The sequence below is a fragment of the Crocuta crocuta genome, unplaced genomic scaffold, assembly GCF_008692635.1.
Source record: "Crocuta crocuta isolate KB4526 unplaced genomic scaffold, BGI_CrCroc_1.0 scaffold246, whole genome shotgun sequence".
Taxonomy (NCBI): Eukaryota; Metazoa; Chordata; class Mammalia; order Carnivora; family Hyaenidae; genus Crocuta; species Crocuta crocuta.
In genome coordinates this window covers 3,362,671-3,503,080 of record NW_027531902.1, presented here as the reverse complement: position 1 = coordinate 3,503,080, position 140,410 = coordinate 3,362,671, and the positions used below count along the sequence as shown (strand labels likewise).

At 43.9% G+C, this 140,410-nt stretch overlaps 7 protein-coding genes and 2 non-coding genes across 10 annotated transcripts in view; 4 read left to right on the top strand and 5 right to left on the bottom strand.

Annotated features, from left to right (window-relative positions):
• PPM1G (protein phosphatase, Mg2+/Mn2+ dependent 1G) overlaps positions 1–9,566 on the bottom strand; it is a 19,174-nt gene extending 9,608 nt beyond the window's left edge. The window contains exon 1 of the mRNA XM_077774152.1: positions 9,261–9,566. Within this exon, the coding sequence (XP_077630278.1) occupies positions 9,261–9,380 (120 nt within the window). The 5' untranslated portion in view covers positions 9,381–9,566. The remainder of the gene's footprint in view (positions 1–9,260) is intronic.
• On the bottom strand, positions 3,268–3,404 carry LOC144239986 (small nucleolar RNA SNORA2/SNORA34 family). The gene has a single exon (XR_013337538.1). It is a non-coding gene; the product is annotated as a small nucleolar RNA SNORA2/SNORA34 family (small nucleolar RNA).
• A 15,106-nt stretch (positions 9,567–24,672) lies between the features above and the next one.
• On the top strand, positions 24,673–35,872 carry NRBP1 (nuclear receptor binding protein 1). 2 transcript variants are annotated; one of them, XM_077774092.1, is made up of 18 exons: positions 24,673–25,066; positions 27,835–28,064; positions 28,229–28,351; positions 28,539–28,640; positions 29,036–29,125; positions 29,267–29,307; positions 29,651–29,745; positions 31,242–31,325; positions 31,511–31,569; positions 31,724–31,822; positions 33,684–33,816; positions 33,986–34,091; positions 34,240–34,290; positions 34,379–34,514; positions 34,720–34,773; positions 34,861–34,924; positions 35,179–35,234; positions 35,322–35,872. In XM_077774092.1, exons 1-18 carry the CDS (start codon positions 24,895–24,897, stop codon positions 35,424–35,426), a joined length of 1,800 nt encoding a protein of 599 aa, XP_077630218.1. In that variant the 5' UTR covers positions 24,673–24,894; the 3' UTR covers positions 35,427–35,872. The 2 variants fall into 2 exon arrangements, with proteins under 2 accessions (XP_077630218.1, XP_077630219.1); XM_077774093.1 differs by lacking the exon at positions 24,673–25,066 and adding an exon at positions 25,233–25,318.
• An 88-nt stretch (positions 35,873–35,960) lies between these two features.
• On the top strand, positions 35,961–37,575 carry KRTCAP3 (keratinocyte associated protein 3). Its single transcript, XM_077774094.1, has 7 exons — positions 35,961–36,065; positions 36,206–36,390; positions 36,479–36,538; positions 36,703–36,909; positions 37,037–37,171; positions 37,257–37,369; positions 37,488–37,575. The coding sequence occupies exons 1-6, from the start codon at positions 36,038–36,040 to the stop codon at positions 37,362–37,364; spliced, it is 723 nt and encodes a 240-aa protein (XP_077630220.1). The 5' UTR covers positions 35,961–36,037; the 3' UTR covers positions 37,365–37,369; positions 37,488–37,575.
• Positions 37,576–37,659: 84 nt separating this feature from the next.
• On the bottom strand, positions 37,660–70,932 carry IFT172 (intraflagellar transport 172). Its single transcript, XM_077774091.1, has 48 exons — positions 70,819–70,932; positions 68,263–68,406; positions 67,923–68,035; positions 67,446–67,485; positions 67,083–67,148; positions 66,793–66,872; positions 66,493–66,580; positions 65,397–65,611; positions 64,351–64,474; positions 63,852–63,947; positions 62,808–62,969; positions 62,394–62,447; positions 62,048–62,151; positions 61,786–61,871; positions 58,163–58,275; positions 57,150–57,317; positions 52,941–53,077; positions 52,598–52,705; positions 51,194–51,278; positions 50,802–50,894; positions 50,223–50,300; positions 49,751–49,999; positions 49,494–49,572; positions 49,157–49,277; positions 48,856–49,000; positions 48,035–48,124; positions 47,352–47,449; positions 47,046–47,181; positions 46,844–46,960; positions 46,386–46,528; positions 45,478–45,571; positions 45,300–45,364; positions 44,924–45,104; positions 44,583–44,692; positions 44,336–44,465; positions 42,169–42,267; positions 41,896–42,005; positions 41,692–41,755; positions 41,483–41,569; positions 41,074–41,190; positions 40,745–40,855; positions 40,437–40,556; positions 39,549–39,644; positions 39,275–39,334; positions 39,092–39,190; positions 38,609–38,762; positions 38,007–38,098; positions 37,660–37,797 (listed from the first exon to the last, which is right to left on the bottom strand). The coding sequence occupies exons 1-48, from the start codon at positions 70,855–70,857 to the stop codon at positions 37,708–37,710; spliced, it is 5,250 nt and encodes a 1,749-aa protein (XP_077630217.1). The 5' UTR covers positions 70,858–70,932; the 3' UTR covers positions 37,660–37,707.
• A 2,351-nt stretch (positions 70,933–73,283) lies between these two features.
• Positions 73,284–75,550, bottom strand: FNDC4 (fibronectin type III domain containing 4). The gene is made up of 7 exons (XM_077774105.1): positions 75,453–75,550; positions 75,126–75,270; positions 74,929–75,044; positions 74,497–74,701; positions 73,963–74,052; positions 73,547–73,671; positions 73,284–73,381 (listed from the first exon to the last, which is right to left on the bottom strand). The coding sequence occupies exons 2-7, from the start codon at positions 75,244–75,246 to the stop codon at positions 73,346–73,348; spliced, it is 693 nt and encodes a 230-aa protein (XP_077630231.1). The 5' UTR covers positions 75,247–75,270; positions 75,453–75,550; the 3' UTR covers positions 73,284–73,345.
• A 1,596-nt stretch (positions 75,551–77,146) lies between these two features.
• Positions 77,147–101,793, top strand: GCKR (glucokinase regulator). Its single transcript, XM_077774116.1, has 19 exons — positions 77,147–77,206; positions 77,510–77,665; positions 77,856–77,924; positions 78,527–78,595; positions 78,933–79,006; positions 79,382–79,448; positions 79,641–79,694; positions 80,672–80,753; positions 82,864–82,985; positions 84,163–84,281; positions 84,943–85,041; positions 85,237–85,334; positions 85,691–85,767; positions 86,146–86,242; positions 86,437–86,534; positions 86,629–86,712; positions 97,607–97,756; positions 100,707–100,841; positions 101,425–101,793. The coding sequence occupies exons 1-19, from the start codon at positions 77,147–77,149 to the stop codon at positions 101,593–101,595; spliced, it is 1,881 nt and encodes a 626-aa protein (XP_077630242.1). The 3' UTR covers positions 101,596–101,793.
• Positions 101,164–101,247, bottom strand: LOC144239987 (small nucleolar SNORD12/SNORD106). Its single transcript, XR_013337540.1, has one exon. It is a non-coding gene; the product is annotated as a small nucleolar SNORD12/SNORD106 (small nucleolar RNA).
• Positions 101,794–111,120: 9,327 nt separating the features above from the next.
• SPATA31H1 (SPATA31 subfamily H member 1) overlaps positions 111,121–140,410 on the top strand; it is a 34,161-nt gene continuing 4,871 nt past the window's right edge. Inside the window, exons 1-11 of the mRNA XM_077774198.1 lie at positions 111,121–111,269; positions 126,132–126,210; positions 126,832–126,886; positions 127,096–127,191; positions 127,740–129,395; positions 130,572–131,305; positions 131,837–135,829; positions 136,079–137,464; positions 137,624–137,810; positions 137,937–138,577; positions 139,076–140,410. The exon at positions 139,076–140,410 is cut by the window's right edge and continues 3,904 nt beyond it. Coding sequence (XP_077630324.1) covers positions 111,126–111,269; positions 126,132–126,210; positions 126,832–126,886; positions 127,096–127,191; positions 127,740–129,395; positions 130,572–131,305; positions 131,837–135,829; positions 136,079–137,464; positions 137,624–137,810; positions 137,937–138,577; positions 139,076–140,410 — 10,306 coding nt within the window. The 5' untranslated portion in view covers positions 111,121–111,125. The remainder of the gene's footprint in view (positions 111,270–126,131; positions 126,211–126,831; positions 126,887–127,095; positions 127,192–127,739; positions 129,396–130,571; positions 131,306–131,836; positions 135,830–136,078; positions 137,465–137,623; positions 137,811–137,936; positions 138,578–139,075) is intronic.

Here is a 140,410-nt window from a genome sequence, read left to right as displayed (position 1 = left end):
AAAATTCTTGTACAATATCCCATATTATTCCAGTTTGAATGATTATGACAATAAAACGAACCTATGAACTGTCTCTTGAATTGCCACGCTACAATATACTGCATGATTGCTGGCCAGCTATCTCTTGGTGTGCCTCCATCTTCTCTTCTATGATAGAGGAATGCCTAACATAGATTCATCTTATACCTTGAGGTCTCAGTTCCCAGAACTACTCCACATTACCTTCCCTTCTACTGCCTGGTGAGGCTTTGGATCTATATTATCACTTGGAACTACCTTCTCTAAGCACTTTAGTGTCCCCTTTTGCATCTCTGTTCATTGCCTCTATACCTTTACCCTTGCTTTTCTTTCTCTCTGACCCTTTCTGAGCCAGAGCCAAGTATTTCAACACTGTCTCTTAGCAATCTAGAAAAACTCATCCAACCTCGTATAACCCGACCAACTGCTTTCTTTACGCCTGAATCAGAGCCACTAAGTATTGCTAGTCATAAAATGTCATGAAATCATGTTGACTGTGCACCTACTTCCATCATTCAGTATTTTGTGTGTGTGTCTTGCATAGATGCTTAAATATATTAACTGCAGCCAGTCATAAACCCTTCCTACACTGTTCAAGTTCTCAATGTTCTTCTTTCACTCTTAGCAGATGAGCTAATCTCTTACTTTACTTAGATCAAGGTCATATATCAAGAACTACTTCATCACCTCTATTCTACCTCAAAATTTCTCTACAGCTTTACCTAATCTCTCCTTCACTTCTGGGGGCAGCGTTTCTTCGCTTTTTATTGTTGTTTGTTTGTTTTTTAATTCAACAAAGCATCCATTAAACCATTTATTGGCAACTGGTTAAAATGATCTTTTTTTTTAGATTTACATGCTTAAACTCCTCACTCCAAAACCTTTTCCTTCAAGATCTTACTACACAGAGCAGGCAATAACAATAACAGCAACCCAAATAGCCATTTTGCAGGCTTCATTTTTCCCAACTATTGTATTATAATTATATAGTAAAAACCATGTCAGCTTTCCTGAAAGTTCTTGTGGGTTCTGTGAAGTTCCAACTGCCTGTTTCTATAGGATGCCCCTCTCCACTTCAAACTTAACATATATAATCCAAAACTCAGCAGGCTTCAAAAACTCAGAACTTCCCCTACAGGTCTTATTTCTGTTCATGGAATCTTTCCTATGCAACACTTAACACCAGTCCTCCTTGACTTCCTGGCTCTCTGCCACCATCCATCACCAAGTCCTACTAAGTTTTCCTTCATGACTTTGTTTATGGATTACTCTACTTTTTTTTTTTTTTAATGTTTTTTATTTATTTCTAGGAGAGAGAGAGCGAGCGTGAGCAGGGGAGGGTCAGAGAGAGAGGGAGTCACAGACTGAAACAGGCTCCAGGCTCTGAGCTGGCAGTCAGCGCAGAGCCCGACGCGGGGCTCGAACCCACGAACCGCGAGATCATGACCTAAGCGAAAGTCGGACGCTTAACCGACTAAGCCACCCAGGTGCCCCTGGATTACTCTACTCTTAATAGCATTTTATATTCTCTCCTGCCTCTATTCTCTGCCCCTGTAATCCAGCCTACATACATCCAGATACCAGATTATCCAGATACCAATATTTTATTGATAGAAACTTCAATGGATTCTACTGCATATAAGATTAATTCCGCACAACTTGCAAGCAGCTTAAGGCACTCAATCATCATTCCTACCCATCTCTATAACCTAATCTCTAACCTTTCATACCAGTCCCCAAAAGAAACTACTCCACTCTTGGTAGTAAGCATGACTCAGTCTTTCCTCTTTGTAATATCCTTCTTTTCCTTCCACCTTCCTCCTCTCCTTTTGTCCCAATTTATACGTTCTCCATAAGGTCCAGTTAGTCTCACCACCTCTAAGAGATCTTTCTCAAGCACACCAATGCTCTGATTATTCCCCTCTCTAAGCTCAGCATATACTATCTTGTATTGTTAACCAGCATTCCATGGGGGAAAAGAGAGTCATAGGTCCAAAACTAGATTGTAAACCAGCACGAAAGCAAAAACTGTCTTAAATGTCTTTACAGCTTTCAGGCCTAAAACTACATTCTGCAACATCATAAGACTTCCGTGTCCATTTATGATGGTGAGTCTCCAGTTGCCTCAGGACAAATACCTTATAGATGCCTCCTCCTTCATTTCCTACTCTAAAGCTAGACACGTATCATAAAACAATAACCACTGATAGTCTGGAGATGACTCAGAACACACAGGTCACCTGAGTCAGGATTCTTAGGCCCTGCCTTACTTAAATCATGTCTCACACAGAACCCTTTGACCTTCTGGACAACAAATGGATCTGTATGAATAAAAGCCTGGTTATCCTGCCTGATGTCAGTCTCCTAAGGTTATAAATACATCCATAAATGTTCTGTTTCACTGGATGCAAAAACATTTAGATTTATGATGTATATATTTATCTAAAACTTTACAAACCAAGATAAAAAGGTTGAAGGTGGTTGGGAGGGGAACTATGTTTTCGGTTTTAAAAAGTCATGTATTACTACCTGACTTTTAAAATTATACGCATATATTACTTCAGTGAATAGAATGAACATTTTGTGTGTATCTAAAATATCTATGTTGAAATGTAATTCCCAATGTGATGTTATTTGGAGGTGGGGTGTTTGGAAGGTAATTAGGTCATGAGGGAGGAGCCCTCATGAATTAGATTAGTGCCTTTATAAAAAGACCCCAGAGAGCTCCCTCACCTTGAAAATACATCTAGAAGGCAGCCATCTATGAACCAGAAAGTGGGCCCTCAGCAGACACCTTAGTCTTTGACTTTGCAGTAAGGTCTTGAAGATATATTTGTATACCCACGTTCACAGCAGCTTTATCCATAACAGCTAAAAGGTAGAAACAACCCAAGTGTCCATCAACAAATGAATGGATAAAGAAAATGTGGTATACTCATACAATGGATAGTCAGCCTTAAAAAGGACATTTTGACACATGCTATAACATTGAACCTTGAGGACATTGTGCTAAGTGAAATAAACCAGTCACAAATGAACAAACGTGTTTTTCTATGAGGTACCTAAGATAGTAAAATTCATAGAAACAGGAAGTAAAATGGTTGCCAGGAGCTGGTGGCAGGGGGAATGGGGAGCTGTTTAACTGGTGGAGTTTCAGTTTTGCAAGATGAAAACACTTCTGGAGACTGGCTGCCCAACAGTGTGAATATACTCAACACTATTGAACTGTACATTTTTTTTTTCTTATTCAGATGTTTCTTTCTAATGAACTGACCATTACATTTCCAAAGTTCTGAAATGGCCAACAGACCATAGAAAGACATTTCTTTAGGCTCCTGCTTGAAACCAACAGCTTCAACAAACTGCTGGCCTTGATTCAGGGCCAATGAACTGTGCATTTTTAAACGGTTTAAGATGATAAATTTTATGTTATGTATATTTTACCACAGCTTAATATTAAACAAACACACACACACACACACACACACACACCCCTTCCCACAAAGAAAAGCCCAGTCTCAGAAGGCTTCACTGGTAAATTCTACCAACTATTTTTAAAACAATAATACTAACTCTTCACAAACTCTTCCAATGTACAGAAGAGGCGGCAACATTTTCCAATTCATTCTATGAGGCCAATATTATCCTGATACCAAAACCACACAGACATCACAAGAAAACTAGACTTTATATTGTTAAAGGTAGCAATATTCCTCAATTGACTCCAGAGATTCAGCACGAGCCCTGTCAAAATTCCAAGTGCCTTTTGCACAGAAATTGACAAGCTGATCCTTAATTCATAGAGAAATACAAGGGACCCAGAAAAGAAGAAACGAGAAAAAGAACAAAGTTGGAAAACTCACACTTTCTAACCTTCCTAACTTCAAAACTTATCACAAAGCTATGGTAACCAAGAGAGTGTGGTACTAGCATAACAATAAGTAGATAGATCAATAAAATGGAATTAAGAGTCCAGAAATAAACTCCCATTATTTGTAGTCAGATGATCTTAACAATGATGCCAAGATAATTTAATGAGGGAAAAGAATGACCTTTTTAAAAACAGCTTTTTTAAATGTTTATTTTTGAGAGAGAATGGGAAGGAGGGGAAAAAGCAGGGAAGGGGCAGAAAGAGAGGGAGAGACAGAGAATCTGAAGTAGGCTCTGTGCTGAGCCCAACACAACGCTCCACTCACAAACCATGAATTATGACCTGAGCCAAAGTCAGCCACTTAACCGGCTGAGCCTCCCGGCACTCAAAAGAATGACCTTTTTAACAAATGCTGCTGGGACAAGTAGATATCTATATGCAAAAGAATGAAATTGGACTCTTCTTTACACCATTCACAGAAATTAATTCATAATGGATGTGAAAGCTAAAACTATAAAACTCTTAATAGAGAAACTGGACTTCATCAAAATTAAAAATTGTCATGCTTCAAAGGACACGAATAAGAAAGCAAAAAGTACCACAGAATAGGAGAAAATATTTGCAAATCATATCTGATAAGGAATTGTGTCCAAAATATATAAAGAACCTTTATATCTCAATAAAAAGATAAAACAACCCAATAAAAACAAAGAATCTGAATAGACATTTCTTAAAAGATATATATGTGGCAATTAACACAAGAAAAGATGCTCAAACATAATAAGCTACCAGGGAAATACAGTAAAAACCACACTGAGATACCATTTCACACCCACTAGAATGGCTATATTAAAAAAGATGATAACAAGTGTAGGGAGGATGTAGAGAAACTGACACCCTCCTATATTGCTGGTAAAAATGTAAAATGGTGCAACCACTTTGCAAAAGAGTTAGGCATCTCCTCAAAATGTTAAACATGGAGTTACTGTATGACACAGCAATTCCACCCCTAGTGTATATTCAAAATAAAAAAAAACTTATTTCCACATAAAAATTTGTAAATGTAAGTTCATACCATTATTCATCATAGCCAAAATGTGAAAATACAAATATCCCTCAACTGACGAAATGATAAACAAAATGTCCACACAATGGAATATTATTCAGTAAAAAAGAATGAAGTACCGATTCATGATACAACATGGATGACTCTTAGAAATATTGTTTAGTAAAAGGCAGACATAAAAGGTGACATATTTATAATTCCATCTATGTGAAATGTTAAAAATAGATAAATACATGGAATATCATGTAAATTAGTGGTTGACAGGGATTAGAGGAGGGGAGACAGGGAATGACTCGTAATGGTTAAATGATTTCTTCTTGGGGTGATGAAAGTGTTCTAAAATTGATAGTGGTGATGGCTGTACAACCCTGTGACTACATTAATCATTGAAATGTACACTTTACATGGATATGGTTTGTGAATTATATCTCAATAAAATGCTTTAAAAAGAAATCTATATTTAATTTTTGAAGTTTATTCATTTTGAGAGAAAGAGAGAGAAAGAGAGAGAAAAAGAGCACACCCAAGTGGGGGCAGGACGGGGAAAGAGAGAGAATCCCAAACAGGATTCTCAGCACTGTCAGTGTGGAGCCCCGATGTGGGGCTCAAACTCCTAACTGTGAGATCATGAACGGAACCAAAGTCGAATGCTTAACCGACTGTGCCACCCAGGCACCCCATATATATTTTTTCAAGTACTATATAGGATTAAAGGTTGGTAGACTCCATCTCTGAACAGGATCTAAAGGGAAACCAAAAACTCCACTGAAATTAGTACTCAGTTTAAAGCATGTCATTACACATCAGTGATGCTTCAAGTTCAGTTCTAAAGGTTTATGTTTCCAGACAGCATAATTTTAAGAACAGCTTACAATGGCAAGAACTACTGATCAGATCTATTAAACTTCTACACTCAAATTCAAAGCAAGTTCCTTACCTTACCTCTCAAAGTACAATTCCAAGATGATTAACCCAATAGAGGGTCAGGGGAAAGAAACAGTAGTAACATTTGCTTTGTAATTGGGCAATAGAAATAATTTATGTAAAATATTCTTGAAATCTTGAGGAATAAATTCTGATTGCAACTTCCTGTTGCTTAAAAACTTATAAAGGAATCGTATAGTAGAAACAATTTCTCCATATGCATGGATATGCATTTGATATCATTTCATACTATCTCTGATTTGTGAAGAATAGGTACTACATGCTAATCAAATGCCCTTTTATAAAAGTTGCTTAACTGCATCCTAGACAAAGGAATTCTGATCTGATTCGGTAAATAAAAAGTGTTTTAAGATACAGAGAGGAGGCACTAATCTGGGGACCAAATAATAAATGCTCTTCAGCCTCAGATACCCACTCTCTCTTAAGCAGAACCCCACAGGATTCCTGTGGTATATAAAACCCAGTTTATATTTTGCCTCATTAATACAATGACTGAAACTGTCATGTACCTTAAGAATTTTCTGCTTAACATGATCTACAATCAATTCTAGATGACCCCTCTATGACCACTAATAAGCCAGCTTCTATATGGCAATAAACAGCTAGTCTACTCAAAAGTATATTCTAAGTATTAATACTGCCTTTTAAAGAAGGCAAATATATTTCATAGAATTTTAAAAAATCCTAACTCCCCATAGAAAGCAGTTTTGTCACCTCCAGAGAGCCTCACAACCCAAAACTAAAAGTATCCATGTCCCTTAAAACTACATCAACTCAAACCGTTTTCAGATTTGATTTCTCATTAGCCACCAAAAACTCAGAGCCTTTCCATATATATTTCTCAGGCACCCTTCCACAACCTACCTGTTAACCCCCAAAATACATACCTCAACCAGCTTGAGGGTCCCTCCAAACCATGGAGAAGGAAGAAGGGAAGGGAACATCAACTGTGGTATTTTGTTTACCCCTCCTCAAAACACCCTGGTTCCACAGCAAGAGGGGCTGGAGAGAGGCAGAAAGTATAAAATGCCAGCTATTGATAGTTGCCATCCTTGCCTCAAGAGAAGGGGTAAAACAGTACTAAGGCTGAATCTATTCATCAATCAGGATTTTAGCAACCTTTTGTAATGTGTATTGGCATGATAAACTTACCTCAAAGGTTCATTAGGACCAGGCAATTAAGGTCAACAGACTTAATAAACTGGTGGAATTGAGTCCTAAGGCTTAAGAAGAACAGGTGTGTACACTTTCTGAAAAGACAGATTCACTTAAGAGGCTACAAGTCATAGTTACTTTATTGCCATAGCGAAGAAACTATGTTAATACTTTGAACACAAAGGAACCAAAGCCAAAAGGAAAACTACTGATACAGCAGAAAAGGATCCCAAGCAGGGCTTCAAGAGGGTCTGATTAAGTATATTTAACCATTCAAACAAAGGTAAATTCAGAAGCAGCTTAATAGGAAGATTTTAAAACCTGAACTGGTTACCTCTCAGGAAGATTAGGATCTAAGAAATAGTCTAACAAGATCTCTACAAACAGCTGGTGATGAAAAAAAGTCATTTTGTAATTACCAGAGGAGAAACCAAAAATAAAGGGAAATACCTTGCAGAGAAACACACAGCACAGAATCACTGGGCAAACAACTTGGAAAACTAAATATCCAATCAACTCAGTAAACTAGAAAGAAGGGTATCTCCCCCCCCCCAATAAAGAAAAACTGCAGCAGAGGGTGGAAAATAAGGACCGAGAAACCTGAAGGAAAAGCCTTCTCACAGTAATGTGAGAATAAAGTCACCTCAAATCTTACAATATTAACAGAAAACGCCAAAGAAATGGAACCTCCAATAGCAACTAACCCAAACCCTAGCCTTACATTAAGGTTTTCCTTTTGCGGCTATTATCCAGATATTTCTAATACTCAGACAGTTACATTTACCAAGGACCCAGTAAGCTCAATACTGAGCACCACACTGAAATGTGAACGCCGTGCTTCAGGTTGGCACAGATGAGAACAGTGTCCAGTTAAGTGTCTTGAACATTTTCATCCCACAGATTCTTCCCACCAAGAAATAAATGTCCTAACCTTTCTGGGTCTCAATTTCTGAGCTGTAAAATGCGGGAGCCAAATTAGATGAGCCGAGCCACAGGATCCCCTTCATTGTTGAAATGTTATAGCTAGTGACAGAATTGTTTAAGGTCTGCTGTGGGTATAAAATTGGAGTCTGAGAACAAACCGTTGAAGTTTATACTGTCATTCCAGAGCTAACCACAGGGAGGAGCGAGGGATTTGAAGAAATTCCCGAGGGAGACACTATTAGGCTGTTACCTGAAGCCCACCTAGTAAGTGGATAAACCCTTAATCGCAGAAATAATTAGAGCATTTCCCTGGCCCTTCTGCCTAGCTCTCACACTACTCACAAAGACATGTCTTACACATGTCTTTCTATCTTTCCTTCCTACCATGATTTTTCCTGTTCTCCCTTGTAGTTTCACATCCATTTTGCCCAATACTACTCCTTTTTTATCCAGAAAATTTCCACCTTCCCCTTTCATTCAGAAGAAATTTTCTAGAAAAGAAAATTCCGTTCTTTATAGGTTATAATAAAATGGTTACAAGTCAAGGAAACTATAAACTACAGTAAGCACAAGCACATGACAATTACAGAGTAAGTTTCAGAAAAATCCCGAGGGGAAAAAATATCAAGCATAATAAAAAAGTAATGATACCGACGGACACAACTCAAGTTTTCCAAAGGTCGTAAAAGGCCCTGAAGAGAATACAAACGGGTGACACTAAGGGCGAGCTTCTGAAATTAACATTTGGTGTCCAGAGCCAAGCAACTCGGTGTAAAGCATTTGAAACGGACTTGCCTAGGCTTCCTTTCACTGTCAAGCTCCTCGTCTAAAAAGGCCTCTCACACCACATATTTAAGGAGGGAAAAAAGTAGTCACTCGCGTCTATTCTCTTCTTCCTCGCAAAAGTAAATGAATAAATAGTCTTTCTTTTCATCTTAACTCCCACACTGCACCTCACACCGTTTATGAGCCTGGAGGGCTGGGCTGGCAGGAGAGGATGGCGCGAAGGCACGAGAGGGCGATCAGTGGGCGGAAGGTGCCTCTCCCCACATGGCAGAGCTCTCGCCGCCCAACTGGCCACCGGCACACGGTCCCCAAACACCTGCAGTTCCCTCTCGGCTCCGGGCCCACTTTCGCTGCCGCCCGTCAAACTGCCGCCGCAGCCACAGCTGCACGCTCCCGATACGGACCCTTCCCCGGGGATGACCCCATCCCCCCGCTCCCTTTCTCCGTCAGGTTCCCGCCCTGCAGCGGCCCGCCTCTGGGCCTCTCCCGCCTCACCTCCATGGAGACGCGCCAGCCTTGCATGGCGGAGAAACCGTAGGGCAGCGGCAGGCGCGAGGCGCCGACCCCGTCCCCGGAGCACTTCACCGTGTTGGGCTGGGAGAGGTAGGCACCCATGGCGGCTGCTGGCCGGCGGCCTCAGGAGTAGGCGAGCGGGACGCGACCCGTGCCGGCGCCGGAGCCCCGGGGGCGCGCGTGGCAGGAACGGGCCCGGCGGCACGGCCGACACAAGGTGCCGGTGAAAGGCGCGAGGCCGGCCAGGAGGCGGTAACGGGACGGGAGCAGAGAGGGAGCGGAAGCGGAAACGGCGCCGCTCCANCGGCCGCAGCCTGCCACCCGCGGCCCGGCCAGCGGCTGGCCGCCTGGAGCTGTCCCTTACTGTACCCCGCTCTCCCCGCGCCCCGCCTTCGCTCCCCTACCCCGGCCTCTCGCGTGTTTGTCTGAAGCTCTTTCGTGTGGGACCCGGCGCTCCGGCTCCATCCCCCAGTGTGTCAGCTCCCTCTCCCCATCGCGGGCTCAGACTCCGCAAACCCGCCTGATTCGGCTCAATTAAAGTTAACTAGCCATTTGCTCTGAGCGCTTGAAATACCTGGCCCGGCCTTATGAGAGAGTTTTTCTGACAAAAGAAAGTGAAAAACCTCGATCTGTAACATCATACGAGTTAATACAATGCAGAAATGTTTGGCACAGTCTCTGCAGGGTGAGAAGAAATCAAGGGAGAGGAGAACGAGCTGTTGCTTGACGTCCTCAGGATGCCCCAGGAGTGCATTAGGAGGGGGAGAAGAGAATAATGTTACAAGATTGCAGGAGTGCGAAAAGAATGTAAACTGCATTTGGGAGGATTTTTAAGGAAGCTGGCTGGCCTCCTTGGAAAGGGATTTTAAGTCGTAATGTTACACAGAGTAGAGATAGTCGTAACGCCAAGACGGGTAATTTGGGCTTCACTGTTATCCTGGTGTAGCATTTTTGGACTGTTGTAGTCATTGTGTGCAGTGTAGATTGGAGGAAGAAAGTCTGGAGACTAACTGGTTAAAGGGCTCTTAATCTAAGCATGAGATGAGAAGGGCTGGAACTAAGGTGGTGATGGTGGAGATAGAGATGAACAAGTGAGACCATAAGAAATCAGGATTTTGTAATAGATTGGATTCAGAGGATCAAGAGAAAAGGGAAATTGGCCAAACTATGAGCAGATTGATTCTTTTAAAATAGAAAACGAATTATGCTTCCTCCTGCTCTTCAGATAGTCCAGATTCCTTAACATAGCTTACCAGACACTTCATGCTTGAACTAGCATATCTGTCGCACTTTCTCTCCATTTCCATGACTGCTTAAAGCCTCAGCAGTACATCTTTGGGTTCCTCCAAAGCCATGCTTTCTCCTCCTATGCCTTTATCTATCAAACACACCTCCACATCCACCCATCTTTGTCATCCTCCAAGACATCTTCTCTAATATCCATATACTAGCTTGGGTTCCCCATTTGTTTGTCTTTCCTGAAGCCTTTATGAAGGCAGAAACCCCATCAAACCTAACCATTGTATACCCCAACATCCCTAGCACAATTCTTGGATGTGCTCAATATTTTTGTTGAATAACACCAAGGTTTTGACCCCAAATGACAAAAATTGGTGGAGCCATTAACAGAAAATGGTGTGGCATTGGTGCGTGTGTACTAGTTTGGGGGAGAAAATGGTGGGTTCAGTTTAAGGTGACAACTAGATATCTAAACATTGAAAACATTGAAGTTGGGCTATGAGGGTAGAGGATGTTAGAAAGGCCCCGTAGGTCATGGTGAACCTAGATGAGATCTCTGTACAAGGCAGTGTAACAGGAACATGAAATTGCTCAGCCTCCTTTCCCTCCCCCCCGCCCAAGAATGGAATGTGACATTATGAGAAAAAAAAACATAAGTTTTGAAATATATTAACCTAACTGGTCATTCACAAGTTGTTATTCTCTCTCAGGCTCAGTTCCTCAAGGAAAACATAACAATACCTACTTTTTCAGATTGCTTTAAGGATAAGAGGAGCTGAATACAAAGTGTTGAGTTTGCATAAATGCTGTGCTATTCAACCATAAACTACATTTATTAAGTATCCACATACACATGCTAAATATGGGATGAAAATGATATTAAGTTATTTGAAGTTATTTTTTATTCAGACTAAAAATTTATCTGAAACAAAATGGACAATAGACAAGGGGAAAAGTGGAAAAAATATGACTGAAGGAAAAATCAAGGTGCTGGGAAGGTGGTGGTGTCTCAGAGAGGGGAAATGGAGATAGTAAAGGGTCTCATGGAAAGACCTGGGGAAAGAATATGAAGATCATCCTCTCCCTACTCTATCCCCATTTCCCCCCAACCATTAAAGTACACTAAGAAGGACACAAAGATTTCATACTCTGGTAGGAAGGAAAAAAATTGTTTTAACTCAAAAATCCACCAAAATGTTTTATTAGAAGATTGATTTTCCTGAGTCTCTAACCTGTGAGCTTCAGAAATGTGACTAATCAAACATAGTAACTGAAGCAGCTCCTGAACATGTACTTTAAGGGCTAGACTGAATGATAAAAAAAATGTCTCTAAAATATATACCAAGTTTATTCAACAACAAAGGATAAAAGGCATGGGATTGATTTCTTGTGGATAGAATATAATTCTAAGCATTTGGTAATTCCTACACATATTCACAATTATATGTCCCAGTATCATCTTTGCTCGCTTGCTTTCTTTTCCTTTCTTTTCTTTTTCAGTTTATTTTAGTAATCTCTACAGCCAGCGTGGGGCTTGATACCCATGACCCCAAGATCAAGAGTCGCAAGCTCTTCTAATTGGGCCAGCCAGATTCCCCACCTTTGCTTTATTTAAAAAAATCACTAGATTGCTTGTATTATCTCTCAAATTGGTCAAGCATTGAAGATAAACTAACAAATACTAGTCATTTTTAAAAGCTTTTGTTTCTTTTAGCCTCTCAGCCTCTTTCCAGTTACCTCTCATGAGAGAAAGAAGAGGAGAAGGTGGTTTAAGCCAGTGTTTTCCAAACATGAGAAATTGCGAACTACTGAGACATACTTCTGCAGGTCCCAAGGGATTCAAGAGACCATCCCTACCCTTCCCTGTCCCAGGCCAGGCAATGTTGCCTTAAAATTAGAAGGCTAACTTCAGAGTATAATGTGACACCAGTTCAATTGTTAAACATAAACTCAAGATCACTCAAAATATAACGTCTTAATACAGATAATCCCAAATAGGTTCACATGCTTATAATATAAAACTCAAAGCACAAAGTTTTAAAATGCATGACGTTTTAAAAATTCATAGTGCCTTGGAAATATAAGACCCCCAGAGGGTAGCAGACCAGACTAAGAAACTCAACCTGCATGTGGAAGATGTTAAATGAGGAGAGAATGAGAGACTGGTGAGGAGTTGGGAAGTGGGTCCTCCCAGGCTTCCCTGCCCTTCCCAGGCTTTTCCTAGAGCTCCTCACTCTATTCTTGACTTTTTATATACTTCCCTCAAATACTGTTTCTCCTTATATTTTACTGTTCATAAGATAGTCTTTGGAAGCTCAGCAATTTTAAGATTTTTTTACTTAAAAAAATCATTTTTTACATTTATTTATTTTTGAGAGACAGAGACAGACAGAGCCCAAGTGGGGCAGGGGCAGAGAGAGAGGGAGACACAGAATCCTAAACAGGCTCCAGGCTCTGAGCTGTCAGCACAGAGCCCGCCCGATGCAGGGCTCAAACCCACAAACTGTGAGATCAGGACCTGAGCCGAAGTCGGACACTTAACCAAGTGAGCCACCCAGGTGCCCCTCAGCCGTTTTGATATTCTTTCCCATTTGTGATTAAAGGTGGAAGATTGATCCAGGGGAGGAAAGAAAAAAGTGTGGGGCAAGATTTAGAGCTAAGATAGAAGGAATGAAGATATTTTGAAGTTACTAGAAAAAAGAGGGGAGAGAGTCCATTTCTGAAGTTCTGGGCTAACCCATAATCTTCTTTGTACTGTTTTTTTTTTTTAATTTTTTTTTTAATGTTTATTTCTGAGAGAGAGACAGCATGAGCAGGGGAGGGTCAGAGAGAGAGGGAGACACAGAATCTGAAGCAGGCTCCAGGCTCTGAGCTGGCTGTCAGCACAGAGCCCGACATGGGGCTCAAACCCACAAACCGTGAGATCATGACCTGAGCCAAAGTCAGACGCTTAACTGACTGAGCCACCCAGGTGCCCCATTCTTTGTACTGTTTTAAAAGGTGCCCAACAGGTTGTGTGAGTGGCTCAGTCGGTTGAAGGGACAAGTCGATTTTGGCTCAGGTCATGATCCAAGGGTTGTGGGATTGAGCTCATGCTCAGCATGGAGCCTATGTAAGATTCATTCTCTCTCTCTCTCTCTCTTTCTCTCTCTCTCCGCCCCATCTCCCTTGCTTGCACACACACACACTCTCTCTCTAACAAAAATAATAAAAAGCTGCCTAATAAATGCAATTTTTTTAATGTCAAAGAAATGCTCTATTTTAAGTTGCAGTCTTATATTTCTAGAAAGCCAGACATAAGTTCATCTTGCAGCTGTCTACCTTTACTCAGGGAAATCACCAGAATGAGCCCTCTCTACAAAAGCATAAAGGAAATACTCACCTTAACCTAAAGAAAATCCTAAAATGACATTAACCTAAAATTCAGATATTTCAGGCTGAGATGCTGGAGTTATTTATTAGTAATAGAAAATGTTTTGCAGGATTATGCCCTTACAGAGAAAAACAGATTATTTTTCCCCTAAATAAGAATATGGACTGGAATGTCTTTTAAAATCTTGTTCTTAGGAGATCTAGATATGTTTTTATCCAAGTGTTTGCTCATAGGTGATCACAAACCTGGAGCCACCCTAAGGAGTGTACAAATCTTACCTCTGCACCTCACATAAGGGGACAGGCTGGCCTGAACCACTGGCATATCACAAAAGGATGTTATATATACCCAGATTATCCCAAAGTCTGGGAAATGTCAGTGATTCTTGGGATTGTGTTAAGCAGAGCAGCATTGAGCTGATATTTTCCCCTTAAGGAAAAAAATAGTCCCTCAGTCAAATATTCTAGAGTGGAAATAAGCAGGCCTTGAATGGAAAAGAATGATTCTTTTCGGACTCATCCCTGTTGCTGGCATTAGGGTTCCAGGAAGTGGCACAGCCTGGAGATTCCTGCTGGGGGAAATGGGGCAGCTGAGGTGGCTCTGTATTATTGGGAATCTGAAGAACAGCCACTTCTCATGGCAGCTGAGGTCCTCTTTGTTTTAAATGTCCGTGTCTCTGTATCTTGTTACATAGTTTGGACTGAGCTAAGCTTTAGGGAATAAAGTGAAGAGATCTAGGTCCAGTGGGTGGACCATGTGGAGAGCCCAAAGGAAGTGGTGGCAAAGTTCAAGAGCAGCAGTGGTTGGTAGCAGGGGCAGCTGGCAAAAAAAGCCATAGTAATTTCCAGGGAAGATCTGTGGCACACTTACCCATTCCTCTGGGATTCCTCAAAATCCTTTAGTAAGAGATCTCCTTAGCTATATTGTCTATTGAGAATGGAGGACACACAAGTTGAGTCTGACAAATTGGCCCGTGAATATCACAATATTACTTAGAAAAACCCTGCTGCTTCTTACAGTCACCATGGGGGCAAACATTCTTAACTGAGGCTCACATTCAAAGAAATGAATGACCTCACATTTGTAATCCCTTGGTTCTATAGTCTGCTAGGGACAAACAGCAGTAAAAGGAAACCTGCCAGCTGGAATCCTACCATGTCCGCCAAAATGGCTTTCTTTCCACTGGTCTGCCTACTCCTCCCAAATGGTTCTTTCCTCAACCCAGATAGTTTCTTCATGTGTATTTTTTTTTTTAATGTTTATTTATTATTGAGAGACAGAGCATGAGCAGGTGAGGGGCAGACAGAGAGGGAGACACAGAATCCGAAGTAGGCTCCAGGCTCTGAGCCATCAGCACAGAGCCCGACGCGGGGCTCAAACTCACAGACCATGAGATCGTGACCTGAGCCGAAGTTGGACGCTTGGCCAACTGAGCCGCCCAGGCGCCCCAGCCTCATGTGTATGTTTAGCTCAGTACACAGACAAAATCTCGAGAGGATCCTTCTACAAAGCTCCATAGTTATTTCTCTGTGTAACTCCATCCTTTCTGGCTCTCTGCCCTGGAAATGTTAACCACATTGGCCTCCCTGCTCTCAAGTCTGTCTTCTCAATGCAGTGAGATTGTTAGGCTCTGTGTGGGTTTGCTCTCTCCACAATGTGGCCTGAAAACTCTTTCTAGGTAATAAGCTGGGGGTACTCATAGGATTTACTTCGTTTCCCTTCTCTCAGGGGCTATCATCCTGTGCTGCCTGTTAACCAATATCTGAAAACTGTTGCTTTATATATTTGATCCAGTGTTCTAGATCGCTAAGGCAGTGGTAAATTTGGTTCCTGTTATACCATCTTGGCCATGTTTATAAATAGGTCTTTCAGTGAGATTGTGTGGTTTTTTTAAAAAAAATGTTTAATGTTTTTATTTATTTCTGAGAGAGAGAGAGAGAGAGAGAGACAGCATGAGCAGCGGAAGGACAGAGAGAGAGGGAGACACAGAATCTGAAGCAGGCTCCAGGCTCTGAGCTAGCTGTCAGCACAGAGCCAGACATGGGACTCGAACCCACAAACTGTGAGATCATGTCCTGAGCCGAAGTCTGGAAGCTCAACCGACTGAGCCACCCAGGCGCCCCTGGGGGGGGTTTCTTATAATCCCTTAACTGTTCTTAACTGTTTCTGGCATACCAAAATGTATTTTGCCTTCACTCTTTAATGACAATTTGGCTGGAGATAAAATTCTAGGTTTACAAGGAGGTGTTTTATCAGCCTTACTGTTGTTCCGTAGGAACTTTGTTTCTTTCTCATATCTCTAATAGCTCTTACATTTTTCTCTGTATCCTTGATATTTTTTTGTATCCTTGATATTTGCAAATATCCCTATGATATGCCTCCACATGTATTTATTTTGTTAGTACTAAAAGCTTGTTTTGGGGGCACCTGGATGGCTTGGTCGGCTGAACGTCTGACTTCAGCTCAGGTCATGATTTCACAGTTCGTGGGGTTGAGGCCCGCGTCCAGCTTTCTGGTCTCAGCATGAAGCTCGCTTCAGATCCTCTGTCCCCCCATCTCTCTCTGCCCCTACTCTACTCTCTCTCTCACACTCTGTCTCAAAAATAAATAAACATTAACATTTTTTTTAAAAAGCTTTTTTTTTTTTAAGCATCTGACTTTTTCCCCCTTATATTTATTTTTGAAGAAGAGAGACAGAATGTGAGTGGGGAGGGGCAGAGAGAGAGAGAGAGAGTGGGAGACACAGAATCCGAAGCAGGATCCAGGCTCTGAGCTGTTAGCACAGAGTCTGACACAGGGCTCAAACTTACAAACTGTGAGATCATTGCCTGAGCCCAAGTCCTACGCTTAACTGACTTAGCCACCCAGGCGCCCCAAGTTTGTGTTTTTTTTTTTTGGTTTTCTTTTGGAGTTCATTTATTTTGAGAAAGAATGAGTAGGGGAGCACATTCACATGTGCAGATGAGAGGCAGAGAGAGGGAGAGAGAACTCCAAGCAGGCTCTGCACTATTAGCACATAGCCTCACACAGGGCTCAAACTCACAAACTGTGAGATTACAACCTGAGCAGAAATCCAGAGTCAGACACTTAACCAACTGAACACCCAGGAGCCCCTAAAAGCTTTTTTTTTTTTTTAAATAAAAATTTGAGGCCTAATGTCTTTCATAAACACTTAAACATTATTATGTTTTCTGGAGCACCTGGGTGGCTTAGTCGTTTGAGCGTCCAACTTCGGCTTAGGTCATGGTCTCACAGTTTGTGGGTTTGAGCCCCACATCAGGCTCTGTGCTGACAGCTCAGAGCCTGGAGCCTGCTTCAGATTCTATTTCTCTTTCTCTCCTTCTCCCTGAATCGTTCTCTGTCTCTCAAAAATAACTAAACATTAAAAAAATTTTTTTTTTAACTTTTATGTTTTCAGGGGCACCTAGGTGGCTCAGTTGGATAAGTGTCTGACTTGGGCTCAGGTCATGATCTCATGGTTCATGGGTTTGAGGCCCACGTTGGGCTCTGAGCTAACAGCTTGGAACCTGCTTCAGATTCTCTATCTCCCTCTTTTTCTGCCCCTCCCCTGCTCATGCTCTCTCTCAAAAATAAGTAAACATTTAAAAAATTATGTTTTCAGACATCGTTTAACCATAAATCTCATTACAATTTTCTGTATTTTTCTAGAACCCTCATCATACATGTTGGGGCTTTCAATCCAGGCTCCCTCTTTCAATTATTATCTGTCTCTATACTGCATTCTGAGTGAATTAACTTATTCTGTCTTCAATTATACCTGGTTTAGAGCTCTTATTTTTAAAATATTTATTTATTTACTTATTTATTTATAGCAAGCAAAAGAAATGGAGAGAGAGAGAGAGAGAAAGAGAGAGAGAGAATCATAAGCTCCATGCCCCACATAGACTCTGATGATGGGCTCCATCTCACTATCATGAGATCATGACCTGAGCCAAAATTAAGAGTTGGATGCTTAACTGACTGAAGCACCTATGCGACCCTAAAGTTCTTACTTTTTATTTTCACTATTTAATTCTTTTTTTAGTCCCATACAAATCAGGCCAGGAGTTCCTTACTTGCTTTTGGAGAGGGCTTTGTCACTCTCTGTTCCAAGCTTGCTCCAATAATAAATAAGGGTCCTTATCAGATTCTCTCTCTAGTTTTCTCATTTACTTTCTTAAGAATGTTCTCCTTGGAGAGTTTTCTCTTCTTTCCCAGATGGAAGAAACTTTGTAAAAACAGAGGTCAAATTTCAAAGTGAAAAGCCAGAGGTGAGGCAAAGGGAAAAAAAGTAACACTTACATTGGAAATCTTCAGCTCATACTTCTAAAAAGTGAGGCATATGTCACAAAACTTGGAATGGAAAATCATAGGTTTTATGGTCTAATTCATATCTTCTAAGTCTGGAGAGTCAGAGAAAATGAGAGTTCAGTCTTCTCTGGACTGTTCTCTCCTTTAACTGCAAGTTGAACTTCTATTCCTTCTTTAAAACCCAGGTCAGACAGGTATCAGTCTTGTTCTCTGGGAAACCTTATATTAATTTCCTATGACTGCCTTAACAAATTACCACAAACTTGGTGACTTAAAACACCACAAATTAATTTTCTTACAGTTCTGGAGACCAGATATCTGAAATCAGTTTCACTAGTTTAAAGTTAAGGTATCAGCAATCCTGGTTCCTTCTGGGGACTTGAAGGAAGAATCCATTTCTTTGCCTTTTCTAGCTTTGGGAGGCTGCCTGCGTTCCCTGTTACCACTCCAACCTCTTGCTTCCTGGTGGTTACATTTCTTTCAGTTCTATAGTCAGATCTTCTGCCCCCTCTTTTATGAGCACTTGTGATTATGTTTAGTGCCTATCCTGAGAATCCAGGATAATTTCCCCATCTCAAAATCCGTAATCACATCTACAAAGTCCCTTTTGCTATATGAGGTAGAAAATTCCAGTAGAAAATTCCAGGGATTAGGATGTGGATACCTTTGGGGCCATTACTCAGCCCTCCACATCTTCCCAGGTATCTTTCTTCCATGAAGTCAATCATGTACTTTTCTATTTAGCCTATGGAACTCTATACATATTTCCGTTGTTGCTCTTGTTAAGTGTTGTAACATTTTGTTTATACAGCTATCTTTCCAAATAAATAAGAGCTCTTTGAAGACTGGAACTTGTCTTATTCATCTGTTACCCTACTGCCTAGCATGGTGCCTGACATGTAGTCAGCACTAAATAAATATTTGTTTAATTAAATTGAATTTTACTCTCTGATTCAAGCCTGGCAGTACAACTATAAGCTGTAAAATAATGGAATCTTAAACTACCAGTGCTAAAAGGGATGTCCAAAGTCCTTTCCTTATAGTTTGTATCTATATTTTATCAGGAAACAAGTTTATTTAGGAAAGGTGTCTTTATTACTACAGCAAAGGTAAAACAAAACAAAACAGAAAATATTACATTAGGGCTTTAGCCCAGGAAAAGCTATGGAATGATCTGATAATTATTTTATTTTCAAAGTTGATTTATCTTAAAAGAGTGAGTGGGAGGGGCAGAGAGAAAGAGAAAGAATCCCTAGCAGTCAGAGTCCAATATGGGGCTCGAACTCAGGAACCATGAGATCATGACCTGAGCCAAAATCAAGAGTCTAACGCCTGAGCCACCCAGGTGCCCCTTGATAATTATTTTAAACTCACAACATTCCTGGGAGAGAAGGCAGATAATTACCTTTATGTCAGTAAAACATAGAGCAAAATATATTATAGATGAATTTGATTCGAGCATAATTGAAAACTATTGTGGAAATCAAATAATCTCAGGTAAATTGTTAATTTACATGGGATGTCTGTTTTTTTTTTATTCCCCAGTGCCCCTACTTATCCATTATCTTTATCTTAGAAGTTGATTCAATTTCTTATGACATGATGTAGAGGTAGAGTTAAATAATATTCTATTTAATTAAACAGTGAAGCTCAGAGGCCTAAGTTATGAGGCAATGACCCAAGGAATCATTCCTAGACAGGAATAAGGTGTGAGTTATGGTGACAGTTTTTACCCTTCAGCCTAATGACAGGTCAGGCTTCTTGCATCAGAATCACCTGGGAAGATTCCTAGACATAAAGATACCCAAATCCTCCCCCCACCCCCCAAATTTGGATCCAGTTGATTGAAGGAAGGTCCTGGGAATGTGTATGTTTTAAAGTACCTCAGACAATTCACAATTATCAAGAAACCTAGGCTTCTCTTAATTTAAGGTCCTAAAGAAATGTAAATGCCAAGCCTGGAAGAAAGGATCTACATCATGTACCTAGAGGAATGAGCAGATTGAAGTCATGACCAGTGAGTCTCACATTGAAGAAGAAAAGCTCAGAGCAGAAATCCAATGGATTTTTCAATTGCCCTGATCTATGGAAACCAAGATATTGAACGGCTCTAGACAGTTTTATTGAGGTATGATTTTTACACTGTAAGATTCACATACCGTGAGTTCAAAGATTTTTAGTAGATGTATAGAGTTGTGCAACCAGCATGTCAAAATGCAAGCTGTAGTCCACTTGGAAAACGAAGTCACTTAGCAAGTTTAGAATTAGATAGATGTGGGTAATCTCAAGGCAGTGCCTTTCTTTATTCTATGATTATTTAATAAATTTTTTCTTTGTTAAATACTGTTTTTTTAACTTTAATTGAAAAAAAATTTTTTTGTTGTTGCTAAGGGTTTATTTCATTTTTTAGTAGTTTATTGTCAAGTTGGTTTCCATATAACACCCAGTGCTCATCCCCACAAGTGCCCTCCTCCATGCCCATCACCCTCCTTTCCCCTCCCCCCTTTTTATGTTTATTTTTGAGAGAGAGAGAGCTAGAGACAGAACATGAGCTGGGGCAGGGCAGAGATAGAGGGAGACACAGGATCTGAAGCAGGCTCCAGGTTCTGAGTGTCAGCACAGAGCCCAACTCGGAGCTCTAACCCATGAATCATGAGATCACACGACCTGAGCCAAAGTCGGACGCTTACCTGACTGAGCCACCCAGGCACCCCTGATGCCTTTTTGGATAAAACACCAAAGACACAATCCATGAAGGAATGAATTGATAAACTGGACTTCAATAAAATTAAAAACTTCTGCTCTGCTAAAGACAATGTCAAGAGAATTAGAAGATAATCCATAAACTGGGAGAAAATATTTGCAAAGGATGCATGATAAATGGCTGTTATCCAAAATATTCAAAAAACACTTAAAACTCAACAATAAGAAAACAGCTCTACTAAAAAATGGGCCAAAGACCTTAACAGACATCTCACCAAAGAACATATACAGGTGGCAAATAAACAGATGAAAAGATGCTACACATCATTTGTCATTATGGAAATGAAAATTTTTAAAATGAGACATCATAACATCTATTAGGATGGACAAAATCAAGAATACTAACACCACCAACTACTGGGAGGATGTGGAGCAAACATGAACTCTCATACATTGGTGGTAGGAATGCAACACAGTACAACCAATTTGTAAGACAGCCTGGTAGGTTTTTTGTTTGTTTGTTTTTTAGTGTTTATTTACTTCTTTTGAGAGGCAGAGAGAGAGCGAGCGAGCGAGCAAGCAGGGGAAAAGCAGAGAGAGAGAGAGGGAGACAGAGAATCCCAAGCAGGCTCTGCACTGTCCACGCACAGCCCAACCCAGGGCTACATCCCACGAACTGTGAGATCATGGTCTGAGCCAAAACCTGAGCCAAAGTTGGATGAAGTTGGACGCTTAACCAACAGAGCCACCCAGGAGCCCCCAGCCTGGTAGTTCCTTATAAAACTGACCATAATCTTAAAAATCCAGAAATCTCACTCCTTAGTATTTACCCAAAGGAGTTGAAAACTTATATCCACACAAAAATCTGCACACAGATATTTATGGGAGCTTTATTCATAATTGCCAAAAGTTAGAAGCAACCAAGATGTCCTTTGGTAGGTGAACACATAAAATGAACTGTGGTACATCTAGACCATGGCATATTGTTCAGCACTAAAAAGAAATGAGCTATCAGGTCATGAAAACACATGGAGCATCCTTAAATGCATGTTATCTATTAAGTGAAAGTAGCCAAACTAAAAAGGCTGCATACTATAGGATTCCAACTACATGACATTCTGGAAAATGCAAAATTATGGAGACAATATTAGTTGTTGCTTGGGATAGGAAGGCAGAGAACAGAGATTTTTAGGGCATGCTTTGTATGCTATAATGATGAATATATGCCATTATATGACTATCCAAACCTATAGAGTGTAATATACCAAGAGTGAACCCTTAAGGTAAACTCTGGATTTTGGGTGATTATGATAGGTCACTCTACGCTTATCCATAATAAAATGTATACAATTCTGGTGAGTGATGTTGATAATGGGGGAGAGGCTATGCATATGGGGTGCATTAAATATATGGGAAATCTCTGTACCTTTTTCTAAATTTTGTTGTAAACCTAAAACTGCTCTTAAAAAGTCTTGTTTAACTTTACTCCTAACTAAATGTATGCAAGTTAAAATATCTCTTTTTTTTCTTAACGTATCAACAATGTTGAAAAGATTGGTAATATCCAATGTTAGTAAGGATGTTGGGAAGCAGGAACCCTAACATATCTTTTCTTTTAACCCTAACATAATTTTTTTTAATGTTTGTATTTTTAGTTTTGAGAGAGAGACAGAGCATGAGTGAGGGAGGAACAGAGAGAAAAGGAGACATAGAATTCAGAGGAGACTCCAGGCTCAGAGCCCAATGTGCGGCTCAAACTCATGAACCACGAGATCACGACCTGAACCGAAGCTGGACGCTTAACCGACTGAGCCACTCAGGCACCCCAATCCTAACATACTCTTGATGGTATTATTTGATATATTTTTGAAGAGTAACTTGGCAATATCTATTCAAGTTAAAATGGCCTTAGCCCTTGACTTATCAATTCCACTTTTAAGAGTATATAAAAATATTTTTCACAAATAGCAAAAGATGCATGCAACAGGATTTTATTATAGCTTTGTTTATAATAATGTTGAAAATAATCCTGATGTCTCCTGGTAGTTATTAATTAAATGTTGGATAATGGAATACTCTACGGTGGTTATAAAATTACAATAGTGCTGTATGAGCTATGGAAAAAAGTAACAGTAGTATTGGCTTGCTTTCATTTTAAATTATATACACACATATTAATATATGCATAGAAAAAATGGAGAAATATACATCAAAATCTTATTTCAGTGAAGATTATGAGAGATTTTAAAATTCTATAGCCATTGTTAATTCACAATATTTCATAGGATTCTTGAGGACTAAATGAGTTAATATACCTATAGCAATTAAAACAGTGGACTATAGCACATAGAAGCTTTTAGATAAATATTGTTATGATGTTAACTATTTTTGAAATGCTTTGACATTTTACAATAGGTATGCATTTATTTTTTTAAAAGCAGAAAACATAATAAATGAGGTTGCAAAATGCATTTCAGCATTTCCACCATGAAAAGTTGAAAATAAAATGAGAGCTGGAGGACGCCAACGGGTTCTCTATGCATATTTGAAAGAAAGAGCTAGTTGAAAAGGAAAGGTTGATAATGATAAGGATCAGACAGAAGAGAATGGTAAACTATAATATAATATCAATTGATATTTAATGAATGTTTATAGTGGAGCAGGTGCTCCAATTGCTTTGGAGCCCACAAGGAGGAAAGGTTAACCTGGACAGTAGGAGGTACATCTTTCCTTTGAAGATTAGAACAAAAGGTTTTAACCTCAATTCTTCTGAAATTATATGCTAAATTTGGTGGACAAATGCATGTTTTAAATATCCAAAACAAGAGCCATAACTTGCATCAGATTTCTGAGTGTGTGTAAGCCATCTCAAAGGTAAAAGAAACAAAAAGGATGAAGGATTGGTTTTAAAAATAAGTTATCTTGAGGGGCGCCTGGGTGGCTCAGTCTGTTAAGGCGTTAAAGGCGCTGACTTCAGCTCAGGTCATAATCTCAGTTTGTGAGTTAGAGCCCCACAACAGGCTCTGTGCTGACAGCTTAGAGCCTGGAGCCCGCTCATGCTCTCTCTCTCTCCCCAAAATAAATACATGTTAAAAAATAGTATTTTGAGGCGAAGAGATGAGAAAATGAGGGCTTTTGCCACAGTATTCTTCTTTGTATTAAGATTAGAGATTCCATTTAAGGGCAGTGAAATTTCCCGATTATGACATTCCCAAGTTCTGATGATTAATTCATCTTCCTCACTTCGTGTTGTACGTATAATGGCAGAGTTAACTTCTTACCGCTCAGAGTCAGCGTTTAGTTTTCGAAGATCAATGGGTTCACCCAGAATCTATCCTCTTTTCTTTCCACTTCCTTGAAGTCAACCCAAATTCTTTCCAAACATCTTTTCAAGGAAGTCTTTGACAAATCTTACTGTTTGGATGCTACATCTGGCCCCCATCAACTTTTGGTGAATAGTTTAATGCCTCTGTTTCAGTTTTTTGCATTTGTCAACTAGCGTTGAATGGTAATTTCAATTTCTTAGGATCAAACGAGTTATCTGTGAAAATCTCTTGCAAAGTTTGGGCAAATATCTGTGCTATGCAATCACGAAGCGTTAACTATTCATTTTTAGAATGTGTTCAGGGAATTTTTTACGCTTTTTGAAGAACTGGCGTCCTGCGCAGTCTCACCCCCACATAATGAAAGTGGGTGGGCGCTCCTCTCAGATTGAGACTACGTCTCTCGCTCCTTTTGTCTCTTAGTCGGACTAGAACTGTCATGGCGCCTTCAAGAAGAGAGGGAAGGCCGGCCTTTCGCCTAGCAGAATCATCGGAGGCACCTGGACTGGACGAGGGGTGGACATAGAGACCAGCCCCAGTTGAGACAGAACACCCAAAGCCTCCAAGAGGTCTCCGCCGGACAGGCTCAAGAAGAGGAGACCGTGTCCAAGACTGCCTGCGAGCGACCGTCTTCGCAGGGCACCGCCCATCGTGACAGCCTCATCCAATGGAAACCCAACGGCAGTGCGGCACCGCCCATCTGTTGGTCTGGACGCCGCGAGGGCGGGGCCCACAGTTCGGTTGCGCTGCGGAGCGCAGCTGTGAGGGAGTCTCTCTGGTCCGCGGCCCCGAACCCGAGCTGGAGCTGAAGCGCAGGCTGCGGGGAGCGAAGTCGGGAGGTGAGCACCGAGGGGAGTGAGCGGGAGGGAGGGGTTCGACGAGACGGCGGAAGGGTCGGCCTCCGCGGCCCAGGGCGCTGGGACCCCGGCAGGNCCCCTGACGGCGCCGCAGGGCTGGCCTTTGATGAGGTGGCCGCCGCTGGCTCCCGGGCTTGCGGGACTGCCCCTGCTCCCTTGCAGACGGCGGGCTGGGCGACCTGTTGGAGCGTGAAGCCATCCACTGCGCTTCTTGACGTCTGACCAGACCGTCCTGTAGGTCCCAGAGGCCCTCTGGTCTGATCCGGGTGTGGGCAGCCCAGAGGCCTGTGGCCCGAGAGCTGCTGCTGAGGAAGTTGAAATGCAGAGGGGCTGCAGTCCAGTAAATGAAAGTCTCCGAGAAAAACTTTGCGCGACGATCTACCCAAGTTGCTCTGAAGCGAACACAGTATACTTCTCGGGGTGGCTGGAGGTGGCGAGGAGATTTTCTTTTAGGGGCAGTAAATGGCCTTTTTCCATATGTGATCTCTTAAACCTCTGAACGACTCTGAGACAAAACTCGCAGCGTTTCAAAGATTCTTCATCAGTAAGGGAAGTGATTGGGAGATCTTGGGCATTATCTTCATTTTGCCTGCTGGGGAAAGATTGGGGAGGGAGAAGACCAGCACATTCCAGGGACATGCCTATGACTGGTAAAGGTTTGGCTTTTCTGGTGGTGTTCTACTCTCTGTGCCCTGGGTCTAGAAATTTCCTTAGAGCCCATTGGCTCTACAGGTTTTATTTCCCATTATAATCTAGCTGGAAATTATACTTAGCTGTTCAGATTCAAGATGCATTCTAGAAATATAGCTGCGCTAGAGAGTTATCCATATGAACTTTGTTACCATTTTCTTAGCTACTTTTCAGGGGAACAAAAAGGGAAATGATCTCTAACTTGTTTTTCTTAGATTACTAAGACTTACAGATAGTAGCTTTCTTGGCTGGTTGAATAAAATCTATGATAGGCAGGACCTAGAAAATAACAGGGAAGGGAGTACCTGAGTGGTTCAGTTGGTTAAGTGTCTGAGTCTTGATTTTGGCTGAGGTTATGCATGATCTCACGGTTCGTGGGCTTGAGCCCTGACTTGGACTCCGTGCTGACAATGTGGAGCCTGCTTGGGATTCTCTCTCTCCCTCTGTCTCTGCCCTTCCCCTGCTTGTGCTTTCTCTTTCTCTCTCAAAATAAACAGACATTAAAAAAAACTGACAGGAAAGAATATCTTGCCAGATTTTTCTGTAGTGCTTTGTTGTCCTCTGGTATTTACTAGAATGTCATCTAATAAGAATCTCCTGATTCGGGCAGAGATGGGCAGAAGTGGGTATCCAGGAGTTCTAAAATAAGGGCTTTTCAAAAGATAAGTGTTGATCAAAGGCTTCTGTATTCTCAACTGACTTAGAGGAGCAGATGTACTTTCCAGGATGTCACTTGTATCCTGGAGCACCCCCTTGAGCCCAGCATACAGGTTTTAACGCCTTCACAGCCTTTGTTTCTAGACATACGGCTTAACATTCAGTGGCGGTTGTCACTGACTGGACATGTTAGTGACATTTAGCTTTTGAGAATTTTTTCTTCCAATAGTAGTGTGCTTTGAAAAAAATGTTATACTGTATAGTACTTTTTTCTGTAACGGCTGTATCTTGAGTTATTTGTACTTGAGAGAAAGTCTCCATCAGATCTAGTATCTGAGAGGGTGGAGCCTTTGAGCCATGTGAATGAAATGAAAGCTGGAAGCTTAAAGTCCTAGACCTTTTTTTAAATTTGTGGCTCCATGAATGTGGGCACTTATTTATTTTATTCACTATTGTGTCTCAAGTACCTAGCTCAGTACGTGGCCTCCATAAGTGCTTAATAAACATTTGTTGAATGAGTGAATGAAAAAAAATGTTGCTAACCAATACCCATTTGCACACTCCCATCACAGAGAAGGTGAAGTCATCAGGAATGAAGTCACTAACCACTGTCAGTCACCTGGCCCAAGGGTAGCCTCAGCATGGACTGGCAGACTTGATCTGTGTATAGAAGAGCTAGATAGTGAATACCAGAATTAGTTCTAGTGGTATAAATCAGCTGAGAGTTGCAGCTAGATAAATTGGCTCAGAGTGCTACAGGTCAAGCCTTAGGGCTAAATCAGTAGAACATTTTGGGGTCTGGAGTCATCTGTTCTGAACAGGGCCCATGTAGCTAGTTCTTGAACACAGTGGAAATAGGGGCAGATAAGGATTCAAAGGGAAGGCTACTGGGTGAGTATTGCTAAGAAGGAATGGTGTCCCTGATTTTGCTATTCATTTGGACCTTACCAAGGAGGAGGGTTTCATTGTCATAAATCTTAGGCTTGCCATTCTTGGGTGGGTCATCTTCAACCAAGATAGCTTCCCTTCTCTAGGGCGCCTGGGTGGCTCTTGTTGGGTAAGCATCCAACTCTTGATTTTGGCTCAGGTCATGATCTCACGGTTTGTGAGTTCAAGCCCCATGTCAGGATGCAAGCTGACAGTGTAGAGCCTGCTTGGGACATTCTCTCTTTCTCAAATAACTAAGCTTTAAAAAAGAAAATATTTAAAAAAAAGATAATTTCTCTAGACTAAGAGAGTAGTTAATGTTTTATTTTTCAGACAGGATTAATTTGATTTGGGATTTAAAGGAAACCTGCTTTATTTTCTTTTTATCCCCAGATGAGGTTATTAGGATGAAATCTTTATAGATCTATCCTGACCCACTCTACCTTCTCCCTCCATCTTTGCCCCAACCAATGCAGGCCTGAGTGTTCGTTCCAGCATGTCGGAAGGGGAGTCCCAGACAGTAGTCAGCAGTGGCTCAGACCCCAAGGTAGAATCCTCATCCTCAGCTCCTGGCCTGACGTCAGTGTCACCTCCTGTGACCTCCACGACCTCAGCTGCTTCTCCAGAGGAAGAAGAAGAAAGTGAAGATGAGTCTGAGATCTTGGAAGAGTCACCATGTGGACGCTGGCAGAAGAGGCGAGAAGAGGTAAGGTGGTGGTAGTGTCACTCTTGGGAGAGTGAATTCTGAGAGGTGAGAAGTGGAAGGGGAAAGTCCCAGAGGGCCAGACCAAACTCTAACAGATGTGTGGAGTATTAAAATGGAGGGCTTATAAGGAAACTCTGATGATTCCTTTTCATTTGAATTCTCAGGTGAATCAACGGAACGTACCAGGTATTGACAGTGCATACCTGGCCATGGATACAGAGGAGGGTGTAGAGGTTGTGTGGAACGAGGTCCAGTTTTCTGAGCGCAAGAACTACAAGCTGCAGGAGGTAGGTAGTGCTGAAAGGATGTAGCCTCTAGGATGTGACCATGCACGTGTTAAAGCGGGATTGGTGTCGGGAAGCTGCTGAGGAGAGTAATTGGGGTTACATCATTTCTGGGGAGGGATGAGGAATGGCTTCTCAGAATTACAGTGATTTCTGAACTCTGTTATTCCACTGTCTCCCCTGCTTTCAGGAAAAGGTCCGTGCTGTGTTTGATAATCTGATTCAGTTGGAACATCTCAACATTGTTAAGTTTCACAAGTATTGGGCTGACATTAAAGAGAACAAGGCCAGGGTAAGAACTTTTTCTTGAGCTCCCTGCAAAGAGCCTAGCTACGTTTATTGTTCTTCTTACATTTAGAAATGAAAACAAGGTAGTTTTGAAATGAAAGTGGAATTAGCTGTTGGGCAGATGAGAGTATGGCTTTGCCTACAACGTATGCCTTTTGTCTTGTTATAGATGGGGCAGAAACGAGTGAACTTTTATTTCCTTCCCATAGATCTTACTGTTCAGTAGTTTTCTTTGTCTTGTTAAACCCAAGGAAGTGGTGCTAACAACAATAGGAGGAAAACTGGAAACAATAGCCACCACCCCCACGTTTCCAAATCGAATATATATGTGGTGTCTCTGTCACTGCACAGGGGACCATTTCTACTGTAAGGTCTTATTTGAGTGCTTTGCCTCCCCAGGTCATTTTTATCACAGAATATATGTCATCTGGGAGTCTTAAGCAATTTCTGAAGAAGACCAAAAAGAACCACAAGACTATGAATGAAAAGGTATGGAGGGAGAGCAGACAAAGCTTTAGGCTGATTTGGGGGCTTTTCAAAAGATTATATTAATTATGAACCTAATCAGGGGAACTGCTTGGAAGGTTGAGAGAGGGGATTACTGCTGACCCTTTGATCAAACTGTTCCAGGCTTGGAAGCGCTGGTGCACTCAGATCCTCTCTGCCCTTAGGTAAGTAGGATCTGGTGTGTTTTCCCCCTATTTCAGATTTTAGGGCACTACTCTGCTGTTCTTTTCTGCCTCTGCCCGCTTTTTTGGGTCCTGTACTTTCAAGATTAGGCCCCTTTGGTCTTTTAAAGGGTCTATTCTAATGCCCTAACCACAATATATCTCCCACCTCTTTCTCCCAGTGCTTATCCAGCTATTTAACTCATCAGGCATAATGGAGATTCAGAGTGTGGGGATTATCTTTGTGGTGACCAGCAGGAGACCAGGCCCTTGCTCCTTTTAACCCTTGGGTTCCCCCTGCCCTTAATTTCCCAGTGGCCCCTCTAACAGCCCAGTGCCCCCACAGCTACCTGCACTCCTGTGACCCCCCCATCATCCATGGGAACCTGACCTGTGACACCATCTTCATCCAGCACAACGGACTCATCAAGATTGGCTCTGGTGAGGGGAGGGAGAGGTTCTGGGCAGGGGAGCCTCGGGAATTTGGGAACCATGGGGGTAAGATGAAAGGAGTGGGGAGAATAGGGCAAAATTCTGAGGTGTGGGCTGGTGGTAAGAGTTAGGACTTTGCTAGGGGTAATTCCCAGGGAGAGGCCAGTCAGTGAGGGGGCAGGGTCTAATCTTACACCTTTTCGGAGGGAAGTGGGTTAATTCAGAGATCTTGATAGGAGGTTGGGAAACGGCAAGAGATGGGTCTAAGATCTGACTTGAGCCCTGGGGCCAGACCCTACCAAAGGAGGTTCCAGGCTGTGCCTGCTGTGAGTGCTTCCATTTGCCGTGTATCTGTGTGCAGTGTATAACATTTCTGTGTGCCGTGTCTGTGTGCGGTTTGTGTGTCCATTTGTCTGGGGCTTGGCTGCTCCATCGCTCACAACTTTTCTCTGTTTTCCTCCCTCCCGCTTACGGGCTGCTCTGTTCCCAACAGTCTTTCATAGGATTTTTGCTAATGGTGAGAGCTCCCTGTTGCCCCACTTGGGGCTCTGTTTGTGCTCCCTCTGCTCCCCTTTGCGGCTGCCCAGTGCATGCAGTCGTGGGAGCAAGCCCTGTTGCCTACCTCCCCTGCCTACTGATGCCTGCTTGGCTTCTCCCTACCAGCCCTCCACCTGCTTGCCCTTCCGTAACTTGCTTGTAACCTGTGGATTCTGCCTGGCTGGCCGCTTATGTCCTGGATTCTTTTTCCCCTTCATCATCAGGCTGGTTCCCTGAATCATACTGTGCTCCCAGACTCTCTGTGATTTGTAGTCATTGTTTATGATCTGAGTGAGTCCAAACTGGGTCCGGCTCTGGTTCCTCGTTCAGCCCTGTGACAGCACTGTTGAGGTATAAGGGAGTAGAGCAGGAGTCCAAAATTTTGGTGGATTAAAAGTGAGACCGATTCAAGGGTATTGGTTCAACTATGAGCTGTGTTTGAGTTTCAGTCAGCAAAGGTGGGTAAGAAGGAGGTTGTTTAGTTGGTTGTATGTTAATTCTTTTTCTTCTTCTTTATCCAAGTTCCGAGATCTTTAATTGTTCCAGATTAGGAAGGACTGCCTGGGTTTTATGCTATTTGCAGGGTGGCTGAAAGAACTAGACCAACCATTTTCATGTGTTCAGGGATTAGATATTCCTGAGCTTTGGGAAAGGTGAACAGGTCACAAGCAAAAGTTTTACTTTAGCCTTCGTCGCTCCTTCACCAGCTCCCCCTGTATACTTGTTAGTTTAGTGTGGAGTGTTTGTTGGTTCAGAATTAGGGACTGTAAATGAGAAGCGGTAGACCTGAGAAAAGGGAAGTAGGTGGTATTCATGTTTAGTCTGTGGTTCGTGATGGGAAAGGGACATATTTGCGCCTTGAGGGTTAGAGACTTCAGGAGAGAATTTGGCTTTTGGGGACCTCTCTCTGGAGTGAGACTATGCTTTGTTGATGGTGGTCAGATTGTGGGTATCTCCCCTACTCCCAGTGGCTCCTGACACTATCAACAATCATGTGAAGACTTGTCGGGAAGAGCAGAAGAATCTACACTTCTTTGCACCAGAGTATGGAGGTAAGGCATCTCAGTTTCTCTGCCCTCTCCCTGTTCCCCAGGTTTCCACCTTATAACCTCAGGCACAGAGGTAATTGAATAATCCAGTCCTTCTCTGCTGGCATACAAAAAGTTCTTAAAAGGTATTTCTGCTACCCCCCTGCCCCCATCCTCTGATTCACCAGAACCTTCTCTGTTTCCCCTAGAAGTCACTAATGTGACAACAGCAGTGGACATCTACTCCTTTGGCATGTGTGCACTGGAGGTGAGGAAACCACAAGCAGTGGTGACGGAAAGGGGTCAAATTAGAAGACAGAAGGGGGAAATGGAGGGAAGACAAGAAAGGTCTTGAGGGAGTGATTCTGGAGCACTGAAATTCTGAAGTTTCTGCTTGTCTTCTCTGTTCCCCCTCACTGCAGATGGCAGTGCTGGAAATTCAGGGCAATGGAGAGTCCTCATATGTGCCACAAGAAGCTATCAGCAGTGCCATCCAGCTTCTAGAAGACCCATTACAGAGGGTAAACATCTTCTGGATCACTCTCTCCTTAACAGACTTTGAAACATCTTTAGGTTTTTCTTCCTTTTTATTTACTGGGCATAAGCTCTTTTCTTTTCTTTTTTTTTTTCTTTTCGAGAGAAAACGAGAGAGAGAGACAGAGCGTGAGCAGGGGAGGGGCAGAGAGAGAGGGAGACACAGAATCCAAAGCAGGCTCCAGGTGCTGAGTTGTCAGCAGAGAGCCCGACGTGGGGATTGAACCCACAAACCACGAGACCATGACCTGAGCTGAAGTCCGACGCCTAGCCAACTGAGCCACCCAGGCGCCCCAAGAATATGCTCTTTTCTAAGAGCAAGAGAACAGAAAGCAGAAAGGACAGGCAAAAGCAGTGAATATTTCCCTAGGTGGTGCCTACCTTGTGTTTTGTACATACACACAGAGGTTAGGGTTTAAGATGGGTAGCACTGGGGGTAAAGGTTGTGTGGTAAAGGTTATATGTTAATTTAGGTGTGTCTACCTAGAAGTAAAGTAACTTAGTGGTTATCTCAGGTAATTGGTATATGCTCTTCAGACAACCATCTTGATATTTTAAAAAAATTTTTCTTATTTTAATGTTTTATTTCTTTCTGAGAGAGAGACAGAGAGGGAGGGAGACAGCGTGAGCAGGGGAGGGTCAGAGAGAGAGAGACACACAGAATCTGAAACAGGCTCCAGGCTCTGAGCTAGCTGTCAGCACAGAGCCTGACGCGGGGCTCGAACCCACGAACCGTGAGATCATGACCTGCGCCGAAGTTGGATGCTTAACCGACTGAGCCACCCAGGTGCCCCGACAACCATCTTGATATTTTTAAACAAATTGATCAGGGGCGCTGTCTCCCTCTCTCTCTGACCCTTGCCTGCTCACGCTGTGTGTGTGTGTGTCTCTCTGTCTCAGAAGCAAATTGTAAAAAACATTAAAAAATTAAAAAAAAAACACAAAAAACCCCAAACTGATCAGTTTGAACTAAATTCATTATTTTGCATTTTATATTTATATATAGTTTTAGGTAGGGAAAGTGCCCTGAAAAAACCAGCTAAGATTTAAAGGGTATAAGGTTATGGATCAGTAGATAGGGTATAGTAAGTAAAGGCTGGACAGGAAGGTCCAAACAGGAATAGTTAGTAAATCATTAGACAGTGTGACAGGAAGACTAGTGTGAAGTCCTGACGCTAGTGTTCAGCATTAGGTTGGGGCATTCAAGTAACAGTTTAGGTATCTAACCTTGCTGGCCTTCACGTTTCTAAGTAGGAAAAGCAGGTTGATTGTCATGGGACCTAGGGGAGGTGGGATGGGGTGGGGTGAGCCTTGCGGAAAGCCAGTGAACTTAATAGATGATTATAGGGGACAAAGGAAATTGTAGGGCTGGGAAATAAAGGAATTTAATAAGTGATTAATGAATTTAATAAGTGATTGTAGGAGACAAAAGAAATTGTAGGGCTGGGAAGTAAAAAGATGGTGAGTATCGTTGGTCACAACAGATAGGATTGGAAACAGAAGGTTTGGTGAGAGTTGAAGAGGAGTGAGTGGGCAGTGTGTGGGCTAATAGAGAAGTAGGAAATAAGGAAAAAGAATTCGTTAAGTTTGAATAGTAAGGGAAAGAGGAAGCTTGTGGTTGGAGAACAGAAAGATAATTAAAACCAGAAAGACAGTGAACAATAGCTTTCATGTTAATACCTTAGAATTTTCAGAGCCCTTTCAGATACATTTAATAGTCTGCTTCCTCAGTCTGTGCAGACCACCTAGTATGTACAAAGTCTGTGCTAAGTATAGTGAGGGAGATAAAGATGAACACAGTGGGCTGGTTGCCAGATGTCTGTTCTACTTCCTTGTTCCTTTTTCTAGGAGTTCATTCAAAAGTGCCTGCATTCTGAGCCTGCTCGCAGACCAACAGCCAGAGAACTTCTGTTCCACCCAGCACTGTTTGAAGTGCCCTCACTCAAACTCCTTGCTGCCCACTGCATTGTGGGTCACCAACGTGAGTCCCCTTGGCCCTGCTAGGAATTTTCTTCCCATCTGGAGCCTTAATAACTATCACTAGCACGCTCTTTTCTCTTCCCTTTCCAAAGGAATTTTTTACCCTCCCAGGACCCCTGACATTAATCTGACTATCCCTCTATAACTTCCCATTTCATTATGCCTTCCAGACATGATCCCAGAGAATGCTCTGGAGGAGATCACAAAAAACATGGATACCAGTGCTGTACTGGCTGAAATCCCTGCAGGACCAGGAAGAGAACCAGTTCAGACTTTGTGAGTAACTAACCGAGAGGGTCTGAAAGGGACAGATTGGTCACTGCCACCCTGAGGGTTCTGTTAACTGTCCATTCTTTGGTAATTGTTGAAACTGCTGTTTTCTTATTTCCTTCCTTTCACCTGCTTTCTCTCTTTGCTCCTGCAGGTACTCTCAGTCACCAGCTCTGGAATTGGATAAATTCCTCGAAGATGTCAGGTGAGAGGAAAGGCTTGCTTGAGGAAGCCTGGGTGGGTGTCCTGAGCCATTCACAGAGCCCATGTGACCTGTCTTGATCTCCCTCCAGGAATGGGATCTACCCCCTGACAGCCTTTGGGCTACCTCGGCCCCAGCAGCCACAGCAGGAGGAGGTGACATCACCTGTTGTGCCCCCCTCTGTCAAGACTCCAACACCTGAACCAGCTGAGGTGGAGACCCGCAAGGTGGGGCTTGCTTTGTGGGTGTGGAGGTCTCTGTGGTCGTGGTGGAAGGGAGAGAGGACGTGTTAAATACGGCTTTGTCCTTTAGAGAAAAGACTGTTTCTGCTTTCTAGCAAGCTTGTCCTGTGGACTGGAAAGCCTTCCAGCTGTTGGGGGTTTTCATTGACTGGTGTCTGCTGTAGTGACCCTGTCTGTGCCCTCTCCCTAGGTGGTGCTGATGCAGTGCAACATCGAGTCAGTGGAGGAGGGAGTCAAACACCATGTAAGGCTCAGGGCCAGGGCTGCAGAGGGCTGGGCGGACGGGGGGTGGAGAAGAGGTGCTTCATATTTTGACTGTCTTGTTCTCCAGCTGACGCTTCTTCTGAAGCTGGAGGACAAACTCAACCGGCACCTGAGCTGTGACCTGATGCCAAGTGAGTGTCTCCTTTCCCTCGGAGGATGAGTCTTTGAGCCTCATCTGTGAGAGGCATTCGCAGGGGTGGGGAAGGTTACCAGGCAGGAGCACATTTGATGTGTGGAACGGGTGTCTTAAACAGCTCCTAAAACTGGAGCATGGGTCCTACAGCTTTGCTTGTGGTGCTCTCTGCCAGCCGGGGGTAACCCCGTTGGAAGGGCTCTGGGCCCCTTGCTCCCACACGGTGCTCACCCTCTCCCGTTTCTCTGTCAGATGAGAACATCCCTGAGTTGGCAGCGGAGCTGGTGCAGCTGGGCTTCATTAGCGAGGTGAGCTTTCTGCCTTCGGCCGCCCTGGCTGCCTCCAATCTCCTCTCCTCTCCTCTCGCCCCGTCTCACCGAGCTCTTCTCCCCCAGGCTGACCAGAGCCGACTGACTTCTCTGCTAGAGGAGACCCTGAACAAGTTCAATTTTGCCAGGAACAGCACCCTCAACTCAGCCGCTGTCACCGTCTCCTCTTAGAGCTCACTCGGGCCAGGCCCCTAATCAGAGCTGTGGCCGTCGCTAGATGTGCAACAGCCTTCCTGCCCCTTCCCCCCAGTCAGTATTACCCTGTGAAGCCCCTTCTCTCCTTTATTATTCAGGAGGGCTTTGGGGCTCCCTGGTTCTGAGCATCACCCTCCCTCTTCCCCCCTCTTCCTCCCCTCTGCACTTTGTTTACTTGTTTTGCACAGACGTGGGCCTGGGCCTTCTCAGCAGCCGCCTTCTAGTTGGGGGCTAGTAGCTGATCTGCCGGCTCCCGCCCAGCCTGTGTGGAAGGAGGCCCACGGGCGCTGGGGGAGCTGAATTCTACAATCCCGCTGGGGCGGACGGGGCGGGAGAGAAGGGTGGTGCTGCAGTGGTGGCCCTGGGGGGCCATTCGATTCGCCTCAGTTGCTGCTGTAATAAAAGTCTACTTTTTGCTACAAGCGTCATGTGTGTGTGCGCCTTCCCCGCTAGGGGGCGCGAGCTCGGAGCCCCGCCCGGGGCGTGGGGTTGGGCCTACAGGTGGCAGGCGGGCGGAACTGGCCGGGGAGCGAGGGAGGGGCCGGGGCCAGGTAGAGCTGCCCTGCGGCGGGGCGGGGAGGGCTGGGATGAGGTGCTGCCGCCTCTGCAGATTCGGTAACTTCCGGCCCCGGTCTCGGTGCCCTGCGTCCGCCGACGACCCACCCTTCGGCCCCTCGTTCCCTGGGGGGGCGGCCACGAGGGGCCCTCCGGTTCCTTTCCCGGCTCAGGCCTGCCCCCTCCCCCGTGCTTTGCAGACGCGGCCCGCGGCCCCCGGCGGCTTATGCGCGTGGGCCTCGCGCTGATCCTGGTGGGCCACGTGAACCTGCTCCTGGGGGCCGTGCTGCACGGCACCGTCCTGCGACACGTGGCCAATCCCCGCGGCGCAGTCACCCCGGAGTACACCACGGCCAATGTCATCTCCGTGGGCTCGGGGCTGCTGGTGAGCGCGGCGGGGGGGGCGGGGCCGCGGGCGTGAGGGAGGGTGCGGGGCGGAGAGAGGCGCGGGCCTCAGGCATTGTGTCTTCCAGAGTGTTTCCGTGGGACTTGTGGCCCTCTTGGCATCCAGGAACCTTCTGCGCCCAGGACTGGTGAGGGGATTTTTGGAGCTTTAATGAGGTCTTGAGTCAGGGAAATGATTGGCCCCAACTCAGCTTCACCTTCAGTTGGGAGGAGGAGCCTCAAATAGAGAAACCGAGGTGTCTGAGCAGCGGGAGAGTCGCAGCTACTCACCCTGATCTTCTGCCCCCGCCAGCACTGGGCTCTCCTGGCGCTAGCTCTGGCGAACCTGCTCTTATCTGCTGCCTGCTCCCTGGGCGTCCTCCTTGCTGTGTCACTTACTGTGGCCAACGGTGGCCGACGTCTTATTGCTGACTGCCATCCAGGACTGCTGGATCCTTTGCTACCGATGGACCAGGGGCCTGGACGCACCGACTGCCCCTTTGACCCCACAAGAATCTATGTGAGTGCGTGCTTTTTTGCAGGCTTTTTTGCAGTCTACAGGGCCTTGGTCCTGCCTTTTCAACCACCCCTACTTGCCTCCTGCCCTGCTCCCTCTCAGTGCCTCACACTCCCTCTTCACCTTTTAGGACACAGCCTTGGCTCTCTGGATCCCTTCTTTAGTCATGTCTGCTGGAGAGGCCGCTCTATCTGGTTACTGCTGTGTGGCTGCACTCACCTTACGTGGGGTCGGGCCCTGCAGGAAGGAAGGGCTTCAGGAGCAGGTAAGGAAGATGAACAGGAAGGGCTCATTCAAAACAGACTGCCTGTAATTCAGGGCAGGAGTACTAATTCCATCCTCCCCTGTAGCTGGAGGAACTGACAGAGTTTGAACTTCCTAAGTGTAAAAGACAGGAAAATGAGCAGCTACTGGATCAAAATCAAGAAATCCAGTCATCACACAAAAGCTGGGTCTAGGACAGGTAATCTGTGGACTGTGGCCTGGGGAGGGGGAGAGGCAGGGAACCACTCTTAGAACTGGGTCAAGTTCTTTGCCAGGCTGCTTGCCCTCTGACCCAGGTTCTCCCTTCTGTGGAACAGGTGTGGATCCAGAGGCTCAGTACACAAGGTTTTCCACTGACCCCCAGGATCACATAAACAGTTATAATAAAATAACTCTTTTCTTCTACTTGATTTTGATTCCTCTTGGGGGTTAAAGGTCTCTGGGCTGATACTGGGGATGACCTTGATCGAAGAACACAGTGGTCTGGACTCTGTTATCTACAAGACTTTAATGAGGGAGAGAACCCAGTTCTAACAGTTACTGAAAGGAAAAGCTGGTGCTGGGTAGCCCTCCACACCACTGACTAATGAATTTCAGCACATCCTGGCACACTGGGCTGTGGGAGGTCTGTGGACAAACAGAAAAACGGGAGGAACTCATTAGTGCTAAGGAAAAGCATTCCTTCTATTAAGAAAATCAACCCTATCTTAGTAAGGGAAGCAGTGTTCAGGGCCTGCACCTGCCCTGCTGACATTCCCATCCACCCTTCTAGTGGTTTCTTATTTTCCTTCAGTGCTGTTAGCCCTGCCCTGACCCTTCAAGTCTCCCTCTCTAACCTTGATCGCCATAAGGAACTTATTCCAGTTGTCCTTGTTAGCTGCCTTCCCTGGCCGCTTAAATTCAATTTTGTTCCTCAGAATGGGGTATCCTGTAGGAGAAGAAAAAAAGATGAACTGGCATTTGAGGGAGAAAACAAAGAACAATTTAGGAGCAGGAAGTAGAATGTTCGGAACACCTGAGCAGCTCAACTGGTTGAGCACCCGACTCTTGATTTTGGTTCAGGTCATGATTCCAGGGTCATGGGTTGAGCCCCGTGTCAGGCTCCATGCTGACCATGGAGCCTGTATAAGATTCTCTGTCTCCCTCTCCCTCTGCTCTTCTCCCCTGCTCATACTCTCTCTCAAAAAAAAAAAAAAGTTCTTCTGCCACATTTACTGAATCAGAGTAAAATACTTAAAAAATTTTTTTTAAATGGTTATGTTTTGAGAGACAAAGCACGAGCAGGGGAGGGGCAGAGAGAGAGAGGGAGACACAGAATCTGAAGCAGGCTCCAGACTCTGAGCTGTCAGCACAGAGCCCGAAGAATACTCTCTTGAACCTGCTGTTTGCCCCTCCTTTCCACCCACCACAGAACGCTGGGTGCTATAGGGTGCTGTACCTGTAATGAGGCAGGGCAGTGCCCGAACTCCAGTGCTCGCCGCCAGCAGGGAAGCCTCATAGGCACCGCGCTCATCCCGAGGCAGAACCTGCTCCAGCCGCTGGTCCATTGAGACTGTGAGTACCCAGTCTCGAACCTCTTCTCTCTGAGCCTCCTAGGAAGGACAGGGGGCAGCAGCCTTCTCAGCACCAGCCTCCACAGCAGCAAGTGGAAGGCGGTGAGTGGGAAGTTTTACTAAGCTGTTGTCCCATGCATCACCTTTAACCCATACGTGATCCTTCTTGGATGGGGTTCATGGTCATCACCTTAGTTTTTTTTCTCTGCTACTACTTTCACTAAAGGAACAGTGAGGGCTGAAGCCCTTCCAAAGATGTTGCTAACTGATGGTCGTTATAAAGACTAGCAGGGCCAGAGTAACGTGTCCTCCATTCACAACGTCCTAACACCAGTGAGGCCTCCCGTTCTCCAATCTTGTATCCTTACCGGTACATGCTGCTTGGCTGGGAGTGGCACTTCAAAGGGAATGTCTGTATCTTGAAAGTCAGAGTGGTCAAGGGCATCCAGAGTCCCTTCTTCGATTGCCTGTGGCAGAGTGGGCAACCATGAGATAGACGCAGCTTGTGACAGGCCAAACCTCCCACCCTCTGGGCACAACTCTATGCTCACATCAGTCAGATCCAGAAAGCGGTTGAGGAAGATGAATGCCATGTTCTCCCAGCCAACTGCCTGCAGCAGAAAAAAGTTGCAAGTGGGAGCGAGCAGCTGGGCTCAGATGCTGCTTTTCCAGGATGCAGGGGGAGGAATTCAGGAAGTCACAGGAAAACGATATCCCCCATAACATCAGCCCCGCACTCTGCTCTACCTGAGCAGACGGGTAGTCTACCTTCTGACTTTTGATTTCCTTAATTCTTCGGCCACACCCTTCCTTGTCCCAGCTCACCTTGGCAGCAGTGCCAGCTTCATAGAAGGCCTTGTCTGCAGGTAATAGCTGGGTGTGGCGTAAGAGCGAAACAGAAAGCCTGGCAGCCACAGTTTCCTATAGAGTAAAGTCAAAACATTATGATCCTGGAATGGTAGTGACTGAGCTACCAGGCCAGTGACCTTATAATTAAGGCAGAACCAGAAAACCAATAATCCATATTAAATTGCACTGGATCTCAAGTGGTTCTGGGTCTTAGTGTTTTGTTTTTTCTTCATACACACAAGAGAACCAGGCCTAGATGATTTCTATCATTCAGGTACACACAATAAATCTACAGTACACTATCCAGAGAAAGCCAAAGGTATGTGTATATTGTAAGAGATCAATACAGAAGTTGTGGGATTTGAATGTTTAAGCATAATGAAGGTGGAGCTGTGTGGGCAGAGAGCCCCGAGAAAGTCAAGGGAGGAGTCAGGAAGAAAAGCATCTTAGCAAGGGTTAAAGACTTCTTTATGGGGCGCCTGGGTGGCTCAGTTGGTTGAGCATCCTACTTCGCTCAGGTCATGATCTCACCACTCATGGGTTCGAGCCCCACATCAGGCTCTGTGCTGACAGCTCAGAGCCTGGAGCCTGCTTTGGATTTTGTGTCTCCCTCTCTCTTTGCCCCTCTCCTGCTCACGCTCTGTCTCTTTCTGTTTCTCAATAATAAAAAAAAAAAATGCTAAAAACAAAAAAAAATAATAAAATTCTAAAAAAAAGAAAAAGAAAAAAAAAAGATTTCTTTAAACAAGAGAAGGTAGGTAAGACGTGGACCAAGCTTGAAAATCCAGAACTTGAATTCATTCAACTTCACACATGTGAAGATGTGTCTATAAGACTGAGAGCTCCCCCCTACCCCCACCTCACCAGCTGTTTGACGCTCTGGGCTGCCGAACGAGTGGCATAGTAGTGAGCAATCAGCAGCATCGTCTCAAACTCCTCATGGGCTGGAGAGTTCGCCTCACTAGACTTCACCAGGTTTTCACACTAGAGTAGGAAGAGCACAGCCTGAGTCAGGAGGTCAGGAGTGCCAGAGCCATGGGGTGGTCAGCTGATGGCCACCTGGACAAAGGTGTACACCATCTGAAGGTGAAGGTATATGTTATAAAAGAAGACAGGAGGACAGGGACAGGTGGAGTAGTTTTCTCACTCTGTTGTGGAACCGACTTCCTCACCAAGTTGAAGAGCACATCCCGAAGATCAGCCCAGTTGTGATAGGCCTCAGCACTGTTGGTCCCTGGTGAGCTCACCATGTCCATGAAGATCCTTTTGTAGATGTTGAAGTTCTAGGGAGAATGGGGAAAGGAGAGCTGAGTGAGAAGGGATAGCCAGAAGAGAAAGTGCATGTGGGGCCAAAAAGGAAAACAGGCTGTGTGTATGTGTGCGCGCGTGTGTGTGCGTGTGCGCGCGCACACGCGAGAAGACCATTCCTGAGGGAATGGGTGGTTCTGAGAAGGTAACAATTTCCTTGAGGAAACATTCACCCCAAAGAGCAGGCTGGTACCTGTGGGTTAGCAGGGGCTCCGTGCTGCACATACAGGGCTAGTGCCTGGCCATAGCCACCCTCTCGGATCAGGTGAGTCGCATACAAAGCCACATACTTGTGCAGAATCTTGTAGTTCTGTCCCGGGGATGGAGGAAAAGCACGGGGAGGTTGGGATCAGTAAGACCAGGCAATGAGGGTGGGGTGGTGACTTGAAGCTGTGGATTTGTTTAGGAGGCCAAGGCATATGCAAGCCAGGCCCAGCCAGGCCTCTGACCCCAGTTTCAAGAGTGTGGAAGACGGACTCTTTGATGCTGGTTAGGGATTTCTGTGGTTGGGCTTTGGAGGAAGTAAGAGAGATACAGCCCTGGGCCAAGTAGAGACAAGGGAAAATGTCTAGAAGAGCAGGGGATGGGAGAAAGAGCAGTACCTGCTTGGTGGCCGTTTCAATGCACTTGTCCCACTGGCCCTGCTCCACGTACAGGTCCAAAGCAGCCACCACATCCACACCCACCAGCTAGGGATCGGTGGAAAAGATAAGAGTTAAGAGGACAGAGATGACATGCGCAGGGAAAGGAGGGAGAGCATCTCTTGAGTCTCCATGCGTTCTCCCGCTTGCTAGCTCTCTGCATGTCTCACCGAGTCCACTTTGCCCTGGTTCTTGAGAAACTCTTTATAATTCTGGTCCACATAGTCTTCATACCTGTGAAGATGTGCAGAGATCTAGCGCTGCATGGTCCCGGGATGCACACCCTTCCCATGAGAACTCCCTCTCTTTACAAAAGGGAGTGAAAAGAGAACTTCCCAGAAGGGGTCAGACCCGAGAAGGGGTCAGAAGCTTACCGGGGATCTAACTCCTTGGCCACACGCTTGGCCTTGTTCCACTCCTCACCCTCAATGAAAGCATCGATCGCTTCCTTGACTAAGTCCAGGTTCAGATAGAGCTCTGCAGCCTGCACAGTGGGAAAATGGGGCTTGGAGACCATCTTTCCCTCCCGTTTCCGCAGAACTGCATGTCACACCCTCCAGGAGCCCACCTCCACACCCCTCTGGGTGTAGCTGGTACTGTTCCCACCCCTCTCTGTGGAATCTCTTTGGTCCCAGCACTCTACTTACTGCGCTGTGCTTTCTGATTCCAATCAGCTGGGGTCCCACAGCCCGAACTACTTCCAGACTGCGCTGGGGAGGCAGAAACTTGATGGCGAGTTCAGCTGCCTGAGGGGTTGAACAGAAGATGACAATGGGTAGGGGAGACCAATACCGCTGGGCATCCTCAGCCTGATCTGTTTATTCCTTTCAGTTGTAGACGGTCCCTCCTGTACTTTCCTTCACCTTCTACCCTCCTGGGCAAAGCCTGCCTCACGGTCCTTTAGAGCCTTTAAATAACAGTGTGTGGAGTTTGGTGAGGAATCCGAGGGATACAGGAGTGCTGATGCACAGGGGCACATGTACCCCAATGTTCACAGCAGCACTCTCAACAATAGCCAAAACATGGAAAGAGCCTAAGTGTCCATCAGCTGACGAATGGATCAAGATGTGGTTTATCTATANGGGCTGATGGGGGTGGGGGAGAGGGGAAGGGGGGTGATGGGCATGGAGGAGGGCACTTGTTGGGATGAGCACTGGGAGTTACATGGAAACTAACTTGACAATAAACTATTTAAAAAAAGAAAAGAAAAAAAAAACCAGATAGTGGACCTATCTGTTCCTCTCAGCTCCTGCTCTGTCACATACTCCCTTTGTCGTCTGAGGTCACTGCATTTGGTCCTGCCACCTCCGACAAACTGGTTTCTCAAGTTCTTTGTCACAAAATCTTGGTAAGTGCAGGTACAGAGAAAGGCGGCATTCTGCCTTTGTGCTGGGCTTTTCTAAGCCTCAGTTTCTTCACCCATAAGAGTGATGGTTGGTCCAGATTTGTATTGTCCAGCACAGAAGCCACTAGTCACATGTGGCTAGTCCCAACTTAGATGTACTATCAGCTTAAATACACATTGGTTTTTAAAGAATTAGTATGAAAGAAGGAACGTAAAATATCTCAATAAGTTGAGATAAATAAAATAAATGACATATCAACAATATATGCAATCAATAAAATATTGATTACATGTTGAAATGAGTTTAGATATATTTGGTTAGGTAAAATGTAATTATTTTCTTGTACTTCTTTTTACTTATTTGAGTGTGGCTACTAAGAAATTTTAAATTTACATGTGTGACTTAACTTTCGTGACTTGCATTATATTTCTATTGGACAGCGCTGCTCTAAGATGATCTTGGAGACACCTTCCAACCCTAAAACTCAGTAATTCTACAAATCCAGGCATTCTATAAGTTTAGTCCATTCCACTGTGATGCTAACATCCTCACCAGATTTTAATTTCCATGTACATGGGCCAGTTTTAGCTACAGTCTATGCAAGTCCTTCTGGTCTTTCCCCTACCTGTACGTGCCTCACTTTCTTCATCTGCCAAACCCTTCAAAACTTTTGAAGCTAGTTTGCAGAAGATATAGCCATGCACAGATGCCAACAAACAGTGCTCCAGAGTAAAATATAACAGGTGTTTAAAAAACACTTGCTGATTAAATCTGCTAAATTCTGCATAACCAACCATCAGTCCTTTCTACTCTCCACCCCCACCCCCCCGCCAAGTTCTAGGGGCTATTCAATTACAAGTCCTCAGAAACCAGAGGGAAATTCTGCAGGGGCATCATTACACCAATATGTTATTTAGGAAGCTGATCAATCTCACCCCACTTACAACTTCTCTGAATCTAAGATGCGTCATTTAAAACTTCACAAGTATCCCAATTTCTAAGATATTAAAATGTGATTATATATATATATGTTTTAGAGTTGATGGAACATACTGGCTTGACTTAATCTGCTAGATGCTTCTTTTCAGGAGCTGCTAGGTAGAGGAGGAGCCTCTGCTTTCTTCATGGCCTCCATCCTCCCTCACAAAACCTCCCTGACTCCTCCAGCCCAGAGATCCCACCCTTCTGTGAACCCCAACCTGCACTGCACCCTTTAAGTCTTCACTGAGATACACAATTAATGGAGCCACATTAGTCTAACTTCCCCCAATTTCCGGCCATTAGGGTTCTGCCTTAGAACCCCCCTTTTACAGCCTTCATAGCTCTAGTGTCTCATAAGCACTCAGATCTCTGCTGCTTGAATAAAAACGAAAGGCACGGGAGGAACAAGAGGGACGTCTGAGGGGGAACGCTGGGTGTGAGGGCGGCCCGGGAAGCGGAGGGCCAGGAAGGGTGTCGCAGGCCTCACCTTCAACCAGCACTTTTCCACCAGGCTGCTGCTTCCTGAGTCCCGCACCTTGAGGTAGCAGTCGACTGCACGGCTATACTCTCCAGCCTGCTCCCAGTGTCGAGCTTGTTCCACCAGCCCCTCCACACCCCTGACGAGATGAGAATACACACGATGGGGAACAGGACGGGCAGGGTGGCCTATCGTGTGCACACTGTGTGGCCCACCCTCCAGCCCTGCTGACACTTGCTGCCTCCTGCCTTCGTACCTGGCCCCCTTCTTGGTAACTTCCCGCTCATACTCTTCCTGCAGAGCCTCCAGTTGGCCTGGCATATAATCCTTGCAGATCCGTAGGGCATCGCTCCATAATCCAGCCTCCTGCTCAGATTTCCGGGTATCAGGGAAGCAGAGGCAGGCATGACAGCTTCCCACTGCCACACGGGTGCTATGGGCCACTGATCCCTGGGTCCTTGGACCTCTCTTCTCCTCATCTCCTCCTCGTCTCCTTCTGCCTCCCCACCCCAGTGCTAACTTCCTGGATCTCTCCTAGTAGCCGGGGTCAGCGTAGTACTCTCTCCTTCCCTCATGGCTCTGAATCCGGTGCCCCACCTTATAATAATTGAGGGCCAGGCCCGGTCTCTGGGCCCGAAGCAGCAGCCCTTCTGCTTTCTGAAAGTCCTTCTCCTCCAGGGCCCCCCGGGCCTGCCCCACGAGCACCTCGGCGACGCTGTCTGGATCGTGGGCCTCGGCCACACGCTGAGCTGCCTCCCAATCCTGGTTATGGACAAACCTGCTCCCAGATGAGGACACAGGAGAGGCTAAGTGTAGGACTGAGTCCTCAACAGTGGGAGGCAAACAGCCATGTCACTGAAGGGAGGATATAAGATTTACTGGTACTAGGTTCAGATGAAGGTGAAGGGGACCATGCAGGGTCCTGTGGCTGCACCCGAGAGGTCAGGATTAAGGAATTTATGGGGTAACTCACATGAGGACTGCTTCCTTGGGTTTACCAGCCCTGATGAATTCAGCTTCAGCCTCTTCAAATTTACCCTATAGGGAAAGAAGGGCAGCCATACATTATGAGAAGCAGATTGCCATCACAGGCAGCTGTGAGAGGGGAGGAGGTCAGGGTCAAAACTAAAGGAGAGGGATCACATCCATACCTCATCCTCCAGGTACATAGCGTATCGGAGATGAATCTCAGGGGTTTTGTGCTTGAGGGCTAGCCGAGAGAGTTCAAAAGCAAATTCAAAGGAGCTGAAATGGAAGGTTCAAATAAGGGCTGCCTACTTAATACTTCATTTTATAAGAGAAAAAGAGAAACAGGGCAAAAGAAAACAGAAAGGGCGAGGATGGGGGAGGAAAAAGGACAAATGAAGAAAGGGAATCTGTACGAAGGGATAGAGAAGCACAGAGAAATGTAAAGGAAGACGCGGATCAGGAGACACTTGGAAAAGCCTGTGCCTCCCAAGACCAGCTGATGTTAGAAGCAGGGGGTCGGCACGAGGCAGGGGATGTGAGTGAGCCTCACAGCACGACAGCTGCCAGGGTAGCAAGGGCTCCTCTTTCTCCCACCACCTCCTCCTGAACCACGACTACATTAGCAGAAAAATAGTCTCTCAAGAATGAGTTTGACTGCCCTCAGCAATCTGATTCGATGCAGGATTATCACTGGTTTTCCGTAACAGGTGCTTGAGAAAAGCTTTTTGCATTTAATAGAATCACACTTCCATGACTCAGAAGTAAGTTCCTGGCTTAGTGCACTTTAGCTTTAAAAGCTGTTCTCTCTGGGGCACCTGGCTGGCTCAGTCAGTAGAGTGAGAGACTCTGGATCTCCGGGTTGTGAGATTGAGCCCCACGTTTAGAACAGCTAAACAAACACTCGTCTGAGCTCCCAGGCAATAGGAGCAGAGCTACTAGTTCATTCTCGCCTCTCCATCAAGTTCTACCAAGGCTATCTTCGCTCTCGCCTCAGTTTTTAGAAATGCTTCTCAGTTATACAGCAATTTTTCTTGTCTATACGGAGGCTCTGACTGGAAGGGGTCAGCGGGGAGAAGACTCGGGGCCTCACCAGTTGTCAGCGGCGTGGTCAATGGCAGCTTCCAGGAGTCCCAGCTTATTAAGCAGTCTGACTGCAGACTCTCCTCCCAGGCTCTTTGCCCACAGATAGGCCACGTGTTTGTGCGCATTAGCGCTTCCGTGAGCCTTGGCCACCTGTGAAGCAAAGCCACTTGGCAACCCTCCCAGGCAAGAGACACACGGCTGCTCCCTTCTCACCTCTGCCCTGACTTCAGCTTTCACCAGGACCAGGTATTTCTACCAGAACAACGGGGAGAGGGCTACGTTTCAGGGTCTATTAACCTGCTTACGGTCCAAGGATGAATTTTAGGTAACCTACAAACCCTTCTCATATGTGAAATTTCGCCTACAGGTGTGGACATTTTTCAAAGATCCCCGTGACTAGTTCAGAACTAGTCACTTGAGTAGGAAAGAGGGGTGGACGTCCCCAGTGGGAACTGGCCTCCTTACCCGGTAGGCCTCCTCCCAAAGCCCGTTGGAGCGGTACATGTTCACTGTTGCCTTCCACTCCTGAGCCTCGAGGTAGTGATACTCAGCCTCCTGCAGTCGGCCTTCAGCCTCCAGCTCCTGCGGAAAGGTACGTCAGGACAGAGAGAGGGCGACATGGAGCCTGTGTGGGGGAGATAGGGGCAGAGACACGAGGAGGGCTCACCTTGCCCAGGTGGAGGTGTGTGTCACTGAGGAGATCTGGATGGTGCTTCCCTACCAGGCGGATCATATCATCATACAACTTGTGCTTTTTGAACATGGTAATGGCAAGATCAGGCTCTTCCACTGTCACGTAGAGCCTGGGGATGGGAGATACACCTGGGACCTCCTACACCCAGATTCCTGCAGCCACAGTCACTCCCGAGAGATCCTGTCACTGCCTTCTAGGCAGAGGGCATTCTTCCTCAGACTCCTTCCTCCCTGCAGCCCCGAAGCCTCCCTCCACATCCCCTCTGGGGCCGCAGCTCACCTTTCGGCCTCACGGTACTTGCCCTGCTTCTCCATCTCCTGAGCCTGGGTGATGTACAGCACGGACACGTCTTCTGGTCTCATGCACTTCATTGCCAGCTGTGCAGACACACAGAGCCAGAGTAGCCTCCGGGGCCGGTTTCCAAGGGAAGCACAGGGTATGTGGAGCAGCCCGGGAAGCCGGCCCCTGGGGCAACCAGTCTTCTCAGGAACTTGGAACTTTCCCAACAACCACAGGAGTTTGATTACTGTCGCTTTCCTACTAAGTCCAGGGAACTCCAAGTCCACAAGGCACAAAGAACTATATTCTGCTCAGGCAGAAGGGTCAGGAATGCCCTGTGCTGGGGGCATCCATCCCCATTCCCATATTCCCACTGTATCCACCGGGTTCAGGGAGCAGACGCAAAACCAAAGCCGCATCTGTCACTAGAGCTTGGGGAGTGGTGTTTCAGAGGCCCCAGCTCCCAAGCCCATCATGCCCATCACAATTACAGGCTTGGGAACCCAGGCCTCTTCATCCTTGCCTTTGCCTGTGGCTGGGGATCAAGGCTCCCCAGACTTTATTCTGGGACTCTTTCTCAGCTTTCAGGGAACCCAGTGAAGGCGGGGAGATCAGAGACCAAAGCAAGTGGCAACAGATGCCAAGAGGTGGGATTCTCTGATGACCTCTACCCCACCCTCTACCTTGTGGGCTTGCTCCCAGCGGCCAGCCTGAGTGTACATGTCGATTGCATCTTTTGTCCGGTCTCCTTTAATGTAGAGCTCCTCAGCAATCTGCGTTCGAGAGAGGTAGATACAAAAGGCAGAGAGCAACAGAGTTAAAGCAGCCTGCGAAGGAAGGAAAGAACAAACCTCGGCTGGGATGGAGGAGAGCTGGGGATACCGCTATTGTATAATAACAGAGAAGAAAAGATGACGATGGGGGTCCCACTCCTTCTATGGTTTTGGAAAAAAAAAAGACTAGCCCAAACCAGAATGGGGAAAATGGGAGCTTAAAAATGCTCAGTCCGTTAAGCATCTAACTCTTGATTTCAGCTGTGGTCATGATCTCATGGTTTGTGAGCTGAGCCCCGCATCGGGCTCTGTGCTCCCAGCGCGGAGCCTGCTTGGAATTCTCTCTCTCCTCTCTTTCTGCCCCTCCCCTGCTCTTTCTCTCTCATTTTTTAAATGAATAAACATTAAAAAAAATAAATAAGAGGGTCTCCCATTTCTGCAACGTAAGGCAACTCTACAACCTAACTGTGATGGAGTTGGCCATGAAGAATCATTCATGCTAGCGCAGGAAGAGAGCTGTACACAAGCTTTATGTATCTGGGGGAGGGGTCTGTGTCACAATGGAATGAAGGGACGGCAGTAAACCGCCTTCCTCCCACTCAGGGTGGCTGATGCTCCTGGGACCCAAAAAGAAGGATGTGGTGAGGTGGCCCCCACTTCCTGCTCTAGGTTTTCTCCTTGTTAATCCTGTGCTGCGTTGCCTCAGGCTGCAGAAAGGGCCTCCTCTTCACCTCATATTCCTGCAGAGATGCATAGTGCTGGGCCACGCGGGGATAGTATTTGGACGTAGTGTTCCGGTCCTGTAGGTCTAATATATAAATTGCCTTCTTCCACTGGCGGGCACCCAGGGCAGCCTCAATTGCCTTAATGGAGCACCTGGCATCGTTGGGAAAGGCATATGTATGTAAGAGAAAAGAGTAAGACAGATGGAGGCAGGGAGACACCTCAAGCATATTCCAACCTACACTTGGCGATCTCTCTTCTTCTAGGCCTGAGTGCCCTTACCTGCCCCATCACCTGGCACCCCCATACCTGGCTTCAATGTAGTGATTAATGGCTGCATCAAGCTGCTTCTGCTGCACCAAGTGATCCCCCCACGCCTCTTCCAGGCGCACCACTTCCGCTGGGAATGCCAATCGAGCCAGCTCCACCGCTGTCAGAAACAGAGAAGGTGCTCAGCTAAGACTTTCAGGGGTGGCACTCAGAAAAAGGCAGGGAAACGGAGTGTGGAATATAGGTGAAGTGGAGGAATGGAGAACTGAGCCGATCAACCTGAACAGATGCACAAAATAGGTGCCAGGGGACCGTTTGAGCAAGAGTCTGTAAGAGCTGTAAGAGCCAGTGAAGACTGGGATGTCGGTGGTAGTACCTTTCATGAACGCATTGCCTTTACAGTAGCACTCCAGGGCCCGCTGTGGATTTCGAATCTTCTCAAAGAGATCACCTGCCTAGTAACACACACCACATTACTACAACGATAGCCCTACCACCCAAAGAATCAAGTATCAGCCCCCAAAGGAGGAGAATCTGCAACCAGTCACAGAGGATGATGCACTCAGGACTCCTTGGGTAGGAGGGGGCACTGGGCCTCGGAGGCAAGAGACAGGAATGGGAAGCCAGCCATACCCTTTCATACAGTTCCCCTTTGATAAGGGCTGCAGAGATGTGTTCTACCAGCTCCGTGTTGGCTAACAGCTCCTCCCGGGTCAGCACCAGTCGAGCCGCTTTGGCAGGGAGCCCAGCTTTGAGGTAGAGGCTGATGGCTGCTAGGCCATCCCCTTGGCTCTCCTGTAGTTCACCTGCTCGCTCCTCCTGCTGAGTGTCCATCAGCCACTGGTAGTAACTCCGGCGCAGCTTCTCCAGGGCTGGGTGCCCCTGGACATGCAGCAGAGAGGCAAGGGGAGTCACAACCCTCCTTCCTGCCCTGCTGCTTCCCACGCTTCTCCAATCCCACTGTGACAACGGAAGTCCTCCCGGTCACCATGTCCTAACCGCCAGCCCCAAACTTGTTCCAGTTCCTATAGCCTCCTTGACAAGAGGTTTCTGATATTGGTGAACTGAGTTGTGAGCGCTGTGGAGAAGCCAGAGCTGGTAGTACCTTGGCCTGAGCCACTGCGATACACTCATCCCAACGGTGCAGCTCCTGGTACATGTCCATGGCCTCCTCAACAGCATTCTAGGGGGAGCGGGGCAGAGGAAAGAGGGACACCAGGAAGATATGAGGATCAGAAATCAGAAGGCTGTCCTCAGGCTGGCTAAGGTGCCAGGGAGCGTGGACTAAAAGCCTCATCCTTTACTTATGCACACGCAGAGGTGGATTTATTATGAAACAGAGAAGCTTGCGCCTCAGGGCACTGTATTTGCAGAGCCCCCATTCCAAGGCATCTTTTCTAAAGAGGGCTCCTCCAATTGTGTAAGCTTCAGGCCCCACAAATCTGGATCTACCTCTGTGTGCTAGAATTGCCAGGACAGGCTCTGGGGCAGAGGGGGAGATGGCAGACAGCTGAGGAAAGAAAGACATAACTGTAAGACTAATGCAGACGGATAAGTAAGCACCTAAGTGTATAAACCTTTCTAAGTGTTCTCCCCCAGTGCTCTTCCCTCAGTTTGCTTTGCTTCCCCTGTACCCTGGGGGGGGGGGTCCCCTTCTCAGTCTGGTCCCCCTTCTCCCCATCACCTGTTCCAAGAAGATCATTTCAGCCAGCTTGTAGTTCTTCTCCAGCATGGCTAGGCGTGCTCTGACCTGGTAAAAGTCTGTTCCTTCTCCACCCTGTGGGGAGGAAGAAGGTTCCGGTTTTTCTGCTGCTGCGGGAGCCATTCTGTCTGCGTGAGCCTAGACAGGAAGGCTAGAGAGATGAGGAAGCTAAAAGGTTTAGAAGCTGAAAAGCTTCACGGGGCTTGGTGGATGTGGTCTGGCAAGCAATTCCGGAGTGGTCCGACTTGAGGGTGGAGGCAGGATGGGCAGAACTGAGGAAAAGGGCCATGGCTAGAAGGCTAGGGATCAGGGTGCTGCGCATGAAGAGAAATCTCAGCTTGAGACACTGAATGATTCAGAAGGATGATACTTGCATATTCCTGAGACACTTGATCTGCAATCTCATTGGTCTCATGCAGGAATCGAGCTTTTGCTACATGGCCCAAGGCAGAAAAGCACCTGTAGTATGGAAGCAATAATGGTAATAAGCGGTATTAGTACAGGATCATCATGAATTCACTGGCTCAGAAGATATATACTGAGCATCGATTATGCGCCAGACAATGTTTTTGCCACTAGAGACATAAGGGGGTTAAGACAGATGAGGGCCTTACTCTCAGGGAATTTAGTTTCTAGTGGAAACAAATAATTAGCAAACAAAGATATTTCAGAGAATGAAAAAGAAAATAAAACAGTGTGACATTACATATAGACACTTAAGCTGATAGTCAGAGAAGGCCCGGGAAGCCAACATTTGAGCGGAGACCTACATATGAGGAAAAAGTCAGTCATGGTGAGATGGGGAAAAATTATTCCAGGCAGAGGGAACAGCGAGTGGAAAGGTGCTATGGCCGGAATGAGTTCAGTGTGCGAACAGCGCCCAAAGGATGCCAGTGTGGCTGGGGACTAATGAGCAAATAGGTACCTGGTATGAGAAGGAAGCAGAAGCCAAATACTGTGGGCCTTTAGGACATGGCAAGGAGTATGGGTCTTATACTAAGTACAACTGGAAGGTTCTGAGCAAAAAAAAAAAAAGACATAATCTAATTTATGGTTTAAAAAGTCAGCTCAGCTATCACAGGACGAATGGACAGTAGGTGTAGAAGAACAGTATTGGTGAGACTAGTTAAGAGGCGTCTGTGACAATGCAAGTAGGAGAGGTGTGATCTGTTTTAGGGTGGAGACAGTAGAGCTGGACAGTGAGAGATCCAGGATAGGTTCTGAAGATGCCGAGTCAGAGCCCCTGGGACTCGCTGGCAGTCTAGCTGTAGAGGTATGGGAAAGAAGGGACACAGGGCTCCCACACAAAATGGCAGCTACAGACGTTTAATGTGTACTCTGCACAGATTCTCTTACTTTCTTCACTGCCACCATGGTTCTTCTTTACTGCTCTATGAGGTAAACTATTATTACCCCCATTTTACATATAGGAAATTGAGAAACCAAGGCTTGGAAAGCTTAGCTGAACCGAAGGTTATATAGGCTGGGAAATGGAGCCAAGACAACTCAAAGTCTGGAGACCCAAGTCTGTCCTACTAACTACACTCCTAATCCACGTTTGGAAATACACAGTGAAGCATGGATCGGAGGATATGGATGTCAAAGCTCTGAAGGGGAAGCTAGTTATACAAAGGGGAAGCAAAACAGTAAAAGACATACTCTTAGAACCCAGGATGGAAGAATGTTTGGAATAACGACATGGAAGGGTTCTATGATGCTGGCACAACCCACTGTCATCCTTCCTGGCTGCCCAGCACCTCCGTTCTGGTCTACCTCACCTTTCGGCAATGTGGAGCTGCCTTGCCTCTAGTGCCAGTTTGCTCAGGGTTTTCCACATTGCCTCTGTTTCTGGGGTCATTTCCAGAGTCTCCAAGAAGGCTGTTGCCCTGAAGAGAGAAGGAAGCAAAGCAACAGTCCAGGGTCATCAGGACGCGGAGGAAGACTGGTGAGGGGGGCTGGGGGAAAGGGCAGGGAGAGTCAGGCAACTGTTTGGCCTTTTTGTCTAATCTCCTCCCACCAGGTTCTTTTTAGATGTGGCCAGTTTTACGGCCCATCCCAAATCCTCCGGCCTCGGAACTGGCTTCTCCCACCACCTCCTGGGTGATCAGCCCAGCCCCTCACCGGGTGTAGTTGCCGTCATCAATGGCTGTTCCAAACTCGATCAGGCCCTCATCCAGCGTGTAGGCGACTGTAGTCACACCTTCGGTCACCATCACCTCAGTCTTCCCCCCGCCCCGCTCCAGGCCTATGATGTCACCCTGTAAAATTTCAATGCCCCCACCCCCCCGGCGAATTCCAGGTTAGTGTTTCCACTGCCTCCACTGCATAACAGACCCACCCTTACCCAACCCCCTAGTGCTCACACGTTGAGGGAATTACAGTGGCCCTTGTTTGCCTAATATTTAGTTTCTTCCAAGCAGGTAAAAATTCCTTATCTATGGTAATATCCTTGGGTTAAAGTACACTCATAGCTGGGCCAGCCTGGAGGTAAACTGACAAAGTGTACATCCCCTTCTGCTTCTAGCTTAAGAGTCCTCCTGTTAAAATATAACTTCAACCTGGGACATACTTTATAATCCATTTGTTGCTGAGTTCACCTGAAGAAATCACTAGGCGTGCTTCCTACCCCATCTCAGGAAGGAAGGAAGGAAGGGAGGGAGGAAGGGAACAGAGGGGAGAGAACAGAGAGAAGGGAGGGAGCAAAGGGAAGAAAAGGAAGAACAGAAAGAAGAGGAAAGAAAAGAAAGAGATCAGTAAGCTAAAGCCTGAGCAGCACAAAACAGAAGTTGAGCAAGTGAAAGGGTATGGCTGCCCTGAAGGCACACACTTCTGGAGAGAATAAATCATGGGTCCTCCAGCAAGCCAGGGAGGCTGAATCTGAGAATCCCTCATGAAAACTGGGAGCCTCTCTTCAGTAAAGGGAACAAAAGTCATTAATATGCCTAATTCTTGTGGAAGCAAACAAATCATCTCTGCAGGAAAACAAATCCATTTTAGGCCCTTGAAATTCTAAAAGTTTATATTCAATATAACATGAGCTCACAAGAAAAAAAGTACCAAAATAGAAGTTAACCACTGTATAGGAGGAAACAGGAACTACACCAGTTTTGGACCTCCAAGCATTTCTGGTAATAAAAATAATAGTTATAACGGGGCGCCTGGGTGGTTCAGTTGGTTAAGCATCCAACTTTGGCTCAGGTCATGATCTTGTGGTTTGTGGGTTCAAGCCTTGAATCAGGTTTTGCGTTGACAGCATGGAGCCTGCTTGGGATTCTCTCTGCCCCTCCCCCACTCATGGGCATGCACACTCTCTCTCAAAATAAATAAAAATTTTAAAACCTTGAAACAATTTTTAAAAGTAACAGTTATGGGGGCGCCTGGGTGGCTTAGTCGGTTAAGCGTCCGACTTTCGCTTAGGTCATGATCTCGCGGTTCGTGGGTTCGAGCCCCGCGTCGGGGTCTGTGCTGACTGCCAGCTCAGAGCCTGGAGCCTGTTTCAGTCTGTGACTCCCTCTCTCTCTGACCCTCCCCTGCTCACGCTGTCTCTCTCTCTCTCTCTCCTAGAAATAAATAAAACATTAAAAAAAAAAAAATAAAGCATCTGTGCTTTATCTTAAAAGTAACAGTTATGAAGAAAAACAGTTATGGAATATAAAATAAGTGTAAAACGTTTAATGACCTAAGAGATGAAATTATAAATTAAGCAAGAAACAAGAGGCTATCAAAAATGGCCAGGTTGTGGGGCGCCTGGGTGGCTTAGTCGGTTAAGCGTCCGACTTTCACTTAGGTCATGATCTCGCGGTTCGTGGGTTCGAGCCCCGCGTCGGGCTCTGTGCTGACAGCCAGCTCAGAGCCTGGAGCCTGTTTCAGTCTGTGACTCCCTCTCTCTCTGACCCTCCCCTGCTCACGCTGTCTCTCTCTCTCTCTCTCCTAGAAATAAATAAAACATTTAAAAAAAAAATAAAAAAAAATGGCCAGGTTGTGCTAGCTCTGGTAGAGCATATACTAAAAAAAAAAATGGTCAGGCAGACTGGAGAAAGAACCAAATAAAACCTTATGAAAAACTTAATATTTGAAGTAAAGAAAAACCTCAATGGGTGGTTTAAATAGCAGACTAGACAATGATGAAAGTGAATTACTGAACTGAAAGATTAATTTTTTTTAAGTTTATTTATTTGGGGGAGAGAGAGAGAGTGTGAGCAGGATAGGGGCAAAGAGAGATCCCAAGCTGTCAGCACAGAACCCGACTGGGGCTCGAACCCACAAAACTGTGAGATCATGACCTTAGCTGAAATCAAGAGTAGGATGCTTAACTGACTGAGCCATTCAGGCACCCCTGAAAGATTTATCTTAAGAAATAATCAGGAACATAGCGTGGAGTGAGAAGGAGAAAGGAAAATAAAGGAGAGGTTACAGAGGCACAAAGACAGGAAAAGAAACTGAACGAGTCTGAGGGCAAGACTAGACGGCGCGAGAAAAAAAAGCAATGTTTGAAGAGATCATGGACGAGAAAATACCAAGCCTGATGAAAATATGCATACTCACAAATATACCACATACCGCACAAATACACAAAGCAGGGTAAGTAAAAGGAAATTTATATTGAGACACTGTAGTGAAACTTTAGAACACTGAAGAAAGGGGCGCCTGGGTGGCTTAGTCGGTTAAGCGTCTGACTTTCGCTTAGGTCATGATCTCGCGGTTCGTGGGTTTGAGCCCCGCGTCGGGCTCTGTGCTGACTGCCAGCTCAGAGCCTGGAGCCTGTTTCAGTCTGTGACTCCCTCTCTCTCTGACCCTCCCCTGCTCACGCTGTCTCTCTCTCTCTCCTAGAAATAAATAAAAACATTAAAAAAAAGAACACTGAAGAAAGAGAAGACTTGAAAAGCAACAAGAGAGAAAAGACAGAAAGGGTTGTTAATAAACTTGTCAGAAGAAAGGAAATTAGTCAATGGGATGGTATTTGCAACAGGCTAAGAAAAACCAACTATCAATCTAGAATCGGGTACTAAGTCCGAGTATTTTTCAAGAACAGGCCAAATAAAAACATTTTCAGATAGGGTTGCCTGGGTGGTTCAACGTGTCAAGCATCCAACTCTTGATCTCAGATCAGGTCTTGATGTCAGGGTCTGAGTTCAAGCCCTGTGTTGGACTCCATGCTGGGTGTGAAGCCTATTTAAAAAAAAAAAAAATTCAGGGGCCCCTGGGTGGCTCAGTCAGTTGACTTCAGCTCAGGTCATGATCTCATGGTTCAGGAGTTTGAGCCCTGCATCAGGCTTTGCGCTGACAGTGCAGAGCACTCTCTCTTGCTCTCTCTCAAAATAAATAAACTTAAAAAAATTTCAGATAATTACATTTCAGTAGATTCTAGAAACTGATCATTTTTCTTAAGAACACTTTCTTTCAAGAAGAAAAATAACTCCAGAGGGAAGATCAGCAATGCAATAGAAAAAGTAAACTGGAAAAAAAAAACAAAAAAGAAGAAAAAAGTAAACAGAGAAACTGGTGCCATGATGGTAAATCTAAACAAATTCTGGCTGTGTAAAAGAATAATGTCTAACTTTGCGGATGACAAAATACTGGATAACAATGGCAGAGGGGAGGTAATCAAAGTTCAGGTCACTGTATTATTTGCAGGGAGGTTTAGATGCTAGATAACTTTAGACTACTAGGTATTCGGTAAACTTTTAAGGGTAACCACCACAGGAATAAAATGTATTACCTCCAAAGCAAAAAAGTGAAAAACAAGTGTTTAAAAAAGGACAAAACAACCCCAAAAACCCACACTTAATTAGTGTAAAATGGCAAGAAAGGAGAAAAAAGAACAAAAGAGTGCTCTGTCCATACCCACACCGGTCACCCTATAGCCTCCTTGGTTTTCACAGGTTCCTCGCAGGCGCTGGGACACCACCAGCATGTGTGTGGTGCTGGTGGGGTAGGAGGGAGGGGCTGGTCTTCAGTCTGATAAGAAGGGAGCTCTGCTTGGCTTACAACAGAGAATCAGCACACAGGAACTGCCCCAGAACTGCCCCTCTATTGGGCAGGTATTATTTTCCAGCTTAAGAGAACTCCTCATTATGGCCTGGTGAATTCCCAGGGCCACTGTGATAGAGACCCATACTCCAAGGACTTAATATAATGTCAGGAATTTGAACTAGGATGGTTCTGGGGCCTGGCCCGCTGTGGGAAAATCTAAGCTTTACTTGCCAACTCTATCACAGTGATTATGGGGGGCGGGGTGGGCCAAAGAAAACCAAATAGCCTTTGGAGCTTCCTCAGGGCTCTAATCAGTCAGTGTGACACTATGCCTGAGGTGTCCTGGTGTCGACATACCCTAATAGAGGACATGGTGACCCTCTCAGGTGCCTCAATGTTGTACCACACACACAAGGTGTTTCGGTTCTGAGCTACCAGCACATCACTTCCTGGGACCCATTGCACGTAGGAGCAGAAGTTGAGGATCATTGTCTTAGAGCAGCCTTCAATATCATATAGATGTAACTGAGGGAGAAAGAGGTAGACAACACAATTAGAAGGGGAAGGGGATATGGGGTATCTTCTGACCTTGACCATTTCCCTAATGGTGAAACATGGTGAACTAACCCACCAATCAGGTACGTTCTGAATTTCAAAGCTTTCTAATCTGCTACCCTTGATGTTTATGTTGACTTGGTACATCATGACTCTGGCAAGTAAGAGATGACCAAACAAGTAACGATCTACACCCAGAAATTTAAGTTAGGCGAAGGTTAGACTTTCAGTCTTAAGAGTAGTTCTGGGTCACAGTTGCCAGACTGGGGCACAAAAGTGAGGCCACCAGGCAAATTGAATGGTCTGGATATTTGCAGCGTGGCTTTCACATCATAATGAAAATGAAATGAAAAATCACCAGATAGTCTCTTTGCCCTGGAGGTTGAACTCTTTGGTGGCACCATATTGAGGTTAGAGTCAATAAGGGGCTGAGGGGAAACTGTCCTTGAACCAGCTTCACTGCTGCCAGGTAAGAGTAGCTGAAAACCACTGCAGGAGACGTGGGTAAAGGTCAGCCAGCATTGCAGGGGTGAGGCAGTTTCATGAGGACATTATTAGACTTGTGTAAACAGTGAAGAGAGAAACCAGCTCCCAAATTCCCCTCTTGACTTTGGTGCCATCATGATACCATCTCAAGGGTAATACAGGATGGGCTATGATAGCAGACGTAATTTGATTCTTCTATGCTTTTTGCCATGTTAATGGCATAGCACCAAGAAATTATGTCCCAACCAGCCTCCCACAACTCCTGGTGGTAGGCGGTACTACATCTCTATGGATCACACAATGGTTAAGGCCTTAGTAAACCTCCTCACACGAAGTTTCCGGTCTCTGAAGAGAAGCTTGTGTCCAGTTTCATTAAGTTCTAGCCAATCCACACGGCTCTCATGGCTGATGGTGCCAATGTTGTAGCCACCAATCAGATCCACTATAAAGTAAAGGAGACAGCGGTTAAGAGAATAGAGTCCATATAATCCGATACAGGGCACGAGGCAGCCTGCAAAGGTCTTGCCTTCACTCGTCTGTTAGGTTTTATGAACGCTGCATCAGTCTAGAATATGAGGAATGTAAATGACCAATGCGACATAATTTTGCTAAGATGCTTAAGATACTAGATTTCTTCTAAAATTGAGGTTTTGTTTAACTCTGTGGTTGACTCAAACGGTCTAGATCCATCAAGAAATGGGATTCTCCTCTGGGATCCCGGGGTTGTCTCAGCAGATCAGGACAGATCAGAGCAACTGGCTTCCGTTACTCATGAAATCCTCTGGAAGGCAGCACTGAGCGCATTAAGGAAGAGCCTCAATTCCAGCACCCCAGTGAGGGAAAGCTGATGGATAAAATGACCTTGATGAATTTATTTGCTCCAAGGAGTTACCTGCACTTTGAGTGCCTATGATGTAAGAGCACCAAGGAGGCAAACAGCCCTGCAGGCACACATACAATCCAGGAGGCACCTCTGACTACAGTGAGGCTGACCATGCTGGGGACGGATGTTTATTTGGTGTGAAGTCAATAGACAATATAAGAAATGATCACATTCAGAACAGACCGCTGAGGACTGACTAGGATGCTTTCAGGGACTCTCCTGAACACAGCCCACTCACAACTCTTATTTATATACATTATCAATGAGCACATCCTTTAGCTGCTGAAGCTAAAGACAAATGCCACTAATGTCTGCAGCTGAGAAGACCCATCTGAAAATGACATTTGCAGGGGCACCTGGGTGCCTAGGGTCACTAGGTTTGATTTTTGGCTCAGGTCATGATCTCATGGTTTGTGCGGTTGAGCCCTGCATTGATTGGGCTCTGTGCGGATGGTACAGTCTCCTTAGGATTCTCTCTCTCTCTCTCTCTCTGTCCCTCCCACATGCGTGCTCTCTCTCAAAATAAATAAACAGAATAAAAAAGAAATTTCTTTTTGTTTAAAAGCAAAATGATAAAGCTATGTTTCAATGTTCCAATTTATGTGTAGAATCATAGACCACTAGAGCTGTGGGGGCCCTATTTCAGTGGAATTATACACAATTATACATACTGAAATGACACACAAAATTATGTGTTTAAAATTTTTTAATGTTCATTTACTTTTTGAGAGAAAGCGCGCGCGCGCGCAAGTGAGCAGGGGAAGGGGCATAGAGAGAGGGAGACACAGAATCTGAAGCAGGCTCCAGGGCTCTGAGCTGTCAGCACAAAGCCTGACGCGGGGCTCGAATCCAAGGACTGTGAGATTATGACCTGAGCTGACTGATGTTGAACGCTTAACTGACTGAGTCACCCAGGCACCCCCAAAATTATGTGTTTATATATATTCTTCTGGGAAAGGACCTGTGATTTTAATTAGATACTCAAAGGGGTCATGGACCAAAAAAGGTTAAGAGAAGAACTCTGTCATTTTACACGCATTGAAGATGAGCCCTACAGAGTGAGGTGACTTGTCCAAAGTCTCCTGGCTCGTAGGCCACTGGACTATATTATTATTTCCATTATAGACTTGTAAATAGAAAGAGAGAAACCAGTTTCCAAATTCCCCTCTTGACTTTGGTGCCATCATGATACAATCATTGATTACATCAATAATCTGATGTGAAATATAAAATTCATGAAATGTAAAAGTATCTTAAGAACAGACCCATACATATATGGAAACTCAATTTTTGAGAAGTGACATTGGTGAGTACAGAATGGACTTTCAATAAGTGGTTAAACATGGAAAAAAAAATACGATCCACACCCATATTATGCATAAAAATTAATTCTAGGTGAAAATCAAAATTTAAAATGATTAAAATACAGGAGGGAGTAAGAAACTTTTTAAGTAAGACCTCAAAAATCACAAACTATTTCTTAAAAAGTGATTACATGAACTACGTTAAAATTAAAAAGTCTGAACACTTAAAGACGCTGAGATAAAGTATCTGCAATACAGATGACGAGGCTGTCTACACACATACACAGGACTCCTTCAAGTCAATAAGGAAACGACAACCTGATTTTAAAAATAGGCAAGGGATACGAACTGACAATATGCAGAAGGAGAAATCCAAACAGCCAAAAAACAAATGAACAACCAAAAAAAAAGTTCATACAATGAGATATTATTTCACATAAACGATTGAGCCAAATTATGAAGTCAGGCAATTTCAAGTATTGGATGGGATGTAGAACACTGGGACCTCTAACTGCTGGTGGGAATGTAAATTGGTACAGTCTCTTTGCAGAGCAATTTGGAAATATTTGGTGAAACTGCAGATGTACCTCTTCTATGATTCAGCAATTCCACTCTAGGTATAAACCTCAGAGAATAGAAACACTGGGAACAATAAAAAACCAACAACTTAAATGCCCCTCAATAAGATAAGAGAGAAAAGATTCAAAGTAAATACAATGAGAGGGAAGTCAGGACATGACAGAACTGGGTGTGGGTACACAATAATATTAATAGCTAATATTTATTAAGTGCTTATTATGTGCCAGACACTAGTCTAAGTGCTTTTCGTACGAGGCAGGTACTANAAGCCACCCAGGCGCCCCTATTTTTAAAAAATTTTTAATGTTTATTTTCTTGTTTATATTTGAGAGATAGAGCAAGCGCAAACAGGGGAGGGGCAGAGAGATGGAGACAGATCCTGAAGCAGGCTCCAGGCTCACAGAGCCCTATGTGGGGCTCGAGCTCACGAGAGTGAGATCATGACCTGAGCCAAAGTCAGATGCTCAACTGACAAAGCCACCCAAGTGCCCCAGGTAGGTACTATTCTTATCCCCATTTTGTGGATGAGGACACTGAGATACAGAAAAGTTACAAAACTTACCTACACAGTACCTACACAGGTACTAGGTACAGAAGTGGGGAGGTTTGACTCCAGACCCTTGTTCTTAACAACTACTCTATACAGATATGCTATTTTCTCTACTTCTTAGGGAATTCTATTTTATTCTATACACATTTTCCTATGCTTGAAATATTACATAATGCAAAATTAGTTATTACTATATAGAATAAAATTTATTTACTTACATGAATGTTTGTGAAATACAAATAAAGTCTGTCATCACTAGTTTCTAATGACAAAGTATACAGAAAACAAGTCCCCTTCCGGTTCTAATAGTCTATTATCCTACGAAGTCTAAACAAGAAAATTCATAAATTTGCTAATGGTTCCTGTATACAATTCACAATTTCCAGCCCTAAGATACAAGCCTAGAGACCATGAATAATGATATGAGCAGGCCTATACATGTAGCTGTATATCTGTATGCACACATCTGCATACAGACACACTTGAACATTTCACATACCCTTTGTAAAGAGCGGGGTCACTCATTTACTTGGTGCCTCTCAGATTCCTATATTCTCCACTGTACACAATCCTGTGATATGGAAGTGTATATAAACATCTATTCTGTTATTAGAGTTATGAGAGAGTCTTACTCACCTATAGCAATGGTCTTAATATCAACCAGATAAGCCAATTTCTTATTTTCTTCCATTCCTCGCTGACGCCTCTCATTAATACGGACACTGAAACATGAAGGGTGAGGTAAGGCAACATGGGCTTAGGCCACTGAGATGTTTATCACGGGCCCTGAAGTACCATACAGGATGAAGTTTTTAGATTAACCTGAGGACATATGAATTAGACATTAAAAAGGAGTTCTTTGGGGTTTTGAATATTTAGAGAACCTTGTGGGGGTTACCTGATGAGGTGGGGGTTCATGAATTCAGTACGTACAGAACCCAGGGTATCATTACTCCCATATTCCACCAGGGTTAGCTCTCCAGCATTGAAGATCATGCACACCTGGGGAAGAATGGAATTGTTACACGGTGGAAAGTTTGCATGAAGAAAGGGACCAACAGTAGAGGGAGGTGTACTGTCAGTTCAGAGTGACTCCCACTTTTCTCTTTATTCCGTTCCTCTGCCTATTTCACCCTCCCCCTTGATCTGCTGTCTCCTCAACCCCCTGCCCCCTGGCATCCTTCTGAAATAGGAGCTAAAAGGAGGTTTATTGAGATGGTGACGGTTCATCAAATTCTACTCACATTTTCATTTTCAAAGAAGTATTTCTCATTGCCACCAGAACCCTGCCAAGCTACCTGTCAAGGAGGGAGAAGACATAAGGAACAATATAGGTAAGTATCCAAGACAACGCTGAGAGAAAGACAGGGTTAGGGTTAGAGAGATCGAGGTTAGGAAGGCTCTTATGTTGCACAAAAGAGGTGCTGTGTCAGATTTTGCCTCAGTCCCAAGTTTTGGGGAGAGAGCATACAAAGAGTCCAACAGTGAGGATTCATATTCCAGGATTCTAGACCTCCTGGATCTCAGTCCCAGATCACCAGTTCCCCCACACCAGAATGTTAGAGCTTTCCTCAGAGATCTTCTCCCAGGGACCGTGGCTCCCCTGAAGGAGCAGCTCAAGATGCCCCATTCCCTGCCCTTCCAATTCTGTCTCTTACCTCACTAAGGCGATTAGTGTTCAGGTCCCCCAACAACAGTGTGTCTGATGTGTGGGCCACCAGGTAACGTTCCTTTCCCAGGATCTTCACCTCTTCCACCTCATAGCCGTAGTGTGACTTGAGTACCACTCGGGTCCCCGATGATAGGTTCTTCACAATCACCTTGGTAAGGAACAAGTCTGAGCCCCCCAGGCTTCTCTCAACCCAGATATGCTGTGCCTTTTGCCCACCTCCACAGTGTCGGACAAAGCTAATATCTTATTTCCTCATCTGGCCTAGGATATTGTTGGTAGGAATGACACCTCACATTTACAGAGTGCTTTACTATTCATGAAATGCTTTCATATATTCTCTTTCGATGCTTGTAACACCAATGACTCTGAAAGTTCCATCACTCTCTCTACACTACAATCACTCTCTCTACATTCCTGTGCCTCTTTGTAAAAACTCTATGATGACTTCAACCATGGTGTACTATATAGTTGTTTCGTATGTCTGGCTCCCTTGCCAGAATGATCTTCATGAAGGGACAAGGTATTACCAATAATTATATTCTCAATACCTAACAGTGTCACACACAGAGAATGGACAGAAAATGAAAGAACGAAGGAATGAAGGAATAATAAATGAAAAGAGTAAAGAGATAGAGAAAAGTGAGCTCAGGGACTAAGAAATTAGCTTGCAACATCACACATGGTGAGTTCAGAGGCCCTAAAGCAATACGACATACCCGCGTAATCTTATTGATCAAATTCCCCAGTTGACAGAATACAGGGAGTGAAGTTTTAAACCAGGAAGAAGTTAAGTAGCAACCTCTGTGCCCCTTAAGCTCTTAGGTCTGTTGTTTACATATTTTCTTACAATAAGCTGGAAGAACTATAGCAGGAAGGTTGCCTAAGAGTGCCCCAGACACATTCTGTTCTCCAGAACAGCTCTGCGAGGGGTGAAAGTTGACACTGTGCCTGTGTCCAGAAGGCAGGGAAGCATCACAAGGATGAAGGAGCGCTGGCAAGACTGCAGTGAGGCAGGCCACCAGCTGCTTACCTGGCTAGGTCCCACATACGTCAACTCAAACTTGTTCTTATAAATGCTCCTCCGGAGGCAGCAGTCAAACTGTTCCACTCCACCACAGAGTGTGCCCTAGGAGGGAACGTGACAGCATGAAACGTACCAGGCATGGGGAGGGTTTCTAGAGGCACCCACAAAACCTAGGTTCCAGAATCTAGAGAAGAGTTGGCAGTAAAAGGGCTGGCAGTTTTGGGAAGAACCAGATGGAAAGAGGGGGCAATCACAGGGCTCAAGGGCATCACACGGTGATGGGAAGAAACGGAGAACTCAGCCCTGCCTACAGAATTCTGTCTCTTTTGGCTTCTAATAAAGTGTGAATTTCTCTTTCCTGCCTTTAACGTCATATTTTTAGATTGGAGTCAAAAATGGAAGAGGAGATTCTCTAGTTTCAGGAGAGAGTGCTTTAGGTAAAGGCAAGATTTTTCCTAGTTTGGAGAAAGTCCCCCATGCAGAAAGGGATTACTAGTAAACACACCGCACACAGTCGTGAGCCGTCGCGTTTCCAGGCCAAGGCAGTGACGGTGTATAGGTTGGCAATCTCCTTGGGCTTTGCCTCCTCCCAGATGCTTCTTCGAGGGCTCCAGTTGAGCACCCGAAGTCTGAAATTAAGTAGGTGGCTTTTAGAACAGAGGGAGGCTGAGCAAAAGTGTGGAAATGGGTGGGTAACTGAAGGAAAGGAGTCTCGCTGTATCATAGAAGAAAAGAAGTTAGAGGACACGCGGGCTAGGGAGTCTCATAGGAGAGAACAAAAAGGTTCACCAGAAGGGAGCTGGGAACATCAAGTCAAAAGTAAAGTGGGGTGAGGGTGATGGGAGTAGAAACAACAAAAGGAGATCATGGCTGGTGAGAAAAATGAGCTGTCAGCAGCAGAGAAATAAGGAAAAAGAAATGGCAGGAAAACAGAGCAAAAGGAAGACAGATATACACATGAGACTGAAGGGGATAGAAAGGCAGGACCGACAAAGCTGGGGTTAAAAGTGTTCCAGGGACATGAGGGGACCCAGATCCAGGGTGTTTATTTACTCTTTCTTTCTTTCTTTCTTTCTTTCATTCATTCATTCATTCATTCACCAAACATTTAAGCACGTATTATGTACTAGATGCTAATGTAGGCACTGGAGATTAAAAAAAAAATTTTTTTTTTTTGAATAGGCTCCTCTTCTCAAGGGCATTTCAATTTAGCCAGAGAGTTACAAACACCCAAGTGTAACATAGCGTGCCAAACACTGTCAGTGGTCTGAAAAGAGGCAATGGTAACACAAAGGAAGTGGAGATGAATTCTACTGTGGAGTCCCAGGCAGAGGCACAGAGACACACCAAGACGCTGGTGCATTCCGGAACTGCCAGAGTGCCAACGGATGGTGGGAGCAGGAAGGGGGAAGCGCAGGAATTAAAACCTGAGCATCTCTTCCAACATACTCTTGATTCTCATCCCGTCTCCCACTCTGGTTGAGAATAACTGGGCTAAAGCAGAGTGCACGCAGGGCAAGTGCGCAGAGCGCACGTGGAAAGGGGACCCACCTGTCATAACTTCCCAGCACAACAGACTGGCCCCCAGGACTTGCTGCAGCGGTGGTGAACTCCCGCTCCTGAGGGTCACGGCTGTAATCAAACGTTTGTAGCACATGGCCTTCCTTTCCATAGGCCACAATCCGGCGATCACAGCCTGCAGCCACGATGCTGTTGGTTGCCCAAGCCAAGGCATAAGGTGGGCACGGGTGGTTAACCAACTTCCCCTGAGACAGAAGTAGCGGGTTTCAATCACTCTGATCCTGACAGCTCCAGCACTCTGCCCATCCTACTCTGCATAAATCTTCCTCCCAACCTTTTGCCACCCTAACATATCCTAATCTGGAGGACTTCACAAACTGTCTTTCTGCTGTATACTCTCACGCACATGCGTATGACATATACACACACTTACTGACCTTGTGCTCAAGAGGAAACCTCAAGATAGTCGTATGTTGGAGGTCTTTAATAAACACCTGGAAGGCCCTCCAAAGGGAGATGACCTACACATTAACCAACACTGGGTGGGCCCACAAGTAGCATAGGACTCTTTCTTTTTAGGAGACGTAAATTTCATTATTACAAACATTCAGTAATTCTTTTTTTTTTCTTTGAGTTTTAATTACTTAAGTAATCTCTACCTCCAACGTGGGATTCGAACTCGTGACTCTGAGATCAAGAGTCACATGCTCTACTGATTGAGCCAGCCAGGTGCCCCTACACAAGTAATTCTTAATGTAAGTGATTCAAGCAATAGAGAATTATATACAGTAAAATGGGAACAGTCTTCTCCCCCATCTTTTCCCTTTTCCCTCTTGAGAGTAAATGACTTTTTTTCCTGTGAATTTATATACATAAATATACCTTTTACATAACTGAAAATAATGTCCTTATTCTCAGAATCCACTTGACTTCCCCTTTTCCCACACACACACTAAGCTCTGGCCTCCTGAGCACAAACTCTCTCTGTGGCTGTATCCAAATGCCTCTTTCGGATGTCCTGCCCCTGTAGCCACCTCTCCAGGGCATCTCAATCTGAATGTTCCACTTCCTCTGGGTGGGATCTTGGGTTTCCATACCCCCATCCCAGAGCCTCCTTTAGTCATACCTGTGACTCTCCAGAGCCTTCATCATCAAAGAAATACCTAACGATGGTGCCATCTGCGTGACCAGAGAGAATTCCTTTCCCGGAGCAACTAAAACAGGGGAAGAGGAGGAAAGGAAAGAAATACAGGAAGAGATCATTGTTTCTCACCAAGAAATCACCCTTCCCTGTCCCGCACTACCCCAGCTGGGGTTCCTGCTACCAGCCCTCCCCAGCTTCCGTATTACAGCCTCCCAGTCCTGACCTCCCCAATGCTTCTCCATACATTTCCAAGCGCTTGGGGTGCCGCTCTTCCTTACTCACTTTGTTGTCAGTGATACAACGTAAGAATCTGTCCCATAGATGGTAGATGATTTATTAGTTTTAGTGTTTGCTAAACGAACCTGAAAATGGGAAAATGGACACAAATCTGGTTAGGCGACTTTCAATCTCACCCAGGTCCTAAGGAAAAAAAAAACACAGAAAAAAAAAACGGTCTTTCTCTTTTCTCTCCCAACATACAACTTGACCCTTAAGAAGTTTAACGGTATTTCTCTCTCCAGAACCATTATCGCCACCCACAACCGCTCTTATGTTTCTCTTCCTCCTTTTACCTTCCCTTCCGCCAGTCCAAAGACAATGATGTGCTCTGCTGGCCATTGCAGACAAGTGACAGCACTCTGTAGGAAGCAAATCATGGAAAGGATAACCCCGTCTCTGTAGCTTGGCACAATTATAACAACCTGAACCTCCCCGCCACACGTCACTGCCCCAGCTGCCTACGAGGGAGGGGAGGAGAGGACACGACTGGGCTTTACGGAGGAAAGTGGATGGGGATGGGCAGCCCGGCAGCACCATCGCTGCAGTGCAAAGACAGATTCAATGTTAAAAAGTGCAACTCTCAGTTACATTTATAAGTAGATATACTGATACATGTTTGTGCATTCTAATCTCCCAGAGATTGGTCTGAACTTTACCGTCTGGATGAACTTGTTACAGATGACTTTCTTGTCACCCCTGCCAAAAAAAGGAGGAGAAGAATATTAAAAACACTTCCATAAAAATAAATTGCCACGCATGATGCCAGGGGAAGGGAAGAAAGAGCAGATACCTTCCCTGGCTCCGTAGTGTTCCCTACCATTCCACCGGAGCCCTGAAAGGAGGCATAAGAGGGAGCCTGAACAGCTTTGGAACAGTAACATAGATGCTGTATCACCCAGGGCTCCCAGGATCTCAAGGCCTCACGTTGACCATAGGCTGATTCCTCCAGGGATGGGCTCTCAGAACACGTGGGGCAAGCAAAGGCAGGGAAGCAACATCGGACTCTGGAAGGCCTTTGCCTTCCATGTTCCAGGCTGGATCAGCACCTTCTCTACTCCCCCTCCCTGGGAAGGCATTTCTTCCTGCCCCCCCTTCTTTTCCAGGTCACCCCACATCCCAGTCTCTATCCTCACCAATCTTCTCCAATCTTGTAAACATAGATGATGTTGTCGGTCTGTCCTATGGCAATTTTAGTGGAATCAGGAGAAAAAGCCATGCCCTTTACCATATAGCTCTTCCTGCCATACTAAGTTAAAGAAAAAAAAAAAAGAAAGAAAGAAAAGGAAAAGAAGTAATGAGTACACATGGAAAAGAAAAAAGGGGCATGTGTGACTTAATGGGCTTGAGGGATTTATCCTGAGAAAAGAAGGGGCAGGCCACTTCCTATGCTTATGGCTGGAGAGTCGGTTAGGAAGAATTCCAGGTTCATAAGGCCCCAGTGGCAAGCTCAGGTACACAGAGTACTCTCTTCACCTTCATGTCAGCCGGTTTGGTGGAGAATTTATCTCTCCGCTCTCCATGTTCATCATACAGCAATACCACCCGGTCCACTGTGCAGACAGCAAATTTGGCATTGTTCTGGGACCAAGCCATGCAGGTCACCTTTGCAGCTCCATCCTGCAGTGGCAGCGGGGGCAAAAAATAAACCCAGGCGCTCGTTTAGAACAGCAGAAGCATTTCTAGTTCCTTTAGTTCTAGCGCGACTTGGGTCAATTTTCCTCAGCATAGTACTTAAACCAGAGATGCCTGTGTTGCATGCTGGTCTCCAAGGCTATAAAACCCTGGACCAGGAGAACAAGGTGTTTCTAGAAACCCATAATGCAAACATGCTACATCAATTGTACCAATTTGCCCTGCAATGGCCTTGTTTCCTCATATCTCAGGTCTGCTATGGAAATAAATTCAATTGGTCCGATAAGTTTTGGTCTTTAGCCACATATATGTATTTTTTGAATACCCTATTGAGAAAGGTGGCTGGCCAGGGGATGAAAGGAAGGCAAAGAGCAAAATACGGTCCCTGTCCGAGGCAACAAGATGGAGCAAAAACAGGAAAAGCCCCATAAAAGCGGCACATAATGAAGCACAATAATAATTTGGAGAAGCTTGAGAAAATTTTATGTTTAAATGATCAACTTTAAGCTTTGAAGAATGGATCCACAAATGGGGAACTAATGACCAAAGGCAAATCTGGCCAAGAAACAGTAATTTGATTTAGCTGAAACTATCTTGCAAATAAAATAGAGGAGATAAGGCAAGAAAAACAGAGTGAGATCAGCTCAGGAAAGGTCTTCGAAGCTTGGCCATGGAGTTTGGGCTTAATTGGTAGGAAAAGGAGATATGGTGAAAGTTCCAGAATGGGGAGTAAAATAGATAATCAGAGTTGAGACTTAGAATGAACAATGCCACCTGGTTAGTTTTTGCGTTCCTCCCTCCCCACCCCTCGAGGACTTAACAGAAGCCCAAGTTAGTAGTGATCCTCTCCCAGTGACTTATTCTCGCCAGCGTTGGTCCTCAATGGTTCTGCACTAAGGACTTCCCTCCTTGGAATAAAAAATTTAGCTTCTGCTCCAATTGTGTGATTAATTATTGGGTTCATGAACTCTGGTTTAAAACTTCTGTACTTTTCACTCCTAACCCACCTACTTCCAAAGTAAAAGTTTAACAACAACAAAAAGGTCCATTTTCATCAAAATCCTCAAACCAGAGTCAGAAAAGGAGTCACCCGCCACCTTTACTGCGCTCCAATTCTTGATTAAATTAGGTTCAACAACCAATGCTCATCATCTTCCTTCATCATTTTGCCCAAACCTGGACCTCTGCCCTTCCCTGCATCATGACATCTTATTTTGAAAGACTGAAGGAGGTTTTCATTTCCAATTATTCCACTAGGGTAAAGGAATTTTTTAATTACAGTTTCAGGGGCAATTTAGTGAGCAATGAGCACCTCTCTCTTTCATCCCAATTTCCTCCTACTGCTATGCCACATACTCTGTGAAGCCTTCCTGATTCCTCACAGCACTGTCACGAGGATGAAATGAGGTAGGGAACAGAATAACTAACCATCAACAAGATCTTGCCATAGACTAGGCATTTTGATAAGTGTCCGATATGCATTACCTCATTTAGCTCATAACGCTGAGACAGTTGCCATTATTCTACCTATTTTACAAATGGGGAACCCGAGGTTCGGAAAGGTTAAGTAATTTGCTCAAGCTTACATACACAGTTTATAAGCGGCAGAGCCAAGATTTAAATCCGTGTATGCTGGACTCCACAAAACACAATCCTAACTTCTTAACTTATGCAGCCAGGCTACCTATTAAACATACACTGAGGCAGTATTATTATTAGCTTTGTATAATTTTGTCCTTTAAATTTTGAATGTTCTCCTCTCTTCTCCATCAGTTTTTACACTGCTTCTCAGTTTACCGTGGACTTTGTGTACATTACTTCAACTCTTCCTCCAGATCCCCTAAGGTTGCTTTTATTGTTACTTCCATTTTCCAAATGAAATAGTTGGGTGAGTGTTCAGAGAGACTGTGGCCTGGGCTGAAGTCAGCGGTATTGGGTCATTTATTTAAAAAGTACAGCTGGCCCTAGGACTTAAATTCTGGTCTCCTATCTCCCAAACCCAGCCTTTTTTTCAGCATGGTTTAGGCTTCCTCCCCCAGAGCCCAGCCTCTTCTGAGTCTGGGATCTTCATCATCAGCAGGAACGTATAAGGTCTTCTACACTCCCTCTTTGGGGCTTGCACCTAAAGCGTTTGTTTATTTGGGTGCAGATTTATGTTCTTCGTTTACATGTGCGCCCAGCACGGGGCCTGGAACACAACCGATGCTAAAGGAAACGGAACGAAAGCTACTGAGGTTAGCGATACTGAACGCTATCGACCGCGCACAGTCGAGATCATCGCTAGAGCCTTCAGTCTTCCGCGTACAGTAGGCGCTAAACATCATTAAATTTCAGTTGCCTCACTTTTCTTGGAACGTGAAGGCGGGCGGGGGCGGGAAGAGGCACGCAACTGCTCACCTGAGGGCTCAGCAGGGTCCTCAGGTGCTTCAACTGCATGACGAACACCTGTCTCGCAGATGCCACCAGTCAGCGACAACTCCCGTGGTTACCTGGACAACCCGCCACGTAGCCGCAGCGACTACCGCTGACGCAGATGCGACCAGAGCGCCACACACTTCGCAAGGTCACCACGTAGGTTCGCGGCGAAGCAAACAGAACGTGCGCAGGCGCAGTGAGATCTAGGGCGGGACTCCGAGAGGAATTGAATCCTCTCCCCAACCAATCCCGTCGTTGCCTTCAAGCCCAGGCTTAAGCCACGCCCACAAGTCCTCAGCAAACTCGGGATCGGACGTAATCGCAGTCTTTCTCGCGCCTTCGTGTAAGTGTACCTGAGTGCATTCTTTTAATCATCACAACGCTGATGGAAAGCAGGGCAATTGCTTTCATAGGCCTTTTGCAGCTGATGGAACTGAACCCGGGTACGTTACGTGACTGCACGGGACCACAAGGCTAATAATGATAGCTAACAGTGAATACTCAGCGTGATATCTGCCAGGTATTGTGCAAAGTGTTGTACATGCATTATCTCATTTAATCTCAAAGCCACTTTTTGAAGACGATGATATCCTTAGTCCCATTTTACATAATAGGAGGCTCAGGATTAGCAGGGTTACTGACCTAAACTAATAATAAAGGATGTATGTAACTGGGATTCAACCCAGAGCTGGTGCGTTTAAACACCCTTATATCCGTTCTGAACTCCTGGCTCCCTATCTCCATGCCATACCTCTAGACCCTATGCCACCCCCATCTCAGGAAATGATGTGTCCAGAATCTGAGAGATGAGTGTTTTGGAACCAGTGGCCAGTGAGAGGTAAGGTACCCTACTTCAGAATTGGGGAGCAGTGGCTTAAAGACTGCTGCCCAGATCAGGATGCTTCTTTAGTTCAAGGCAGAGGGTAAACCGGAGCTTGGCTCACCTGATAGGTTAAGGTTAAGTCTTGTGATACCGGGAGTTGGAGCTTGGTTAAGTAGAAGGGATATTGGCTTCTTGATCTCTCTTTGGATCGGGGTTCCTTTCAGAATTATTGGCTTAAATTCTTGTAATATATCAGAGAGACTGAGATGCAGAGAAGGAGAGTTATTCATATACCTCCTCTGGAAAGATCCCAAGTTGAGAAGACCCGTAAGTCTCCAGAAAGTGTAGCATATGCTGTCTACACCAGTTCTGGGTTCTGAAGTCTTTCCCCCACAGTGGATGCAAACGCCCACAGCTAGTTCTCTCACGGGCACCATCCCCCCTATTTTTACAGGAATCAAATAGCCCCAGAGCCCAAAGTAGAAGTCTTTTGACAGGGGGTTTCCAACCCCTCAGTTTTATTTCCATAATCCTCCTCTGAACATAGTGGCGGAGAGTGAATATAAACTCATTTACACTTCACAATCATTGACTTTGACAGAATGAGCAGAGACAGACAGGAGGGAAAGTGAGGGAGGGAAGAAGTACAGAAATGCATAGGATAGGAGCACGTGGCACCAAGGGATCCGTTAGGGTAGCTGCTCTTTCGTTTGTCCCAAGACACTGTTCAGTCCTTTTCTGAAAATTAAGTCATGGGTGATGGAGGAATCAGAGGGATAAATGGGGAAGAGCTTGGGTATCAGTGTGGGCAGGGAACATAAAAAGGTTACTGGCCCTCTCATGTGGTATCACCTTAGTTTCCACTGATACAGAACTTACATCCCCTTCTTTACCTTCCCCCCTTCTCACTAAACAGAACAAAAGGAACTAGGGCTCTAGCTTTCTAACCCCATTTCTGGCCTCTCTCTCTGGCTAGAGAGTCAAACACCTTAAAATGATAGTGCTCTTGTGGAGTTGGTGGTGGTGTGAGAGGCCCTTGTTGTCAGGAGACAGGCAGTGGGGAAATGTCTTCAGCATACTATATGGTATACGATACAGTCAGCTCCAGTTTGTCCAAGAACCTTTATTGGAAAAATGTCCAAGGGGTGAGATCACCAGCAGCTGGAGGGGCTACCAGGTGAGAGGGGGAGCACCTGAGGCTCCATGGAAGACATTGGAGTAGTGCAGTGCGGCATCTGCCTCCGGACTCAGACAATTTCTTTTATTTGCTGGGGGAGGGGGAGTCCCCAAAGCAACACCCCTCTCTGAGACCCAGAGGCAAGATGTGGGGGCAGCTGGGGATGCCGAGAGTCCTGATGCAGGTGAAATGGGGGCCCTGTTTGGGACCTAATGGGATACAGTTGAATAAGTGACTTTCCCCTGGACCTGGGGGATGGAAGGACATATCCCATCTGATAGCCATTCCCCAGGTCCAGGGGTGCAGACCCTAAGAGACCTACCTTCTGGCCCTGCTCACAGTGGAAAGAGGATGGGTACCAGGCCTGAGGTTGTGGGAGTGTCATTACCCTCTAGGAGACTGGGATCCTTCAGTCTTGGGAAGATCACCATCTGGGGCTCTTCCTGACCCCATCCCCACCCCTATCCCCAGGTTGCTTGTGCATCTGTTTTCTGGTTCTGTTTCTTCACTCATACATCGATGGTGTTGATGGATGGTGACTTTTTCTGTAAAAGAAAATAGCTTGAGTCTCTAACTGTGGCACAGTAATAGCCTCCTCCATCCCAAATATGCATTCTCCTTCTTTTCCTGCCCTTCCTTGGCCTTCTCCCTTTCCATGGCTGCTCCCAGAAGCAAAATCACCTTTTCCTCCCTCACAGACCCCACATCACCTGTCTTGTCCCCACTGGCCTTCCCTGCGGACTCTGTTCCGGCCCCTTCCCCTTCTCCTTGGGGTTGTTGTTGGAGTCATTGTCCTTGATGATATCATACTGACGGCAGAATAGCCCAATTACAGCTGAAACACAACAATACAGTCTGAGCTGTGATCTTGACCTCCCCACTCACAGCATTAAAGGTCAGTGAGATACTCATACAGTTCCTAGAAAATCCTTGAATTCCTGGTGCCCATGTGCAAGCACCACCCTCTTAATCTTCCTCTCCTCCAACTTCTGTTCACCCCCCTCAACTAAGAATGTCCCCGCTCCATCTCTCTCCCTGTCTTTCCTCCCGACAATCTTTACCACCTCCTGCCTTCACTGAACCCCCCAGGCCCCAATCCTTGACCCCCGTCCAGCAGCTTACTCACCAGCCCACATGAGCAACACCACCACAATGATGACCACTTCCCCCGTCTGTAGTGGTCGCTCTCCATCCAGACCCTCCACTGTGATGTCACCTAACAAGGAGGAGATAGACTCCAGATTATGGGGGAGCAGCTGCAGAGTTCTTCTATGCTTCTGGGCACTGGTGTCAGGGTAGACCCATCACCAGGTTGCCCCTGGTAGCCTCTCTCTAGGAAGCTATTGGTGGACAGGTAGTTAGAGACCAAAAAGCAGGAGAGCGGCAGGCGGGTACTCACGCAGGCTGTGGTGGAGGATGTGAACTGAGGATGGGTAAAAGGAAGCTTAAAAGCCCTCCCCCCAAATGATTCATTATCAGCCTGCCTATATCCAGTCCCCTTTTTCCTTCGTTTCTTGGCAGTATGATGAATTAAATCATCCTTTTATTCATCTAAGCCTGACTGTTGCTGGTTTGGGGGAAATAAACAAGAGGCTAAAGGCCAGGTAAAAGGCCAGAGAATCCAAAGCTTTAGAGAGTGGAGAATAGCTGAGATCCTCACCTGGGCTTGAACTGTTTGAGGGTAGCCGGTCAGAACCCTTGAGAGTTCGGAAGTGCACCCGAGGCCCTGGGGGGCTCTCTCCCCGAAGGCCGATGCTCCTGACCTGCACTGTGTAGTCGCTGTCTTCAGCCAGGCCCCAGAGGGCACAGGCCCGAGTGGTGGTGTTCACCTCCCGGATCACACGCTGTCCAGGGCCATTCTGTCTCTGCAGGGAGATGATGGGACAGGAAGGCAGTCTCACACCAGTCCCAGGACTCTTGAACATCCAAGCACTCCACGGAGTAGGGTGAAAAACGCAGCCTGAGCCAGGAAACACCAGCTCCCAGATTCCCCCACCACTGGGAGGGGAGCTTAGGTCCGGGGTGGTGTTAACCGAAGGAATGTTCAGAGATCCAAGGACACAGGTTGAGGGAGCAGAAGGGTGATTCATACTTGCTGGGAAATGGAGTAGCCAATGACGATGTTGCCTTCTGGGACGTCCCAGGACACAGTGGCCGAGTTGGCTCTGAGGTGAGTGACTGTCACATTCACAGGAGAGGGAGGCCGGTCTGTGGGTGCCAGTGAATTAACAGGTTAAAAGGAACCATCCACAGACTAGCTCTGGTTAACCCCACGCCCCCTTTACTCACCTGCTCGCACAAAGCCCAGGTCACAACTGACCAGCAGGAGGACCGTGGGGCTTAAATATGGGGAGAGGGGCATCAGCGAAGCCATGGTCCCCACCGAGTCCGCTGGGAGGCACTGGGGCATCCGCTTGACATCCAGGCGGGGCTCCTGGAGGTGGCAGGAGTTTGGGGGGGGGGGGTCAAGGACTGCCCAGAACGCACGGTGGCAGCAGCTCTCCCGGGCTCCCCATCGCCCACAGCAGGCCGGGACCCCCCCTTCTCTCCATGCCTTCTCCGCCCCCGCATCACCCGGGCACCCCCAATGCGCGGCTCTGCCCTGCCCACACCCACCTCCGCCGGTCCTCGCGGTCGGTCAGGCCTCAGGGGGCTGCTCGGTGCCCAGAGGGCGGCCCATCGCCCGACTCTGGCGCTGCCCCTACCCCATCCCGGCGCGGGCCCGGCGCGGCGGGCAGCGCGGGACCGAGCGGCGGGCAGAGGGGGAGGNCATTGGCGGACTCCTGGGTCCCCATCCCTCTGATCCTGGCCTCGGCCCGGGAGCCTGCGGGGTCGTGGGGAGAGGCGCAGGTGTGAGGGTCTCCGGCACCTGGGAGGGCCCCTCCCTCCCGCGCTGGAATCCAAGTGGGGAGGAGGAATTCCACCTCCCGTGCGGGAGGGGATAGCGTGGCGGAGATAATTGTTTTAACAATCTCCTACTTGTAGACTGCGTCAGCTTTTAAATCTCTTCCCCATTCATAACCTGATATTGATTCTCTTCACTCTCTCATTCATTCTTTCATTTATTAAACAAATATTTATTGAGCATCACCTATGTGTTCTGGCGTGTTAAGAGCTGGAGATCCAGTGATTATTAAGGTTGCCGGGTGTATATGGGGGAAATCTAAAGAGTAGCGACCTATGGCTCTTGTCTTATCTCTGCCACTTACTGCTTGGCGTGGAGAAATTGGTCCTCTAAGTCTCAGGTTTCCTACCTGCAAATTCAGAGGGTCCAGGATCTCATAGGGCTGTTGGGAGGATGGAATGAGAAAATGCTGGGGAATGTCTTTATGAATCTTACAACACTGTGTGAGTGAGAGATTATCATCAATTTGTACTGATCTGTTAGTTACTTCATTCATTCAACAAACATGGAAATCCTTGTTATTTCATGAGATCTGGAGCGACAGCCTGGGTGTGAGTTCCAATTTTGTCAGCTATGTGATCTTTAGCAAAGACAACTTATCTGAGCCTCAGTTTCACCGTCTGAAAAATGAGGGTGTCAATACAATCTTCTTAGTGTTAATGTATCCAATGAGATAAAGTATGTGAAAAGTGCGTTGTTCAGTGTAAATAAATGTTGGCTAATGTATTTAGGGCAGATACTTTGGTTTCTAATTCTCATTGCAGCATTTCTATTTCTGTGGCACTTTTTCCCCTGTAATATCCAGTTCAGTGTGTGTCCCCCTGGGGCTCTGAAGCTTCTGTTGCCTTCCTTCTGAGATGAAAGAGTGAAATGGGGCAGGAAGGAGGACTGTGTGTTCTGAGCATGTGATCAAGCTATGGTCCAGGTCCTCTGACCTCTGCTGTCCCTGAGGACCCTGATCTCTGGCCGCCTGATGCATCCTGGTCCCAAAGCACTCTTGCTCAGGGATTCTCACTGCCCTGGGCTTGAGCCTGAGCCTGGGTATTATCCTGAACTTCCAGGCTCCAGGCCCTCTAGAGAAGAGGTCATTGTGTCCGAAGGTCAAGAGTAATGAACCTCAGGTTTTCCTCTTTAGGAGCAAAGCAGAGGCTGGACAGTCTGCATACATGCAAAGAGGGACCCCAGGAGCTCCCCTGAGGTGACCAGTGGACTGGGGGCCTACTGACCAGGAAAGGGTGCAGGAAGAGGTGCTCCGAGGGGGTGGTACTCAGAGAGGCCAGGGTACTTGGGTTAATCATCACTGTGGCTCAGATAAGACCCTGCCAGCTGGAAGCAGAGTTAGAGTGACAGAAGGGTTTGTGTGGCTGAAGAGGCAGGCACAACAGGGTGTCCACAGCGTGCGACCATGCCAGGCACAAAACGGTTTCAACATGTGATTGAGACCCCAGAGCCTGGCAAGTGGGAGGTGAGACCCCCTTCTCCATGTTGGTCTTCTGCATTGATTCCTAGAATAATTTCTTATCTGGACTTTTCTCCACCCTTGTTTTTTGTTCTCCTCCTCCTCCTTCCCATCTTCCTTCCTGATCTTCTTCCCCTTATAGGCCCAGAGTACCAAGTGCAGGCTGAATCCCTGGGTGCTGTGTGTGTGTGTGTGTGTGTGTGTGTGTGTCTCCAAATACGGTGCCTGCTGCCACTCCCACCTCCGGATCAGGAGGCATGAATGAGGCTTTGGCTTCCTGCCTGTATCCTTGTGGCCCCTTCCCTCTAGTTGTCTGGGTATGAGGCAGCCCTGCCAATCACAGAGAAGTCAAACCCACTGACCCAGGACCTGGACAAAGCAGATGCTGAGCAAATTGTTCGATTGCTGGGGCAATGTGATGCTGAGATCTTCCAGGAGGAGGGGCAAGTCATGCCCACGTACCAGGTGACCCAGACCCATTCCCTGGACACGGAAAACAGCAATGCCAACCCCAACTGCACTTAACCTCTGCTCTACCAAACCATAGTCCTTAATATTTGAAACCCTGAGAGCCCCTCCACCCCAATATCAATAGCCCCCCCACCCCAATCCACTGTCTTTTTCTTGACTTCTGATTCCTGTGTGTTCCCGATAGCGACTGTATAGTGAATCGATTTTGACCACCATGGTACAAGTGGCTGGAAAAGTTCAGGAAGTGCTGAAGGTACTGACCCTCCATCTGCTCCTCTCCACCTTCTGTTTCCTCCATCTCTCTCCTTTTCTTGGCCTCCACTTCTCATTTTGCTAGATCTCAGTTCTCTTCTTCCTAGTCCTCCCTCTGGGGTCTTTATTGCCATCTTACTAATCAACAGTAATTATAATAACTATTATCGGCATAATACTTTATAATTGACCATGTACTTTCACACTCATTACCTTTGCAAAAACCTCTGAAAGTGGTGTGATTGTCTCTTTTTTTTCTTCATATAGGAAAACAAAGAATAATCCCAGTAGCTTGCCCAAGTATATCCAGCTAATAATTGCTGCGTAGCGCTGCTTTATTGATTGATTGGTTGATGAGAAAGCTGGAATAAGTAAGGGTTTGAATAAGTAGCTAAGCCAGAGTTAGCTACTGGCTGACTTCAGTTTCTTTCTCAAATCCAGGATTTTTTCTGCCACACCATACTGCCTATGTTCTGTTCACTTTTGTCGTAAGAGGCTTAAGCAGACTCCCTGATTCCTGTTCTGCAACTGACAAAGCAAAGAATGGGCTTCCCTCAATCTGAGTGAGGCCATGGCACAACATAGGCATTTTTCCCTTCTCAGGAGCCTGAAGGGGGGCTGGTGGTGCTGAGTGGAGGGGGCACCTCCGGCCGGATGGCATTCCTCATGTCGGTGAGTATCCTGAGCCCTGATGTTCCTTCCTCTGCCTCCTCGGGGTGGCCCTCAGGACCACAAAGCTCATCATAGCTAAGCTCCTAGGCGGACCCCTCTAGCCCTGGCTCCTTTCCAAAAGCTAGACCTCGCCCCATATGGAGCCCCATATCTTCTGTCTCTACAGCCCATGCACCCCCAATCAATCATCTGCAAGTAGCATTTTAAGTGCCAGATTCCAGGCCGTACTCGCACCGGCCTGACAGAATCCTTATATAGTCTCTACCCTCTAGGTGTTGAAAATCCAAGCTAATGGCTCCTTTACTATCATTACTACTTCATGTCCTTTCCCCCTTAGGTCTCCTTTAACCAGCTGATGAAAGGTTTAGGACAGAAACCTCTTTATACCTATCTCATTGCAGGAGGTGACAGGTAAGCCAAATTGGTCTATGAGTATTTTGTTTGGCCTGGATAGTGTTTTTTAGAAATTTAATTTAATTTTTTACTTTTTTACTTTTTTAGAAATTTAATTTTAAGGCTTTTAGATGGAGAGTGTATCTAGTTTGCTTTGGTCCCCATCATTTCTTATTGCCTTACACTTATTGCCTTCACATACTTATATTATATGACTTGCCCTTGTAGGTATTTGAGTTTTCAGCCCTATAGAGTATCTATTATGGTGCCTAGCGAATAGTAGGTGTTCAGTCAATGATAGCTTTCCCTTCATTCCCTTTCCTCAAAGCAGCCTGCCCTGATATACCATAGGCTTCCAAACCAGTGCCACTGACCTTGAATCTGTCCTTTTAGGTCTGTGGTGGCATCTAGGGAGGGGACAGAAGATAGTGCTCTGCATGGGATTGAGGAACTGAAGAAGGTCTGTGTCTTCAACTCAGAGTCAACCAGAGACCTCTGTTCCTTGCCATAATGACACGAAAGCCCGTATACAGCCAAAGGCCATTCCTCCCCCCTGCTCCCCACCCCAGTCCTGACCCTGACATCCCCACATGAGAGGTTTGCATCCTAGAATCCTCCTGGTGGCACTGCTTCACCCATTCTCCTCTCCTAGGTGGCTGCTGGGAAGAAGAGGGTGATTGTCATTGGCATTTCGGTGGGACTCTCTGTGAGTGTGAAGACAGACTGGGTGGATCTATCCTATGGGGAGAAAGGAAGTGGGAATAGAATAGCATGGAAAATAGATTGATGCAATGCATGCTAGAAAACAGAAAGAGTTTGCATAAGGAATTTTGATTTTACTCTCACTAATTAAGATCCAGTTGTAGGAATGTGGGATAATGGGGAAAGGATTCTTTTTCAGAATAACTGTGTATCAATCTATTCAATAACCAAGATAGATGGACTAGTCCCAGGGTCAGCAAACTACACTGTCAGGTCAATCCTGCCACTGCTTGTTTTTGTAAATAAAGTTTTATTGAAACACAGACATTTGTGTTTACATAATATCTATGGCCACTTCACCCTACAATGGTAGGGTTGAGTATTACACAGAGATTGTAATACCCACAAAGCCTAAAACACTTACGCTCTTGCTCTTTACAGAAAACGCTGACCCCTGGACCACTCTCTTGCTACTTAAGTATGTCTTTGCGCAGCAACATCAGTATCTCCTGGGATTTGCTAGAAATGCAGAATCTCAGGCCCCATCCCAGACCTACTGTGTCTGACTCTGCATTTTAACAAGATTCCCAGGTAGTCTGTTTGAGAAGCACTGGACTAGAATGACCCACATTTTCCCTCACAACTGCAGCTCTTTAATTCCAACAACTCACTAAACAGAAACAAGTCCAGCAATGCTAGATATGGAAGGAGGCACACAAGGAGGGCAGGACACTGACCTTAAGGAGCATACAATTTAGTTTAGTGGCTCTCAAACTTTACTGTGCAGAGGACATCCTTGGGGGATCTTGTTAAAACTACAGGCCCTGGGCTTTCCCTCCAAATGTGGATCCAGCAGATCTTAACTGGGCCTGGGAATATGCATTTCTAACATGCATTCTGGGGGATTCTGATGCACATGGGCCTTGGGCAACCTGGAGTAACCCCTCTCATCATGCCTTTTTTTTCTCTCCCTACTGTCAGGCTCCCTTTGTGGCAGGCCAGATGGACTACTGCATGGATAATCCAACGATCTTCTTGCCAGTCCTGGTTGGTTTCAACCCCGNCACATCTCAGAGTATTAAGGTAAATATAGCCTGTCCCTAAGCTCATGAATTTTGTTTTGTTTTTTTGGTCAGTTGGTTGATTTATTCTCTTGTTTCAGAAAGGATTAAAAGCAGCTTACTTTTGTAAGCCACATAAAATACAAGAAAGCATACATTCAAAACAGGGAGTGAAGAGACAAGTAAAATAAGGGCTGGAAGATAGAATAAGGTCAGGAAAAGGAGTACCATGAAGATCTGTACTTTCTTTCAAGTGTCTTTTCATAGGAACCATGGGTGCTGACTCCCCTTTGCCCAGCTCCTTTATTTTAGCACCCATTCTCTTTTGTCATTCTAGGCACCCCTTCTGTCCCCTCTGGCTACTCAAATCCTTCACCCGGGTTCCCCTTTCCTGAGAACTCTGCCCCAGATTACCTTCCTCTTATTCTGTAGGTAAATGGTCACTTTGATCTCAGAGAAGGCCAGCATAGGAAACCAGTAGTGTTCAGGTGTGGTTCCGTGAATGTGCTACCTTGGGAGTGTTAAAGCAGTAAGAAAGTGGATTCTTAGCCCCTTGTATGAGAGAAGAGCTCTGATGTTGTCGGTTTGGGGTAAGACCCTGAAATATCNTCCCTTTGGATTGGGCACACAAGCAGGTTTGGGGAACTCTGCTAAATTAGCCTTTGGAGTGGACCCCCTGATGAAGCTGAAGGCTTGTTGATTCCTCAAAAGCAGCTTTGCACATTCAACAGGGGTCTTGGGAGGGAGGGACAGCTAGGTTCTTTCTGAGGCCCTTTCCTCAACTCCCAGATTCCAGGCTTGTAGTGTAATTCGTATGAACATATAAATGAGTCTGAGATACTTTTAACCCTGATCCTTTTAATGGAGGACTCTCCTTCACCAAAAATGTGTCTGCGGCAGTGGATGCTAATTTCAGGCACTGTGACTAAGTGAAATGAAGGATTTCAAACAATGTAGGCGTGGAGATCTTCCAGTTGTTCCTTAAGTCAGTGGCTCCCAAACTTGGCTGATCTTCAGAGTCGTCTGGGAAGCATTTTAAAAATACAGCTCTTTGGGCTCCTCTCCAGGCCTCCTGAAGCTGACTCTCGGGTGGGCGTGGTACCCAGCGATGGATAGTTGAAAAAACAAACCAACAAACAAAACTCCCCAGGTGATTTTGATGACCAGCCAAGTTTGAGAACCTCCGTTTTACACCACACAGTGAACACTGTCTCCTCTCTCTGGGAGAGGAGTTTCAGAAGTAGTTTGAGGACAAAGGATAGGAAACCCTTTCCACCATGGGTATGTAATACGTGAAGCCTGCTTGCCCTCAAAGAAATACAGATGAAAAAATGTAAAACTAGTTCAAGAAGGGGTAGAGCTTTTGCAGGGATGGGATGATAAGGGGAGGTTTAGGGAGGCCTCAGAGGTAACTCCTTGAGTTCCTGCTGCAGTGGGTGATTTGCTAGCTACCCCCTAGCAGAGTTGACGAGCAGAGGTCAACTACAGAAGATCGTCAACTGCTGAAGATCGCCATTCTTTGAGATTCCATGGTCGTGCCTATGCAAGCAGCAAGATTGTTACTCTCTTGTCCCACTAGCACATTGTTTTGTTCAGGATTCATTTATTCAAGGAATGTTTGCCAGCTGTTAGGTGCTCTGCTTCATACCTTGCAGTTTGGTTCATTCAGTAGGAACTGTTGTCTGATCCCTCAGGTAGGGAGATTTCCAGAATATATTTCTGAGAATGGGAAGGGCTTCTGATGGACCCTAAGACAGAAAAAAGGTGACAATTTTGACATTCTGATGATAGGGACTCTTCCAGAGGGCTACAGAGAGTGTGGGGACCATGGCCATGGCTGTGGGACCTGTGCAAGGACGAGGATACAAGAAAGTTCTGGTCTCAGGCTGGAGCTTTAAATTTGAGAGTTGGCTCTGCTCTGGGATTAAATCACTGAATGTTTTACCAGCCCTTGTCCTTGGGGTTCAGGGACACAGTGCTCCTAAGAGCCTCAAAGCACATCTCTCTAGGAGGTGGTTGTCCTTGGGCCCCAACCCCAATGTGGTCTTTGATCCTGACTCCCATCTGAGGCCCTTCCTTTAGATCCTCACAGACAATCTTCCCACCTCTGTCTCTCTGTGGGCCCCAGAAATGACCCCATTGAAGACTGGAGTTCAACATTCCGACAAATAGCAGAACGGATGCAGAGACTGCAAGAGAAACAGGAAGCTTTTGTGCTCAATCCTGCAATTGGGGTAGGATCCTCCCCACTCCCACCTAGCAAATGCTTGCCACTTCCCAAATGCCTCCAGTTTTAGGTTGTTACATCTTGTCTGAATTCCTGGCATTGTGTGTCAACTAATGTCGCAAAGCAAATCCTACTTTCCCCTTTCCTTGTTCACCTTAAGATGTATTTCCATCCTGACCCTGTCTCTTAAATCAGTCATCATCAAACACCTAAGCCATCTAGGGCAGTTTCCTGTTGGAAGAACCTCTTTTGCATCTATAAGTAGAATGCGTTGCATGGAATGGCGCGTTACTTTCTGATCCTTTTGTGTTTTAATTTCAAACATGGGATTAAAAACGATGGGATTCAGTTTCATTCCTCTGCTTTCTAATCGTCTCCAAAACTGGGCGGGTCTTCCAAGCCGCCTGTGCTCCTGTGCCTTTTTCTCTGCATGGAGGATGCATGGCCCTGGCATCGTCTACACTCACTTTGACTTGGCAAGAGCCTTGGCTGAATCCCCGTCGCTGCCCCTCTCTGCCTGTGATGGGTACAGCTGTGACGTTCTCCTTGCTCTTCCCTTGGTGAGAGAGAAAGGCAGGAACCCCGCATTACATGGGAGTGCCCTATCTTTCATCTCTCAGGCCTTCTCTTCCCTCCTGTCTGCAGTCGTGTACCTTTAATCTCCTTTTCTCAGACACCGCCTTTGTCCTGCTTTTTGCAATAATCTCTTTATGTTTGGTGGGTCGTGTTACATACCTGGACCATTACAATGGCCGCTTCATTGATCTGTCCCAGGAACATGCAATGTGGTGTTTGGATTGACAAACTGCTATTTAAAAAATGGGAGTTGGGTGGGGAGAAAGTTCTTGGAGAAAAAGAAAAAAACCGTCACTGAAAAACGCTTATCTCCCGCTAGCAGTACATCCGATCCCCGTGGCTTCCTCCTCAGAGTCCTGAATGTACCATAGAAATGACCAGAGGTGGCCCTTACCCTCTCTCTTCTTCTCTCAGTTAAGCCCTGAACCCAGCACTCCTCATAGCATACTGGGCACCACCAGTGCTGCTGAATGCATGCCCAAGGGCCAGTAACCAGAGTGCATGCCTGGGAGTCACTAACCAGACAGTGTGTCCAGTGATCACTAACTAGTGAGCTCCAGGATCCTCTCTCCTCCCCCAATTCCTCCTGGGTATCCTCACCTCCTCAGCCCGAGGGCCTCAGTGGCTCATCCCGGATGAAAGGTGGAAGCGCTACCAAGATCTTGTTGGAAACCCTGTTACTGGCAGCACACAAGACCGTGGACCGGGGCATTGCAGCATCTCAGAGGTAGGGAAGATCAGACAAGAGAAAGATCAGAGTCAGGCAGGGAGCGGGACGGTACAGGTTGGGGGATGGCAAGTCCAGACTCCAAGACTGGTTAGTGGCAGCAAGACTGAGGCGCCACCGCACCTCTCATGGGAAAAGAGCTGGCCTGGGGGTGCCGCTGTGCCCACCACACAGTCACAGAGTCTCGATTGTTTCCAGTGAACCCTGGATTCCTCAGGGCCCACTGATCAATGGGCCCACCTAGGACACTTAATCCCTGAGCCCCCCAGGGATATCCAAAACTAACGTAGCTTCAGAGAGTCTGTAACTTAGAGATGGTCCAGGTCAGGCAGGAAGGGCTCATTCTGCTGGAGGCTTGCTTCCCTCACCAGGGTTTCTGGCCTGACTTCCAGACTCCCCACCTGCCTCCTCACCAACTCTGATCCCATCCTCTCCCCACCGCTCTCTTCACGTCCTGTCCCTCTGTCTGCTCTTTGTTTTCTGCTCACTGAAGCTTTTCTGCCCTTCTGGAATGCTCTCTGGGTCTACTCACTGTACCTCCATGAGGGGCCAGCGGAACTTAGTTTTAAGGGAATTGTGCCTTCCTCTGGGCAGGGGTGGGTACTCATGCTTTCTGAGAGGGCACTGGGCCCACCCTGGGAAGTGCTGGCCTCTCTCCCAGACACCTTCTGGAAATCCTGCGGACATTTGAGCGGGCTCATCAGGTGACCTATAGCCAAAGCCCGAAGATCGCTGCCCTGATGAAGCAAGCCAGCACCAGGTGTGTGGAAATGTGTTTGGAGGGGGAAGGTGGCATGGAACGGGAATGTCCTTAGAACACATGTTAACATGGTGAGGGTAGCAGATCTGCATGGTGGAGGGTCTTGGCAGGCTGTTTACTCCTGTGCTCTGACATATGTATCTTTCTCTGATCCCTGACTTTTTTCCCCCCATGATCTGTCTGGCCCATTCTCAGCCTAAAGAAAAAAGGCCGAGTGTACCTGGTTGGTTGGCAGACCCTCGGCATCATCGCCATCATGGATGGAGTGGAGTGCATCCACACCTTTGGTGCTGGTGGGACCCAAGTCCAGACTTTCTTCCTGGTTCCTCCTGATACAAACCAATTTGTCTGCTATCGAAACACTTCCCTACTCCCAACCCATGAGGGTTCCTCATTCAATGTCCATTCTTTTCTATCTGAATACGCATTTCAGTCAAACGCTCTTTCCTTTGAATCCCTACTCTGGCCTTGGTCCCTCAACCCCCAGCCCTGCTTAACTATGACCTCCCATGCGTGGTACAGCTCACCCTACCTCCCACTTGCCACTTTCCTCCAAGCCCCATTAATACCTACCCCACCCCCCAATCCGAGAACCTTTCTTCACCATAAAGCCCATTTACTCCTCTCTCCCTGTCCTTAAACTTTCCAGATTTCCAAGATGTCCGTGGTTTTCTCATTGGTGATCACAGTGATATGTTTAACCAGAAGGCTGAGCTCATCAACCAGGTGGGAGGATGATGGGATGTGGGGGAGGTTGTGAAGGTGACTGGTGAGCAGGGAGTGGCAGGTAAGGGGCGGTGGAGACAAACTGGGGAGAACAAGAGGGTAGTCATCCAGAGAAGAGAATATGGGTTAGAGGTCAGGAGCCTTTGGGGAAGCACAGGGAGGGTGGAAGTCTCTGGATTCAGCCTCTAAAGCTGGCTCTAGTCCCATGCTCTTCCCTCAACTTGCTGCATCATCTTGGGCAAAACACTACCTCCTTGAACCTCAGTGCTTTCATCTGTATACAAAAACGCTGTATTAGAGGTCCTTGGAGGCTGTCTACAGTCTCCAAGCCAATGTGCTGAGTTTTTCATGGGGGGACTCTCATCTTCTTCTGCCCAGGGTCCCCAGTTCTCCTTCTCCCAGGAGGACTTCCTGACTTCCATCTTGCCATCCCTCACTGAAATCGACACTGTGGTCTTCATTTTTACCCTGGATGGTGAGAGGGAAGATGGGAGTGGTGGGGTGAGCCGATGGAGGCAGTGGAGAGACTCAGAGGGACTGTCATTTTCCTGGGTCTTAAGGCACCTGCTCAGAGGGAGGGACAGGGGCCTCTGTCCTGACTGGATCCCGGGAGAACAGGAAGAACAGCTGAAGAGCCAGCCTTTCAGCTCCAGTGTTCTCCCCTTCCAGACAACCTCACGGAGGTGCAGACGCTGGTGGAGCAGGTGAAAGAGAAGACTGCCAACATCCAGGCCTTGGCACATAGCACTGTGGGCCAGTCCCTGCCGGTGAGGACCCAGCCTTCAGGAGGGAACCTTGGGTGGCAGTTACAGCAAGGTCTTCCTGGAGATGCCTCTTCTGTTCCTCCTTCTCTTTCTCCAGAGCTCACTGAAGAAACTCTTCCCCTCCATCTTCAGTATCACGTGGCCACTGCTTTTCTTTGAATACGAAGGGAACTTTATCCAGGTATGGAGCGTGAGAAAGTGTTATCTGCCGTAAAGAACTCAGAGGAGGAGGGATTCCAGAAATGGGAAAACTCAAGGCTGGAGGGTAGAAAGCTTTGTTGGACTTTCACCAAGCCAGCTGGCAAGTGCTTGTGCTACCAGGCCCCTGGTCAGGGTTTCCAATTCTTTCCAGAAATATGCAAAAAAGAAAATGCAAAAGAGGCCAGACCACCAATCACCTGACAGACACTCATTGGTCTTTTATTACAGGTTCTTTGTCAATACTATAGTCATCCTCACTATGCAAAATTCTTTATGGCATAGGCTTGCGAGTTGACTATGCTGAATTCACTGCAGACAATATATATTACACTGATATGGCTCCTGTTTACCAATAAAATTAGGATCCAGTACACACATTGATGATAATCACAGAAAGAATAATCACCCTGGGTGCACTCTGCAGTGTAGAGTTTGGAGTGGACATCAGGACACCTGGGTGTCAGTTTAGCTGTGTCTTGTGGCCCAAGAAAGAAAGCAGTTTTACGTCTCTGGTCCTCAGTTTTCTCACTCAACACCTGTTCACTATCCACAGGGCCCAACGAGAGCCCTGAGGGGTTGCCCTAGAGAGCTGTGGTCTAATCCATTATCCAGACCACCTCCTCCAGGAAACTTCCTATCTTGAGCAGACAAGAGCTGTCATGTTGCCTTACCTGTACTCAGAACTCACCAGAAGACCCTCTCCCTCTGAGCCAAGAGATCCATGCTCCTTCCAACATGTCTTCCCTTCCAAATGCTCTTCATTTGTCACATCTTCCCTTTTCAGCGTACCTTCCAAATTGTTCCCTTTGAGATCTCACATCTTGTAAGAAATCTTCTCTGATTAAACCCGCATTGTCTAGGCCCCTCCTTTATGTGATGTACTCGCCACACTTAAGGTTTTATTGTACAATCTTCATACCTAATACACATGTAGGCCTCTGCACTTTCATTTATAATATTACTTCATTTGTAATTTCAGTTCTCTTAACAATCTCCTAAAGGATATATATTTAACATCCCCCATGTCTCAGATAAGGAAGCTAAAACTGAGAGAGATGAAGGGATGTAATGATGGCCACACAGCTAAAGCAGGAGTCAGGAGTGGAACTGGCCTTGCGATTCTAAATCCGTGCTTGATTTCGCTGTACAAGATAAACTTCAACCACATCCATGAGTTGAGCCAGATTCTTTTATTATTCATTCAACAAATATTTTTTATACACCTATCACATACCAGCTACTGTTCCCGGGATAGGGGATACAGGAGGGAGTGTTAACCTGTGATCTTTTGAAAAAGATCTGTGTTTTTGAAGAAAATTGTAATTACAATAGCAATATTTTTATTGTAAAATTTTTAGAAAAGACAGAAATCAAAAGAAGGAAAAAAGTGTCCATAACAGCCTTCTTCTAAAAAGCCACTCAGACTTTTTTTTATGCAAACATAAGTATAGTCATACAAAAATAGGACCATATTTGCTGTGCTGTGTTTAACTTGCTTCTCCTCATTGAAAATTATGAACACCTTTCTGCACAATTATATCCACATCACCATTTTTAATGTCGATGTAGTCTCCCGCTGTATGGATATACCATAATTTGTTCACTCTTCCCTCCATTGTTAGACATTGTAGATAGTTTTAGTATCATGGCTTTAATCAAAATACTGCCCTGAACATCCTTCTACATATATTTGCCTATTTCGTGGGGATAAGCCCTGGGATGAACCTCAAAAGTAGAATCACTGGGTCAAAATGTGTGTAAAATTTTAAGGCTTTTTAAAAAGTTTTTTAATTAAAAAAGAGAGAGAGAGAGAGGGAGAGCAGGAGCAGAGGAGGGTCGGAGAGGGAGGGAGACACAGAATCTGAAGCAGGCTTGATGTGGGCCTTCACGAGACTCCATGGGGCTCCAGTTCTTCGAGCTCCTCAAGATCATGACCTGAGCCGAAGTCAGCTGCTTAACCAACTGAGCCACCCAGGCGCCCCAAGGCTTTTGGATACAGGTTGTCAAAGTGACCTAAAAGGTTTATAAACAAAGTATAAAATTGCTTGTTCCCCCAAACCTGTCCACTATTGGGTAGCATTGTTCTTTTTAATCTTCGCTAATCAGCAAAGCAAACAAAGTGAAACAAAACAAAAAGAACTTCAGTGTTGTTTTCATTCATATTCCTGGGACTATGGAAACTGGCTACTTTAAAGATAAAGGGGCTCCTGGGTGACTTAGTCATTTGAGCTTCTGACTCTTGATTTGGGCTGGGGTCATGATCTCATGGTTCTAGGTTCTAGACCCGAGTCAGGCTCTGTGCTGCCGGTGGGGATCCTGCTTGGGATTCTCTCTCTTTCTCTCTCTCTCTCTCTTACTCTCACTCTCTCTCTCTCTGTCCTTCCCTGCTTGCTCTCAGTCTCTCTGTCTCTCTGTCTCTCAAAAAAATGTATATATTGGCCATTGAATTTTTTTCTTTATTGAATTACTTCTTCATACTTCTTGAGAATATTCACCCATTCTTGTTTTTTAATTTTTTAATGTTTTATTTATTTCTGAGAGAGAGAGAAAGTGAGAAAGAGAGAACAGGGGAGGGTCAGAAAGAGAGAGGGAGATACAGAATCTGAAACAGGCTCCAGGCTCTGAGCTGGCAGTCAGCACAGAGCCCAATGTGGGGCTTGAACCCGCAAACCGTGAGATCATGACCTGAGCAGAAGTCAGAGGCTTAACCGACTGAGCCACCCAGGCGCCCCAAGAATATTCACCCATTCTTTTAGAAGTGTTTATCTTTCTTTTTTTTAATTTTTAAAAATGTTTTATTTATTGCTGAAAGAGAGAGAGAGAGAGAGCGTGAGCGGGGGAGGGTCAGAGAGAGAGGGAGACACAGAATCCAAAACTGGCTCCAGGCCCTGAGCTAGCTGTCAGCACAGAGACCGACGAGGGGCTCGAACCCACGAACCATGAGATCATGACCTGAGCTGAAGTTGGCTGCTTAACCAAGTGAGCCACCCAGATGCCCCATATCTTTCTTACTAATTCTAAGAGGGAGTGTATATAGCAAGGACAGTAGCCATTTTTTCTTGTTCTATATTTTCTAGTTTATTACTGTTTTTGATGTAGAGATGATTTACATTTTTAGATAATCACATTTATTAATCTTTTATTTGTCTATGGCTTCTGTCTTTTGCTTGATTCCAGTTTGCATCTTTCTAAATGTACAGCAATTGTTTGAAATAAGGAGGTTTCCATTAGTAAATCTTTAGTTGCTGAAATATTTTTGATGTAAACTCCCACACATTTTTTTCCTCCCACACTTTTGAAAAATTTCCACCCTACAGAAAAATTGCAAAAATAGAACAGTGAACACCCATGCACTTTTCCCTAGATTAACCAATCTTTAACATTTCCACATCTGTCTCATCCCTCTTTTCCTCTGAATTGTTGAAAGATACTTGGAGAAATGATGACAGTTGACATAAATTATTGTGTCCCCTAAGAACAAGGACATTTGCATACATAACTGCAATATAATTATCACACTCCGGAAAATGACAGTGAATACTATTATCTAACATGCAGACCATATTAAAATTTTCCCAGTTAGCCCTGTTTTATTTTTATTTCCAGGCCTAGGGTTCAATCAAAGATAATGCATTGCATTTAGTTATCAGGCCTCCTTAGTTTCCTTTAATTTAGGTGAGTTCTTTTGCTGCTTTTTATGCCCCTTATGACATTGATGGTATAGAAATCTGGACCAATTTGATTTTTGAGAGTGCTTCGCCTTGGATGTGCCTGATTGTTTCTTCATTATATTCAGGTGAAGTTTTTTGGCAGGCTTACTCCATAGATAAGGGCATCCTTTATCAGCGCATCACATTAGGAGGCACCTGATATCAGTTAGTCCCTTTATTGGTGATGTTATGTTTGATCACTTACTCAAGGTTGTATCAGATTTCTTGGTAGCCTGTTCCTTAGCAGTCTCTCACCCAATGGTCTTAGCATGCACTGATGATTCTTGGTTGAATCAATTTATTACTATGGTGGTTTTAAAATGGTTATTTTCTATTTCTGTCCTTTCTACATTTATTAGTTGACATTTTCTGGAAAGAAAATCTTTCTCTTCTCTTCCCACCCATCTGTATTTGTTTACACTCGGTATGGACTCATTAATTTTTTGTTGTTCTTAAATTGTTTTAATCTATTCCTGTCATTATTGATTTTAATGTTCAAAATGAGAGTTTATTCAAGCTAGCCCCTGTCCTCCTTGTGACATATCCACATTAGTGTTTGAACACTCTTTGCTGTGTTTCCTTTTTTAAAACACATTTTTTGTTTACTTATTTTTGAGAGAGAGGGAGAGACAGAATGCGAGCGGGGGAGGGGCAGAGAGAGAGGGAGACACAGAATCGGAAGCAGGTTCCAGGCTCTGAGATGTCAGCACAGAGCCCCACGCAGGGCTCAAACTCACAAACCGCGAGATCATGACCTGAGCTGAAGTCGAACACTTTAACCAACTGAGCCACCCAGGTGCCCCATCTGTTTCTTTTTGGAAAAAAAAAATTAACTTTTCTGTTATGCAAAGTGTACCATATGATAGTCTTTTATGCCTTGTGTTTTTGCTTAACAAGATATCTTGGAAATCACTTCAGTTTCTAAATCTCTTAATTATTATTTACGTGTGTGTGTACAATTGTGTACCCACTCATCTATGTAGGAGTACAGAAATGCCCCAGGCTCATCTTGCACTTTCCTTGGCTCCAGCCCTGGCTGGAATCAGTAATTTTCAAGGAGCCCTGGTGGTTGTCAGTGGGAATCAGCACAGCAGTCCTCCACTCTCCACGGTTTTGCTTTTCACGGTTTCCTTTACTCCAATCAACTAACGATTCACGATTCAGAAGCAGATGATCCGCCTGATGGATTGCTAGGAGGTCAGTAGTATCCTAAACGCTACGTCAAAATGCCTGTATCATTCCCCTCCCTCCATCTCATCATGTAGCCATTTCATTATTTCACTTTGTCACAAGAAGGGGAAGGCTGAGTATAATACAATAAGATATTTTGAGAGAGAGAGATACCACATTCACATAACTTTTATTAGGGTATGTTGGTATAATTGTTCTATTTTATTATTAGTTATTGTTAATCTCTTACTGTGCCTAATGTGTAAACTAAATTTTATCATAGGTATGTACGTATAGGAAAAAACATGGACACCGTCCATGCTGTCAGGCATCCACTGGGGGTCTGGAACTTATCCTGTGGATAAGTGGGTACAGCTGTATTTAGAAACCCAGTTGCTAGGTATGCTCACAGCTACTGGTGACTTTGCCTCTCGGCCTTTTCAGTAGAAAGAACAAGGAAATACAATTGACCTTTGAACAATGTGGGGGTTAGGGACAATGACACGCCATGCAGTTGAAAATCTCCATATAACTTTTGACTCCCCAGAAACTTTTAACTAATAGCCTACTGTTGACCAGAAGCCTTACTGATGATGTAAACAGTCAATTAACACATATTTTTTATGTTATACGTCTTATATACTATATTCTTATAATAACATAAGCTAGAGAAAAGAAAATGTTAAGAAAATCATATGGAAAATACATTTACAGGGGCGCCTGGGTGGCTTAGTCGGTTGAGCGTCCGACTTTTGCTTAGGTCATAATCTCGCGGTTCGTGAGTTCGAGCCCCGTGTCGGGCTCTGTGCTGACTGCCAGCTCAGAGCCTGGAGCCTGTTTTGGAGTCTGTGACTCCCTCTCTCTCTGACCCTCCCGTGTTCGCGCTGTCTCTCTCTCTCTCACTCTCTCTCTCTCTCTCTCCTAGAAATAAATAAATAAATAAAAAGGAAAATACTTATACAGTACCACACTTTATTTAAAGAAAAAAATCTGCATAGAAGTGGAACTGTGCAGTTCAAACCCTTGTTCAAGGGCTGACTGCATATGTTCTTTTCACAAATGTACATATACCTGCACATAGGCGAATATACATATGGTCTCCTCCTTAGTGAGAATGTTGATTTCCAACATCATCAATATATTCATCCACTTGCTTGGTCTTACAATAAAATACCAGTTTTGGAAGTGCGATCCTAATACCACTGTCATCAACAAGCTTACCAAGAAATGGTCAAGATTTCTTTGCAGCTCTTTTTGTCTTTTGGCCAGATCCCACTGAAGATATATAATGTGTGCAAGAGTCACTTGGATTACATTTTTTCCTCTCTCTCTGTAGCTGTGTTATCAATATGTTACATAGTTTCATTTCCATTCTTTGTATTTGTTTTCAGTTTTAGAGGTTTTTGGTCTTGACCTCCTTTAATCCTTTAAATATGTATACACAACATGGTTTAAGGTCAAACTATATAAAAAGGAGATGTCCTATCCCCTTCATTCTTCCTTCCTCCTGTGTCCACTCATCCCTGCAGATGACCAGTTTCATTAGTTGCTGACTTACCTTCTTGTGTTTCTTAAAAAAAAAAAAAAGTGTGTGTGTGTGTGTGTGTGTGTATGTACTTGGTCCTGCTTTCTTATACAAGAGGCTGCGACTGTATATATTCTTTTGTGCTTTAAAAGGTATCCTGAAGGGGCGCCTGGGTGGCTTAGTCGGTTAAGCGTCCGACTTTCGCTTGGGTCATGATCTCGCGGTTCGTGGGTTCGAGCCCCGCGTCAGGCTCTGTGCTGACTGCCAGCTCAGAGCCTGGAGCCTGTTTCAGTCTGTNGTTGTTGTGGGGATTAAATAATAGATGCTCTCAAACACAGCCCAACCCTTCCTCCCTTTTTTTTTTTTTTTTCTCAGTTGTGTGACTACCTGTGCAAGAGTTATTTGGGCAGACTCTTACATAGGATGTTTGGTTGTTTCCAATATTTTGCTATTACTAATAATGATGCAATGAATATGCATATATTCTTGTAAAGTTAGAAGTGTACCTTTGGGGTAAATTCCTAGAAGAATGAGAGCTGGGCCAAAGGATAAAAAAACGTAATTTTGTTAGATACTGCAAAATTTCTTTTCACAGGGATTGTACCATTTTGCATCTTGTACCAGCAATATATGAGAATGCCTGCTTCCCTGTTGCCTCTTTAAAAGCACAGTCAAGCTTTTGAATTTTTTTGCCAATCTGATAGAAGAGACATTCTATTTCTGTGTGATTTTAATTTGTGTTTTATTTATTATGTGTTATAAAATATAGTACTTTAAACTTATTATGTGTTTAGTTGAGCATCTTTTCACATGCTTTACAGGTCTTTTAGTAAACCTTTTCCTCTGTGAACTCTGTGGTCAGGTAAATGCATGGAATATACTCATTTTCTAATGGTATTAGGGTCTATATGATCCCTTGATTTTTAGTTCTTTTTAAGTTAGAGGCATTAGTCTTTCTTCCTGATATATATGATAAATATTTCTTTTGAGTTTTAAACATGTAAAAGTCTTTGTTTTATTTTTTCTGGGATAGAACTTATTTATCCATCTTTTGTTGAATCTGGACCTTGAGACACAGAAAGCTTTTCACTATCCCCAGGTTGTAAAGGGATTCCATCTGTATTTTCTTTTAGCACATGTTTCTTCTAGTAAAAATGGTTTCTTTTTTCTTTCTTTCTTTTCCTTTTTTTTTTTTGATCTGTAATTCATTAGTTTATTCTTGTGTATGAAGTGAGGTATAAACTCAGTTTAAAATTTTTTTTAATGTTTATTATTTATCCTTGAGAGAGTTAGAGCATGAGCAAGGGAGGGGCAGAGAGAGAGGGAGACACAGAATCTGAAGCAGGCTCCAGGCTCTGAGCTGTCAGCACAGAGCCCGATGTGGGGCTTGAACACATGACCTGAGCCAAAGTCAGATGCTCAATTGACTGAGTCACCCAGGCACCCCTAAACTCAGTTTTATATTTTTCTAAATATAATTATTTATCCAATTGTCTCAATATATTTTTTAAATTCATCTTTTCCTGAGTGATTTGAGACGCTATCTCTATCAGATACTTAGTTCCCATATATGCTGGTTAATTTCTACACTTTCTTTTAATTTTTAAAAATGTTTTATTTATTTTTGAGAGAGAGAGACACACACAGAGCGTGAGCAGGGGAGGGGCAGAGAGAGAGGGAGACACAGAATCTGAAGCAGGCTCCAGGCTCTGAGCTGTCAGCACAGAGCTCAGTGCAGGGCTTGAACTCATGAACTGCAAGATCATGACCTGAGCCAAAGCTGGACACTTAACCAACTGAGCCACCCAGATGCCCCTGAACTTTCTGTTTTATTCTATTGGTCTGTCTATTGATGTGCTGGTGCCATACTATTTAAACATAGAGGCTTTATGGTAGGTTTAATATCTGATAGGTTAGTGCTTTCTTCGTTACTCTTCTTTTAAAGGGTTTTCCTAGGTACAGTTGCTGCCTTTTTTCCATATAAACTTTAAAATAAATGTCTCTAGGGGCTCCTGGCTGGCTCAGTCAGAAGAGTGTATGACTCATGATCTTAGGATCAAGAGTTTGAGCCCCACATTGGGTGTAGAGATTACTTAAATAAAACTTTAAAATAAAACAAATGTATCTAGAGTCAAATTATGTACACTTTAAAATATTTTTGTGTTAATGGTAGTTAATGGTATAAATGGTTATATAATGGTTAGTGACATAAATGATATAACCCAAATTTGGGTGGCACCTGGGTGGCTCATTTGGTTAAGCCTCTCAACTCTTGGTTTCAGCTCAGGTCATGATCTCATGGTTCGTGAGTTCGAGCCTCACATGGGGCTCTGTGCTGACAGTGCGGAGCCTGCTTGGGATTTTCTCTCCCCAGTCTCTCTGTCCCTACCCCACTCACACACACTCTGTCTCTTTCTCTCTCAAAATCAAACTGTAAAAAAATAATAAAAAATGACAAAACCCAAATGTGATTGTTTTCTATCCCACAGGGCAGTCTCTGTACTGCATACTAGCTGGTTCATTTTGATTGGTCAGATTTCTTTTTTTTTTTAATGCTTATTTAATTTTTGAGAGAGAGAGAGAGAGTGCGAGCCAGGGAGAGACAGAGAGAGGTGGGGGGAGACACAGACTATCAAGCAGACCCCAGGCTCTGAGCTGTCAGCAGAGAGCCTGATGCAGGGCTTGAACTCATGACTGTGAGATCATGACCTGAGCTGAAGTTGGGTGCTTAACTGACTGAGCCATTCAGGTGTTCCCGGTTGGTCAGATTTTTGCTCTCTCTGTCTCTGTCTCTCTGTCTCTCCTCCAGTGCTCATCAAATCAAGTGCACTCATTAATCCCCATCACCTGTTTAACCCATGCCCCTCCCCCCACTTCCCTCTCGTTACCATTAGTTCTCTCTACTTTAGAGTTTTTGCTTGGTTTTCCTCTCTTTTTCTTTTTTCCCCCTTGCTTGTTTGTTTTGTTTCTTAAATTCCACATATGGGTAAAATCATATGGTGCTTTTCTTTCTCTGACTGATTTATTTTGCTTAGCATAATACTCTCTAGCTGCATCCATGTTAATTATAAATGTTTTGTACAGTACTTGTATCCTTGTCAGTCACTTATTAAATATTTTCTTTTTTTAAGTTTATTTAGAGAGAGAGAGAGAGAGAGAGAATCCCTAGCAGTCTCTGTGCTATCAGCACAGAGTCTGAGATGTGGGGCTCAATCTCACGAAGCATGAGATCATGACCTGAGCCAAAATCAAGAGTCTGACTCTCAGGGTGCCTGGGTGGCTCAATCGGTTGGGCGTCTGACTTCAGCTCAGGTCATGATCTCACGGCTCGTGGGTTCGAGCCCTGCATCAGGCTCTGTGCTGGCAGCTAGCTCAGAGCCTGGAGCCTGCTTCAGATTCTGTGTCTCCCTCCCTCTCTGACCCTCCCCCACTCACACTCTGTGTGTGTCTCTCTCAAAACTAAATAAACATTTAAAAAAATAGAGTCAGACTCTCAACTGGCAGAGCTACCCAGGCGCCCAAAGTATTTTCAATATACCCTCTGCCAGGGGTGTGTGTGACCTTCTATTTCTAGAATGCCAGAATAAGGAGGTAAAAAGTAGCAGTAGCTTGTTGCCCAGTCTTTTGAGGAGAGTAATGAATCTCTTCAATTCCTTTTCTGGACTCCTGTTACAGTAATAGATGCAAAGTGCAGCAATGTTATAAGTGGAAGATATGAGGGCTAAGGACAGGTGGTGGTTATGCTCACAGTACTATACATGTTTGTACAATGTTTTAGTTTTTCAGCGTGCTTTCACACACACTATGTTATTCGCCCAGGGGATGATTGTGGTCAAGTAGGAAATGCCCTCATCACAGAATCAGATCTGGATTTAAGTCCTGATTCTTCTGCATCTTATTATCATATGAGCTTATTCAAGTGACTTTACTTCCGACCTGTAGTCTCCACATATGTAGAAGTGAGAATCAAGAATCCTGTTTCGTTGGGTTGTGATAAGGATTAAATTGAATTAATCTTCAACAAATGTGTATTGATCAGTAACCATGTATCAGCCATTATCAAAAAGACTGGGGCTCTGGAGCAGAATAAGACACCATCTCTGCTCTCAAGGTGACTTTGGTTTAGAGGAATGAATCCCAGGACTTTCTTTCCCCTGCTGTTGGGCCCCTGGGGAGCAAAAGGAAAGTTCTGGTTAGAGCAGAACCCGTCTATGGAAGGACTCAGAGAAGATACCTCACTAGTAGGGGTCCCAGCTGCAAATGTGTGACACTGTCAGGTTTGCCTAGGACAGTCCTGGTTTACAACTTCTGTCCTAACATTTAAATTCTGAGCTGATAAACAAATGATGTCTATATTTTGTTCCCTGGTTTTTGATCCCTGGATTCCTGTCTGATAATAGAGCCCTTGATCACCCTACCGCTCTACCAGCCTCTGATTTTCGTTACCCCCGTGTGTCTGTCCTACGTAGAAGTTCCAGCATGAGTTGAGCACCAAGTGGGTGCTGAACACTGTGAGTACGGGGGCCCACGTGCTTCTTGGGAAGATCCTCCAGAACCACATGTTGGACTTCCGCATTCACAACTCCAAGCTCTTCTGGCGGGCGCTGGCCATGCTGCAGGTAGGTCCTCATGGGCCGGGACTGGGTGGGGCCTGGCTTTGTGCCTAGGCTGCCACAGAGACATGGACATGTGTGGGGGCAAAGGGCTGTCTTTTCTCCTGTGCCTCTTCCTTCTTTCGGGCTCATCCTCCCCTCTAGGGAGTGTATGTGCATGTTTGGCTGTGAGATTATAACCATTAGGCAAGATACTTTCAGTTACAAGTATGTGACAGAAAACTAACTTTAAGCTAAATAAGGCAAACGACTGGCTCATGTAACTGAAGTCCCAGGGTGGCAAGATCCAGACACTCAAAAACAGTGTGCTCCAGAATTGTCAGCCCGTAACTTTCCTCTGTGTCGCTCTCATTCTCCGGCAGGTTTTCTCCAGTAGGTGGCCAGTTGGCCACCAGCAGTGTGAGCCTAGCATCCTTCCAATCCACCCCAGTGGAAGGAGAGTTATCAGTCCCTGTGATTCCCACAAATGCCTGGGAGGAAGGGCTGCCGTAGGCTTGTCATGGGTCACATGGCATCTCTGAGCCAATCACTATTTTTGGGGGGAAAGCTGCCCTCTGCCCAGGCCTGGCTCATGAGCTCTCCCTGTAGGATGGCAGTGGAGGAAGGGGCAGGAAGTGAGCCCCAGTCAAACTGCATGACCTGAGAAAGGAGAAGCAATAGTTCCCCAGAGGAAGATCAAGGTGCTGGTACTGGAAGGAGGAGGAATGGCTGCCGAGCAGACAGCACAACAGATGGTCATGAAAGGAAGGTTGCTAGATTTAGCAAAGAAAACTACAGGACACCGGTTAAATTTGAATTTCAGATAAATAAAGGATTTTGTTTTGTTTCTTTCTTTGTTTATTTTGAGAGAGAGTGCACGTGAGCAGGAGAGGGGCAGAGAGAGGGCGAGAGAGAACCCCAAGCACCTCTGTGCTATTAGCACAGAGCCCATCATGGGACTTGATCCCATGAACTGGGAGATCATGACCTGAGCCGAAATCAAGAATCAGACACTCAGTTGACTGAGGCACCCATGCACCCTAAGGATTCTTTTTTTTTTTTTTTAGTATAAGTATGTCTTATGAAATATTTGAGGCATACTTCTGTTTTTTCCTTATTCATCTGAAATTCCTGTTTAACTGGGTGTCCTGTATTTTTATTTGCTAAATCTGACAACACTACATAATGGGAATCAGTCAATGAGCATTTAGTGAGCACCCACCAGGTCCCTAAAACAACTTTCTCAAATGAGTAAAACCAACCAACCAGGAAAAAAAAAAGTGCTTTATGCTCTTCTAGTTCCTGGGGTTGGGGTGGATAGGGGGAACCGGAGATATATATGATGCAGTCCTTGCTCTCCCAGAGTGGTCCATCTAATGGAGGAGAGACAAAATCAGTAGAGAACAACAAAGTATCAAACTGCATGATCCTTACTGAAGTCCAATAGAACTTAAAAGAACCTAGGGTCCGAATGCACTAGAGGAAAACAGAAGGTTTCATGGAAGAGGTGATATTCAAGGTAGGCCTAGTGGGTATGGCTCAGATAGGTGACAGACAGAAGGGTATTCTTATTCAAAAGAACATTAACCAAGGCCCAGAAGGGGACCAAGCATGATATATGGGGACACAGGTGTGACTACAGCAGAGAATCATTTTACACAGTGAGGGATTATGGAGAGACAGATGAAGGGAGACTGCGGAAGATTGAAAGCCAGACCAGAATTCAGACTTGCCAAATATAGCTGGACCTGGGCCTCCAGAATGGCAGCCACGCCCTAAATGTGGCTGTCGAGCACTTGAAATGTGACTAGTGTGTCCGAGGAACTGAACTTTAAGTTTTGTTTAAAAACTGAAACATTGTAATTTTTAAGAAATAGACACTGGATTTAAAAAATATTGTAAATACAAAAATACTGTACCCTACTAATTTTTAATATTGTTTACACGTTGGCATAATATTTTGGATATATTGGATTAGACAAAATATGATTGAAATGTATTTTTTTTTTTGTTTTTTTTTCACCTAGTTCTTTTTCAATGCAGTACTAAAAAACTTTAAATCTTGTATGTGGCTCACATTATATATCCTTTTTTTTTAATGTTTATTTTGAGAGAGAGCATGAGCGAGGGAGAGAGAGAGAGAGAGAGAATCCCAAACAGGCTCTGTGCTGACAGATGTGGGGCTTGAACTCCCAAACTGTGAGATCATGACCTGAGCAGAAATCAAGAGTCAGACGCTTAACTGATTGAGCCACGCAGGCTCCCCTTGCATTATACTGTAAAACCTTTGATTGTGAGAAACTTGTTCTGGGAGTGTTCTGCAAGACAAGCAAACATTTCTTATAAATTTTAACTGATAAATGAGTGACATCTTGCAATATGAGTGGTACATGATGCTGAATGTCACGTGAACACAATTGAGCCAATAATAGTTCTTGAAATTTGCTTTGAAATACGAGTGCTTTGGATTATAAGCATGTTTCCGGAACAAATAATGCTCGCAAACCAAGGTTTTGCTGTATTTCTATTGGACAGTGCTGGGCTAGCAGAGTGGAGGGTGGTGACGAAATAGGAGCCATGTTTGCAGATGAGCAGTCTTGGCAGCAATGTAAAAGGTGGATGGGGTTAAGAAGGAAACCAGAAGAAAAAAAAAAAAAAAAGGAAACCAGAAGGAGTGAGTTCAGTTTAAGGTTACCAACTTACAGGGTTAGTGGCACATGGCTGAAAGTGTGACCAATTTGCCCTGAATCCTCCAGTTTCACCAGCCCATCAAAGCCTACCACCAACCATTTTTCTTCATGCCTGGGGCTTCTGAGTTGGGGATTGCCTATAGGGATCAATTCTCCACGGCTTCTACAGCCAGTCTTCAGGATCCCAGGCACCCACCTTCCCTTCTCCCACTGCTTTCTCCTCCTTGACTCCATTTTCCACTCTCCTGACTTCTAGCCCAACACTGACCTTACTACTTCTTCCACAGCGGTTCTCTGGACAGCCCAAGGCTCGATGCATCGAAACCCTCCTCCAGGTGATCCACTTTCCTCAGCCGCTGTCGGATGATACCCGGGCTGCTCCCATCTCCTTCCACGTCCAGGTTGCACACGAGAAGGAACAGGTATCCTGCCGGCAGCTAGTCATTCAGCAAACACTTATTGAGTCCTTTCAGTGTGTCGGGAACTTTGCTTGGTACTGCTCAGTGACACTGCCAAGGAGCTCTCTGTTTCTGGGGGAGATATGACTGTGACGGGCAGTCACAGAGGTGTGGAAAAGGTGCTGTAGGGATCCGGAAATGGGGGCTTCAGTTCTGTATAGGAGGGGAGTCAGGACAGAGGGAGGAGGAGGTCTTCGAACGGGGTCTGAAAGGATGAATAGGAGTTTTCTGGGTCCAGGTGAAGGCTTCTTTCTGTTCTTTTTTTTCTTTTTCTTTTTTTTCCCAATGCATCAGACAAAACACTGGCTAATGGTTCAGTTAGATCAACATGGTCGATCTGATGGGGAAAAAAGTTATGTCATCAGCTGCAGCTTCTTTCTGTTCTTGACCTACCTCAATACAATTCCGGGTCTTGATAACTCTCTTCTATTCTTGCATCCGACCTAGTGGCTTCTGACTCCCACACCAAATGCTCTGGCTCCTCCAGATTCTTCCCCAGGTAGCCTCACTTTCTCAGGCTTAAGTGCTCCCTGCCTCTTCCCCACAGGTGATCCCCATGGCCTTGCTGAGCCTCCTATCCCGGTGCTCCATCCCCGAGGCACAGGTGCAACTGGCTGCAGCCCCCTCTGTCTGTGAGGCTGTCAAGAGCGCCCTCACTGGGCCAGGTCGGAAGCGCAGCGCAGAACCTCTGGAAACCCTAGAGCCTGCCCTGCAGTGAACTTGTGTTTCTGGGTGTGTGAAGCCCACGGAGGCTTGTTGGGCTGGCAGCACTTGTGGTGGGAGGGGAAGCCCAATCCCCAGGGCCACCCGCAGAAGGGAAAGGAATCTCTTTACTCTCTACTTTGGGGGAGTTTTTGCTCTTGACCCAGTGGTTCCCATTTTCACTGGCATGTTCTGATTTCAGAAATAAAACTAAATGCCTTATTTTGGAAAGTTAATCTTCTGAACTCACTAGATCGGAGTTAATAAATTAGAGGTGGGACAAGATGGGTGGCATGGGTTGGTCCCAACAGCAGGTTTGTTTCTTTACTTCCCCCTGCCCCCCATACCCATTTCATTGGCCTCTAATCCAGACCTGACTCCAGCATCTCTATACCCACCCCCCCAACACGTAGGCGTGTTTGTGCTCGCACATGCACATACGTTCCGTTCCCGGACAGAATCACACAAACAGGGAAAAGTGGGAATTTAGGTAATTCCAGAGGAAAAGGGAAAAAGTTGTGTCCCCAACAGAGGCCACTCAGGAAAGTAATCCCTGTTAGGCACGACAGGATCTTTGTAACTAGAAGGAAAGCTACGTCCGCGCATTAGACCCTGAAGTGAGAGTTGCATTCCCTGTCCAAGTTAGTAAGGGGAACATAAGGTTCCCGGGGGTGGGAACAGCCTTTGGTGGCAGGAAGCCGCAGATACTGGAAACCCCAGTGTCTGTCCATTTTACACCTCAGCTGTCACCTGTTTTGACAAATCGAAGGCACCCTTGCTCATTTCTGACCCATACCAGTTCTTCAGGGCCTGTGACATACGACTCTGATAGTAGACAGCTGGCTCCCCCTTGTGCCTGAGAAGTACCCAAGTGAAACCTCTGAAGCTCACTGGAACTTTCAGGCAGTAGGATGACTCCTAAAGAGCCAGATTTGTTTTTTGTTTTTTGTTTTTTAAGTTTATTTATTTTGAGAAAGAGAGAGAGAGCGCGAGCACAGGCAGGGGAGGAGCAAAGAGAGAGGGAGAGAGAGAGAATCCCAAGCAGTCTCCGCCCTGTCAGTGCAGAGCCAGATGCAGGGCTTGAACTCCTGGAACTATGAGATCATGACCTGAGCTGAAATGAAGAGTGGGACATTTAACCAACTGAGCCGCCCACGCGCCCCCAGATTTTTGTTTTAAAGTAATCAACCTTTTCAAGGTAGCCATAAATGCCCTCCAAATGTCTGTGGGCCTCCAGCCTCTGTCTGAGCTCTTTTCCTGTTGTACGTCGACATTTACTTTGTACCTTAGATCCTTAGCCAGTGCCGTTTTCCTCAACCACCACTCCTGTGGTGCCTTCTCAGTGTCATCCTTTTGACTTTCATCCCCCACAAATGCCTCTTCCGACCTCTGCAGCTCAAAATGCATAAAGTGAGGAAAGGGGCCTGCAGAGGCTCTCTGCTTCTCTTTACCCAGAACTCTCTCCCCTGTGTTTTCACTGGGTAAATTCCTCTCTCTTCTTGGCATCATAAACAGAGTCAAGTCAGAGAAGATACCCTGTTTTTGAGCACTGGAGAGGGCAGAGTACCCCCTTGATCCTGTTGATGATGCCAACATGTGCAGTAGCCCCACTCCCACGTGTGAAATGGATATGGTGCAAGGTCAGAGTTCCCCAAGGCTGGATGCAAGAGGATTCTAGAAGTTGAGAGGTTGTTTGTTTTGTTTTACTTGCCAAGTTCTTAGATGGTACAAAGATAGCAAGCGAACTCAATTCTTGTATGGTTGTGTATGGTATTCAGCTGTTACAAACAAGGTGGAGGAGAGGCTGGAGGCAGTCTGGCATTATGGAGGATGCAAAGATGGCTACGGTCTGAATCCCCACCCTCTTGGAATTCACAAGCACATATGAGCAATTCCAATAAAGAAAAAGAGCATCAACGTGGATTTTAATAGCAGGCTAGGTACAGGTTGCTGCCAAAATTATTTGGGGGAGAATACGTAGTAGGCCAACAGTCAGGAAAATTTTGGGGAAAAGGAGGTCAGGGCAGGGTGAAGGAACATCCAAAGAAAATGTGGGCATGTTTGGAAACTGGTACTTGTGTGTGGTTGCAGTATCAGCGAGTCGGGTCATTGTCAATGGAATTTGACCTGAAGGCAGAACTAAAGAGGTTTAAAGATTTTTTTTAGAATTACCCAGAGACAAATGGTTGGCTGACAACACTTACCGTTATTTTGGAGAAAGCAAACTTCTGAAGGTAAGAAAGCTAGAGAGTAATCTATTATCGACACGAGGTAGTAATTCTGCTGAAATGACTAAAGGTCAGTCCGGAAGACTGGGTTGGATTGTGGAAGATGAAGGAAACAATTTCCTGCTATACTTATTTGCTGGATCGAAAGTAAGAGATAAAGGGCACAAGATATTTGGATATTGCATGTACTTCAAACTTAATTTATTAAAAAGTGGAACCTGGGATCTTCCCTCCAAATCAGCTGATCTGTCATGAATGGTCTTAAATACTAGATAGGCTGGGGCCAGGTACATGGGACAGTAAGACTGGAGGAAGGTGTTGGGACTAGGTAGGAGATGGAGGGGCCCCAAATCTGGCTCCAGGGATGGGCCCTAAGAGTACAGCAAAATGTCTAAGATCCAATCCAGACTCAGCTCTGGTTTAGACAGGTGGGTCAAATCCTAGGCACTGCATGCATCTAGGCCGTGGGAAATGCTTCCATCCTGGAAGAGAGAGCTGGGCTTACCTATCAACTAGTGGCTGTGGTGCTAAGGCTTGAGAGGAAGAGACAGAAAGGGGAGCTGGGAACATCTTATAGTGTCAGAAAATAAAGAAATGCTCATAAAAACAAAAGGATGAGGTCATATCAAAGGGACACAGGAGCCAACCCAAGAGAGCTCCCACTGGGCAAAGTGGGAACAATTTGAGCAGCAAAATAAATAATTTGGTATTGGACTATAACACAAAGTACAAAATAAGTATGCATGAGTTCATAGGGATATAACAAAATAATCGAATAAACAAGAGGAAGAGACAAATCTTCCCTACACAAGAAATCCAAATAATGTAAGTAGATATACCCTACTCTCAGAGATGGAGCTTAACAACCCCTCACTCCATCCAGCCGCACTGTGGGCTACACTTAGGGGCTTGCTTCCAAAAGAAGAAAGAAAGAAGAAAGAGAAAAATAATAACTTCACAGTGGAGAAACCTGGCAAGCACTACCTTAGCCAAGTGATGAAAATTAGCATCACCAGCCAATATCATGTACTGCCTGATATGATGTAATGAGAAGGGCATGTCACCTCTGTGATATTCTTCCCAAAACATATTACCTCAGTCTAAGCATACAGAAAACAGAGAAACCTGAATAGAAGGACCTGCCTGGTAATCCTAAGCACTTTCAAGGTTAGAGAAAAACAAGGAAAGACTGAGAAACTGCCACAGACCAGAGGAGACTAAGGAGGTATGACAACTAAATCCAGCGTGGTACCCTGAGTTGGATCCTGGACAGAGAAAGGACATTAGTGGAAAAACTGCTGAAATCTGAATGAAGTTTGGCATTTATTTAAACATAAATGTACCAATGTTAATTGCAAGATTTGATAAATGTATCAGAGTTATATAAGATGTTAATATTAAGTGAAACTGGGTAAAGGGCATATGGGAACTCATTGTGCTATCTTTGCAACTTTTCTGTGAATCTAAAATTATTCAAAAAAAGTTTATTAAAAAAATAAAATTCTTGGGACACCTGGGTGGCTCGGTTGGTTAAGCATCCAACTTTGGCTCAGGTCATGATCTCGCGGTTTGTGGGTTCAAGCTCCACATTGGGCTCTGTGCTGACAGCTTGGAGCCTGGAGCCTGCTTTGGATTCTGTGTCTCTCCCACTCTCTGCCTCTCCCCTGCTCACACTCTTGTCTCTCTGTCTCTCTCAAAAAAATAAACATTATAAAATATATAGAATAAAATTCTTGACTCCAATACCATATATGTAGGAAGGGGTAAATATAATTAAAATATTCTGAGGGCCTTGATTTATCCATAAAGAGGATAAAAGTTTTGTTTAACAAGTTGATAGGTTAAATGTATATATTGCATTAAAGGGTATCCACTAAAAATGGGGTTGACAAACTTTCTGTTAAGGGATAGATAGTAAATATTTTAGTCATTGCAGACCCCCATGGTCTTCCTTGTAACTACCCACTGTTGTAGTTTGAAAGCAGATATAGACAATGTGTAAAATGGGTGTGACTGTGTTCCAAACAGGCACCAATAAACTTTTATTTACAAAAACAGGCAGCAATAAAACTTTATTTATAAGATTTTGTCATAATCTTTAAATAAAATAAAAAATGAATTAAAAAGTCTTTACAAGATTTCCAAGGTTTTGTAAAGGAAGAATAGTTAGGAGCACATGGGTGGCTCAGTTGGTTAAGCGTCTGACTCTTTGTTTTGGCTCAGGTCATGATCTCATGGTGTGTGGGTTGGAGCCCTGCATCGGGCTCTGCACTGACAGCGTGGAGTCTCCTTGGAATTATGTCTCTCTCCCCCTCCTCATCTCTCTTTTTCAAAAATAAATAAACTTTAAAAAAAGATTAGTTATTCACTAAAAGAGCATAAACAGTATTACTTCCAATTAGTAAAGGAAAAAATGGAGTAATTAATGAAGAATGCATAGTTATCTAACTAAAAGGCAAGAAATGAGAAAAAAGAATTATAAAACAGGACAACATAGCAAGTGCAAAATAAAGGGGTGATTTAGATCCTAATACTTTAGTAATTACATTAAATGTAATGGAACATGGAATGGAAATGGAAATGGAAATGGAACACATGTTGTTACGGGTGGGAGAATCTGTGTTGTGTGAATGCAGTTCTTGGTTCTTAGAATTCCCACAAAAGATTTACATGGGGATCCATGCTAGAATAAAGATAGAAGGATGGGGCACCTGGGTGGCTCAGTTGGTTGGGCATCTGACTTAGGCTCTGGAAATCTCATGGTTTGTGAGTTCGAGTCCTGTGTCAGGCTCTGTGCTGACAGCTCAGAGCCTGGAACCTGCTTCAGATTCCGTGTTTCCTTTTTTCTGCCCCCCCTCCCACCCCACTTGCACTCTGTCTCTCAAAACTGAATAAACCTTAAAAAAAAGTTTTAAAAAAAGATAGAAGGAAAGTAGCAAGCACAAAGCAGTGTATTAAGGACAGTACACTCTGAAGGTGGTAGAGCAGGCAGGCCCACAGCTAGCAACTGCCCTGAAGCTACAGGGGTCTTTTCCTCCTATGGGGGACTGGGGTCTTGGGTCATGGACAGGGTGGGCTGGTCTCTAATGGAGGCTGTTTCCAGTCTTTTGGGGGACCCCTCCCACAAGTTTGTACTGAAACAGTCAGGGCAGCCTTTCCCCATGTTTGGGGTGGGGGTGGGGCTAAAACCACAATGCAAATATATTATAATGAGTCTAGGGGTTACCTTGGGGCAGAGGTAGAAGAGGAAAGTGGCCTGTGCTGCACGTGTGGCTCTTGATCTGTTAGCCCAGGGGTCTTGGAAGCCACAAAGTCAGGATATTGTGCTTCTAGCCTTCTAATGTGAAACCTATTTATCACAGTCCTTGCCTCCAGCTCATGTCTAAGTAACTGCCTACTCTATCAATCTCTATCAATGCTACAGCTAAAATCTATTTTAGTATTTTTTTTAATTGAGAGAGAGAGAGAGAACATGAATGAGGGACAGGGGCAGAGGGAGAGAAAATCTCAAGCAGGCTCCACACTCAGCACGGAGCCTGACATGGGGCTGGATCCTGTGACCCTGGAGTCACTACCTGAGATGAAATCAGGAGTCAGACGTCCAACTGACTGAGTTACCCAGGTGCCCCCAAAACGTATTTGGATAGCATATATTTAGATTGTGTTTATTTATCCAGTATTAAAACAAAAAGATATAGAAAGGTTGAAGTAAAAGAATGGGAAAAGATATACTATGCAAGTACTATACAAAAGAAAATTGCTAGAGCAATATCAGTATCAGACAAAAGAACTAAAGGCAAAAAGTATTGTTAGAGATAAGGAGGGTCTTCATAGTGATACAAGATTTAATTCACCAGGAATAACTTATGATTTTAAATAATACTTAAAAATACATAAAGTAGGGGTGCCTGGGTGGGTCAGTTGGTTAAGCATCTGACTTTGGCTCAGGTCATGAATTTGCAGTTCATGAGTTTGAGCCCCACGTTGGGCTCTGTGCTGACAGATCAGCCTGCTTCATATTCTGTGTCTCCCTCTCTCTCTCTCTGTCCCTCCCCTGCTTGTGCTCTGTCTCTCAAAAATAAATAAATGTTAAAAATTTTTTGAAAATTCTACACACCATAACTTGTGGAATGAAGCTAAAGTAGTACATAGGAGGAAATTTATACTTTCAAATGCATATATTAGGGGAAAAGGGTTGAAAGTGCATTTATCTCAGAAGTTAGAAAAAAACAGCAAAGTAAATCCAAAGAAAGAAGAATTGTCAATCATATCCCAATAAAACTGGGGCAAAAGAGAAAGTAGAAGTAAGGAAATAATAAAGACAAAGGGAGAAATTATTGAAATAGAAAGTAAACATACAGAAAGTTGGTTCTTTGAAATGGTTAATTAAAATGGACAATTCTCTAGCAAGATCTATCAAGGATAGGGAAAAAAGAAAAGAGAGAAGACACAAATAACTAATATATAAACAAGGAGACAGTACTGCATTTGAGTAATTTTATGTCAATAGCTTTGAAAGTGTAGATTAAGGGGCACCTGGGTGGCTCAGTCAGTTAAGTGTCCGACTTCGGCTCAGGTCATGATCTCACGGTTCGTGGGTTCGAGCCCCGCGTCAGGCTCTGTGCTGACAGCTCAGAGCCTGGAGCCTGCTTCCGATTCTGTGTCTCCCTCTCTCTCTGCCCCTACCCTGCTCACGCTGTCTCTCTCTCTCTCTCTCAGAAAATAAAACATTAAAAAAAATTTAAAAAAAGAAAGTGGAGATTAAATGCAAAAATTACTAGCAAATATAACTCACCAGAGATGACTCAAAAAAATTTACAAATTTTCAATAATATTATAACCTTCAAATAAATTGAATATTTAGTCAAAAACCTTCATTCAAAGAAAACTCCAGGCTTCTATGGCTTTGGTGAAAAGTTGTACCAAATGTTAATTTTATGCAAACTTTTTCTGAACATTAAAAAGAAAGAGAACATTCCTCAACCCAAGAGTCTGACATGACCTTGATACTGAAAGCGTGACAAAGAACAAGAGAGAAAAATTACAGGATGGTCTCACTCATGAAAATAGGTAACAAAAAATCTCAAACAAAATATTAGAAACTAGAATATTTAAGAACAAAATGCTCAATTAACTTATGAAAATGTGTTCACAAGTTAGTAGTTTAGTAATCCGAGAAATTTAAGTTAAGCAATGAAATACCATTTTCACGTATATCACATTGGCTAAAATTAAGCAGCCTGAAAATACCACACGTTGGCACAAAAATGGAACAGGAAGACCTCCCATTCACCACTGTTGGAAATATTGACGTAACCACTCTGGGAAAAACAGTTTGGCACTGTCTACTAAAGTTAAAGTTATGCATGCTCTGTAACCTAGCTATTCCACTCCTTGGTAAATGCGGTAGAGTAGGGATCCTTAAAGTGTAGTCCTTGGTCCCATAGTATCAGCAACGTCTGGAATCTTCTTAGAAATGCCAAATTCCTGAGCTCTACTCCAAACTTACTCAGCAACCCTAGGGATAGGGTCCAGCAATCTGTGTTTTTTTTTGTTTGTTTGTTTTTAATTTTTATTTACTTCTAGGAGAGAGAGAGAGAGACAGCGTGAGCAGGGGAGGGTCAGAGAGAGAGGGAGACACAGACTCCGAAACAGGCTCCAGGTTCTGAGCTGGCAGTCAGCGCAGAGCCCGACGCGGGGCTCGAACCCACGAACCGCGAGATCATGACCTAAGCGAAAGTCGGACGCTTAACCGACTAAGCCACCCAGGCGCCCCTGGCAATCTGTGTTTTAACAAGCCCTCCACATGATTCTGATGCATGTTAAAGCTTGAGAGCTACTGCCGTAGAGAAATAGGAGCATATGTGCACCAAGATACATGTACAAGGATGTTTTTAACAGCATTAGTTTTTAAAAGCCAAACATGGAAAACAAGCCAAGTGTCCATCAATATCGTAATGGATAAATAAGTTATGTAATGGTTATACAATGCAATGAAATAATAAAAATGAATCTCATTTGTGCAAAATAGCATGGATGACTCAAACATAATGGTGAGTAAATATTCAAGACACAAACAACTAATTTTTATGTACATATAGAAAAAGATGCTTGTAAAACTGTACAAGCATGTTTTAAGAACCAAATCAAGGGTGCCTGGGTGGCTAAGTTGGTTAAGTGTCCAGCTTCAACTCAGGTTATGATATAATGGTTCATGAGTTCAAGCCCCANCAAATAAATAAACATTTAAAAAGAATAAGAAAGAAAGAAAGAAAAAGAACCAAAATAGTATCTCCAGTCCTAACCTTAGAATTCCAGGCTAGTTCTAACTATCTGCCACATAGTATGTGCTCAGCATGACAAGTATAATTCTTAATTATGATTTTTATAGTGACTGCAAAGTATTTCATAATATGGATATATCATATGTATTTAACCACTTCCTTGTTAATGGACTTTTTGAGAGTATTACTTTGGCTGACCCAGTAGACTGAAAATTCTATAAGGTGAGAGATCATGATTGTCTTTTTCTAAAACAGTGCCTGCTATTCAATAATTATTTAATTGAGCTGATTTTCCAGATTAATTTTCCTATAAGAAAAAAATACCCTGGCCAGTTTTATTTCTCTTGATTATAGGACAAGTTAATTCCTTATAAATTTTATTTACAGTGCATTAACCATAGAGAATCCAGTTAACTTTGGTTGTAATGACAAAATAGATGTTCTAGAATTGGAAAATGAGACCATGGATTCTGGAATAGATTGAACCTCTAAGGTCATTTAATTTTCCTATGTGACATCTCTTCTCTGTTTCAATGCTATAGCAACTAAGAAATGTGTCACACCTTGGAGTTAGGAAACCATATATATCACATTTTCTGAGAGTATCTCTTAAGATATCCCAGCTTTCTTAAATGTCCTTGACCCTCTATTTTAATTTGTGTCTGGGAACATATGACACCATACTTGGACCTCCAGGGAGTGACTGGTTCCAGAGAAGATGCTTATAGGGCAAGACAGGCCACATGGAAAGCCTTCTCCTTTGAATCTTGCTTCCCTACTTTTTACTTTATGCCAAGTTGTCCAGCCCAATCTTAGTAAAGAAGGTCTTCCCTGAGCATTGGCAGTCAGGACAGAGACCGTGAGCAGCTGCAAGAAGGGGCAGCAGATGGGCATGTCTCAGAGGAAATACTTGGGCAGCATGCACATTGGTGGGGGCCTGTCAAGTTTACTTTGGAATATTCATTGTGATGTCATATAGGGTCATAACCTTGAGGGAGAACACTGTTTGGCTGAGAGAGGCATGAGGTTGAGTAATGGCGCCGATTTGGGGGCTGGCCATCCCACTGCCATCATATGTCAGCCTTCCACTATTATTTGGTTTCCTTGTATGGGGGCTTAGGGGGCTGTTTTCTCGGAAGCAGAGCACAGAGCATGTGGCAGCCAAGGCAGACTCAAAGGTATGTAATGCAACGCTCCCTTGAAATTCACTGCTCCCTGTCCCTGCCCCTGAAGCCGTGGAAACTCCTACAACTTGGGCCATGGGAGGAATTAGGTGGGGGGAAGAGGGGAGTTGAGCGGGTGCCAATGGATGTCTTCCTGTAAGTCACACTCAATCCTGTTCCCTTCAGTTTCTCTCTTTTTCTTTTAAATGTTTATTTTGAGAGAGCAAGCATGTGTGCACCAGCAGGGGAGTGGTTGAGAGAGGAGAGAGGGGATCCCAAGCAAACTCCACAATGTCTGTGCAGAGCCCAATTTGGGGCTCTGACTCAAGAACTGTGAGATCATGACCTGAGCTGAGATCAAGAGTCAGATGCTTAACTAACTGAGCTACCCAGGCTCATCCCCTTCTTCACCTTATTTCAACAAACCTTGAGCACCTTTTATATATGGTGGTGTACTGGATATTGAGGAAGAATAAACATCATCCCCTCCTTCTACGAGCTTGGGTGAAGTGGAGGAGACAGTCAGTCAGATATATACATAATACAAGGGAAGAGAAAATGATGAATTAACAGAAGTATAAATATTGCTGAAGAGGTGGGAGATAGAGTCTTTTGAAGCAGACTGATCTATAAAATGCCTCTGGGGGAGCTCAGTTTTGAGTTGTGCTTCAGAGGAAGGGTAGGCTTTGAGGGTGGGTAGTGTAGATGGCCGAGAATAGTGAAGGCTCTCCAGATGGAAGGTATAGATGGGGGGAAAGCAGGTGAAGCTGAAGAGTGTTAGATGTGTTTGAAGAGAAGACACCTAAATGAATGGAGTGTAGAAGTATAGGGAGTTCAGTGAGAGAAAAGTTTGGAAAATTGATAGAAGTGACATTGTAGAGGGCTTTGAATGCCAAGCTGGACATTTTCTATAAACATTAATTCTGTATGCAGTCGAAAGATGTCGAAGATCTTAAAGCCAGATAAAAATGTGCATAGATCTGTGCTTTAGAGCAGTGCTTCTCAAACTGTTACATGCATATGAATCAATTAGCTGGGGGGCTTGTTCCAAAGTAGATTCAGCAGTGCCTGGCTGGCTCTCAGTTAAGTGTCTGACTCTGGATTTCAGCTCAGGTCATGATCTCCAGGTTTGTGAATTCGAGCCCTGCATCAGGCTCTGCACTGACAGTGTGGAGCCTGCTTGGGATTCTCTCTCTCCTACTCATGCTCTCTCTCTATCTCTCTCAAGACAAACAAACAAACAAACAAACTTAAAAAAAAAAAAGAAAAAGTAGATTCTGATTTAGTAGGTGTGGGGTACGGATTGAGATTCTGCCTTTGAAACAAGTTCCCAGGTGATGCTACTGCTGTTGGACCAAGGACCACACTTTTTTTTTTTAAGGAAGGAAAATTTATTTTCTTACTTTTAAATTTAATTCCAGTATAGTTAACATACAGTATTATATTAGTTTCAAATGTGCAATATAATGATTGAACAATTTTATACACTACCCAGTGCTCATTATGATAAATGTACTCCTAAATCCCTTCACCTATTTCACTCATCCCCTCCCCATGCCTCCCATCTGGTAACCTCTGTCTGTTCTCTATAGTTAAGAGTCTGGGGGTGTCTGGGTGAATCAACTGGTTAAGCATCTGACTTTGGCTCAGGTCATGATCTTGGGGTTCACGAGTTCAAACCCCACATGGGGCTGTGTGCTGACAGCTCAGAGCCTGGAGCCTGCTTCAGATTCTGTGTCTTCCTCTCTCTCTGCCCCTCCCCCACTCACACCCTTCCCTCTCTCTCTCCTAGAAATAAATAAAACATTAAAAAAAATTAAAAAAAAGAAATAAAATAAAAAACATTTAAAAAAATTAAAAAAAACATTAAAAAATCCTTTATAGTTGAGTCTGTTTTTTGGTTTGTCCTTTTTTTTTTTTTCAAAATGTTTATTTATTTTTGAGAGCAGAGGGAGGGGTAGAGAGAGGGAGACAGAGGACCTGATGCAGGCTCTGTGCTGTCAGTACAGAGCCCAATGTGGGGCTTGAACTCACAAACTGAGATCATGACGTGAGCTGAGGTTGGATGCTTAACCAACTGAGCCACTCAAGTGCTTCATGGTTTGTCTTTTTATTTTTCCTTTGTTCTTTTGTTTTGTTTCTTAAGTTCCACATATGAGTGAAATCATATGGAATTTGTCTTTCTCTGCCTGGCTTATTTTGCCTCACATCTCTAGATCCATCCATATTGTTGCAAATGGCACGATTTTATCCTTTTTTATGGCTGAATAATAGTCCATTGTATCTATATATCACATTTTCTTTATCCATTCATTTTCCAATGGACACTTGAGCTGCTTTCATAATTTGGCTATTGTAAATAATGTTGTTATAAACATAGTGTGTATATACCCTTTCAAGTTAGTATTTTCATAGTTTTGGGGTAAATATTCAATAGTGCAATTACTGGATTATATGATAATTCTATTTTTCATTTTTTGAGAGACTTTTATACTGTTTTTCACAGTGACTGCACCTGTTTGGATTCCCACCACCAGTGTGAGAGTTCCTTTTTATCCACATCCTTGCCAATACTTGTTGTTTCCTGTGTTATTGATTTTAGCCATTCTGACAGGTATGAGGTGATAGCTCCTTATAGTTTTGATTTTAATTTCCCTGATGATGAGTGATTTTGAGTATCTTCTCATGTGTATATTGGCCATCTGTATGTCATCTTTGGAGAAATGTCTATTCATCTCTTCTGTTGATTTTTAATTGGATTGTTTGTGGGTTTTGGTATTGAGTTGTGGAAATTCTTTATACATTTTAGATACTAACATTTTATTGGATATGTCATTGCAAATATCTTCTCTCATTCAGTAGGTTGTCTTTTAGTTTTTTTTATTGTTTCCATTGCTGTACAGGAGCTTTTTGTTTTGATGTAGTCCCAATAGTTTATTTTTGCTTTTGTTTCCCTTGCCTCAGGAGATATATCTAGAAAAATGTTGCTGTGGTCGATGTCAAGTTACTGCCTGTGTTTTCTTCAAGGATTTTTTTGGTTTCAGGTTTCACATTCAGGTCCTTAATCCATTTTGAGTTTATTTTTATTTGTGGTGTAAGAAAATGGTCCAGTTTCATTCTTTTGCATATACCTGTCCAGTTTTCCCAACACCATTTGTTGAACAGACTCTTTTTTCCATTGCATAATCTCACCTCCTTTATTGAAGATTATTTGACTATATAATCATGGGTTTATTTCTGAGCTTTCTATTCTAGTCCATTGATTATGTGTCTATTTTTGTGCCAGTACCATAATGTTTTGATTACTATAGATTTTTAGTATACCTTGAAATTTGGAATTGTGATATCTCCAGATTTGTGTGGGTATGTGTGTTTTCAGGATTGCTTTGGCTATTCATGGTCTTTTGTGGTTCCATACACATTTTATGATTGTTTGTTCTAGTTCTGTGAAAAATGCTATTGGTATTTTGATAGGGATTGCATGAAATTTGTAGATTGCTTTGGGTAGTATGGACATTTTAACAATATTGTTTCTTCTGAGCCATGAGCATGGAATGCCTTTCAATTTGTGCCATCTTCAATTTCTTCATCAGTGTTTTATAGTTTTCTGAGTGCGACCTTCTTGGTTAAGTTTGATCCTAGGTATTCTATTATTTTTGGTGCAATTATAAATGGGATTGTTTTCTTAATTTCTCTTTCTGCTGCTTCATTATTAGCGTATAGAAATGAAATGTCTGTACATTGATTTTGCATCCTGTATCAACCTGACTGACTCAGGACCACACTTTGAGAGTGAAGCTTTAAAATAGCTCCAGGAAGCATCTATGGCAGTTGTCTGGGTAGCTAAGCCAATCAGAGGCCCTGTTAATGATGTAGTGGGAAGAAAGGGAAAGGAAGTTAAAGAATTAGAGCACAGAGGTAGGAGAGAGGTCCTGGATACGTTCCTCAATGTACAAGGTGCTACTGTAGGCACAATGAGTACAGCAGTAAGTGGAAGGGGCAAAAATCTTTGCCCTCAGGGAGGTATTATGGTGAAAGTTTGGATGTGGAAAGTAAAGTAGAAAGAGAGGGAAGGGAGTAAGTCTTTTTTTCCTGATTGGACCTCAAATAAAAGTTAATTATCAATATTATCATTGTTTTCCTACAAGGACTGTATTTATCTTTGTATCCCCTGTGCCTAGTATACTGCATGGCATTCAGTAAGTGCTCCCTATATGTTTATGTAATGAATAAATGACTTCTTACTTTAACCCTGAATGAATGACAAGATGATGGCATTTAGAATGACGTAGAAAACAGAAGAAGTTGTGAGGGTGGTAGCAGGCAGAAAATGAATTCTATTACATATGAAGTGCTTGTAAAATTTATGTGGAGCTACTCATCTAGTGGCTCAAATTAATGGTGTAGACCTGTGCTTTGCAATCTGGTATCCACTGACCACATGTGGCCGTTTAAATTTAAGTTAATCAAAATCACATACGATTTACAATTCAGTTCCTTAATTGTCCTGTTGACATTCACTATCACATGTGGCTAGTGACTATCATATTGGACAGAACAAAAAGAGAATATGTCCATGATCAGAGAAAAAATTCTATTGGACAGCACTAGCCTACATTCCAGATCTCGGAGATAGATATAGTTGTCAATGTTTTTGACCACCAAGTCTTTTCAGTTTTTTCTCAGAAGCATCCCTCAAATACAACCATCCAGATTATTACTGTCTTAACTAGGACTTCATCTATTTACAGTACGTTAGCTTGTCTCCTACAAACTTTGTCCAACCTAGGGCATAAAGAGACCCTGGCTTTACAAGACAAAAACCACCCACACAAAACTTCCCACAGCAGATTGCGTCACTCTGCCGAAAGTAACTAAATAAACAAACAAAATCTCTCAGCATCCCCTGCCTGCAGCAGCATTTTGCAACCTGTTTTGACCCTCAAACTTCTTTCATTGTCAAAAGTTTGTCAGTCCCTTTTGGAATTTAAACATCATTTTATCTCTTTTTCATCATATATGGTAAGTGACTTTAGGTAAATAATATTTTGTTTTAAAACAACATGGTTTTGGGGGGGGGAGATGGGCATGGAGGAGGGCACTTGTGGGGATGAACACTGGGTGTTATATGGAAACCAATTTGACAATAAACTATTTGTAAAAAAAAATAAATCTCACAGTGTGGAAAAAAAAAACATGGTTTTTAAAATCACAAAGTTCACTTTAGTATCACCTTTAAGAGAAGAAGAAAAGACAAATGTCCACTTTCCCACCATATAACAAGTGATGCATGATGTATAATTGACTTGAACAGGTATGAATTGTTCCACAACAATTAGGTATGAAAAAAGGCAAATATATTTCCTTGTCTATTATCAAGTGTAATCTAGTTTAAGCCTCCTATCACCTAGGTTGGCAAAAAAGTCCAACATCAGTTTTAACTCCACAACTTTTATACCATATAAGAACTTTGGAGTTTGTTTTCTTTTTCTTTTTTTTAATTTTTGTTTATTTAAACAATTTTTGAATGTTTATTTATTTTTGAGAGAGAAAGAGAGAGACAGAGACAGAGCACGAGTGAGGGAGTGGCAGAGAGGGAGACACAGAATCTGAAGCAGGCTTCAAGCTCTGAGCTGTCAGCACAGAGCCTGACACGGGGCTTGAACTCACAAACCAGGAGATCATGACCTGAGCTGAAGTCTGACACTTAACAAACTGAGCCACCCAGGCCCCCCAAGAACTCTGGAGTTTGTGCCGTTAACCCAAAATGGCAGAGGGTCAGGTGCTTAAATCATGGGAATAAGTGTTGCTTTTTTTCTTTGCCAACTGAAGACAAAAACTGTGGCTCAACTTCTGTGTGCCAAGCTTGGTCACAGAGACCTTGCTAAGGCCCCCCGTATACTACATCTGAGCTCTTAACACCGGAAGGGCTAAATCCCACCAGGCTCAGGGCCTCACTAGTCCAGTGTATTTGTAGCCTTAGTATTGTCTCCATTTCAGGGAGCCAGCTTCCTTTTCTTCTCAACCCTGAAAGCACTAAACACTAAGCCTCTGGCACAATTTAGCTTAAAATCCCCCACAGGTCTAGTCTTCTACGAGGAGTGTCTCTTACATTCTTGCAAAATTTTTTTTCAGGATGTGAAATTTAACTCCGTGCCATGGATTAGGAGAACCAAGACCTTAAGAACAAAGGACTAGCTACCCTTCCCCTTTGGTGAAGGGAAACAGCAGTTTCTTTCCCAGAAGGATGTAGCAAGAAAACATAGTGTAAATTACTCAATATCACCTTGCTACGTAATTAATAAAATTTCTTAGTACATGTGTATGTAAGAAAAGGCTTTTTTGTCAAATATGCTTTTAATTCAGACATAACAATATGCAGCAAAATGCACCGAGTTTGATGAGTTTTGATAAACTTATATACGCATTAACTAGTACCCCAATCAAGCTTATAATATTGCCATAATCATGGAGAGTTCCTCCATGATCTCTAGTCTGTTCTCCTCCCACTCAGAGGCAACCTCTATTCTGATGTCTATGGTCATGGATTAATTTGCCTCTTCTTTAACTTTGTAAAAATAGAATTATACATCTATTGGTAGATGAATGGATCAAGAACATGTGTAGATACACACACAGTGGAATATTATTCAGCCTTAAAAAGGAAGGAAATTGTGACATATGCCACAACATGGGTGAACCTTGAGGACATAATGTTAAGTAAAATAAGCCAGATANTCTTGCCATTTGTAGCAATATGGATGGATCTAGAGAGTATAATACCAAGTAAAATAAGTCAGTGAGACTGAGGTGCCTGGGTGGCTCAGTCAGTTAGGCTTCCGACTTCAGCTCAAGTCATAATCTCATGGTCTGTGGGTTCAAGCCCCACCTTAGGCTCTGTGCTGACAGCTCAGAGCCTGGAGCCTGCTTTGGATTCTGTATCATCCTTTCTCTCCCTGCCCCACTCACACTCAGTCTCTCAAACATAAATAAAAACATTTAATAAAAACAAATTTAAAAAACAAGAGAAAATGAAATGGGCTAAAGACAGGAACAGACACTTCTCCAAAGAAGACATCCAGATGGCCAACATCCACATGAAATGATGCTCAACATCACTCATCATCAGGGAAATACAAATCAAAACCACAATGAGACACTACCTCACAGCCGTCGGAATGGCTAACATTAACAACTCAGACAACAACTGATGTTGGTGAGGATGCGGAGAAGGAGGATCTCTTGCACTGCTGCTGGGAATGCAAACTGGTGCAGCCATTCTGGAAAACAGAATGGAGATTCCTCAAAAAATTAAAANACTTCTGTGTGCCAAGCTTGGTCACAGAGACCTTGCTAAGGCCCCCCGTATACTACATCTGAGCTCTTAACACCGGAAGGGCTAAATCCCACCAGGCTCAGGGCCTCACTAGTCCAGTGTATTTGTAGCCTTAGTATTGTCTCCATTTCAGGGAGCCAGCTTCCTTTTCTTCTCAACCCTGAAAGCACTAAACACTAAGCCTCTGGCACAATTTAGCTTAAAATCCCCCACAGGTCTAGTCTTCTACGAGGAGTGTCTCTTACATTCTTGCAAAATTTTTTTTCAGGATGTGAAATTTAACTCCGTGCCATGGATTAGGAGAACCAAGACCTTAAGAACAAAGGACTAGCTACCCTTCCCCTTTGGTGAAGGGAAACAGCAGTTTCTTTCCCAGAAGGATGTAGCAAGAAAACATAGTGTAAATTACTCAATATCACCTTGCTACGTAATTAATAAAATTTCTTAGTACATGTGTATGTAAGAAAAGGCTTTTTTGTCAAATATGCTTTTAATTCAGACATAACAATATGCAGCAAAATGCACCGAGTTTGATGAGTTTTGATAAACTTATATACGCATTAACTAGTACCCCAATCAAGCTTATAATATTGCCATAATCATGGAGAGTTCCTCCATGATCTNTCTTGCCATTTGTAGCAATATGGATGGATCTAGAGAGTATAATACCAAGTAAAATAAGTCAGTGAGACTGAGGTGCCTGGGTGGCTCAGTCAGTTAGGCTTCCGACTTCAGCTCAAGTCATAATCTCATGGTCTGTGGGTTCAAGCCCCACCTTAGGCTCTGTGCTGACAGCTCAGAGCCTGGAGCCTGCTTTGGATNCCCCCCCCCCGCCCCCCTCTTGCCATTTGTAGCAATATGGATGGATCTAGAGAGTATAATACCAAGTAAAATAAGTCAGTGAGACTGAGGTGCCTGGGTGGCTCAGTCAGTTAGGCTTCCGACTTCAGCTCAAGTCATAATCTCATGGTCTGTGGGTTCAAGCCCCACCTTAGGCTCTGTGCTGACAGCTCAGAGCCTGGAGCCTGCTTTGGATTCTGTATCATCCTTTCTCTCCCTGCCCCACTCACACTCAGTCTCTCAAACATAAATAAAAACATTTAATAAAAACAAATTTAAAAAACAAGAGAAAATGAAATGGGCTAAAGACAGGAACAGACACTTCTCCAAAGAAGACATCCAGATGGCCAACATCCACATGAAATGATGCTCAACATCACTCATCATCAGGGAAATACAAATCAAAACCACAATGAGACACTACCTCACAGCCGTCGGAATGGCTAACATTAACAACTCAGACAACAACTGATGTTGGTGAGGATGCGGAGAAGGAGGATCTCTTGCACTGCTGCTGGGAATGCAAACTGGTGCAGCCATTCTGGAAAACAGAATGGAGATTCCTCAAAAAATTAAAAATAGAACTATTCTATGACACAGCAATTGCACTACTAGGTATTTATCCAAGGGATACAGGTATGCTCTTTCAAAGGGACGCATGTACCCCAATGTTTATAGCAGCATTATCAACAATAGCCAAAGTATGGAAAGAGCCAAAATGTCCATTGATGGGTGAATGGATAAATATTTGGTGTGTATATATATATATATATATATATGTATGTATATATATAAATACACCATGGAGTATTACTTGGCAAGCAAAAAGAATGAAACCTTTCAATTTGCAACTACGTGGATGGAACTAGAGGGTATCATGCTAAGCGAAATTAGTCACATAAAGACAAATATTATATGACTTCACTCATATGAGGACTTTAAGATACAAAACAGATGAACATAAGGGATGGGAAGCAAAAATAATATAAAAACAGGGAGGGGGACAAAACCAAAAGAGACTCTGAAATATGGAGAACAAACAGAAGGTTACTGGAGGGGTTGTGGAAGGGGGGGATAGGCTAAATGGGTAAGGGGCTTTAAGGAATCTACTCCTGAAATCATTGTTGCACTATATGCTAACTAACCTGGATGTAAATGTTAAAAATTTTTTAATTAAATAAAAATTAAAAAAAAAACAAGAGAAAGACAAATGTCATATGATTTCATTCATAGGTGAAATTTAAGAAACAAAAAAAGTGAACAAAAAAAAATGAGAAAGACAAACCAAAAAACAGACTCTTAACTATAGAGAACAAACCCCGAGGGGAGGTAGGGGGATGGGTGAAATAGATGAAGGGTATTAAAAGTATACTACCTTTTTTTTGTTTTAAGGCTTTATTTATTTAATTTTAAAGTAATCTCTACACCCAACATGGGGTTTGAACCACAACCCCAAGATCAAGAGTTGTATAGTCAGCCTACAGAGCCAGCCATACACCCTAAGAGTATACTATCTTGATGAGCACTGAGTAATATATGGAAGTGTTGAATCTCTATATTGTACACCTGAAAGTAATATAACACTGTACATTAACTACACTGGACTAAAAATTTTTTAAATAAAAATAAAAAATAGAGTAATATAGTATATATTGTTTTATGTCTGGCTTCTTTTGTTGAACATAATGTTTTTGAGATTCACACATTGTTGACAACAAATTCTTTTTTTTTTCTTTTTCTCTTCCTTTCTTCCTTCTTCTTTTTTTTAATTTGAGAGAGAGAGATTGAGTATGCAAGCAGGGGAAGGGGACAGAGGGAGAGAGAGAGAATCTCAAGCAGGCCTGACACGGGACTAATCCCACAACCCTGGGATCATGACCTGAGCCGAAATCAAGAGTCAGATGCTCAACTGACTGAGTCATCCAGGCACCCCAGAGTTGACTACAAATTTTAAAGTGACATTATATCATGCTTGTTAGTTTGGGAACCCAATGTATAAATAAATGTAGAATGAAATTTAACTGCCTGTTGTGGCATAAAAAATAGACAAAAATTGCCTTTATGACCCAGTGGCTGGCATTCTTACATACTGCATTTCAAAAAGTCAGTTATTTTTTATAATTAAAAATGTATATACCTGTACGATAAGATTAAGTTTCAAGATATGAATTGTAAATGATATATTGTTGTGTGCAACCCTATTTCCAATAGGATAGTAATTGCTTGGCCATATGCTATGTTTAATTAATTAATTAATTTTTAAACTTTATTTATTTTGAGAGAGAGAGAGAGCATGAGCAGGGGAGGAGCAGAGACTCTTGATTTCAGCTCAGGTCACGATCTCAAGGTTTGTCGGACTGAGCCCCGCGTTGAGCCCCATGTTCTCAGCACAGAGCCCACTTCAGATTCTCTCCCTCCCTCTCTCTCTCTGCCCATCGCTTCCTCACACTGTCTCTCCCTCTCAAAAATAAATATATAAAAAAGTGTTCATATGGGGGCACTTGGGTGGCTCAGTCAGTTAAGTGAGTTATGATTTTGGCTCAGGACATCATCTTCCGGTTTGTGAGATGAAACTGCAGGTTGAGCTGTGCTCTGACAGCAAGGAGCCTGCTTGGGATTCTCTCTCCCTCTCTCGCCCTGCCCCTTCTCCCCCCACCCACCCCTCTCAAAAATCAATAAACTTGAAAAAAAAAAGATGTTCACATTTGACAGGGAAAACCTGTTGTAAGATGGCAGACAGGACTGATAGGAAACACTTGTCCCTGATTAATGAGGAATGTGGAAGTAGTTGGCTATAAATTGTTCCTTCTGCTAATGCTCTGGGCTCAGAACTATGGAGAATGATCTCCTCTGAGTCCACTGGTGTAAAATAAACCTCCTCCCTTCCAAGATCTCCGAGTGCTGCTTGGTTCTTCTGCCAGGTAATCCAGACCAGATTCTGTAACAATATTGCTTTTTTTGTTTATGATATTACAGTGATGAATTAAAATGAATTTTTAAAATATTAAGGCAACTGTGAATTCCTGAAATAAACATGACATGTTTGTGATATTGTTCATGATCCTTTATATATATATTGTTAGATTAAATTTTCTGACATTAAGTTTAGGATTTTTACATCTGTGTTCTTGAAAGAGATTGGTCTGTAATTTTCCTGTCTAGTAATGTCTTTATCAGATTTTAGAATCAAGGTTATTTCAGTTTCCTAAAGTAAAGGGAGACATAACCCTTCTTTTCTACCTCATTAGTATAACCAAAGCATTCCTATCACTCGGGAAACTGTAAGGGTTTTTAAAGCTCTGTGTCAGGAATCTGGGACAAACACCAGATATATTCTTTATTATAACAGCGCGTGCGCGCGCGCGTGCGCACACACACACACACACACACACACACATGAGAGAAAGAGAGAAAAGAGAAAAGAAGATATTTTGAAGAATTGGCTGATATACTTGCGGGAGCTGACAAATCCAAAATTCTTGGAGCAAGCTAGAAACTCAGGCAGGGTTTCTATATTTTGGTCTTTAAAAAAATTAAATTAAGTTAATTATTATTTTTAATTGAAATACAGTTGACGCACAGTGTTACATTAGTTTCAGGTGTATAGCATAGTGATTCAACATATGTTTCAATCTTGAGGCAGAATTCTTCCTTTTCAGAAAACCTCGCTGTCTGCTCGAAGACCAACAACTGATCGGAAGATCCTGCCTACATTATGGAGGGTAATCTGCTTTGCTTAAAGTCTACTGATTTTGAGGGTTATTCACATCTAGTGGCTCTTGGCTGGCTCAGTCGGTGGAGGATGTGACTCTTGATCTTGGGATTGTGATTCGAGCCCCATGTTGGGTGTAAAAGATTACTTAAAAATAAAATCTTTTTTTAAATGTTAATCACATCTAAAAATTACTTTCATAGCAACATCTAGACTGCATTTGGCCGCAACTGAATACCATAGCCTCGTACATAAAATTAACTACCACAATGTAAAATTAACATAAAACCAACCATCACAACCCTATGTTTTCTTCTCTATAAAACTATAGTTTTAGCTCTCTGGTTAGGTATTTGATACTTTGACTTAATTTTTGTATATAATGTGAAATAGGGTTCAAATTCATTTTTTCACATGTGGCTATTCAGATGTCCTAGCACCATTTGTTGAAAAGACTATTCTTTCCCCATTGAATGGTCTTGATACCCATGAAAGTCAATTGACTGCAAATATGAGGATTTATTTCTATATTCTCAAGTCTATTCCATTGATCTATATGTCTGTCCTTATGCTAGTACAACAATGTTTTGATTATTGTAGCTTTACAGAAAGTTTTAAAATCAGGAAGTATGAGTCCTCTAACTTTGTTCTTCTTTTTCGGGATTGTTTTGGCTATTCAGATCCCTTAGAGTTCCATGTGAATATTAAGAACAACTTTTCCATTTCTACAAAAGAGGACACTGGGATTTTGATAGGATTAAATTGAATCTATAAATTGCTTTAGGAATATTACTATCTGAACAACATTAAATCTTCTAATCCATTATTAAGAGATGTCTTTTCATTTATTTAGGTCTTTAATCTCTTCAATAATGCTTTATAGTTTTCGGCGTACAACCCTTACATTTCTTGATTAAATTTACTTCTAAGTAAAAAAAAAATTATTCCTAAGTATTTTATTCTTCTTGATACTAAAAATGGTATTATTTTCTTAGTTATTTTTCAGATTATCCACTTTTTGTGTATAGAAATACAACTGATTTTTGTGTGCTGATATTGTATTCTGTAACTTTGCTAAATTCATTTATTAGCTCCAGTTGGGGTGTGTGTGTGTGTGTGTGCGCTTATGTGTATTTTTTAGGATTTTCTGTAAATAAGATTATGTCATCTGTAAAGAGAGATTGTTGAACTTTTTCCTTTCCAATTTGTTTTTTTTAATTTTTAACGTTTATTTTATTTTTTTTTTAAATTTTTTAATGTTTTATTTATTTCTAGGAGAGAGAGAGAGAGAGAGACAGCATGAGCAGGGGAGGGTCAGAGAGAGAGGGAGTCACAGACTCTGAAACAGGCTCCAAGCTCTGAGCTGTCAGCACAGAGCCCGATGCGAAACTCGAACCCACGGACTGCGAGATCATGACCTGAGCCGAAGTCGGAGGCTTAACTGACTGAGCCACCCAGGCGCCCTTTCCTTTCCAATTTAGATGGCTTTTATTTTTCTTATCTGATTGCTCTGGTTAGTTTCCAGTGCAATGTTAAGAAGAAGTAGTGAAAATGAGCATCCTTGTCTGTTCCCCACCTTGAAGGGAAACCTTTCAATCTTTTATTATTGAGAATGATATTAGCTATGGGTTTTCATAAATGCCCTTTACTATACTGAGGAAGTTTTCTTCTATTCCTGGTTTTGTTGAGTGTTTTCATTTTTTAAAAATTACGAATGGGTGTTGGGTTTTGCCAATGCTTTTTCTCCATCAGTTGAGACAATCATTCAGTTTTCCCCCTTTGTCTTATTAATGTGGTATATCTCATTTATTTACTTTCTTATGTTGAACCACTCTAGAATTCTTGGAAGAAATCTTGTTTTCAACACGTTCATCCAATATTGCTTAGCTAAAAACATTTGGCAGCCCTATGAATAGCATTTTGTAGGCTCTTCCAATACACTCTCAGAGACTGATATCCTGATCGAAAAGGAAGAAATAAAATTTGTTTTATTTGAAATGGTAACAAATGTCATTTCTGCCTTTAAAATGACCTGGAACACCCTTGCAAAAAAAACAAACCAAACCAAAACAGAACAACAACAACAAAAAACCCCAGGAGTTTACAAAGTACTGATTGGGAAATTTGGCCCTATAGGATAAAATTAAAATTCCACCATTTGACAAAATCTGGCCTCCACCTACATTTTCAGCTTTGTCTCTCACTACTTAGCAAAAGTGCACCTGACAATCATGACTTTATAATCTTGGTGATGTTCCCACTTGCTTGGAATGCTCTTTCTTTACCTAAACATCTTCTGCTGATTTTTCAAACTCCAGTACAAATGGCAACTTCTTGAGTAATTTCTCCCTTCTCTCCCAGCCAGTTAATCACTGTCCTCTTTATTCCCTAACACTTATATTTCTCTCTCTTTTTTTAGTATTTCTTTTTTGTTTTGTTTAATTATTTATTTTTAAAGAGAGAGAGCATGAACGTGCACACGCACGCGCGTGTACACACACACACACACACACACACGAAGGGGAGGGGCAGAGAGAGAGGAAGAGAATCCCAAGCAGGCTCTGTGGTGCTAGTGTGGAGCCTGCTGCATGGCTCAGTCTCATGAATCATGAGATCATGACCTGAGCTGAAATCAAGAGTCAGATGCTTAACCAACTGAACTACCCAGGTGCCCCTAACACTTATATTTCTGTTACAACATTTATCACACAATATTATAACTTGGCTGTTTAGATATCTGTTTTCCCTGTTAGTGTGAGTTCCCAGAATACAGGGATTATATTTATCTTTGTTGTTCCAGCACTGGACATAGCCCTAGAACTTAGTAAGTACTCATGAAATGATTCATGAATAAATGAATGGGGCCGTAACTGTTGCGGTGGTTATGGATACCCACTGTATTTGTGTCTATAAGATGGAACATGCTGTCAATAAACCCTCTAACCTAGAACATTTTCTGATTTTATTTTTTCTTTTTATGCCTCTCTAGACTTCAAAGCAGCATAAATTGAAAAAGATCAAGAAATTCACAGGTCAGAAAAATCCTATCCTTTATTATTCAGCTCAAGGCTAATGACAAATCAACTATGCATCTGCTTTAAGACTCTAGCCTTTAATAGCAGGTAGAGAAAAAGAGGTTGAAAAGATTACATAAATGAAAGAAATGTGCCCATTCTTTCTAGCCTTTCCAAAGATGCTAGATTCTTTCTAGCAATTTCCAAAGAGATATAAACAGCTTTATAATACTGTTTCCTTTCCCAATCGCCTTTTGTGTAAAACTCAAAGTATCAGGAAAGAAATTTGGTGAAATTAGAGAATACAGAAGGAGTAACTATCAAGAGTTTGGTGCAGGAGGTTTCAATACCTTTCTTCTCTGCCATGGACACTGGATAGAGACTCTCTTGGAGTAAAAGATATGTGTTACGAATTTTTTCTCCTACTCCAACTCCCTACTACCATGATTATTCATGCTCTTTCCAATGGCTTCCATCTACTACATGGTAAAAGCAGCCTAGTATAGTTTAAAAGAGAAAAACTTGAGACCTAGGTTAAGTCTGAACTCTACCACTAATTAATTTTATGATCCTGGACATGGTTTTACCATTGTCTCCTTATTTATAAAACAAGGGGGTTGAACAAGGTAGTATCAATAATTTTGATGCTGATAGATTCTTTACCCCTACTCCCAGCTTCCCAGTGGGAAGAAAATCTCAGGATGGGTTGCCCTGAAGCTAACCTGACATGGTGAGTAAAGCTGATCTTCATTATCTATTCTTTCTCTCTTCAGCCTACCCTACTGACAAACTCTGTAAAAGTTAGGAATAAGCTAGGACTATTTTACTTCACTCGCTATGATAGCTATTTCCTTTACAAGTTAGTCACTCTTCTTATTGGTTTCCTTACTAGTACCTTAATATCACTTCAACTACACTGATACACTCTGTTATATCCAGTTTTTCAGGACTCCCCATGGGATGCGGCCAGGAATATATACTCTGGTCAATGAATAGAAGTCTTCAACAGATCTTCCAACACCTGGAATGTGCAAGGTGAGGGAAAGTAGTAGTTTCTGGGTGGGGATTGAAGGTGGTATAACTTTTTTTTTTTAAGTAAACTCTTTGGGGCTTGAATTCACAACCCTGAGATCAAGAGTCACATGCTCTACAGACTAAACCAGCCAGGTGCCCCAAAGGTGGTAAAACTTTTAAGAGGGAGGAAGGAAGGAACTGAAGGAGGGAGGGTAGGAGAGAAGGAAGGAGGGAGGGAAAGAGACGGGGAAACGAGAGATTGCTAGTTGCTTGGTTGGTTAGTTAGTTGGTTGTGTGGTTTTGGCAGTGGGGATAAATTCTGGGTCTAAAGGACATTTAAGAACAACTGGTCTCTGGATAACTTCTGACTGGAATGGAGACAAATGCCTCCCCTTCCTCCTGATAGAGGCATTCTTTCCATAAGTAACTGATGTTAAGGAAAGCAACTTCTTTTGTTGTTGTAGTTCTCCTTCAGGCCAAAATATTTTGCATTGGAAATGGCCATTATTTTTCCCTTTTCCTACCCTTTTCTGCTTCAAAGCAAATGGAAACTTTTCTTTATTTCTTAGATCAAGTCTTTTGGAATTGTGTTTGCGTGAACCACAAGATATGATTTCTTCCTCCACCTCCTCTGTGTTTGTGGCTCAGGACCCTGTTCTACCCTGTTGTGGCTGTAAGAAGACAAAACATTCTACTAACTACAGCATCTCCTCTGGATCACTAAGCAACAACGCCAGCCTGTCACACCTTCCTGTCTTTTCTGAAGGAACAACCTGGCAACTCCGGAGCCATAGTTTACCTATTTTACCCAAGAAACAGCCTTCTGAGTTCAGGAACCAAGACACATCGCTGCCTACTTCTCAGCTCTCAGAGTTTGGGAAATCAAAACTTTTTCAGAATTTGGCAGCTCTTTCACCCTTAAGCTCTCAAAACTCTTCTACCAACTCTGTTTTTGAATCCCCAGCTCTCTGCCACCAAGAGAAAACAGAGAATGAGAGAAGGAGAAAGAGTCATTTGACATTGGATCATGGGCCAAATTCTGTTTCCAGGGAGAGACCAGGATTCTCAGGGTGGGCTCCAGTCCAGCTCTCTCCTTTGACTAGGTGGGAATTAGAGGGACATATGGCTTGGAAGGTTTGTACTTTGAGAGAACAAACAGTACCTCTGTCTGTGAGGGAATCATGGGCAATGCTGAATGATTTAAGGGAGGCACAGGGAGGAGTTCCTGAACCAGAGAAACCTCAAATCCAGGTATCTAAGCCCATTCATCAAAGAAGTAAACAAAGTATCAGCAACAAATCCCCAAACTATCCATCATTTCAGCTCCATGTGAATATTGGAGTGGAATCTGGATCAAAGAGAACAGAAACAAAAATTTCACAGTCACTTTTCCCAGGTAAGCAGTCACAACCTGGGAATGGCCCCCAAATCCTTGAATCCAGGCCCTTAGTTACATCACTGGGCCCCTCACCTCCCAAAAGTTTAGGAGTTGACATAAATCAAGAGGAAACCACTGTATTGCAGAAGGAGCCAAAACATGTCCTAGAGCTTAGCATAGAGCAGAGAGTCATAGGTCTTCCAGAAAAAAGGATACACTATCATAAGACCCAACTGACTAATGTGGAATTGACCCCAAAGCCACAATATCAAGTTACAGACAGAATAAAGGTAACTCCATTGGCATTACTTCAAGTCATGGATTCAATGGGGATGATCCCAGAATCACATTCAGAAGTGACAGAATCTGTGGGTTTGTTCCCACAGCCACCAGATGAAGTTGCGAAACCAATGGAAACCATGAAAAAAGTGAGTGTAAGCCCCAAATCATCATATCAAGTCACTGAATCAGTGGAGGTAACACCAAGTCCTCAGTATCAAATTATGGAATTAAAGGTGATCTCAAGACCGCAGAATCAAGACACATCACCAGGAAAGATGAGTCCAAAGGCACAACATGCAGTTGTGGAAACAGTGGAAATGACTATAGGGCCAGAACATGAAGTTACTGAATCAGTGGACATAACCTCAAAGCCACAAAGTCAAGTCATAGAACCACTGAAGTTTCCTCCAGAGCCAATATGTCAAAAAACAAGATCATTGGAAAGGACCTCCAGTCCATCTCAACAAGTTATGGATTACATGAAAGTAACTCCAGGGGCACTATTACAAGCTATGGATTTCATGGGGATAATTCCACCAGCACAGCCACATGTTATACACTCTGGAGATTTGCAGTCTCAAATTCCAAATTTGACCCCAGGAGCAACTCAACCAGATGGTTTGACTTCTAGCTCTCCTACTACTATTGGTCCACCTGAAGTTGTAGAATCTGTGGGTTTACCCTCAGAGACACCACATAAAGTCACAGAATCAGTAGGGATAGTTCCAATGTCATCACATCAATCCATACATTCTCTAAAGGTAACTCCAGTAACACTGGAGTCACCCATTGGAATGATCATAGCACCACAAACACGAGTTGTAGAAACTCAGGATTTGACCTCAAGGCCAATACCTCAAGTCAAGGAACCTCTTGAGTTGACCCCTAGTTCACGGATTCAAGTGCGAGACCCTGTGGGGATGATTCCACAACCATATCATGAAGGCACAGAAACTATGGCATTAACCCCAGGGCCTCCTCATCAAGTCATGGAATCTTCAAGGTTGATTTCACGGCATCAAACCCTAGAATCTTCAGAGGTGAGCCCAAAGAAAAACCATCAAATTATAGAAAATATGAGGTTGGCCTCTGACACATGGCCACAAATGAAGAAATCTGTAGAGTTAAACCCATCACATCATCAAATAATGGGTCCTTTAGGGACATGGCCACAAATGAAGAAATCTGTAGAGCTGAACCTATCACACCATCAAATAATAGGACCTTTAGGGACAGTCCCAAAGTCACTGGGTCAAAGTACAGTGAGCCAAAAGCCACTGCATCAAGTCACAGAATCTGCAGCAATGACTACCACATCACTACTTCCAAATGTAGACTATTTGGGGGCGCAGCCAATGCCACAACTTAAGGTTGTAGATTCTATGAAGTTATCCTCAGGATTGCAAAATGTAAAATCTGAAAAACTGACATTGGGACAAAGATTGCAAAATATAAAATCTACAGATAGAACCACAGGTTTAATCCCACAAAGGGTAAAATATGGAGAGCTGATCCCAACAGTAAATTCTATAGAATTGGTCCCAGAACTTCAACAGCAGATTGTAAAATCGGATGAGTTGGCCCCCATTCCACAGACAAAAAGTGGACATTCTGTGCAGATAGCCCCAGGGTCTCAGCTTCAAGGTGTGCAATCTATTCAGTTAACCCTAGGAACACAACAACAAAGTGAAAGATCCACTGAGTTAGCCCCAGCACCACAGTTGCAAAATGGGAAATTAAAAGATTTGACCTCCAGTTCACAGTTGCAAGGTCTGGAACATGTTAATTTGGCCCTACCACCAGAGTTTGCAGATATAAAAGGTGTGGAGTTGACCCTAAGACAACTACAGGAAGACAGGAAATCTATGGATTTGGCCCTCAAACCATGGTTACAAGATAAAAGATCTGAGGAGAGAGCCCCAGTACTATTGCTTAAAGATGTGAAAATTCCTCAAATGGTAGAATGTAGAAGGCTGATTCCTGAAACTCAGGTAGAAGATATGAAATATGAGGAGCCAATATCAGGGGCACACATTCAAGCAGTAAAATCTGTAGAGTTGAACCTCAAGCCAAAACATCAAGCCACAGAACCTGAAGGATTGACGCCATGGCATCAAGCTTTAGAATCTCTAGGAATGATTGCAGAGCCAAGATATCCAGGAACAGAAGCAGAGTTGACTTCTAACAATCGTCACTACAGGAAAGAATCTGTGGAGTTGAAACAGTCATCTTCAGGAAATACTCCGGGACCATTGAGTCAAACTTCAGAATGTATGCAGATGAACTCAGTGGCATTACAAGGTACTCGTGAGACAATGCTCCAAGGTGTAAAGCCCTTGGAGACTCCAGTGTCTCAACACAAAATACAAGAATCTCCAGAGTTGGTACCAGGATCAGAGATGCAAGGTATGAACCCACAAATATTGAACCCAGAGTCCCAAGGTATAAAGTTTGTTCATTTGAATCTAGGACCATATTCAGAATTTATAAACTCTAAGGAGTTGATCTCAGAACCACAATTTCAAAGTGTGAAATATGTGCCATTGACCCCAGAACCACAGCCCAAAAGTACAAAACCTGAGAAGTTGACTCTAGGCCCATTAATGCATGGTAATAAATTTGTGGATTTAACTGTACCACTGGAAGAATCTAGGAGGTTAATTCCTGACACACACTTACATGCAGAATCAAGGAAACTGACCATGGAACCACACTTACAAGCAATGAAATCTGTGGGTCTAACTTCCAGACCATGGCATCAAGACATAGTATCTACAGAGTTAGCTTCTGAGATCTGGCCACATGAGGAGGAGTCTGTGAAGTTAACCCCACAGCAAGTCATGGAAACTGCTGAGATGATGCCCAGGCCATATTTAAAAAAAATTTCAGAGATGGTTCCAGGGCCAGGTTATCAAGACACAGAAGCCATGAGTTTGACTTCTGAGCCTTTAACACAAAAACAAATAGGTCAAGTTATAGAATCTGCAGGAATGACTCTAAAACCACACCTTCAAGTTACTGAGCCTTCAGAGATACCCCTAAGGTCAGAAAACACAGAAACTATGGGGTTGGCATTGTTTCAAGTTGAAAACACCCAAGAGACAATGCCATATTCTGAAAAAGGATCTCTGGAATTTACTTTAGGACCAGGGATGCAATATGAGAAATCAGAGCCACCACCACAAAGTTTGAAATCTGTGAAGTTGACCCCTGAATCATCCCCATTAGTGGTAGGATCTAAACAGTTTATCACAGGACCAAAACCACATGTTATGGAGTTGACCCCAGGGCCACAGCTCCAGGGGGTAAAGTCTATGCAGTTGGATCCAGAGTCACAATTACAAGACATGAAACATGTTAATTTAATCCAAAAGCCAGCTACTACTAGAATGGTAGAATCTGAGAAGCTGGTACAAGAACCAGTACTACAAAGTATAGTATCAGAGGAATTGACTAAGGAGGCCCAGCCTCAAGGTGTGAAATTGACCCTAGGGCCACATTTGCAAAGTGTCAGATTTTCAGAGTTATCTCAAGGACCACGTATTCGAGGAGAAAAACCTATATATTTCATTTCAGGGTCTCCACATCATGGTGTGAAAAGTGATGAACTCACCCCTGGCTCCCCAGTGCAAGAAATCAAATTGTCAGATTTTATCCCAGGGCCAAAGCATCAAAGTGTTGTACCTATAAAATTGACTCCAGAACCACAAACTCAAGGTGTGAAATTAGTGGAACAAAACTCAGGACCATGCTTACAAGATGTCAAATTTTCTGATTTGACTTCAGAACCAAGACATCAAGGTTTCAAACATTTGCGATGTATACCAGGAACACAGCTTCAAGATATGAAGTCTAAAGTATTTGTAACAGAATCGTCTTTGCAGTCAAGCCAAAGGTCCTTGGGTGAAAATACAAAATCTTTTCTGTCTACTGAGGGACCACAGTTTCCTAGCATGAAATCTATGAAATTAACCTCAGAACTACAGTTGCAAGGTGTGAAATCTCAGGAACTAAACCTAGGGCCAAGACAGCAAGATGTCAAATTTTCTGAATTGACTTCAGGGCCAAAGCTTCAAGGTGTCAAATTTTGGGAGCAAAGCCCAGGATCTAAGTTTCATGGTGTGAATTCTGTGGAGAAGACTCCAGAGTTAGGGCTTCAAGATTCTAAATTAGCAAAGATGTCGCCAGGGCTGCAGGGTGTAAAACAGGTGGGGCTTAACCCAGGGCCATGGCTACAAGATGTCAAATTTTGTGATCTGACATCAGGAACTCAACCTCAAGGTGTGAAATCTTCAGAGTTAAACTCAGGGCCACAATTACAGTGTGTGAATTTTTTTGAGTTGACCCCAAAGCCAAAAATACAAAGAGTAAGATCTATGAGGTTCACCCCAGGACCTGGAAAGCAAGTGGTCACACCTGAGATGTTAGTACCAGAGACATTACTTCAAGGTGTAAAACATTTAGTGATAGACCAAATGCCAAGATTTGAAGGTAACATTTCTTATAAATTAGTCTCAGAGCCACAGAAGCCATATGCAAAGCCTATGGAGTTGACTCCTGGGTCACAGTTGCCAAGTGTCAAATATTCTGAGTTGACTAGAATACCAGAGTTACAAGGTATAAAATCTCCTAAATTGATCCGAGGACCACAGTCACAAGATATAAAACCTGTGGAGTGGACCCCAATTTCAAAGCTTCGAGGTTTAAAATCTAAGGCACTAATCCCAGAACCAAAGCTAGAAGATGGGAAATCTGAGGACTTAACTCCAGGGCTGCTTTTGGGAGGTATGAAATCTATGCAAATACCAAAGCCCCAACTGGGAGATGTCAAATCTATGGTGTTACTCCCTGGGCCACAAGTGGGAGGTGTGAAGCCAATGGAGCTGACCCCAGGCTCAAAACTTGAAGGTTTAAAATCTGAGTTGTCAATCTCAGAGTCAGAGCCAAGAGATATGAAATCTGTGGCCTTAATTCCAGGACAGTGTCTAAAAGGTATGGAGTCTATATTGCTACCCCCCAGTCCACAGCTGGAAGGCGAGAAATCTGTGGAGATAACCTCAGGGCCCGGAATAGAAGATGCCAAATCTGTGAAAGATACCACAAATACCAAGCTTCAAGGTGAGAAATTTGAGTTGACTATGGGTGCAAGAATTCAAGAATTCAAAACTATGGAGTCAGTCCCAAGAACACAACTCCAAGATGTGAAAACCTTAGAGCTGAAATTTGGGTCAAAGATGCAAGGTGAGAAATCTGTGCCTTTTGTACCAGGGCCATTGCTCCAAGGATCTGAACTGCAAGGTGTGAAACCTGAGGAAGTGACTTTAGAGCAACAGATGCAAGATAAGGAACTTGTTAAGAGTACCCCATGTTTAAAGCATCAAAGTTTAAAATCTGTAGAGGAAACTCCAGATTCAGAGCTGCAATGTATAAAATCTGGGAAGCCGACCCCAAGGCCAAAGAAGTGGGAAGTAAAATCTGGGAATGTGACCAGAAGACCAAAGTTTCAAGGAATAAAATCTGTGGATTTAGTCCCAAGGCAACAGTTTCAAGGGATGGCACTTACAAATTTAACTTCTGGGCCAGAACAGGGTGGCGAGATACCTGTAATCTCACCAAAGCAGCAATGTGTGAATTCAGAGCAATTGAAGAGAGAGTCTAAGTCAGAGGGTGAGATGTCTTTAGAAGTAATTCCAGAGCTAAAATTTAAAGGTGGAAAATTAGTAGACCTCAATTTTGACTTACAATTTGAAGGTATGAAATCATTTGAATTGACTCCAGAATCAAATGTTCAAGGTTTAAAACCTAAAGGGTTCAAACTTGAACCACAGTTGCAAAGCATAGGATCTCCTAAGTTGATCCCAGGACCACAGCTGCACCAAGTGAAACCCTCAGCATCAGCTTCAGAGCCACAACTCTGTGTAAAACCTGTTGAGTTAAAACAAGAGCAAATGCTTGAAAGTATGAGATGTATTCAGTGGATACCAGGACCTAAGTTCCAAGCTGTGAAATCTATAGAATTAAATCTTGGGTCAGGATCTCAAGGGGCTAAATCCCCAGGGTTGAAGTCTTCAATACAGTTAAGAGATGTGAAGTCATCTGAATTGACTCTTGGGCCAAAAACTCAAGGTGCAACCTATGCAGAGTTCAACCTTGGACCACAGTTGCAGAATGTGAAAACTCCTGAGTTGCTCCCAGGATCACAGCTGCCAAAAGGGAAGGCTTTGGCATCAACCTCAGAGCCACAGCCTCAAGATATAAAAACTATTGATTTCAATCAAGAGCCACAGCTTGAAAATATGAGATGTGTTCAGTGGATACCAGGACCTAAATTCCAAGCTATGAAGTCTGTAGAGTTAAATCTTGGATTACAGTCTCAAGGTGTCAAGTCTGTAGAGTTGAAACCTTTAATACAGTTAAGAGACATAAAGTCATCTGTGTTAACTTCAAGGCCAAAGCTCCAAGATATACCATCTTTGGCATCACTCCAGGAGCATCAGCCTCAAGGTTCTGATTTGAAATCTTGTCTACAGGTTAGAAATATGAAGTCATGTGACCTGACATCAAGGTCAAAGCTCTGTGGTATAAAATCTATGACACTGAAATCTAGGCTTTCCTTGAATGATAGGAAATCTACTAAATTGACGGCAGGACCAAAGCTCCAAGAAGTGAAACCCTTGCAGTCATCACCAGGAGCACAACTTCAAGGTGTGAAGTCTCTAGTGCTTACACAAGAACCACAACTTCCTGAGGTGAAATCTGGGGCATTAAGCCAAGGGTCACAGTTACAAAGTGAGAAAAATACAGAGCTGAACTCCCCACTGTGTTTGAAAAGTAAAAAGTCATCTGCATTGACTCTTCAGACAAAGCTTCAAGGTGTGAAATCTGACAATTTCAACTCCAGGTTACAGTGGCAGGGTCTAAAGTCTTCTAAGTTGTCACCTGGGATAAAGTCTCAAGATATGACATTTACTGAGTTAAATCCGAGCTCACAGTTGGAAGGTATAACATTTTCTAAACCGACTGCAGGGACAAAGATTCAAAGCACCAAATCTACAGATTCCAACCGTGGGCCATTGTTACAAGGTGTGAATTCCTCTGAAGGGACCTCAAAGAAAAAGCTTCAAAATGTAAAACATAAAGAAAGCAGCCCCAGTCCCCAGGTGCAAGTTGTGAAATCTTCTGACCTGATCCCCAGATCAAAGCCTCAAAATGTGAAATTGGTGTTCAACCCTGAGCCACAATTTCAAGAAGTGAATTGTTCTAAGTTACTCTCAAAAACAAAGTTCCAAGATGTGGAATCTGCGAAGTTCAAACCTGGGTCACAGTTGAGTGGTGTGAAATCTTCTGAATTGATACTAGGGACAAAGCTTCAAAAAGTGGAGTCAGTGGATTTCAAGTCAGGCCCAGATGTGGAATCTTCTAGGTTGATCATGGGTATAAAGCTTCAAGATGTAAAATCTATGAATTCCAGGTCTGGGCCACACTTGCAGGATGTGAAATCTTTTCAAGTGATCCCAAGGGAAAAGCTTCAAGGAGTGAAATCTGTAGAACTGAAACCTAGTCCAAAGTCACAAGGTGAGAAATCTTCTGATATGACCCTGGGGAGGAAGTTTTCAGGTGTGAAATCAGGCCCAAAGTTACAAGATATGAATTGTTCTGAGCTGATCATGGGTATAAAGTTTCGAGATACAAAATCTACAGGGTCCAGTTCTAGATCACACTTTCAAGGTATGAAATCTTGTGAAATGATCCCAGAGTCAAAGCTTCAAAAAGTGAAATCCTTTGAGTTCAACCATGGTCCAAAACTACAAGGTGGGAAATCTGATTTAACTCAGAAGAGGAAGCTTCCAGATGCGAAATCTGTGGAGTTCAACCCTAGAACACAGAAACAAGGTGAGAAATCTGATTTGATGGTAGAGTGGAGGCTTCAAGATTTGAAATCTGTGGAGTTAAAATCTGTTCCACAGTTACAAGGTGTGACATCTTCTGAGTTAACACCAGAAACAAAGCTTCAAAGTGGAGAATCTGTGGAATTCATCACCAGGCCCACATGGCAAGATATGAAATCTCTTGAATTGAGTCTAGGTACAAAGGTAAAAGATGCAAAATCTTTGGGGTTCAAGTCAGCCCCACAGTTACAAAATAGGAAATTGTCTATGTTGACACCAGGGGCACACTTTCAAGGTATGAATTCTATGGCACTCAACCCTGGGGCAAAGTTGCAAGGTGTAAAACCTCCTGAGTCCATAAAGCTTCAAATAGTGAAAACTACAGAGGTCAACCATGACCCAGAATCTCAGGTTGCAAAGCCCTCTGAGTTAGCCTTGGAATCAAAGATTCACAGTGTGGTATCTTCTGAGTTCAGTGCTGGGAAGCAGTGGCAAGAAGAGAAATCTTATAAGTTGAAACCATGGCCAGAACTTCAAAGTGTGAAATTTATGGTATACAATCCTGGACCACATTTGCAACATATAAAATCTTCAGAATTATGTAAAGGGACAAAGCTTCAAGATGTGAAATCTATGGAATTCAATCCTGAGCAACAGTTTCAAAATGTGAAAGCTTCTGAGCTGTGCCAGGGTACAAGGCTTCAAGGTATGCAGTCTTCCCAGTTCAATTCTGGGCCACAGTTACAAGAGATAAAATCTGAGTTGTGCACAGACATGAAGCTTCCATATGAGCAATTTCCAGGACATAAGCCTAAATTACCAGGTGGGAAATGCTCTGAATTGAATCCAGGGCCACAGCTTAAGTGTATAAATTTTATGACATTCAATACCAATTCACAATTGAAAGGTGTAAAATCTTCTGAGTTGAATCCTGGGCCGGAGCCTCAAGGTATAAAATCTAAGTTGTCCTGCCTTGGGCCACATTTGCAAGGTTTGAATTCTTCTGCATTTATTTCAAAACCAGACCTTCAGTGTGTAAATTCTATTGGATGCAACCCTGAGCTACCCTTACAAGGTGTAAACTCTTCTGAATTAACTTCAGTTTCAAAACTTCAAGATATGAAGTCCTCTGAGTTGAATTCAGGGACAGAGATTCCAAGTGAGACATCTGTAGTGTCCAACCCTGGACCACATTTGCAAGATTTGAAATCTGAACTGATTCCAGGGTCAAAGCTTCTATGTGTAGCACCTATGGGATGCAACCCTGGGCCACAGATGAACTGTGTAAATTCTTCTGAGTTGAATCCAGAGCCAACATTACAATCTGTAAATTCTGTGGGATGCAATGGGCCATCTTTGCAAAGTATACAGTCTTTTGAGTTGACTTCAGGGAAAAAATGTCAAGGTATGGGATCTGAGGTGAATCCAGGGACCAAGAGTTACAGTGAGACATCTGTGGTGTTCAACCCTGAACCACATTTGCAATGTTTGAAATCTGAATTGATTCCAGGACCAAAGTTTCTAGGTGTAGCACCTATGGGATGCAACCTGGGGCCACAGATGAACTGTGTAAATTCTTCTGAGTTGAATTCAGAGGCAAAATTACAATGTGTAAATTCTACGGAGTACAAACTTGGGCCACCTTTGAAAGGTATACAATCTTTTGGGTTGGCTTCAGAGATAAAATGTCAAGGTATGGGATCTTTTGATTTGAATCTGGGATCAGAATTTCAAGGTATACAATCTGTTATGTTCAACCCTGTGCAACACTTACAAAATATGAAATGTGAATTGACTCCAGGGACAAAGTTTCAAGGTATAGCATCACGGGAGTTCAACTGTGGCCCACAGCTGCAAGGTGTGAATTTTTCTGATTTGAATTCGGGATCAGAATTTCAATGCATAAATTCTATAAAGTTTAATCCAGGGCCACAGACGCAAGGCATGAAACCCTCTGAATTGAACACTGGGTTAGAATCTCAAGGTACAAAGTCTATTCTATTCAACCCTGGACAGCATTTGCAAGGTATAAAGTCTGAGTTAATACAAGGGGCAAAGTTTCCAGAAATCCAGTTTTTGGAGAATCACTGTGGGTCACAGCAACAAGTGGTGCAATCAGTGTTCACTGTAGGCTCTCCATTAAATAGTATGAAATCTGTGTTATTTTTACCAGAACCACTGCTTGAAGATATAAAATCTATGAAGATGAGCAAAGAGCCATTGCTCTGTGGTACAAATTCTGTGAAAATGATTTCAGGTTCTGAGCTGCAGGACTTGAAATGTGAGATGTTTGCACTAGAGCCATGTTTAAAAAAAATGAAATCTGTGGATTTAAATCCAGGGCCACATCCTAAAGGTATCCTCAATTCTGAGGAGTTGCCCTCACACCTCAGGCAGCATAGTGTGAGATCTGTGGTGTGTTCACCATGTTTTCAAGATGTGAAATCTTTGAGGTCAAACCCATTGCCACAGCCTCAAAGTGCTAATTCTTTAGGGTTGTCATCATGCCTCAGGTCACCACGTGTTAATTCTGAGGTCTTTGCATCAGAGTCATGTTTTCAAGATGTGAAATCTGTAAAGCTGACACCAGGGTCCCAACAGCAAGGTGTGAATCACCATGAGTTGACTTCAGGATGGCAAGGTATGAAATCAGTGGTGTTGGCACCAGAGCCAATTAAGAAGTTCATACCAGGACCAATGTTGGCTACTGTTAAATTTTCAAGTTTGTCTCCAGAATCACAGCAACAAGGTGAGAAATCTTTGGAGTTTACTCCAGAACCAAAGTTGCAAAGTATCAAACATGTGAAATTGTCTTCAGCATCTCTGCAACAAGATACAAAGCCTGTAGAGTTACCACCAGGGTCACTGCTTCAAAGAACGAAATCTGAGGAGCTAACTCTAAAAAGAAGATATCCAATCATAGACCTCTCTGAGATAATCCCTAGGCCAGGGCATCAGTTTGTAGAACATGCAGAGATGATCCCAACACCAATGCATCAAGTCCCTACATCTGTGAATTTGATTCCAATACCAATTTATCACATCAGAGAATCTTCAGCAATGGCACAAAGGTTGGCACATCAAGGCAAAGAAACCACAGAAAAATCTGTGGGGTTGACCCCAAAAACAACAAGTAAAGCCATGAAATCTTCAGTAATGCCTCTAGGGCTAGATCTTCAAGTACCAGAATCTATTAATATGACTCCAGTGCTAAGAAATCAAGGTTCTAAATCCTTAGAATTAACCCTAAAGAAAAGCTACCAAATCCCAGAAACTCTAGACTTGCTCTCTCAGTCATGGCCTCAAGTTAAGGATTTGGAGGAATTACATACAAGGCCACTGCAGCAAGTTGTAGGATCTGAAGAGATGACCCCAGAGCCTAAGCATCACACTAAAGAAACTATGGGATTGACCTCCAAAGCAAGGCCAAAAGGGAAGGAATTCCTTGGAATGACCCCAAAGCCAATAAGTAAAACCACTGGATATGCAGAGAGAATTCCAAGGCCCTATCCTCAAGCACTAGAATCTGTGGAGGTGATCTCTGAGAAAAGTCTGCAAAGGGAAGACTCTGAAGCATTGATTACAAAGTCATTACATCATGTCCCAGAATTTTCAGAGATGACACCAGGACTAGGATATCAAGTTCCTGAATCTATAAGTTTAACTTCTAAGCAATGGCTTCAAAGGGAGG

Excerpts from the sequence above, each read along its gene's own strand:
- NRBP1 (XM_077774092.1), top strand. The coding sequence starts at position 24,895 with ATGGAAACCCAACGGCAGTGCGGCACCGCCCATCTGTTGGTCTGGACG. Across the intron at positions 33,817-33,985 it reads CTGCATTGTGGGTCACCAAC|ACATGATCCCAGAGAATGCT; the intron begins GTGAGTCCCCTT and ends TATGCCTTCCAG. Across the intron at positions 34,515-34,719 it reads CTGAGGTGGAGACCCGCAAG|GTGGTGCTGATGCAGTGCAA; the intron begins GTGGGGCTTGCT and ends CCCTCTCCCTAG.
- GCKR (XM_077774116.1), top strand. The coding sequence starts at position 77,147 with ATGCCAGGCACAAAACGGTTTCAACATGTGATTGAGACCCCAGAGCCT. Across the intron at positions 86,713-97,606 it reads ACGAAGGGAACTTTATCCAG|AAGTTCCAGCATGAGTTGAG; the intron begins GTATGGAGCGTG and ends TGTCCTACGTAG. Across the intron at positions 97,757-100,706 it reads GGGCGCTGGCCATGCTGCAG|CGGTTCTCTGGACAGCCCAA; the intron begins GTAGGTCCTCAT and ends CTTCTTCCACAG.
- IFT172 (XM_077774091.1), bottom strand. The coding sequence starts at position 70,857 with ATGCAGTTGAAGCACCTGAGGACCCTGCTGAGCCCTCAG. Across the intron at positions 65,612-66,492 it reads AAGGCTCTGGAGAGTCACAG|GGGAAGTTGGTTAACCACCC; the intron begins GTATGACTAAAG and ends CTTCTGTCTCAG. Across the intron at positions 48,125-48,855 it reads CATCTCTGCAGGAATATGAG|ATTGCTGAGGAGCTCTACAT; the intron begins GTGAAGAGGAGG and ends TCTCGAACGCAG.
- FNDC4 (XM_077774105.1), bottom strand. The coding sequence starts at position 75,246 with ATGCCCCAGTGCCTCCCAGCGGACTCGGTGGGGACCATGGCTTCGCTG. Across the intron at positions 74,053-74,496 it reads CTCAAACAGTTCAAGCCCAG|GTGACATCACAGTGGAGGGT; the intron begins GTGAGGATCTCA and ends CCTCCTTGTTAG. Across the intron at positions 73,672-73,962 it reads GGTGTTGCTCATGTGGGCTG|CTGTAATTGGGCTATTCTGC; the intron begins GTGAGTAAGCTG and ends GTTGTGTTTCAG.
- KRTCAP3 (XM_077774094.1), top strand. The coding sequence starts at position 36,038 with ATGAGGTGCTGCCGCCTCTGCAGATTCG. Across the intron at positions 36,910-37,036 it reads TTGACCCCACAAGAATCTAT|GACACAGCCTTGGCTCTCTG; the intron begins GTGAGTGCGTGC and ends TTCACCTTTTAG. Across the intron at positions 37,172-37,256 it reads AGGAAGGGCTTCAGGAGCAG|CTGGAGGAACTGACAGAGTT; the intron begins GTAAGGAAGATG and ends CCTCCCCTGTAG.